The 144179-nt window shown below is 39.7% G+C and overlaps 1 protein-coding gene across 3 annotated transcripts; it reads right to left on the bottom strand.

Annotated features, from left to right (window-relative positions):
- Window positions 1–34428: 34428 nt before the first annotated feature.
- On the bottom strand, window positions 34429–114217 carry MAGED1 (MAGE family member D1). 3 transcript variants are annotated; one of them, XM_061410135.1, is made up of 14 exons: window positions 114120–114202; window positions 80837–80924; window positions 40487–40560; window positions 39034–39762; window positions 37716–38384; window positions 37518–37581; window positions 37222–37301; window positions 36933–37024; window positions 36620–36699; window positions 36486–36528; window positions 36150–36212; window positions 35477–35591; window positions 34848–35233; window positions 34429–34639 (listed from the first exon to the last, which is right to left on the bottom strand). In XM_061410135.1, exons 3-13 carry the CDS (start codon window positions 40529–40531, stop codon window positions 34856–34858), a joined length of 2358 nt encoding a protein of 785 aa, XP_061266119.1. In that variant the 5' UTR covers window positions 40532–40560; window positions 80837–80924; window positions 114120–114202; the 3' UTR covers window positions 34429–34639; window positions 34848–34855. The 3 variants fall into 3 exon arrangements, with proteins under 3 accessions (XP_061266119.1, XP_061266118.1, XP_061266120.1); XM_061410134.1 differs by lacking the exon at window positions 80837–80924 and having other exon boundaries at window positions 114120–114217; XM_061410136.1 differs by lacking the exons at window positions 80837–80924; window positions 114120–114202 and adding an exon at window positions 41125–41285.
- Between the last annotated feature and the right edge of the window lie 29962 nt (window positions 114218–144179).

Raw genomic sequence — 144179 nt, 5'->3', positions numbered from 1 at the left:
GCTACATTACAGATTGAGAAAAAATATTTACTAACGCTCTGATAAGAGATTAATATTCAAAATGTATAAAGAATGCACACAACTGAATAGTAAAAAAATAAATTATTAAACGATCCTATTAAAAAAAAAAAAAAACGAGCAAGGGAATTGATCAGACATTTCCCCAAAGACATATAAATGGCCCACAGGCACATGCAAAGATGCTCAACTTCACTAATCATCAAGGAAATTCAAATCAAAGCTACAATGTGCTATCACCTCACACCTGTTAGAATGGCTATTATCAAAAAGACAAGAAACAACTGTTGGAGAGACTGTAAAAAAAGGAAACTTTTATGTACTCTAGGTAGGAAAATAAACAGGTACAGCCTCTATGGAAAACATGATTCAGCAATCCTGCTCCTACATATATATCTGAAGAAAATGTAACCAACTATCTCAAAGAGATCAGCACCCCATGATCATTATAGCATTATTCATAATAGCTAATTATGTGTAATAGAATATTATTCACAAAAAGGTAATCTCACCATTTGTGACAATATTAGTAGACCTTAAGGACATTATGCTAAGTGAAATAAATCAGATAGAGAAAGAAAAATACTATATTGTCTCACTTATATGTGGAACATATAATAATAAAAACAAACAAAAACCTGAACTTGTAGTAACAAAGAGTAGAGTGGTGTTTACGAGCCTGAGTCATGAGGAGTTATTATTTAATGAGTGCAGAGTTAGTTATGCAAGATGAAGAATTCTGGAGATGAATGATGGTGATACTTGCACAATATGAATATATATAATATCACTGAACTATACACTTTAAAATGCTTAAGATACTAAGTTTTATGTTACTTGTATTTTGCCATAATAAAAAATAATTGAACTAAAATATTTAAAACACGAATTAAGTTTTCACCCTGATAAGTGATTTCATATTGCAGTTTGGAAATTTGGTGTATTTTGTGATGGGTGTCAAAATCTTATTTAAATTTTAAAAAAATATCTTATTTAAAGTCTATGTTTTAGCAGGCATCCTCTGACACTGCTCCAACTATTGTAAGGTGGAATTGCCTTATTCCTGTTAGGTAGGAATGGAAGTGCAGGTTTTCCACTTCACTTCTGTTGATACCCAGAGTGCAAGAGGGACTTCTTAATATCACTGTGCAGGGTCAGGAGTTCAGGATCCTCCTTAGGCTTCTGCTGATATCACCCTGGCCAGTAGAGGCAGAAGTGCCTTTTTAGTGTACTCCATGTGGTCTCTACTGACACAGCCTTGTTAAGGATAAGGGGTGGTGATAGTCCTGGCTCTCTACAGACCTTCTCTGACACCACCCTACTGGGGATGGAGGAGTGCTTCATTATTTCTGAGTAGGTGTAGAAGTCCAGACTCCACATTGTCTTCATTGACACTGCCAGGTACAAAGTGAAAATGAAGTTTCTCAGTCATGTCTGTCTCTTTGCAACCCCATGGACTGTAGCCTACCAGGCTCCTCCATCCATGGGATTTTCCAGGCAAGAGTACTGGAGTACAAGAGTACCAGGTACAAAGGTGGACTCCTTACCCTAGAGGTGGTGAAATTTCTGACTCTCCACTTAGGTATTCTCTAACATCACCAGAGTCAGGAAGAAGAAGAACTCATTACTGCTGCATGTGGTCTTGACATCTGAGGTGAGGGGTGGAATTAGTTGCCACCCAGAGAGGATGGAAGTCCTAGATCCCCATTCACATTTCTCTGACACCATCCTGGCAGGGTCAGAGTCTAGAGTGCCTGTTTACACTCATGCAAGTGTAGAAATCTAGACTCTCCATTTGACCTTTACTGGGGGTGAGGATTGGGGTACACTGCAGTATGAACTCGTATTTTAAAAAATGGATCTAAAATAGATTAAAATGTGGAGACACACACATCTCCTATATCTGTCTTCTGAGATGGAATAGTAACAATGATACCTCAATAGCAGTGAGCACACTTAGAACCCAAGTCTTGGTTTATAAACACCCACTGGGGAAAAAAAAAAAAAAGCAAGACCTCCATGATGGAATGTATGATGGCTGTAGCCAGAGACATACAAAATGAGTCTGTGTTATGTTGCTGTGCCAAACATAAGAAATACTCAAAAAATTATGGAATGCATCAAATAAACTCAAATGTCAACTAAAAGGGGTTCCTACTATCAAATGTGTAAATATTTGCATATATAAATAATCTTAGTAAAGTATTATACTACATTGGCTAGAATAACAATGAGTCAACATTAATATACATATACACACATACATACATTCTTTTAAAAAAATTATTTTAATTGAAGGCTAATTACTTTGCAATATTGTGGTGGTTTTTGCCACACATTGACATGAATCAGCCATGGGTGTACATGTGTCCCCCATCCTGAACCCCCTCCCACCTCCCTCCCCATCCCATCCCTCTGGATTGTCCCAGTGCACTGGCTTTGAGTGCCCTGTTGCATGCATTGAACCTTATGCAAGACACCAAAAGAGACACAGATATAAAGAACAGACTTTTGGCCTCTGTGGGAGAAGGAGAGGGTGGGATGATTTGAAAGAATAGCTTTGAAACATGTATATTACCATATGTGAAATAAATCACCAGGCCAAGTTCGATGCATATATACATTCTTATAACACATGAGAAGGGAAAGAAATTTCTTTATAGACGAAAATTCAATAGTAGAAATTCAACTTTTTAAAAGTAGAAAAAGTGATGAAAGTACAAAGTGATTTTTGGACAATAAGCATGATAATAATCAAATGAAGCAAGACTCATCAATGGATACTAAAATTAGTGGGTGAAAAAATTGGCATCGTGTATAAGGCTTATTAATACCCCAGAAGAGAATCTAAGCTGACCAGGCTGGTCTTGAGGCTTTTCTTCAATATGACCCCAACCTACACTAATTCCATTGTTTCCCTTTGGATTGGGACCCCTACTCCAGTCTACCTATGTCATTAACTTGCCCTTCTCTATAACAAAGCAAATAACTAAAATCAACTACTTCTGTGTGTGAAATTTTTGGTAGCTCAGTGCTCTGGCAGAGACAGAGAAAGTTGCGGCCAGACCCCGGGTTTAGAGGCCACCCCAGTCCTTCCATGTTTTCATCCTACTACTACCGGTCCTACTTCCACCACAACATCCAAGTATCCATTTAGGGAACCTCCCCCAGGAGTCTTCAGGGCACACTTTATTTCAAAGATACATGGACTCTTAGGTATTGTCCTGGAAGTGCACATGTAACTTCTATCAACTGGCTAGAAATAGTCATATGATCCCAGCAAAACTGCAAAGGTGGCTGAGAAACAAGACTAAGTGGTTTTCGTGTTTTTTATTTTTTTATTTTTGTTTGCCAAATAGTGAATTTTCCTCATATAGTTCCTCTTTTTAAACAATTTTTATTGAAATACAGTTGACATACAATGTTGTGTTAGTTTATGCTGTACAGCAAAGTGACTCTAGAACTCCATTTCCATATAGGTCATTGCTGCTGCTGCTAAGTCACTTCAGTTGTGTCCAACTCCGTGTGACCCCATAGACAGCAGCCCACCAGGCTCCCCTGTCCCTGGGATTCTCCAGGCAAGAACACTGGAGTGGGTTGCCATTTCCTTCTCCAATGCATGAAAGTGAAAAGTGAAAGTGAAGTCACTCAGTCGTGTCCAACCCTCAGCGACCCCATGGACTGCAGCCTACCAGGCTCCTCTGTCCATGGGCTTTTCCAGGCAAGAGTACTGGAGTGGGATGCCATTACAGAACAAATAGAATTCCCTGTGCTATGCAGTATGTTCTTATTAATCACCTTATATATATAGTAGTGTGTATATGTCAATCCCAATCTCCCAATTTATTCCCCTCTTTCCCTCTTGATAACCATAAGTTTATTTTCTATATCTATGACTCAATTTCTGTTTTGTAAATAAGCTCATTTGTACCATTTTTTAAGATTTCATAAATAAGTGATATCATATATTTGTATTTCTCTGTCTGACTTACTTCACTTAGTATGGCAAACTCTAGGTTCATCTACATTGCTGTAAATGGTATTATTTCATTCTTTTTTATGGCTGAGTAATATTCCATTGTATATGTGTACCATATATTCTTTATCCATTCCTGTTTTAATGGGCATTTAGGTTGCTTCCATTTCTGGGCTATTGTTTATAGTGCTGCAATGAACATTGAGGCACGTGTATCGTTTCAATTTACTATTTTCTCTGGGCATATGCCTGGGAGTGGGATTGCTGGATCATATGGTAGCTCTATTTTTAGTTTTTTAAGGAATACACTTTGCTGACAAAGGTCCATATAGTCAAAGCTGTGATTTTTGCAAAAATCATGTACGGATGTGAGAGTTGGACCATAAAGAAGGCTGAGTGCCAAAGAATTGATGCTTTCAAACTATGGTGCTGGAGAAGACTCTTGAGAGTCCCTTGGACAGCAAGGGGATCAAGCCAGTCAATCCTAAAGGAAATCAACCTTGAATATTCGTTGGAAGGTCTGATGCTGAAGCTGAAGCTCCATACTGTGGCCACCTGATGCGAAGAGCTGACTCATTGGAAAAGACCCTGATGCTGGGAAAGATTGAAGGCAGAAGCAGAAATGGGCGACAGAGGATGAGATGATTGGATGGCATGACTGACTCAATGGACATGAGTTTGAACAAACTCCAGGAAATAGTGAAGGACAAGGAAGCCTGGCATGGTGCAGTCCCTGGGATCCCAAAGAGTCAGACATAACAATGACTGAACAACAACAGAGGAAACTCCACACTGTTCTACATTGTGGCGATACCAATATACATTCCCACCAACAGTGTAGGAAGGTTCCTTTTTCTCCAAACTCTCTCTAGCATTTATTGTTTGTAAATTTTTTAATAATGGGCATTCTGACCAGTGTAAGGTGATATTTCATTTTAGTTTTGATTTGCAATTCTCTAATAATGAGGATGTTGAGCATCTTTTCATGTTCTTCTTGGCCATCTGTATGTCTTCTTTGGAGAAATGTCTATATAGAGCTTCTGACCACTTTCTTGACTTGTATGGGTTTTTTTTTTATATATTGAGCTACATGAGCTGTTTGTATATTTTGGAGATCAACCCCTTGTTGATGGCTTCATTTTCTCTGATTCTGTGAGTTTTATTTTCATTTTTTCATGGTTTTTTTTTTGATATTCAAAAGCTTTTAAGTTTAATTAGATCCCACTTATTTACTTTCATTTGTTATTTTCATTATTCTCAGAGGTGGATCAAAAAAGATCTTGCTGTGATTAATGTTAAGAATGTTTTGCCTACGGTTTCCTCTAAAAGTTTTGTAGTATCTGATCTTACATTTAGGTCTTTAATCTATTTTGCATTTACTTTTGTGTATGCTGTAAAAGAATGTTCTATTTTTATTCCTTTACATGTAGCTGCCCAGTTTTCCCAGCACCACTTATTGAAGAGGCTGTTTTTGTTCCATTGTATGTTCTTGCCTCTTTGTCAGAGATTAGGTGACCAAAGGTGTGTGGGTTTATCTCTGGGCTTTCTATCCTATTCCATTGATCTATATTTCTCTTTTTGTGCCAGTACCATACTGTCTAGATGACTAGCTTTGTAGTATAGTGTGAAGTTGGGAGCCTGATTCCTCCAGCTCTGTTTTTCTTTCTCAAGATTGCTTTGGCTAATTGGAATCTTTTGTATTTCCATAAAAATTATTTTTCTTTTGTTATAATTCTGTGAAAAAAATGCCATTGGTAATTTGATAGGGATTGCATTGAATCTGTAGATTACTTTGGGTAGTATAGTTATTTTCACAATATTAATTCTTCCAATCCAAGAACATGGTATATCTCTCCATCCATTTGTGCCATCGTTGATTTCTCTCATTGTTATCTTATAGTTTTCCGAGTACAGGTCTTTTGCCTCATTTAGGTAGGTTTATTCCTTGGTATTTTATTCTTTTTATATGATGATAAATGTGATTATTTCCTTAATTTCTCTGATTTTTCATTGTTAGTGCATATAAATGAAAGAGACTTGTGTGCATTAATTTTGTATCCTGCAACTTTGCCAAATTCATTGATGAGCTCTGGTGTTTTCTGGTAGGATCTTTAGAATTTTCTACATTTGGTATCCTGTCAGTGACAGTTTTATTTCTTCTTTTCTAGCCTGGATTCCTTTCATTTCTTTTTCTTCTCTGATTGCTGTGGCTAAGAGCCCCAAAACTATGTTGAAAAAAACTGGTGAAAGTGATTCTCAATCTCATTCTACAAGGCCAACATCACCCTGATAACAAATCAGACAAAGATGCCAAAACACCCCAGAAAATTACAGGCCAACATCACTGATGAACATAGATGCAAAAATCCTCAACAAAATTTCAGCTAACAGAGTCCAACAACACAATAAAAGGATCATCCACCATGATCAAGTGGGGTTTATCCCAGGGATTCAAGGATTCTTCAATATATGAAGATCAATCACTATGATACACCATATTAACAAATTTAAAGATAAAAACCATATGATCACTTCAAAGATACAGAGAAAGCTTTTGACAAAATTCAATACCCATTTATTATGAAATCTCTCTATTAAGTAGGCATAGAAGGAATCTACCTCAACACAATAAAGGCCATACATGACAAATGCACAACAAACATTATTCTCAATGGAGAAAAACTGAAAGCATTTCCTCTAAGATCAGGAACAAGACAACGGTGCCCACTCTCACTACTATTCAACATAGTTTTGGAAGTCCTAGTGACAGCAATCAGAGAAGAAAAAGAAATAAAAAGAATTCAATTGGAAAAAAAGAAGTAAAACTCTCACTGTTTGCAGATGACATGATACTATAGATAGAAAATCATAAGATGCCACAGAAAATTACTAGAGCTAATCAATGAATATAATAATGTCACAGAATATAAAATTAATACAGAGAAATCCCTTGCATTCCTATACACTAACAATGAAAATATCAGAGAAATTAAGGAAACAATCCCATTCACCATTGCAACAAAGAGAATAAAATACCTAGGAATAAACCTACCTAAAGTGACAAAAGACTTGTATGCAGAAAACCATAAGAAACTGATGAAAGAAATCAAAGATGACACAAAGAGATGGAGAGATAATATTCTTGGACTGGAAGAATCAATACTGTGAAAATGACTACACTACACAGGGCAAAGGCTAACAGAGCTTTGCCAAGAGAACCCACTGATAATAGCAAACACCCTCTTCCAACAACATAAGAGACGACTCTACACATGGCTATCACCAAATGGTCAATATTGAAATCACACTGATTACAGTCTTGGCAGCCGAAGATGGAGAAGCTCTTTACAGAGAGCAAAAACAAGACCGGGAGCTGACTGTGGCTCAGATAATGACATCTTTGTTGCAAAATTAAGACTTAAATTGAAGAAAGTAGGGAAAAACACTAGGCCATTCAGATACAAACAAAATCAAATCCATTACGATTATACAGTGGAAGTGACAAATAGATTCAAGGGATTAGATCTGATAGAGTCATTTAAGAACTATGGATGGAGGCTTGTAACATTGTACAGGAGGTGGTGATCAAAACCATTTCCAAGGGAAAAAAAAAAAAGTACAAGAAGGCAAATGGTTGTCTGAGGAGACCTTGCAAAATAGCTGAGAAAAGAAGAGAAGTGAAAGGCAAAGAAAAAAGGAAAGATATACACATCTGAATGCAGAGTTCCAAATAGCAAGGAGAGATAAGAAAGCCTACCTAAGTGAACAATGCAGAAATAGAGGAAGACAATAGAATGGGAAAGACTAGAGATCTCTTCAAGAAAATTAAGAGATGCCAAGGGAAAATTTCATGCAAAGATGGGCAAAATAAAGGACAGAAATAGTATGGACCTAACAGAAGCAGAAGATATTAAGAAGAGGTGGCAAGAATAATGGAAGAACTGTACCAAAAATGATCTTAATAACCCAGATAACCATGATGATCTGATCACTCACCTAGAGCCAGACATCCTGGAATGCGAAGTCAAGTGGGCTTTAGGAAGCATCACTACAAACAAAGCTAGTGGAGGTGATGGGATTCCAGTTGAGCTATTTCAAACACTAAAAGGTGATGCTGTCAAAGTGCTCTACTCAATACATCAGCAAATTTGGAAAACTCAGCTGTGGCTGCAGGACTGAAAAAGATGTTTTCATTCAAGCCTCCAAGAAAGGCAATGCCAAGGAATATTCAAACTACCATACAATTGCACTGATTTCACATGCTAGCAAAGTAATGCTCAAAATTCTCCAAGCTAGGCTTCAACAATACATGAACTGTGAACTTCCAGACATTCAAGCTGGATTTAGAAAAGGCAGAGGAACCAGAGATCAAATTGCCAACAGCCACTGGATCATTGAAAAAGCAAGAGAATTTCAGAAAAAAACATCTACTTCTGCTTCATTGACTAAGCCAAAGCCTTTGTATGGATCACAACAAACTGTGGAAAATTCTTAAAGAGATGGGAATACCAGACCTCCTTACCTGCCTCCTGAAAAACCTGTATGCAGGTCAAGAAGCAACAGTTAGAATCAGACATGGAACTATGGACTGCTTCCAAATCAGGAAAGGAGTACATCAATGCTGTATATTTTCACCTTGCTTATTTAACTTACATGCAGAGTATATCATACAAAATGCTGGGCTGGATGAAGCACAAGCTGGAATCAAGATTGCTGGGAGAAATGTCAAAAATCTCAGATACGCAAATGACATCAACCTTATGGCAGACAGTGAAGAGGAACTAAAGAGCCTCTTGAGGAAAGTGAAAAGGAGAGTGAAAAAGCTGGCTTAAAACTCAACGTTCAAAAAACTAAGATCATTGCATCCGATCCCATCACTTCATGGGAAATAGATGAGGAAACAATGGAAACCATGACAGACTTTATTTTCTTGGGCTCCAAAATCACTGCAGATTGTGGCTGCAGCCCTGAAGTTAAAAGATGCTTGTTCCTTGGAAGAAAAGCTATGATCAACCTAGACAGCCTATTAAAAAGCAGACATTACTTTGCAAACAAAGGTCCGCCTAGTCAAAGCTACGGTTTTTCCAGTAGTCATATATGGATGTGAGAGTTGGACCATAAAGAAAGCTGAATGCTAAAGAATTGATGCTTTTGAACTGTGGTTTTGGAGAAGACTCTTGAGAATCCCTTGGACTGCAAGGAGATCAAACCAGTCAATCCTAAAGGAAATCAATCCTAAGTATTCATTGGACAGATTGATTCTGAAACTGAAGCTCCAAAACTTTGGCCACCTGATGCCAAGAGCCAACTCATTAGAAAAGACCCTGATGCTGGAAAAGATTGAAGGCAGGAGGTAAAGGGATGACAGAGAATGAGATTTTTGGATGGCATAACTGACTTAATGGACATGAGTTTGAGCAAGCTCCGGGAGATGGTGAAGGACAAGGCAGCCTGGTGTGCTGCAGTCCATGAGGTCACAAAGAATCAGACACAACTGAGCAAGTGAACAACAACCCAAGGGAATCTGTGCTTCTCTGGTGACTCAGAGGGTAAAGAATCTGCTTGTAATGCGGAAGACCCAAGTTCAATCCCTGGGTCGGGAAGATCCCCTGGTTAGGGAATTCTTACCCACTCCAGTATTCTTGTTTTGAGAATTCCATGGACAGAGGAGCCTGGCAGGCTACAGTCCATGGATTCCAAAGAGTCAGACATGACTGAATGACTAACATACACACACCCCCAAAGCAATCTACAGATTCAATGCAATCCCTATCAAAATAACAATAGGATTTTTCACAGAACTAGAGCAAAAAATTTAACAATTTGTATGGAAACACAAAAGACCTTGAATAGCCAAAGTAATCTTGACAAAGAGAAACAGAACTGGAAGAATTAACCTTTGTGACTTCAGACTATACTACAAAGCTACAGTCATTAAAAACAGTGTGGGATTGGCACAAAAACAGAAATATAGACCAACTGAACAAGATAGAAAGCCCAGACATAAACCCATGCACCGATGGGAATCTTATCTTTGACAAAGTAGGCAAGAATATACAGTGAGAAAATATAGCCTCGTCAATAAGTGGTACTGGGAAAATTGGACAGCTACATGTAAAAGAATGAAACTAGAACACTTTCTAACACCATACATGAAAATAACTCAAATGCATTAAAGATTTAAGGCCAGAAACTATAAAGTTCTTAGAGGAAATCATAGACAGTACATTCTTTGACATAAATGACCACAAGATCCTCTTTGAGTGATCTCCTAGGATAGTGGAAATAAAAATAAAGAAATGGGACCTAATGAAACTTAAATGTTTTTGCACAGCAAAGTAAACAAGATTAAAAGACAACCTTCAGAATGGGAGAAAATAATTGCATGTGAAACAACTGACAAAGAATTCATCTCCAAAATATGTAAGCAGCTGATATAGGTCAATATCAGAAAAACAAACAGCCCAATCAAAAAATGGGCAGAAGGCCTAAACAGATCTTTCTCCAAAGCAGATATACAGATGGCTAATAAACACATAAAAAGGTGCTCAATATCACTAATTATTAGAGAAATGCTAATCAAAACTGGTCAGAATAGCCATCATCAAAAAATCTACAAACAATAAATGGTAGAGAGGATGTGGAGAAAAGAGAGCCTTCTTGCACTGTTGGTGGGAATGTAAATTTATACCATCACTATGGAGAACAGTATGGAGACTCCTTATGAAACTAGGAATAAAACTCCCATATGACACAGCAATCCCACTACTGGGGATATACCCTGAGAAAACCATAATTGAAAAAGACACATGTACCCCAATGTTTATAGCACCACTATTATCAATAGCTAGGGCATGGAAGCCGCTTACTCCTTGGAAAGAAAGTTATGACCAACCTAGGTAGCATATTCAAAAGCAGAGACATTACTTTGCCAACAAAGGTTCGTCTAGTCAAGGCTATGGTTTTTCCTGTGGTCATGTGTGGATGTGAGAGTTGGACTGTGAAGAAGGCTGAGTGCCGAAGAATTGATGCTTTTGAACTGTGGTGTTGGAGAAGACTCTTGAAGAGTCCCTTGGACTGCAAGGAGATCCAACCAGACCATTCTGAAGGACATCAGCCCTGGGATTTCTTTGGAAAGAATGATGCTAAAGCTGAAACTCCAGTACTTTGGCCACCTCATGCGAACACTTGACTCATTGGAAAAGACTCTGATGCTGGGAGGGATTGGGGGCAGGAGGAGAAGGGGACGACAGAGGATGAGATGGCTGGATGGCATCACTGACACGATGGACATGAGTCTGAGTGAACTCCGGGAGTTGGTGATGGACAAGGAGTTCTGGCGTGCTGCAATTCATGGGGTCGCAAAGAGTCGGACATGACAGAGCAACTGAACTGAACTGAGGACGTGGAAGCCATCGTCCATTGACAAATGAATACAGAAGGAGTGGTACATATTACAATGGAAGGTTACTCAGCCATTAAAAAAAGAATACATTTGTGTCAGTTCTAGTGAGGTGGATGAACCTAGAGCCTTTTATACAGAATGAAGTGAGTAAAAGAGAAAAATATAGTATATTAACACACATATATGGAATCTAAAAATATGGTACTGATGAACCTATTTGCCAGGAAGGAATGGACAGGCAGATATAGAGAAGGGACTTCTGGACACAGTGGGGGAAGGACAGAGTGGGATGAGTGGAGAAAGTAGCATCAACATATATACACTACCATGTGTGAAACAGAGAGCTGGTGAGAAGTGGCTGTTTAACACAGGGAGCCCATGCATAAGCTCTGTCATAATCTAAAGGGATAGGAATGGGGGAGCAGAAGGAGGCTCAAGAGAGGGGTGACATATGTATCAGTTCAGTTCAGTTCAGTCGCTCAAGTTGTGTCTGACTCTTTGCAATCCCATGAATTGCAGCACGCCAGGCCTCCCTGTCCATCACCAACTCCTGGAGTTCACTCAAACTCATGTCCATCAAGTCGGTGATGCCATCCAGCCATCTCATCCTCTGTTGTCCCCTTCTCCTCCTGCCCCCAATCCCTCCCAGCATCAGAATCTTTTCCAATGAATCAACTCTTCACATGAGGTGGCCAAAGTACTGGAGTTTCAGCTTTAGCATCATTCCTTCCAAAGAAATCCCAGGGCTGATCTCCTTCAGAATGGACTGGTTGGATCTCCTTGCAGTCCAAGGGACTCTCAAGAGTCTTCTCCAACACCACAGTTCAAAAGCATCAATTCTTCGGCGCTCAGCTTTCTTCACAGTCCAACTCTCACATCCATACATGACCACAGGAAAAACCATAGCCTTGACTAGACGGACCTTTGTTAGCAAAGTAGTGTCTCTGCTTTTGAATATGCTATCTAGGTTGGTCATAACTTTCCTCCCAAGGAGTAAGCGTCTTTTAATTTCATGGCTGCAGTCACCATCTGCAGTGATTTTGGAGCCCCAAAAAAATAAAGTCTGACACTGTTTCCACTGTTTCCCCATCTATTTCCCATGAAGTGATAGGACCAGATGCCATGATCTTTGTTTTCTGGATGTTGAACTTTAAGCCAACTTTTTCACTCCCCTCTCTCACTGTCATCAAGAGGCTTTTTAGTTCCTCTTCACTTTCTGCCATAAGGGTGGTGTCATCTGCATATCTGAGGTTATTGATATTTCTCCCGGCAATCTTGATTCCAGCTTGCGTTTCTTTCAGCCCAGCATTTCTCATGATGTACTCTGCATATAAGTTAAATAAGCAGGGTGACAATATATAGCCTTGACATACTCCTTTTCCTATTTGGAACCAGTCTGTTGTTCTATGTCCAGTTCTAACTGTTGCTTCTTGACCTACATACAGGTTTCTCAAGAGGCAGGTCAGGTGGTCTGGTATTCCCATCTCTTTCAGAATTTTCCACAGTTTATTGTGATCCACACAGTCAAAGGCTTTGGCATAGTCAATAAAGCAGAAATAGATGTTTTTCTGGAACTCTCTTGCTTTTTTGATGATCCAGAAGATGTTGGCAATTTGATATATGTATAATTATGGCTAATTTGCAGTGTCTTATGGGCTTCCCTGATAGCTCAGTTGCTAAAGAATCCACCTGCAATGTGCGAGACCTGGCTTCAGTCCCTGGGTTGGGAAGATCCCGTGGAGAAGGGAAACACTACCCACTCCAGTATTCTGGCCTAGAGAATTCCAAGGACTGTGTAGTCCATGGGGTTGCAAAAAGTTGGACATGACTGAGTGACTTTCACTTCACTTTCACAGCAGAAACTATCACATTATTATAAAGCAATTTTCTTCCAATCAAAAAATAAATTTTAAAAAAAGAAAAGAAAGCAAAGAAGCAAATAATAAGTGGCAAGAGTGTACATCCTTGTTTTATTCCTGACCTTAGAGGAAGTACTTTCATTTTTTTCACCATTGAGAATGGTGTTTGCTGTGGGTTTGCCATAGATGGCCTTTGTCATATACTTTCATAGATGAGTAAACTAAAACACAGAAAGGAGAAAATACTTGCTTCAAATCACACCATAGGTGGAAGCAGAATTAGAGGCTAGGGCTCTCTGATGGCAAAATCTAAGTTCTTTCTACAACATCCTACTATCTCTGCCCTCCAAAGCTCACAGTATTGCAGCCCTTTTCCATGCTCTCACACATTTCACCATCTAAGATTTTTATTATAAGCATGATATGCTGGTAATGGTTAACAACTGGTTCTCCAAATGTAACAAAAAATATCCCTGAATGGTAATCCTTGCCACTTTTCATAGAGTACATAATTCCACCATGACCAATTTCAAGTTACCAGTTTCACTGAATGTAAAGACAGGATGAAGTACACATAGGGGAAAGCTGGCCCCAGCACGTTATTGGTCATAAGCAATAGGAAGTTGACTTTATTAGAAAGATGTCAGAGACTCACAGAACTGGAGGAAGACTGGAAAAAGGAATCTGAGAACTGGATAGGGAGCACAAAGCAGAAAAACAGGAATAGTCTGTTCAGGATGCTGCTCTGGGGATAAAAATCACATAAACCATCTTGGGTCAATAAGTTAAGCTTCAAAGTCCAAAGGAAAGGCATGTGATTGAGCAGAGTAGGTTGCATGCCTGCCCCTTTACAATAGCAGGACAGGGAGAGGAAGAATTTGGCTTATGACATTTCAATAGGATGAGGCACATATCTGAACATGTCATCCTACAAAGACTATGTATGTTTTCTATTAATGAAAAACAACTGACTACAATTTGAGTTGAAAATAACATCCATTTATTATCTCATAGTAATTGTAGGTCAGAAGTCTAGGCACAACTTGACTGGGTTCTCTGTTCAGGCAAGCCTGAAATCAAAGTATTAGTAGGTCCACATTCCTTTATGGTGCCTCTGGGGGAAGAATTCAATTCCATGTACATTCAGACTATTGGCAGAACTCCTGTCTTTGTAGTTGTTGGTCTGCGGTCCTTGTTTCTTTCCTGACTATCAACTGAAGGCTTCATTTAGTTCATAGAAGCCACCCATATTCTTTGCCATATAGCCCCTCAAATTTTCAAATCCAGGAATGGGTAAGTTCCATGCACTAAATCCTTCTCACTCTTCAAATATCTCTTAACAGGAAGAGTACAGGTCCCCCTAAGACCTCATCTAATTAGTGTAGGCCCATCCAGGATGATCTTCCCAATTTAAGGTCAACTGATTTGGGACCTTTATTACATGTGGAAAATCTCTTCACGTCAGTGTCTAGATTGGTGCTTTATTGAATAACTGTGAGAAGCTGTATGTACACCAGAGGTGGGGATCTTGTGATTCATCCTAGAATCCTAACTACCATAGTTTTGTCTACTACAAAAATGGAAGAACTATAATATTCTAAAAGGAAATTGAGTGCCACTAAGAAAATGAATGGATACCAACAAGACAGATATTCCTTACAGTCCATTTGTCCAATATATACACACACTTTTGCCATCTCATATGCTGGGAAAATGACAACATTAAACTGTTCTTCATACAAGCAGAAATGTATTTGCTCATCCCCAAAGGGAGCCAAACCTGAAGTGTTACCAATCATAGTATCCAGGTCCAAGTTCAGGATCTTCAGATGGCATCAATTCTTCTTCTGGTTCAATACAAATATTGAATCAATATTCTGTAATAAAATGGATAAATACAAAATAAATCTACCACTAACTCATCATGTATAAGTGTTAGTCACTCAGCTATGTCTGACTCTTTGTGACCCCATGGACTGCAGCCCACGAGGCTCCTCTGTCCATGGAATTCCCCAGGCAAGAATACTGGAATGGGTTACCATTTCCTTCTCCAGGGGATATTGTTGAACTGGGATTGAACCTGGATCTCCTGCATCGCAGAAAGATTCTTTATCATCTGAGTCACCAGGGAAACCCTCATCATACATAAAATAGTAGCTAAAAGTGAATGATAAAGGGGCACGCTAAAAATATATACTTATATGCATATTGTTGTGAAGAATCAAATATGGTTAACTATTGCAGTCTTCATTTCTAAAACTTGTTGCAAGGTCAAAGTTGATATAAACTTTCTTTCTTTACTCTTCATGTCCTGTTTCCTTTTGTCCCGTGAGCATTTCAGTTGGATGGCTTCTAGATCTAGAAGAACAATTCAAACATTTGTTTATGTGGAGTCTGAGAGATTGGTAGCCTTGTCTCTATGGGGCTGCTGTAGTTGTGTAATAACTTTAACCATGTTGGGACATGATAAGTTACCCTAGAAGATCTCCTGGTCTCCAGACACACTTCTTTCTGCCCCCATTATGTAGGATCAACCTTACTTCCCCTTGAAGATTGAAATCAGTCATCTTAGCACTTGACAACACCATTTGTCACTAATTTTATCCAGTAATTGGGGTGATAATATAGGTTAGCTAATTGATTTTATATAGAGGTAAAACAAACTTCTAATCTCTTTATGACTGAAGGTAGCTGTACAGCTTGGATCCGGTACCCACAGATGTTAGACTCCTACCCCTACTTCCCAGAAAATGGGAGTTAGGGGTATCTGCCTTGACATTTGCATTTTAAAGAGGTGGGTTCCAGTCTTTGAGAAAGGCATTTCTGGGTTGTAAAGCTGACAAAAGACCTATCGAGTTCGTGAAAGGATTTATCTACATTTCAAAGAAATGTAAAGAAATTACTAACAACTTTAGGGTTTCTAAAGTTCATGAAAAAAGAAGGAAGGGGAATCTTTTTCTTTACTTTCTACAGAGAACTCTAAACCTCTTATTTTAAATAAAATACTAACACTCTGAAAAGAAAAAAGAAATCTGTCATCTAGCCAGTTCAAAAGACCGAATTTTTGCCTATTTGTCTACTGGCACGGAGATTCCAAAATCACCAGGTGGCCATCTAAACTTCCAAATCAATGGAGACATTGTTGAGTAATCTGATAGGACTATGCCTTCCTTAGATACTAAAAACTTCTAACCCAGTAGAGTCCAAAGTTTCAGGGAACAAAAACATTTTGTGAATAGGTCTTTAGGAGCAACTCTAACTTCCATTCTTCCATTCTTAGACATAGGAATTCTGGTTGTTGATCGCATGCATGCGTGCTCAGTCCTGTCTGACTCTTTGCTACCCCATGGAGTGTAGCCCACCAGGCTCCTCTGTCCAAGGAATTCTCCAGGCAAGAATACTGGAATGGGTTGCTATTTCCTCCTCCAGGGGATCTTCCTGACTCAGAGATCAAATCCACATCTTCGTCTCCTGCGTTGCAGGTGGATACTTTGCCACTGAGCCACTGCTGCTGCTGCTAAGTCGCTTCAGTCGTGTCCGACTCAGTGCGACCCCATAGGCAGCAGCCCACCAGGCTCCTCTGTCCCTGGGATTCTCCAGGCAAGAACACTGGAGTGGGTTGCCATTTCCTTCTCCAATGCAGGAAAGTGAAAAGTGAAAGTGTAGTTGCTCAGTCGTGTCAGACTCTTAGCGATCCCATGGACTGCAGCTCACAAGGCTCCTCCATCCATGGGATTTTCCAGGCAGGAGTACTGGAGTGGGGTGCCATTGCCTTCTCCAATGCAGGAAAGTGAAAAGTGAAAGTGAAGTCCCTCAGTCGTGTCCGATTCTTCTCAACCCCATGGACTGCAGCCCACAAGGCTCCTCCATCCATGGGATTTTCCAGGCAAGAGTACTGGAGTGGGTTGCCATTGCCTTCTCCGACTGAGCCACTAGATGACCTCATATATATTTGTGGCTACTTCAAGACATATGTAGCATTCCCTGGTGGCTCAAAGGGTAAAGCGTCTGACTGCAATGCAGGAGACCTGGGTTTGATCCCTGGGTCAGAAGGATCTCCTGGAGAAGGAAGTGGCAACCCACTCCAGTACTCTTGCCTGGAAAATCCCATGGACAGAGAAGCCTGGTAGACTACAGTCCATGGGATCGCAAAGAGTCGGACACAACTGAGCGACTTCACTTTCACTTTCACTTTCAAGACATATAGCATTATATTGTAGGGCAGCACCTCTAACACAAAACGTGTTGTCTCTCAACTTGTGGCATAACTTTCTTCAATACAGTCATTATTCTATTGGATAAGGACTTTTTTTTTTTATTTCTGAGTGATGGAGTACATGATAAAAGCAGTGAATTCCGCAGGTATAAACCAATCACCACACTGTTTGGGTTTAAAATAATCCCTTGATCAGAAGCAATTCTTCATGAAATTTCACATGGATGAAATTTCTGTAATATGGATGAAATGTTCTGTGAAATCACAGATGGTGGTATTGACAGAAGTACTGCAGGCAGTGAAGGTAAGTCCATGTCTAGAATACTCACTTATTGCAGAGAAATTATAAAGCTAACTAACTCTTCCATGATATAATGGGTTCAAATTAATTAACATATGCCCTCAGTACTTGACTGACTGGTCCTTGAGATTAGTATATACTAGGAATTCAGTATAGTGTTGACAAGTTGGGTATCAGCCTTTGAACAGGGAAATCATGTTCCTAAGGCCATATATAACCTCAAAGAGTGCAATGGAAAGAAGTGTGTATAGATGTTGGATAAATGAACTTGAGTAATATTTGTTAAAATAAAAATAATTTTTAAATTTTTATTTTATATAATTTAAGACTTACAAAAGAGTTGCAAGAATAATGAAAAGAATTACCATATACAGTTAGCCTAGGTCCTCCAATGTTAATATTTTACTATATTTGTATTATCCTCCCTCTATCTCTCACTCTCTACACACACACACACACACACACACACACGAGGACATAAATTTTAAAATATTTTGAGAGTAAGTTGCAGACATTCTCTTATAGAAAACAGTACAATAATCAAACCCAGACCAGTAACATTGATATTAATAGACCTTATTTGGATTTTGTCAGCTATCCAAATTGCACCAGAATTTTGTGAGTAGAGAAGGGAAAGTATTGAATCTCTTCTGAGGTGTGAACAGGGCAGATGGTATACGGAAGCCAGGATTAGGGTGAAATCCAGAGTTGGAGCCAAAGGGGCTTCCACAGGCATTGGGCCTCCTCTGCCAGCTCCAGGTCTCAATGGCACCACCTTCCTCTTACTTCAGTATCCCAAGAACTACCTTGTGGCCTTCCACACATATGATCTTGCAGTAATCACAATGTTTTGTTTAGTCATTAAGCCATGTCCTACTCATTCGACCCCATGAACTGCAGCAAACCAAGTTTCCCTGTCCTTTGCTATCTCCAGGAGTTTGCTCAAACTCATGTCATTGAGTCGGTGATGCCAGACAACCATCTCATCCTCTGTCACCCCCTTCTCTTCTTGCTCTCCATCTTTCCCAGCATCAGGGTCTTTTTCTATGAGTCAGTTCTTCACATCAGGTGGCCAAAGTATTAGACCTTCAGTTTCAGTATCAGTCCTTCCAATGAATATTCAGGGTGGATTTCCTTTAGAATTGACAGGTTTGACCTCCTTGCTATCCAAGGGACTGTCAAGAGTCTTCACCAGCATCACAGTTTGAAAGCATCAATTTTTGGGTCCTCAGCCCTCTTTATTGTCCAACTCTCACATCTATACATGACTACCAGAAAAACCATAGCTTTGACTATACAGGCCTTTGTTGGCAAAGTGATGTCTCTGCTTTTCAATACACTAAGTTTGTCATAGCTCTTTCTCCAAGGAGCAAATATCTTCTAATTTCGTGGTTGCAGTCATCATCCACAGTGATTTCAGAGCCCAAGACTATAAAACTTGTCAATGTTTCCAATTTTTCCCCCTTTTATTTGCATGAAGTGTTGGAACCGGGTACCAAGACTTCGTTTTTTGAGGGAACTGGGTGCTATGATGCTCCTTTTTCACCCTCATTTTGACGCTCTTTACTTCCTCTTTGCTGTCTGCCAATAAAGTGGTATCATCTGCATATCTGAGGTTCTTGAGATTTCTCTTGGAAGTCTTGATTCCAGGTTGTGATTCACCCAGCCTGGCATTTTGCACCATATATTCTGCATATAACTCAAATAAGCAGAGTGAAAATATACAGCTTTGATATACTCCTGTCCCAATTTTGAACCAGTCTGTTGCTCCATGTCCTATTCTAACAGTTGCTTCATTGATCTGCATACAGGTTTCTCAGGAGGCAGGTAAGGGGATCTGGTATTGCCATCTCTTTAAGAATTTTCCATAGTTTGTTGTGATGAGAAATCTGTATGCATGTAAAGAAGCAACAGTTAGAACCAGACATGGAACAACGGACAGGTTTCCAATTGGGAAAGGAATACGTCAATACTGTATACTGTCATCCTGCTTATTTAACTTATATGCAGTGTACATCATGTAAAATGCCAGGCTGGATGAAGCACAGCTGGAATCAAGATTGCAGGGAGAAATATCAATACCCTCAGATATGCAGATGACAGACGACACCACCCTTATGGCAGAAACTGAAGAGGAACTAAAGAGCCTCTTGATGAAAGTGAAAAAGGAGAGTGAAAAAGTTGGCTTAAAACTCAACATTCAAAAAACTCAAGATTATGGCATCCAGTCTCATTCATTTCAGTTCAGTTCAGTCACTCAGTCGTGTCTGACTCTTTGGGACCCCATGAACCGCAGCATGCCAGGCTTCCCTATCCATCACAAACTGCCAGAGTTTGCCCAAACCCATGTCCATTGAGTCGGTGATGCTATCCAACCATCTCATCCTCTGTCGTCCCTTCTCCTCCTGCCCTCAATTTTTCCCAGCATCAGGGTCTTTTCAAATGAGTCAGCTCTTCACATCAGGTGGCCAAAGTACTGGAGTTTCAGCTTCAACATCAGTCCTTCCAGTGAACACCCAGGACTGATTTCCTTTAGGATGAACTGGTCCAAGAGACACTCAAGAGTTTTCTCCAACACCATAGTTCAAAAGCACCAATTCTTCTGTGCTCAGCCCTCTTTATAGTCCAACTCTCACATCCATACATGACTACTGGAAAAACCATAGCCTTGACTAGATGGACCTTTGTTGACAAAGTAATGTCTCTGTTTTTGAATATGCTGTCTAGGTTGGTCATAACTTTCCTTCCAAGGAGTAAGCGTCTTTTAATTTCATGGCTGCAATCACCATCTGTAGTGATTTTGGAGCCCCCAAAATAAAGTCTGACACTGTTTCCACTGTTTCCCCATCTAGTTGCCATGAAGTGATGGGACCAGATACCATGATCTTAGTTTTCTGAATGTTGAGCTTTAGGCCAACTTTTTCACTCTCCTCTTTCACTTTCATCAAGAGGCTCTTTAGTAAAAAGAACTTACTAAAGAAGAAGAACTTTCTGCCTTAAAAGTGGTGTCATCTGCATATCTGAGGTTATTGATATTTCTCTTGGCAATCTTGATTCCAGCTTGTACTTCCTGCAGCCCAGCGTTTCTCATGATGTACTCTGCATATAAGTTAAATAAGCAGGGTGACAATATACAACCTTGATGTACTCCTTTTCCTATTTGGAACCAGTCTGTTGTTCCATGTACAATTTTAACCTTTGCTTCCTGATCTGCATACAGGTTTCTCAAGAGGCAGGTCAGGTGGTCTGGTATTCCCATCTCCTTCAGAATTTTCCACAGTTTATTGTGATCCACACAGTCAAAGGCTTTGGCATAGTTAATAAAGCAGAAATAGATGATTTTCTGAAACTCTCTTGCTTTTTCCATGATCCAGCAGATGTTGGCAATTTGATCTCTGGTTCCTCTGCCTTTTCTAAAACCAGCTTGAACATCTAGAATTTCAGGGTTCATGTATTGCTGAAGCCTGGTTTGGAGAATTTTGAGCATTACTTTACTAACGTGTGAGATGAGTGCAATTGTGTGTTAGTTTGAGCATGGCATTGCCTTTCTTTGGGATTGCAATGAAAACTGACCCATTAATTCATGGAAAATAGATGGGGAAAAAATGAAAACAGTGAGAGACTTTATTTTGGGGAGCTCCAAAATCACTGCAGGTGGTGACTGCAGCCATGAAATTAAAAGATGCTTGCTCTTTGGAAGAAAAGCTATGACCAACCTAGACAGCATATTAAAAAGCAGAGGCATTACTTTGCCAACAAAGGCCCATCTAGTCAAAGATATGGTTTTTCTGGTAGTCATATATGGATGTGAGGTTTGGACCATAAAGAAAGCTGAGTTCTGAAGAACTGATGCTTTTGAAGTGTGGTGTTGGAGAAGACTCTTGAGAGTCTCTTGTTCTGCAAGGAGATCCTACCAGTCAATCCAAAAGGAAATTAGTCCTGGATATTCACTGGAAGGACTGGTGCTGAAGCTGAAGCTCCTGTGCTTTGACCAACTGATGGGAAGAGCTGACTCATTGGGAAAGACCCTGATGCTGGGAAAGATTGAGGGCAGGAGGAGAAGGGGACAACAGAGGATGAGATGGTTAGATGGCATCACTGACTCAATGGACATGAGTTTGAGCAAGCTCCAGGAGTTAGTGATGGGCAGGGAAGCCTGCTGTGCTGCAGTCCATGGGGTCACAAAGAGTTGGACATCTCTGAGTGACTGAACTGAACTAACACAGTCAAAGGCTTTAGCATAGTCAATGAAGCAGAAGTTTTTGGAATTCCCTTGCTTTGTATATGATCCAGGGGATGTTGGCAATTTGATCTCTGGTCTCTACATTTTCTAAATCCAGCTTGTACATCTGAAAGTTCACATACTGCTGAAGCCTAGCTTGAAGAATTTTGAACATAATCTTGCAAGCATGTGAAATGAGTGCAATTGTATGGTAGTTTGCACAATCTTTGCATTGTCTTTCTTTGGGATTGGAATGAAAACTGACCTTTCCAGTCCTGTGCCCACTGCTGAGTTTTCCAAATTTGCTGGCATATTGAGTGCAACACTTTAACAGTACCATCCTTTAGGATTTGAAATAGTTCAGCTGGGATTCCATCACCTCCACTAGCTTTGTTCATAGTAATGCTTCCTAGGGCCACTTGACTTCACACTCCAGGATGTCTGGTTCTAGGTGTGTGATCATAGCATAGCTGTTATCTGGGTCATTAAGATCTTTTTTCCATAGTTCTTCTGTGTATTCTTACCACCTCTTCTCAATCTCTTCTGCTTCTGTTAGATCCTTGTCGTTTCTGTGCTTTATTGTGCCCATCTTTGCATGAATTCTTCCCTTAGTATCTCCAATGTTCTTGAAGAGATCTCTGGTCTTTCCCATTCTATTGTTTTCCTCTATGTCTTTGCATTATTCACTTAAGAAGGCTTTCTCATCTTCTCTTGCTAGTCTTTGGAACTCTGCATTCAGTTGGGTATATCTCTCCCTTTCTCTTTTGCCTTTCACTTCTCTTCTTTTCTCAGCTATTTGTAATACCTCCACAGACAACCACTTTTCCTTCTTGTGTTTCTGTTTTGGAGATGGTTTTGGTCACTGCCTTCTTTACAATGTTAGGACCTCCATCCCTAGTTCTTCAGGAACTTTGTTTACCAGATCAATCCCTTGAATCTATTCATCACTTCCACTGTATAATCGTAAAGGAAGTGATTTAGGTCATACCTGCATGACCTAGTGGTTTTCCCTACTTCCTTCAGTTTGAGCCTGAGTTTTGTAATAAGGAGCTGGTGATCTTTGCCCCAGTCTGCTCCAGCTCTTGTTTTTGCTGACTGTATAGAGCTTCTCTGTCTTTGGCTGCAAAGAACATAATCAGTGTGATTTCAGTATTCACCATTTGGTAATGTCCTTGTGTAGAGTCATTTCTTGGGTTCTTGGGTTGTTGGAACAGGGTGTTTGCTATGACCAGTGTGTTCTCTTGGCAAAACTCTGTTAGCCTTTGCCCTGCTTCATTTTGTACTCCAAGGCTAAACTTGCCTGTTTCTCCAGGTATCTCTTGACTTCTTACTTTGCATTCCAGTCCCCTCTGATGAAAAGGACATCTTTTTTGGCTGTTAGTTCTAGAAGATCTTGTAGGTCTTGATAGAATCATTCAACGTTGGCTTCTTCACCATTAGTGGTTGTGGCATAGTCTTAGATTACTCTGATGTTGAATGGTTTGCCTTGGAAACAAACCGAGATCATTCTGTCATTTTTGAGATTGCACCCAAGTACTACATTTCAAACTCTTTTGTTGACTTTGATGGCTACTCCATTTTTTCTAAGGCATTATTGCCCCCACCCCCAGTAGTAGATAAAATGGTCATCTGAATTAAATTCACCAATTCCTGTCCATTTTAGTTCATTGATTCCTAAAATGTTGATGTTCACTCTTGCAATCTCCTGCTTGACCACTTCCAATTTACATTGATACATGGACCTAACATTCCAGGTTCCTATGCAATGAGAACCTGTTTACAGCACTGGACTGTACTTTTACCACCAGACACATTTATAACTGAGCCAAGTTTCCTCTTTGGCCCAGCCTCTTCATTTTTTATGAAGTTGTTTCTTTGCTCTTCCCCAGTAGCATATTGGAGGCCTACTGACCTGGGGGGCTCATCTTCTGGTGTCGTACTTTCTGTCTTTTCATTGAGTTGATGGGGTTCTGAAGGCAAGAATACTGAAGTGTTTTGCCATTCCCTTCTCCAGTGGACCACATTTTGTCAGGCACTGTCTAGCAGGGACATGCCCCTCAGCTGCTCCACATAGCTCGGTGACATGTATGGTGTCTTGGTTGTCTCACTGCTGGTCTTCATGAACCATGTAAACCTACACCAGCCACCAGGTGTCAGTCAGCATGCTACCTGGGGGCCTGGGCAAAGGCCCTGCTGGAGTCACTGGGAGGTCTGGGGAAGGCTGGAGTCAAGGTTGGAGGATATTCAGAAGTGGAGAGCTCCCTGACTTCACTGCTGCTTCTGGTTGACCAGGGGCCAACCTGCTGCCTGCATGGCCCACCACCAGCCAAGCTCTCTGCCTCTATATTACAGGTAGGAAAACTGACTCTAGACTGAATATCTTGACCAGTATTACACTAAGAATAAGTGAAAGCTGGATTCAAATTCAGATCTCACACCAAAGTCAGTGATCTTTCTGCTGCACATTTAAACATATTTATTTTCCAAAGGAGAGTGTGGGCGAGGTAAGAGAAGAACGAAAAGTTCTCCAAGTGCCCTCAGAGGTGGAGAAAGTTCAGAGCCATCTGCACACTGCTGCTCTCCTTGCTACAGTAACCACATAGTTCTTGAAATATAATTTACCTGGGATTAGTTGTCCAAAGGCAGTGATCCCAAGATTCTTCCAGCACTTCAGCACCTAACACAGCTGGGAGGATGCACAGAGTTCCATCCTTATTACACAGATTAGGTTTATGTCTCACAGACAAGAGCTAAGGAGGGGGGAAGAGATCATCTCTTCTCATCTGTCATTTTCCATTGACAACTGGGCAAGGGAGCCTCAAAGAACTCTGAGACTATTAAGGGAAGAGCCTGCTTCTTAGGCCTGGTGTCATCCCCAGACATCACACAGCTGGTCTAAAGAGAAGTTTTATAACATTGCCAAAAGCCCCTATAGCTCCCCTCCCTAAAGGTCAGCTATAATCTGCACACAAATTGGAGCTGGGGGTGTGGGTGTTGATGGGGAGAGGGAATGATAGCTCAGGGGAGACCTGCGCTTACCCGGGTGGCTTACGGATGGACACATTGTTCTTTCCTGAGGCTGCAAAATAGAGTCCATCTACCTGAACGTGGGTGCTGTAAACAAGTATTGGGAGAAGCCTGGGGTAGGTGAGGGCCTCTGTGGCTGAAGCTGGGACGTGGTGAAAGCACCATCCCCTGCAGAAAGGCAGCCCCAGTCCAACAGAGCTTGGGTGTTTCCACCAACAGTAGAATAACCAGCACCCAAAAAATGTAAGGACATCAGTCCAGACCCAAGGTACCATAAGATGCAGGTCTAGAGCAACCCTGCCTGAAAGGCCTGGGTGAGGTTCTGTTGTGGCAGTCTTAAAAGAGGTTGGAAAAGAATTTCCAGATATAGAATACTGCAGATAGGAGTGAATTTATCAAGAACAAATAGCAGAGATAAAGTGAGCGCTGTGAGCGCAACAGGCTGACAACTCCTGACAGACCAGGGACAGTTTTTGTGAGTTAATAGCCAATTTTTACAGCCTCAAGACAAAGAAAATTTCTGCTGAAAGGCTGGCATTAGGTGATTGGTTGGGGCACTATAGGGTGTTTATTGGAGTGGGTATCTTTGCCTAATTTGGAGTCAGGAAACTTCTAGGTGAGGATCACGGGCTTTGGGCAATGTTACAAAGGGGCTCAGTTAGCTTTGGAGGTGTCCTTGGTTCTGGGCTCTGCTTCTGTGGCTTTGGCACAAGGCTTCACACCTGTGGCCTTGGGCGAGACTCTACATTCTTCTCTCTTCTTATCAATGTGCCAAATCTTTGGCCCCTTAACACCCTGCTCATGTCTACCTGCTTATCCTCATTTTAGGTCACGAGGACCCAGGTCATTAGAAAAGGGGCAGAGACCACTCTGGCTTCTTCCTTCTGGAGAGAGGCATTGTGGGGTCCTGGGTTCCAATGCCTGCTCTCTGCCAGGGTGCATTTGCAGAGGGAAATGAGAGTCTGTGGAATGATAAAGTGACTTGTTCCAATGCAGTCTGTGTACTAACAGGCTGCTATCCTTGTTGTAGCAACAACTGGAGGTTTATTTATCACATTCTAGATGAAACAAACTCAACAAGAAGGTTAGAGATACATGGCCCAAAGATTAACAGAAGCAGAAAAGCTGCCAAGGGGCCTAGAAAAGGGGGGCCAGTCAAGAGAGTCAGGACCAGACATTGGCCTGTGATGTAAGTTTTCCTCTGGGTATGTGGAAGATGCAAGAATTGGGGCTCATGAAAACCTTTACTTGAAAATATCTAACTATCTGAAGGCCTGTCCTGCCAGTTTTTCCCAGAGCACAGAGTACCTCATTCCTGATTTCTACCATGAACTCTTTTCAGGGGATGTTCAAAGTCAGCAGTTGCAGCAGCTCCTAATTTAATCTATGCAGAGGCACATAGCAAGTGGCAGTTTCCAGTTGGCAGGGCCTCTTCCTGGGCATTAATTTGACCATGATCTGGGGGTATTTTATGACCATTTTGTCCTATAGTGCTGTGAAAGTCCATTCCCAGGTCTGGTGAAGATTTTTGTGAAAGGTCACGCAATATGTTGTTACTGGACTATGAAAGTAGCAAAACTCCTGGGCCATATCTGTCTAACTAGTAGTCTCATAGTCTAGAAAAATATTCCCTCTTGTTGCTTTATCCCATATATAGAGTAACATTATTACAATCATTGATCTCATATGGAACTATACATCATCATTTCATTAGAAACTCAGTTACACATTTAGTAATGTGAGAGAGACAATTCTGTAAAACAGGCAATATAGAAAACAATATAGCTAGCAGTTATAGAAAGGTCATAGGTAAGAATTTAAGAACTTTCCTTAGGTGCAGCCTTGGAAACTAACAGAGATCATTCTATCGTTTTTGAGATAGCACCCAAGTACTTCATTTTCTTTTGTTGAGTATGAGGGCTACTCCATTTCTTCCAAGGGATTCTTGCCCACGGGAGTAGATATAATGGTCATCTGAATTAAATTCACCCATTCCAATCCATTTTAGTTCACTGATTACTAAAATGTTGATATTCACATTTGCCATCTCCTGTTTGACCACTTCTAATTTACCTTGAATCATGGACCTAGCATTCCATGTTCCTATGCAATACTGTTCTTTACAGTATTGGACTTTACTCCCATCACCAGTCACAACCAAAACTGGGAGTTGTTTTTGCTTTGGCTGCATCTCTTCACTCTTTCTGGAGTTATTCCTCCACTCTTCTCCTGTAGTATATTTGGCTCCTACCAACCTAGGGAGTTTATCTTGCAGTGTCATATCTTTTTGCCTTTTCATACTATTCATGGGGTTCTCAAGGCAAGAATACTGAAATGGTTTGCCATTGCTTTCTCCAGTGGACAACGTTTTGTTATAACTCTCCACCATTACCTGTCTGTCTTGGGTGGCTCTACATGGCATGGCTCATAGTTTCATTGAGTTAAACAAGGCTGTGATCCTCTTGATGAAAGTGAAAGAGGAGAGTGAAAAAGTTGGCTTAAAGCTCAACTTTCAGAAAATGAAGATCATGGCACCTGGTCCCATCACTTCATGGGAAATAGATGGGGAAACAGTGGAAACAGTGTCAGACTTTATTTTGGGGGCTCCAAAATCACTGCAGATGGTGACTGCAGCCATGAAATTAAAAGACGCATACTCCTTGGAAGGAAAGTTATGACCAACCTAGATAGCATATTCAAAAGCAGAGACATTACTTTGCCAACAAAGGTCCGTCTAGTCAAGGCTATGGTTTTTCCAGTGGTCATGTATGAATGTGAGAGTTGGACTGTGAAGAAAGCTGAGTGCTGAAGAATTGATGCTTTTGAACTGTGGTGTTGGAGAAGACTCTTGAGAGTCCCTTGGACTGCAAGGAGATCCAACCAGTCCATTCTGAAGGAGATCGGCCCTGGCTGTTCTTTGGAAGGAATGATGCTAAAGCTGCAACTTCAGTACTTTGGCCACCGCGTGTGAAGAGTTGACTCATTGGGAAAGACTCTGATGCTGGGAGGAATTGGGGGCAGGAGGAGAAGGGGACGACAGAGGATGAGATGGCTGGATGGCATCACTGACTCGATGGACGTGAGTCTGAGTGAACTCCGGGAGTTGGTGATGGACAGGGAGGCCTGGCATGCTGCGATTCATGGGGTTGCAAAGAGTCGGACATGACTGAGTAATTAAACTGAACTGTGGTCCATGTGATCAGTTTGATTAGTTTTCTGTGATTGTGGATTTCATTCTGTCTGCCCTCTGACAGGTAAGGATAAGGGGCTTATGGAAGCTTCCTGATGTGGGGGGAACTGGGTCTTGTTTTGATGGGCAGCGCCATGCTCAGCAAATCTTTAATCCAATTTTCCGTTGATGGGCAGGGCTGTTGCTTGACCTGAGACCAAACTATGGTGGAGGTAATGAAGATAATGGCAACCTCCTTCAAAAAGTCCCATGCACGCACTGACACACTCAGTGCCCCTGACCCTGAAGCAGGCCACAGCCAACCCACACCTCCACCGGAGACTTCTGGACACTCATTGGCAAGTCTGGGTCAGTCTTTTGTGGGGTCACTGCTCCTTTCTGCTGGGTCCCGGTGTCCACAAGGTTTTGTTTGTGTCCTCCAAGAGTCTGTTTCCACAGTCCTGTGTAAGTTCTGTAATCAAATCCCACTGGCCTCCAAAGTCAAATTACCTGGGGGTTTTCAGTCCCTTTGCCAGATCCCCAGGTTGGGAAATCTGCTGTGGGTCCTAGAACTTTCTTAACTGTGTGAGAATTTATTTGGTATAATTGTCCTACAGTTTGTGAGCCATCTGCTCAGGGGCTCTATGGTGGATTTAATGGTGACCTCCTCCAAGAGGGCATATGGCACAAGCTGTGTGATACAGGTCTGCTGCACAGAGAGTCCCTGCCCCTGCAGCAGGCCACTGATGACCCATACCTCCACAAGAGACACTCAAACACTCAAACGCAGGTCTGGCTCAGTCTCTGTGGGGTCTCTGGGTCCTGGTACACACAAGGTTTTGTTTGAGCCCTCAAACGTCTCTGGCGGGTATGGGTCTTGATTCTAAATGTGATTTTGCCCCTCCAACCATCTTTCTGGGGGTTCTCCTTTGCCCTTAGACGTGGGGTATTGTTTTTTGGTGGAACACAACATTCTCCTATTGATGGTTGTACAGCTGCTGCTGCTGCTGCTGCAAAGTCGCTTCAGTCGTGTCCGACCTCATAGACGGCAGCCCACCAGTTTCCCCCGTCCCTGGGATTCTCCAGTCAAGAACACTGGAGTGGGTTTCCATTTCCTTCTCCAATGCATGAAAGTGAAAAGTGAAAGTGAAGTCACTCAGTCATGTTCGACCCTTGGCGACCCCAAGGACTGCAGCCTACCAGGCTCCTGCATCCATGGGAGTTTCCAGGCAAGAGTACTGGAGTGCGTTGCCATTTCCTTCTCTGGGTTGTACAGCAGTGAGTTTTAATTTTGGAGTTCAAACAGGAGAAGATGAGCACACATCCTACTACTCTGCCATCTTGATTACATTTACTACTGTGGGCAAGAATCCTTTAGAGTATCCTTCATAGTGAACAAAAGAGTCCTAAAAGCAGTGCTTGGGTGCATTCTCAAATATGAAGAATGATCTCTGATCTTTGAGTGAACTCCGGGAGATGGTGATGGACAGGGAGGCCTGGCGTGCTGCGATTCTTGGGGTCGCGAAGAGTCAGACATGACTGAGCAACTGAACTGAAGTGAACTGATTCATCACTTATTTGCCCATACAGAGAACAACCACCTGTAAAATCACATTTACTGCCATTTCACTTAATAAAGTGTAATTCCATTCCCTGTTCAGTTCAGTTCACTCATTCAGTCATCGATGACTCTTTGCGACCCCATGAACTGCAGCACACCAGGCCTCCCTGTCCATCACCAACTCCCGGAGTTCACTCAGACTCATGTCCATCTAGTCAGTGATGCCATCCAGCCCTCTCATCCTCTGTCATCCCCTTCTCCTCTTGCCCCCAATCCCTCCCAGCATCAGAGTCTTTTCCAATGAGTCAACTCTTCGCATGAGGTGGCCAAAGTATTGGAGTTTCAGCTTTAGCATCATTCCTTCCAAAGAAATCCCAGGGCTGATCTCCTTCAGAATGGACTGGTTGGATCTCCTTGCAGTCCAAGGTACTCTTCAAGAGTCTTCTCCAACACCACAGTTCAAAAGCATCAATTCTTCGGCGCTCAGCCTTCTTCACAGTCCAACTCTCGCATCCATACATGACCACAGGAAAAACCATAACCTTGACTAGACGGACCTTTGTTGGCAAAGTAATGTCTCTGCTTTTGAATATGCTATCTAGGTTGGTCATAACTTTCCTTCTAAGGAGTAAGCGTCTTTTAATTTCATGGCTGCAGTCACCATCTGTGGTGATTTTGGAGCCCAGAAAAATAAAGTCTGACACTGTTTCCCCATCTATTTCCCATGAAGTGATGGGACAGGATGCCATGATCTTCGTTTTCTGAATGTTGAGCTTTAAGCCAACTTTTTCACTCTCCACTTTCACTTTCATCAAGAGGCTTTTTAAAGGACATGGTAAGAGTTAACTTCAGGCTTTTACCCAGGGGTGTTTCTGTTATATTAGGATCAGAGCTCCAAAAGAGTATTTTAACAAGCCAGCTTTTTCTAATTGCACATGTGAAAAGAACCAGTTTTGCGGTTTCAAAAAAAATTCATTTTAACCAGTTTTCTCCAGAGTCTAACAATATTCTGGCTATATTGTCCTTTTCTTTTCTGTGGTCATGGTCTCAAAGCTAAAAATTTTAAACCAAAGCATGTTCAGATTGACTCTGATGACAGAGGCAGACTGTTTTCCCAGCCAGAATTGTTTATCTGGGGAGGTAGGGGTCTTAGTTTGATAAGAATCTGAAGGAGTAAGGGAACTTGCAATAGGGGAAGGTTCTTTTCCTGTTTTCTTCTCCTCCCCCCACCCTCTACTGCCCCAGGAGATAGGAGTTAGAAGGGGATTCTGTAGAATGTTAGAAGAGTTTTCCCCAGGCTTTTGATTATAGGAAAAAGTTCTGGGTTAGGAGATCTGATGGAAAGGGAGAGACAGAGGGAGTTGAGGAGATGGGGTGGCAACAGAAAGACATATGTGGCATGAGTCCCTCAAGTACAGATTCTGACTAAGTGCCATTAAGGTTTTAGCACAAGGAATGGCAAAAGAAATCAAGTTGAGGATTGTGTTATAATTTAATGTGCCATTAAGAGGCCATTCCTCTTGGTTCCCCAATTTATACCAGATCCAAGTTTTGTTGCAAAAGAACGTGAGCTTTTTCAAGATTTCCAGGGTCAAATTTTTCCAGTTACTGAGAATACAGCCTAGAGGTGAGTCTAAGGGAGGTTCTCAAGATGTACCATTCATGTACCATGAATCCATTCTTAGAATGCGAGTATTGAGAGCTCACTAGCCACAAAAACCATCCCAACTTTCCCAGTGAATCCTCCACGTGTGACAAGGCACCACATGTGGCTAATGGCACAAATGCACAACTGTCCCAACAACCGCATCTGACAGTGAGAGGTGACCCGAGTGTTTGACAGAGTGGCACAAAACCATGCAGTTAGGCCCAAGCCTAGGCACACACTGCGAAAATACACCTGGTGGCTAAGGTCAGTGACAACAGAAAAGAGTTTCCTGGAACCAACTGTGAATGCTTTTTGACGATTCCCTGAAATGTGGACGGCACTCTTTGGGATGACTCAGAGGCTGCTTTTAGGCTCCTGTAAATTAATCTGGACAGAGGGAGGAAAAGTGAAAGTAGCAGAGAGGACAGGCTGAGGAATCTGCCTTGTAGCCCTGCTAGGAAGGCAGCGACCTGGGGAGTGGGCTGTTTTGCTTGAAGCAATATGTGCCTGAGACAGTGCACAAAGTGGTCTTGCTGGGGGCAGATGCTCTGATAGCCTGGTCTGTTCTGTGATTCCCCTTATCCTGTCATGTGAGTCTTCAAGCAGCAGGTGCCCTAATGGTTTTAAGTACCTGACCCATACCCACACAATTTTAATTGGCCTGGTCCTCAGCTTAATGGAGGAGGAGAAAGAGAAAACGAGAGCCCTCATCCACTTGCAGAGAAGGCAATGGCACCCCACTCCAGTACTCTCGCCTGGAAAATACCATGGACGCAGGAGCCTGGTAGGCTGCAGTCCATGGGGTCGCTAAGAGTCAGACAGGACTGAGCGACTTCACTTTCACTTTTCACTTTCATGCACTGGAGAAGGCAATGGCAACCCATTCCAGTGTTCTTGCCTGGAGAATCCCAGGGACGGCAGAGCCTGGTGGGCTGCAGTCTATGGGGTCGCAGAGAGTCGGACATGACTGAAACGACTTAGCAGCAGCAGCAGCATCCACTTGGGTGGCAGATACTGGGGCGTGGGCAGTGGAGCCTTTGGAACATGCCAGAGAGTAACCCTGACCAGAGTTCCTCAATTGCTTCCACGGCCACTTGCCTGTTCACAGAGGGTTTGAGAAAAAAATAAGAGAGAAAAGGAGAGTGGGGTAGAGCTCCCTGAGAGTAGTCCCTGTACAGTCCACCAAATGTTGGGCCAGTCCAACCATGAGTTGGAAAAGAATTTCCAAATACAGAGTACCACAGATAGGAGTAAGTTTATCAAGAACAAAGATCAGAGATAAAGTGAGCACTGCAAGTGCAGCAGGCTGACAACTCCTGACAAGCCAAAGAGAGTCAACAGTTTTCATGAGTTAATAGCCGATTTTTATAGCCTCAAGTCAAAGAAAAAATCCTGCTTTAAGGTTGGCATTAGGTAACTGGTTGGGGTGCTATAGGTGTTTACTGGAGTGGGCATCTTTGGCTAAGTTGGAGTCAGGAAGCTTGTTAATGATGATCAGGGGCTTTTGGCAACGTTACAAAGGGGTTCAATTAGCGTTGGAGGTGTCCTTGGTTCTGGGCTCTGCTTCTGTGGCCTTGGTAAAAGGGGACTGGGGCAGGATTCAACAGTTCCCCCAAGCTTGCCTAAGAAAGTGGTCAGGACCCAGGCCTGGCTGAGGGAAGCCTGGCAGTGAGGACAAAAGGCAGGGAGGGGTGGGGGCTCCAGACTACTGGCTCCTTCCAACTAACACTGGGTTCTTCCTCTCAGAGGATGGATATTACCCAGGAACCTGAAAGAAGCCTTGGACACTGTCCTTGCCCACTGCGGAGCCCTTCCCAGGAAGCTAAACTCTTGGCTCTTGCTTTCTTCAGTCCCAAGAGCTCCTACATCTGACCTTGCCCACATGCGTGGGTTCCACTAAGCCTTTGAGGAAGTTATGACCTCAACCTAACTTGATCCTCAGCAAGAGAACTCTGCTTCCAGCAAGACTCCAGCAGTTCAAGCCATTCCCATACAACAGCCAAAAGGCTGACTGGCTCTGCATGGAACTTTGTCTTACTTTCTGAATTTTTGTTCCCTAAGCAATAAAGGGGGCTTTCCAGGTTGTTCTAGTGGTAAAGAACCCACCAGCCAATGCAGGAGATAAGAGACCAGGGTTGAATCCCTGGTTGGGAAGACCCCCTGGAGGACAGCATGACAACCCACTCCAGTATTCTTCCCTGAAGAATTCCTTGGACAAAGGAGCCTGGCAGACAACAGTCTGTAGGGTCAGAGTCAGACACAACTGAAGTGACTTAGCATGCACACATAAGCAATAATTTCCGTTTTCTCCCTGGAGGAGGGGAGAAGCCATTGTGAGGCCTCCTTCACTATGCTTAAGATGTTGTCTCTGTGATGAGATCCTGTTCCTGTGGGGGTAGGGAATTGCAAACGCTTTCTAGAGGCAGATTCCTGGGCAGCATTTCCAGAGATTGCAGCGGGGATGGAGGTGGGGGGATCAGTGGGCCCACTCCTTTACAGGCAATGTGATTAGGTATGAGACTTTTCTTCTCACACAGGAATCTTTGGCACCTGGTTCATCATGTTCTCTGCTCCTATTCTTGCCCCCATCAAAGAGTTATTTCACTTTCCACATGGATAATATAACCAACACCCTTGAGTCCCCAGAACATTATCTCCAGGAACAGCTATATTCCCTTCCCTTCAACTACCCACTCTCTGAACTTTATTATTATTACCTGGAGTTCTACCTCCTCTGTCTTCTTAAATGCAACTGTCTGACCACCTACACCCTCTCTCATTTCATCTTTCAATGTCACTCCAAAACATCTAGCAGCATATCTATCACATGATTCACTTAAGTGATATTTAATACCATACCTATTTTTAGACCTCTTTAACATTCATGTTCATCAATCACTCTTTTGTTTCCCTATCCATTAGCTAGAAAACGGATCTGCCCTTCAGGCTAGTACTGAGGCCCCATTTCTCCCATACAAACATGGTGATTTTTCATTAAACCCAGAAAAAACAGGGAACACATCTAATTTACTTTGCAGTTTCAACGTTTATTTCTGATACCAAAACTTGACAGCACACAAGGGAGGGGGTAAGCAATAGACAAGGAACAGCAAATAAATTTTTCCTGCATGCCACTTTCAGTCAACAGGATGTGGCTCTCTAGATAGCTGCGTTTAGAAGGATTCTGAGGCTTCATCCTCACTCAGGGGAAAGACAGTTGCAACATATTAGCAATATCTGTGAACATAAAAAAGAAAAAAAAATTAAAAATCAATGCATATACCAAGTAGTAAGGAATACAAATAACAAATACTGCTTCCCCATACTTCCTTCATCTCATCACCATGGGTTTCCTAGAACTCCCAGCTAGAGCACATAAATACATTCCCATGGACTCTATAACTCCCAGTGACCCTAAGTGCCCAATCCAAAGTGATATACCTACCCAAAATCTCACTCAACCCAGAAGAAACCGATGGCACCAAAGTTGGCAGCAAAGTTGGCACTGGCTGTACCACCAGGGCCAATAATGGGGCCGGCAAAGGTCTGAGGAAATCTGGAGCGAGCATTCTGGTGGTATCTGGCCCAGAAGGTAAATGGGATTCTGGACCAGGGATCTCCAAAATCTCCTTCCTCATCCCACGTCAGCAGCTCAAACTCAATGTCATCCCAGCTCCAGGGCCCAGATACGGCCTCATCTCCAATCCCCATGCGGGTTCTCGCCTCAGCCCGTGCCTCAGCCTCGGCTGCAGCAGCATCCAAAGCATCCAAGGCCTCATCTGCGGCCTCCATGAACTGTGCAGTCCAGTCACGAGGGTCTCTCTTCTGAACCTGAGATGAGGAGTAGAAAATAAAGCCCATGATAGTATTAGTTAATATTTATGAAGCACCCACTATATACTTAGCACCCTACTTTGTGCTACTGTTTACATAGTAACAACAACAAATACCACCAATAATGTGGCACCTACCATATGCAATACCTAAGAAAGATCTCATTCCTGCTCTGGACTTTTCCCAGCCAGTCATACTTCATCCCTTAACCTATCAAGTCTAGAGCCGTTCCTCTATTACCTCTGCAATGAATCGTAGCACTTTCATCTTGCTAGTCTCATGGTAGGATCGGAGGCCCCAGAGGAACTCATACTCAGGAGGGTTGCTGTTGGGTACTCGTCTGTAGTCTAGGTACCTTAGAAAGAGGAGAAAGGCCTTTGTTTCTACCCAGCCAAAATCAGAGTTCATCAATGCATAATAATCCGAGATTCTGACACCTCAGATTTCAGGTAGCAACTCCCTCCAGTCTCATTCCAAAACACAGATTATTTACCCTCTAATAATCAAGCCTTCAAATTCCTGTGTTTCTACACCAGTCACCTAGGACTAGAGGATGACTTATATAGAGTCACAGAAAGGACAACACTTTTTCACCCCCTCTGCCACAGTTCTGACTCCAGGTTCTTACAATCTTGTTACTGAACCACAGATAGGCCCATTGAAAAGCCTCTGCTAACCCAGCCTTGGGAATATCTACTGTAGGCGTGGTGGACAAGCTCCACTTGCAAGACAGCTATACTGCAGGAAAATTTAGCCACAAGGAATATACTCAGTAAATACTCCTGAGTATATATGTGTGCATATGCATAGGTATAGTTAATATAAGAAATGAGCAGCATGGGAAGGGCTTTCTGAGGCTGACCAGCACACAGAATTCATGAGGACAAGACAAAGCCGCTTAGGCATCACTTACTTTTGTTTTACAAATTCGTAAGTGAGAAGCTTCCTCAGATCTCCAAGGAGGGGATGTCTTACCCTGAAAACAAAAAAAAAAAAAAAAAAGGAGAGATCCATAATTAGAGACTGTGACATTGCCCAAAGGAAAGAAAAGAGTTTTCCAGCACAGAAGTCAGAGATAAGAGAAGAGGAAGAGACCAGGACTATTTCCCCATCCACCCAGGTCACATCTTTGGGCTCTGTACCTCCCCAAACCAATTCCCTTAGACTACCAGGTTGATGCAATCCTGGAACCATCCTCTGTTGCCAAAGAATCATATAACAGGCAAGAGATGAGAGAGCCCAATCATACCCAGGACGCAGTCCCATCTTGCGTAGTGCCTCCCAGAGGACAGCTGCAATGGGAGGCAAGGGGAGACAAGGGATGGAAAATGAACATGGAAATCAGGCGGTAGCCAACCCCCAGCTGCTGGCCCGGCCACTCACCTTCACTGGCACGGTTGCCATTCATGAAGATGACACCCAGAATCACTAAAAGGAGACCCAGTTTTGGTGTGTCTTTGGTCCTAAAGAAGTAAAAAAAAAAATATATATATATTTCCAGCAGCCATTTACACAGGCACCCCAGGCCGTTTACCCATCCAGCTTTCCTAGTATTCCTCAGCTAGGAGACAACTCTATCCCAACTCTGCCCATGACCTGCTATGTGACCCTGAATCCTGAACCCTGATCTACTTGAAACTCCCAGGAAAAAACCACCACTGAGAATGGCAATGTTTCTCCTCCTTTCCCATCTTACGTTCCCAGTATGCCAGCCAGGGACTCAGGGGTGCTGATGAGAATATACAGGTGTTCTTCCTTGTCAATTTCTTTCAGTTGAATTCCAAATTTCTACAGGGGCAAGAAAACGGACTATGAAATCACAGAATCTAGCATAAGCATACCCACATTCACTCCCTGTTATTTGCATCAAACTCCCAATAGGAATCCCATGAATCTTTTAAACCAAGACTTTCTCATAATATCTATCAAAGCCCCTCCTCGCAAACCTTTCCCCATCATTCTGTCCTTCAGGGTTGCCTTCTCACCTTCTCCAGGACAAAGCATGCACGTTCAATGATTTCCGGATACACATCAGTGTATTCACGGATGATATCCCTTAGCATTTCTGTAGGTGAGAGGAGGAAGCATCTGAGCTGAGCAGGGGCCACAGAGCTGTGACATCTTTGCCAGCCCTGCCCAGGGGAGCACAGTAAGTGAAAAAGGAAGACTCAACCATGGAAGGAGGGGATTGAAGGGGAGGGGACATATAAGCACAGAGATATCCACAGAGAATGGGGTGAGGGGAAGGGCAGATCTCTGGGAGAGGGTACTGAATGCCTACCTGAGCGCTTGATGGGCACCTTTGTGTAATCTTTAAGCATCAGGTACTTGACTAGCTTATTAGCCTGAGAGGGAAAAAGGAAATCATTCAAGTTATAAGATATTGACAGAACACTTCATTGAATTATAGATAGAAATACAACAAAGAAAAGAAGTGAGGGTGGGTGGGGAGAAGCAACTGGGGAGTTACAGTTCTTACTCTTTCCTGAAGAAGGGCCACATCTCGGGGCTGTGAGGCACCCAGGTTCTGTGAGGCACGCGAATTAGGAGAGGGGCGCAGGTTCGGTGAGGGGCGCAGGTTTTGCCAGTCTGGTGGAACTGGCCAATCAGTGGGGATCCAGTCAGGTGGGAGCGGCCAGTCAGCGGGGAGCGGCCAGTCGGGTGGCAGTGGCCAGTCAGGGGGTAGTGGCCAATCGGGAGGGCCTTGCCAATCTGGAGGACCTTGCCAGCCTGGTGGAGTCTGCCATCCAGGTGGGGTCTGCCACCCAGGTGGATTCTGCCAGGCCAGTGGGTTTGGCCAGACAACCGGACCAGGCCAGACAATGGGGTTTGGCCAGATCACGGGGTTCTGCCAGATCACTGGGTTTGGCCAGATCACTGGGTTCTGCCAAGCAACTGGGTTTTGCCAGGCTGGTGGGGTCTGCCTAGTTGGGGGGCTCTGACGTGCTGGTGGGGTCTGCCTGGTTGGCTGATTTTGCCAGCCTGATGGATTCTGCCAGGCCAATGGGGTCTGCCAGAGCACATTGGGGGGTGCGCCAGGTGGGCTCTGAGTGGTAACTGGAACTGGTGCAGACCTCCAGGTCCCTGGAGCCAGTGGGGCCCGCCTCTGATCCCCACTGCTACTCTCTTCCACGTTCAAGTTATTAATCTGCATTATCAAAGAAAAGGAAGGTCAGGGTTACCAAGTGTTTCTATGTCCTCACCATATCTATTTCAGGAAGGCCCCCTAAAACCCTCACCTGTAGTGACAGCCTGACCTACTAGCCAATGGTCACCCTGAGTCCTGGGCTTGTCTTTCACTGTCTTCCAGGCAGGAGTTTCATCTCTGAACCAGGCCAGGAGCAACCCAAGGGTGGGGCCTGAGGCTTCTCCTCTTCCTATGTCCATCACTGGCTCTGCTTGTACCACCCTGGACAAATCACTCAAGTCACTTCACCTCTCTGGGACTTATTTTCCTTCTCTGTAAAACTGAAACTATGATCCCTAGCTGCTATGAGGTACCTCGAAGATTTAGTGAGTGAGATAACCTGCGTGAATGTGCCTAGGCCAAGATCTAACACATGGCTACTTTTAAAATGTAAAATGAATTACACAAAGACTGTATATATCACGGGTCCATGTCTCATCTCCCCATTAGTGTGTGGACTAACAAGAATCATCATATTTACCTTATCATCCCCTACAATGTAGCTGAATACAGTTATATATATTTAGTTTTGTCTTGTTTAGAACAAATGAACCGCCTCAAAGAAGAAAGGAGAGCGCCCAAAGCAAAGTAGAACTAGCAGGGATCTCACCTTACGGGTCCTCTTGCCCCGAATTATAGTCCTGGACTCCAGATTCTGAGCCTGGGAACCATCTGCTGATGTCTGTGCAGCTGCACCATCAGATTCACAGATACCTGGGCTTGGGTCAGCCTCTATGTCAGTGTGGGAAGTGGCCATCTTGGCTGGGTTAACATTCTGGGTCTGGGGATCAGCAGTTGGGGCCGTAGTGGTGTCATTCCAAGCCTTGAAGGCTGTCTTGGGCTGAGGGTTGACCATCTCACTGGCATTGAGAGACTGAGAGAAATTGTAGGCCGCATTTGGGACCACTTTAGTAGTGGTATTCTGGGCCTTAAAGGCCATGTCTGACTTGTTGGCAGTTAACTCACCGGTAGGAGCTGCCTGGGAAAAATCATAGGCAGCATTTGGGCCCTTTGCGGGGGCATTTTGGGACTTAAAGTGTGCTGTAGGCAGAATGTTGGGAGTCTCCTTGGCATTAAATGCCTGGGAGAAATCATAGGCAGCATTTGGACCTTTTGTGGTGGCATTCTGGACCTTAAAGGCTGTCTTAGGCTTAGTGGCAGTTGCTAAAGCCTGCGTATCAGCCATCTCACTGACTGCTGGGGGCTGTGAACTCTGAGGACTAGCATTCGGTGCACTGGCAGCTGCTGTGGCCTGGCTGGTAGGCGGGGCCTCCGAGATCTGGATGGCCTCCATCAGGGTCTGCATAAGCAAGGTGCTGTCTTCTACAGAGGCCTCAGCCTGCAAATAAGGGGTAAAAATTAAATCTCTGGGCTCCCGAAGTGGGGTTGGAAGGGTGAGGTGGGGAGCACAATGTGTAGGGAAGGTGAGGCTGGTTGATGCAAAAAGAGAAGGGTGAGTAAGACATCTAGAGGCCTGAGTGGCATGAAGGGGTTACAAAACATCTGATAGGGGCTGAGTGAGGCAGTGGGTAAACAAGGAGTGGGGCCAAATGAAGAGAGGGGACAAGTGTGGAGGGGGGCTGCTGATCTAGGAGTGAGGTTAGAGCAGAGCAATGCAGCCTGGGGTAGGAGCTCAGGAGGAGGAGGTGGAACAAGAGTGCCGCCTTGAGGAGTTGAGGAAAATAAGGGGGTCTCAGGGGGTGGGGAATGCGGGAGAAAGGGAAGGTGGAGGCAGGAGGTTGGGGGAGGGGGCAGCAGAGAGCTCCATAAGCGCCAGGACTATGGGGGGCGGGGGGGAAGGTTCCTTACTCAATCGGGATTCTCTGGGCAGATTGCCCTTACTATTAACAGGGTCTCCCCTTTATCTGAAGGGGAACTGACGGCTGAAAAGGGATGACACCCGCCCCCCTCGCCACACACACACCTTAAACCATAGGAATTTGAAAAATGACGGAATCTAGGCATCAAGAAGGCAACATCAGATCCAAGCGTCTGGACAACCAAAGGAGCCCCGGGGGAACTGTCGGCTAGGGAAACGGTGGGGTGGGGAGTGGAGATCTCACCTGGAAGCCGAGGAGGCCCGCACCACAGTCCATTTTCTCAGACATGATTCTTGTCCCTCTGGCAAGAGCAGAGCCTGGGGGGTGTGGAGGAGGAGTTGGGTGTTATACTAGAGGGCAAACGGGAAGGAACGAATTTGGGGAGCGTTATACTAGAGGGCAAACGGGAAGGAACGAATTTGGGGAGATGGTGGTGTTTGAGGTTTGATTGTGGGGGCGGATGAGGTGCTGAATATGAGAGGAACGGGCCAGACTGGAGTGGGAAAAGTGAATGGATGTCCAGATGGAGGTTCTGAATCCTGAGAAGCTACGAAGAGAAGCTTCAAATCGGGATTCAGATAAGAATTCTGAATCCAGGCAAATTGAATTAGGATTCGCATTTGGGAAATTGAATGGAGTTTTCAAATAATGAGAATCGTATAACAGTACAGACCGAAGTCGAGAAATCTGTAGAGGTTTTGAACGATGGGAGGGGTTTAGAGAGCGAACAGGGATTCTGAATAAGGGAGAATCGGGTGAGGGGTGTGAATCGGGGCTTGGGGAGTGGAAAAGGGATAAGAATCCGGGATAAAGGGATCGGGATGAAAAATAGGGGGCCCGCACCAGGGGGCAAGATGCCCTATCTGGGGGCTAATTCTCACCTTGCCTCAGGCCCCAACCCCAACCCCCTCGTAGCCTCCCTTCTTCACGACTCAGAGGATCGGGATTGCAGTTTTCGGCTCTCAGCAGCCGCACCCTCTCCTTGTCCAGGAGAAAATGCCAGCGCGGCAGCTAAGACGACCCCGCCTCTTCGCCTAATATACCACCCACCACCTCAGATGGTTGTACGCATGCGCAAGACCTGATCGACCAAATAAGAGTCCCGCCCGCTTCCCCAACAAAAGCTTCGCCCTGAAGGCTATGCTGAGCATGTGCAGTGGGAGGCAGTCCCGCCCCTTTGCCAACACACCACCCCATCACCAACCAGGTTGACAGTATGCATCGGCCCCTCCCCCAAACAGATGCGCTGTGCCTCTAGATCCCACCCCTTGCCCCACGCGTCGGCCCCCCTACCTTTTCCGCAATGCGTCTCTGTTCTTTCCCTCCCCTCTAGTGGCCCCTCCTGTCAGTCAGCGTACATCAACCACCCGCTTGTCTAGCAGCATTTAGGTCACTATTAAAGAGGTCTCTGTGTAGGGTCTCTAATTGCAACAAGTGCTAAGCTCCTGCTAAAAATAATCTCATCCATTTAGGCACCTAGGAAAATGGCCAGAGAGGGATACATTAATGGCGGTAGAAAAAATCTGTGCCTGCCATGTGACCCTACAAGATCTCCTCCCCACTCAACAGTTTCCGGACTCAAACATTAGCTACTTTCTTGCCCTTTGTGCAGCTCCAGCTATTTATTTTGTGTGGGGAGGTGGGGAGGGATGGGTACAGCTTGTACTTAACAGCAGGATCTATGCTGGGGCTTGTTTTCCTCTCACAGAAGCCCTGAAAAGTGGATATCAGCATCTCCACTTTACAGATCAAGATAATGAGGTACAGACATATTGCATGAACTAGACAAGGACAGTCAGTAAACGGAAAATGCAAAATGTGGACCTGGTTTTCCAGACCCTAAAACCCATGTTGCACCATTGCTGGCTCAGGGACTGAGGCACCCTCACTTCTTCAGTTTGAGCAGCAGATTCACTCAACCTCCCCCACTCTGTCAACGTCCATCCCAAACTTGAGCTCATGCTCTGCATCGTGGAGAACACAGGAAGGGGCCCCAGCACCCCCTCCCCACCCCTGCCTGCTCTATGTGGGTCCACCCAGGTGTGCAAATTGCTCTCTGGGGTCCACTCCCTGATCCGTCAGGCCTCTTTTGCTCTAAGTGGCACAAATGTCCCTGAGGCCTTCTTGGTGCCCTCCAGAGCAGCCAGGACGCTCAGGTACTTGTGTGTCTGAATCATGGCAAGCCTTGACTGAGAGTGAATGTTTGCCCTGGTTCCTTCCAGGGCTGGGCCTCAGTTCCTGGGATGGAATGCTGGGCCAGTTTGTCACTAGCTGTGTGAGCCCACTCAGGCCACTGGAATTCTCTGAGTCTGGCTTCTCAACATGCAAAATGGGAAAGACAAGTAGCACTTACTGGGGTCCTATGCAATGACACAAACTGTGCTTCCAGAATGGAGAGGCTTAAAAAGGCAGAAAATGTTACATAGATGTGAAATGACTCAAACTAAACTGATACTTTCCAAACATCCAAGGTACATCTTTGTACCTTTCACATTTATTCTGGCATCAGCTCCTGCCAGAAGCCAACATACAAAAGGAAGCTAATGCTGGGAAGTACTGCAGCATTTGGTCCCCAAGGGCCAACATCAATTCTGCCTGGCTGGATAACTTTCCCCATCTGTTGCATAGCAACCTCCTCTGTCAGCTGCCTGTTTTTTCTCAGCACTTCCTCTGGAAAGTGTCTGCAGTGGGACGTGATCAGACTCAAGAAAGGAGGCCTAAAACACCATTTTATATGCTTTCTGATCCCGTATCTATTATCTCCAGTCTTGACTTATGAATTCTAAATCTGTAATCTGACAACCTACGCCACTCTTGCAATTGTCTCTGTATTTTCACAATTAACAGGTCCCATATATCCTCCTCCTAACCAACACTGTGTTTGTCCTATCATGCCCTTCTCTCTCCATTAGAATCCTTTTAGGGAGATGGATTTTTGTTTTATTCATTGCTGTATCCTTAGAACATAAAATGGTGCCTAGTGTATTTTATATGCTCAAAAAATACTTGTTTAATGAATGAATGAATACCACCATCCATTCTGTTGCTTATACAAGAAACCTCAGAGGCATTCTTGTTTCTTTCCTGTGATGAATTCACCTACTTTTCCTCATTACACAAATGCATATCTGTCATTAAAAATTCAAACATTACCTAAGTATTTCAGAAATTAAGTAGCCATCACTCCAAATTTCACCACTTTGAGTTAACTGTTAAGGGTTTGTTGCTAACTTCTCATACAACACTTTATGTACATATATTCTCACATAAATGGGATTACTTTGAATTGCATTCTTTTATTAATACTTACTGCCTCCCACTTGCTTTTACCTCTACCCTCATCTGAGACATGCACTTTAAAAACCATTTTTTATATTCTATCATGTTCAAAAAGTCCTTTATTGTTTTACAAAAATGAAGATCATATTATATGTATTTTAATCTATCTGATTTATCTCAGTTAATGTTAATCTACCTCTGATTCATTCTTTTGCACTGCTGCATACTATTCCATGATAGAGAGGGACCACAATATATTAAATCATTTTCTCATTGATGGTAATTCATTTTGGTTTCAGGTGTTTTGGTGTGGGGAGGAAGCACATACTGACAACACTGCAATAAAATAACTGTACATATATCATTACTTTTAATGCTTAATATTTATTCCTGTGACATCGGATGCCCAGGAGTAAGATCAATACACTAGACAGTGTTTGGCATCATAAGCCTTTTCCAGTTTTTTTCCCAACCTGGTGTGTGTTTTATTAGTATCTCCTTGTGGTTTTAATTTACATTTCTGGTAAGTAAGTAGTGGAATACATATTCATATGTCAATGGACCTACTGGATTTCTTTTGTAAAGTGCTTGTGCAAGTCTTTTGCCTATTTTTCTTGTGTTGTCTTTGTCTTAATTATTTTGGAGATTTCTTTGAACAGTCTTACAGATGCTAATTGAAATCCCGTAGGGCTAGATGTATTGCAAATATTTTTTTCACATTTTAGTAAGGTAATACAGTGTGTATACTCTGTTACGTAACAGTTCCAACTGCAAGAGCCACCTTATCAGCTAAAAGAATGTGACCTAGGATTTACCAGTGGTAGGGTCCTGAAGGAGCCTACTGGGTCGACGTCTATGGGGTCGCACAGAGTCGGACAGACTGAAGTGACTTAGCAGCAGCAGCAGCAGGGTCCTGAAGACCACCCTTGCATTCAATGATTCACTAGAAGCACTCACAGAACTCAGGATAGGTGCTACATTCAAGGCTATAGTTTATTACAATGCAAGGATACCAATTTAAATCCACAAAGCTAAAAGGTGGATAATTCACATGTCCAGGAGAGAACAGGGGTGAGCTTCCATTTGTTCCCTTTCAGTGGAACTGTATGGCCAGTGCTTAATTCTCCCAGCAAGATGTGTGACAAACCTGATCCCTGGAATTTACTGGAGGTTAGTCACGTAGGCATGGAACACCTGGGTGGCTAACCTTAGCTACTCAGTCTCCAGCCTGTGCTGAGGTCAAACTAATGCCACAAGGCTCAAGGCCCCACTATAAATCATACTCTTAACATAAACCATCTGTTGGCCCAAAGCCCCGGCTGAACAAAAAGATTCTAATCAGGCATAATATGCCAAAGGTTTAAAGGTTATCTCCCAGGAGCTTGTCAAGAGCTGGACCTTTCTTTGGAATGTGCAGACATTTTTCTGGAATGCTCAGGGTCTGAACACCTCAGACCTGCCGAGTCAAGTCTTCTATTGCACAAACAGTCATCAGTTCAGTTCAGTTCAGTCGCTCAGGTTAATGAGGAAAATGTAAATTATAACCACAATGAGTTAGTATTTCACATCTATCAGAATGCTTACAAAAAATACAACAGGTGCTGGCAAGGATTTGGAGAAAATAGATCCACTCACACATTGTTGCTGGGAATGTAAAATGATACAATCACTGGGAAAGTTTGGCAAGTTTCTTATAAAACCTAACATGCTCCTATTACACAATCCAACAATTGCCCTCTTGGGCATTTATCCCAGAGAAATAAGAACTTATGGGCTTCCCTTGTAGCTCAGTCGGTAAAGAATTTACCTGCAGTGCAGGAGACCCGGGTTTGATCCCTGGGTTGGGAAGATTCCCTGGAGAAGGAAATGGCAACCCACTCCAGTATCCTTGCCTGGAAAATCTCATGGACACAGGAGCCTGGTGGGCTGCAGTCCATGGGATCGCAAGGACTTGGCCATGACTGAGCAGCTAACACTAATGGTTAATGATGTTGAATATTTTTAACATGCCTATTTGCCATCAATATATCCTCTTTGGTGCAATGTTTCTTCATGTCTTTTGTCCAGTTTTCTAATTTAATTGCTTGTTTTTTTTTAAGTGTTGAGTCTTAAGAATTTATGTATTTTATGTGTAAGTCCCCTGTCAGATATATGGTTTACAAACTGGTTTCTCCCAGTTTGTAACTTTTGTCTTCATCCTCTTTAAGAGAGTCACATGGCACATTTTTTTAGAAAGTCCAATTTATTGATTTTTTCTCCTTCTAAAGATCTATGTCATTTCTAAGAACTCTTCAACAAGCCCTAATGATCTGAAGATTTTATCATGTATTATATTCCAGAAGTCTTGTGGTTTTAACTTTTGTATGGAAGTCTATCTTCCATTTGGATTTAAATTTTCAATTAGATGTGAGGTCTAGGTTGAGTTTTATTTGGGGGGATGGGAGAGGCAGAGCTACAAAAATCCATCTTATCATTCCAGCACAATTTGTTAAAAGATAATCCTCCCATTGAGTTATTTTTGCACCTTGGTAAAAGCTCAGTTGGCCATACCTGTGTAAGGCTATTTCTCAAGTTCTCTACTCTGTTCCACTGGTCTATGTGTCTACTCCTCCATCAGTACTGCAGTGGTCTTGATCACTGTGGCTATACAATAGTCCTGAAGTTGAATAGAATTTTGTTCTTTTTCAGAATTATTTTATCTGTTAATCTAGTTCTTCTGCTTTCCCATACATTTGGGAATAATTTATATCTACAAAGTATCTTGGGTTCAATCCCTGGGTTGGAAAGATCCCCTAGAGAAGGAAATGGTCCAGTATTCTTGCTTGGGAAATCCCATGCACAGAGGAGCCTGGTGGGCTACAGTCCACGGGGTCACAAAGAGTAGGACATGACTGGGCACACACACACAAAGCATCTTACTGTAATTATGATAGCAACTGCATTCAATCTATGGGCATTCTCTCCTTTTATTTTGATTTTCTTTGACTTCTTAATCACAGTTTTTTTGTATTCTGTCATTGTTGGGGGGAGTGTTCTATAAATATCGATTAGATCCTGTTGGTTGATGATGTTGGGTCTATCCAATTATGCTTTTTTCCAAACATGGGAAGTTTTCAGACATTTTTCAGTCCCTCCTCCCATGATGACACCTATCTTAGATCTTTTGCAGTAGTCCAACAAATACTTGAAAGCTCTGTTTATTTTTGGTTTTCAGTCTATTTTTACCTGTCAGATATGATACTTTCTGTCATTCCACCTTAAGTTCATTAATTCATTTTTCTATTTATTCTACTTCTGAGTTCATCTATTATTAGTTAAGTTCATTTATTGGATTTTGGATTTTTCAGTTCCTAATTTTCTTTTTGATTGCTCCTTATACTTTCTATTTCTTTTGGAGATTTTCTATTTCTTTGCTGAGACTTTCTGTATTCTATGAACAGTTGCTCATTGAAACATCTTTATCATGGCTGTTTAAAAACCCTTGTAGATGATTCTAATATCTGTATCATCTTGATGTTGGTATGTGTTGACTGTCTTCTCTCATTCAAGGTGTGATTATCGTATTTCTTGATATGACAAGTGATTTTCAATTGTATCCAAGATATTTTGCATCTTATAAGGATCTGAATCTTATTTAATCTTCTGGCTTATCACATGTGAGTGGAAGTCCATATTCCCACTCAGCCTCCACTGACACCTGGGAGAGAGGGGCTCCTTGTTACTGAGGGCTAAATGAGAGTTCCAACTCCATATTAAGCTTGTAGGAATACTGCCCTGACTGGAAGAGACCTGGGTGCCTAATTACATAGCCAGAGACTATAGCCATAACCATCGTATCTTCTCCTTTCAGCATGATTTCACATTTAGATTATACAGAATGCACACAAGGACAAGCATGGAAGAGTACATCTACACCATTTATTCCTTCTTGCTGGAGGTCTAAGTCCCCAAGTCAAGTATTTTTTTTTAAAAATTGAGATCTCTAATGTAAAATCATACTATAAAAATAATTTGATCACTTAATTTACATTAAAAAGTACACTACATTTTCCTTAAAGGAAATCAGCTCTGAATATTCATTGGAAGGACTGATGCTGAAGCTCAAACTCCAATACTTTGGCCACCTGACGCGAAGAACTGACTCATTTGAAAAGACCCTGATGCTAGGAAAGACAGAAGGCAGAAGAAGGAGATGACAGAAGATGAGATGGTTGGATGGCATCACAAATCAATGGACATGAGTTTGAGTAAACTCCGGGTGTTGGTGATGGACAGGGAGGCCTGGCGTGCTGCACTCCATGGGGTCACAAAGAGTCGGACAAGACTGAGCAACTGAACTGAACTGAATTTACGTTATATATTACAGTTATTCTGATGACTTGGTGAAACATCAAAAAAGATATTAAGTAATAATCTCAATAAGTAATATCCCTTTCTTTTTCTTGAAATGACTTTACCATTTCACCATTTAGAATGTTGTTGCTTTTTTATAAGCAGTTTTTAAACATCATATTTAGTAGTTTATTTCTCTTTTTTACTTACAGTTTTTCATGTTTTTTTTTCTGCCTTTTTTCCCAAATCCTATCCCTGTTGATTGTACCATTTTAAGTACACCTTGGTTCCATTCTATTCTCTTACTTTTTATCACCTTGTTGTTAGAAGCATGAAGAGAGGAAGAAATGAAGAGAGAAAAATTGAAAAGAGAGGGTATAAGAGGAAGAAAAGGCAGGAAGGAAAAAAGAAACAGGAAAACAGTAATAAAAGAAAAAATTAATGACAATTGCAAGTAAATAGAATTATTAAGATAATGAGAAACAAGAGAATGGAGAAACAATGGATACTAAGTTGAAATGGAAAAAGCAGGAAGAGAATAAGGAAGTAGAATGCAGAAGGGAGAAGGGACGTAGAATGGAAGAGTGTGTAAAGGAAATGGAAGGAGATAAAACAGGTTAGGGGTAAATGAAAAAGAAAGGAAAATAAACAAGGGGAAAGAAGAAAAAGAAGAGGAATGTAGAGAAAATAACTAGGGAGAAAAGAGAAGTGTCTGAAGTAAGAGGGAAAATGTGGAGGAGGAGGAGTGATGTGGAATGGCAGCTTTCACTGCAGAAAGAATGCTTAATGTTAGAAGTTCTTTCTTTTTGCTCCTCAAATATCTAGTTCCCTTTATATTTGGTACTCATCAAAGTGCCAGGGGTCATTTCTCACATGATGTCACTCTTGCCTGGAGGTAAGACCACTGTGGTTTTCAATCAATAAGAGCCACGTGGCCCATGTTTTGAATAGATAAATTTGTCTGTGATACTCAGTATTTATAGAGCTTCCCAGCTGGCGCTAGTAGTAAAGTATCTGCCTGCCAATGCAGGAGACAGAGAGAAATATGGGTTTGATCCCTGGGTCAGGAAGATCCCCTGGAGGAGGGCATGGCAACCCAATCCAGTATTCTTGCCTGGAGAATGCTTTGGATAGAGGAGCCTGGCAGGCTATGTAGTCCATAGGGTCACAAAGAATTGGACACAACTGAAGTAACTTAGCACACACACTCAGCATTTATCACATACTTTCTGCTGCTGGTTCTTCATCAGGTATGGATATCATCTGACAAATTTAGGTATACAAGAAATGCAAGTTTTCTTTTTCTCTGCAACTTAGCTTGAATTCTGTCAATTTCCCAATCTACTGAGCGGCTGAAACTCAACTCCAGCAGTGTGAAGTTCTCCTCACCCCATTTATTGGGGTTGTGCCTAAATTATGGTATCTCAGTGTCAAAAACATGAGGATGCGTGATATATGTTGGGTATCATATATACATGCCAGCATGATATGATGTCGTATTTGGTTTACCATTGTTTGTCCAAGCAGGTAGCTGTTGACTTGAGCCTCAATTTCTACCACAAAGCCCTGATGGGGTCTCACTCTCTCTGAGGGTGTCATATTCCACTCATATACATGGGAAATACCCTGCTACTCCTATAATATGCTGAGGCTTTTTCATCTCTGTGAGGCTGTCTTTGATGAACATACTCTTTTTATACTTCCATGATATCCTGAGCTGAGAGAAACTATGTGAGGAGACTCAAAGCTCAGAATGCCTAAAGACACCACACAACCATTTCTATTTTGTAGTCTTGTTCTCATCCTCTTCCTGGCCTTTCCCAGGAAGTGAGATGCAAGGCCACACTGTTAGAGAATCTTACAAACCTATCTGGGGTTTCTTCCCATCACTAGAATACAGGGTCTAGGTTTCTCCTTTTTTTTCAGGAACCCACAATATCAACTGACTCTTTTTTTGCATTTCTTCACAAAACAGTGAATGTGAGGCTAGAGAGTCTTGAAAAGAAGTGCTAACAACAAAAAAGCTAAACAAACTAACAATGACTTTCCTTGTACTCAACAGAAAAATGAGGTTTCAGAGCAAATCACCATCCTGTAATATTGAAGGACAGGCAAATCAAGGGTCACAAATAAGATCTGCTTACCTAAGGCAGAAGACACTAGAGCCATAAACTTGTAGGAACTCTTAAATGAAAATGTGACAAACTCCTAGAGGCTGAATGTGGACTAAAATGAGAGTGAGAAACTCTTGGGAGTGGTAGTCCTGTTGGGGAAGCACATTTTCATGGGCTTTATTTCAGGAATTTCATCAGGTTCTCACAGTCAAGATCTGAGAAAGACCCCCTGCTATGGCCCCAGCATAAGCAGGGGAAGAGTCTTTGCGATTATACCTGTGAAATATGCCCAGAGCCTACTCTGTAACAAAGTCCTACTTTTCAAGAGGAAAGACTACCAGAGCTTTGTTCCAGCCCCTCTCTACCTTTCTTGTCTCACCTAAGGTGTGTGTGTGGCAGAGAAGGGGTGGGAGGGGTGGGGGCAGGGGAGGACTAAACAAATAGAAATACTTGTAAAGGCCACAGGCCAGAGTCACAGGCCCACTAAAACACTGAAATATAACTGGAATATTACAAAACACTCCCTTTCCCCCATACCATACCATACCTTGGGCTTCACAGGTGGCTCAGTAGTAAAGAATCCACCTGCCAATGCAGGATATTTAAGAGATGTGGGTTTGATCCCTGGGTTGGGAAGATCCCCTGGAGTAGGAAATGACACCCCACTCCAGTATTCTTGCCTGGAAAATTCCATGGGCAGAGGACCCTGGCAGGCTATAGTTCATGGGGCTGTAAAGAATTGGACATGACAGAGCAAGAGAGCACCTACCACCATACCAACAGGGCTCAAGTATATTATAATGGATTATATTTGAATGAAGAAGCCCAAAGTCAAGACAGGAGACAAAATCAAGGACACTTAAAGGAATATGAAGCCTCTGCTACCTATTGCTAAAGCAAAATTTAATTGCTAAAGCAAAATTTAATTGCTAAAGCAAAATTTAAACGAAGCCCAACTCCTAGTAAGACAAACATAAATCTTCACAATAGAGGCCCCCCTCTGTCAGTTCCTATTACTTGTCCAGCTTTCAAAAAAAATTACAAGGCACACCAAAAGGCAAGAAGAAAAAGTCTGAAGAGACAAAGCAAAAGTAACAGACTCAAATATGACAGAACTATTGGAATTATTAGGGAATTTAATACATTATAATTAATATGTCAAAGACTCTAATAAAAAAGCAGACAATATGCAAGAACAAATGGGTAATGTAAGCAAAGAGATGGAAATCCTCAGAAAGAATCAAATGGAAATGCCAGAAGGACTTCCCTAGCAGCCCACTGGTAAGAATCCACGCTTTCACTGCAGGGGGCATGTGTTCCATTGCTGATCCAGGAACTAAGATCCCACATGCCAAGGGGTGCTGTCCCCCCAAAAGGAAATGCTAGAAATACAGAAATCTCATAAAAGAAATAAAGATTGCATTTGATGGGGTCATTAGTAGACTAGACATGGCTGAGAGAATCTGTGAACTTGGAAGATATGGCCAGAGATGCTTCCCGAACAAATATAAACAGAAGAAAGGAAAAAACAAACAAACAACAACAAAAAACAGAACATTCAATTATTGTGAGACAATTTCAAAGGATTCAACATATGCCACAACTGGAACAAAAGAAGAAGAAAAAAGAGAGAATGGAACAGAAGAATGGAATGGAACATTATATTGCAAATAATAATGACTAAGACTTTTCCAAAATTAATGCAGACAACAAATCACAGATTCAAGAAACTTAGATAGAGAACACCAGCAGAAAAACACTAAGAAATTTACATTGAGGAACATCATATTCAAACTGCAGAAAATCAGAAGCAAAGAAAAAATACTGGAAGAAGCCAAGGGAGAAATAAATCTAAGTATACTTATAGCAGAATAAGGATGAGAATTACAGAAGACTTCATCAGAAACTATGTAGGCAAGAAGAAGGTGAAGTGAAATCTTTAAAATGTTAAAAGAATAAAACCCAATGGCCTAGATTTCTGTGTCTAGCTAAAGTATTCTTTAAAAGCGAAGGAGATAAAAAGACTTTCTCAGACAAACAAAAACTGAAGGAATTCATCACCAGAAGATCCACCCTACAAGAAGTGTTAAAAGATTTATCAGGCACAAGAAAAATGACACAGGGCAGAAACGTAGAATTATATAAAGACAGGAAAAGCATTAGAGAGGGAATAAGTGAAGCTTTCCTTCAAAGAGGAAATCCAAACTACAATTACAGATATCTTGGGGATGCTTTAATAAAAGGAAATTTATGCAATACCTTTTTCATTATTAAATAATTACATGAAATTCACAAAAGAACTATCTCAACCACAAACATACAGCAAGGATAAAAGGATGAAATAAGTTATGGCACGTAATCAATAAACAAAAGAAGATATATTCATATTAGATTCATTATTTTAGATTAAGTTTCTTGCATAATGTAAACAGAATAATATACAAAAAACAATTTGATAGATGTACAAGGAATAAAAAACCCAAATCATAGCATGTGATTATAACATCCCTTTCTAAGTAAATGATAAACTAATCATTCAAAATACGATTTCTGAGGGATTTCTCTGGTGGTCCAGTGGTTAAGACTCTGTGCTTCCACTGCAGGGGGCATGGGTTTGATTCCTGATCAGGCAACTAAGATCCTGCATGCCACAATGAGTGGCCAAACTATGATTAAAAATAAACAAATATGATTCTTGAAACTCTTACAAAGATACTATACATCAAAGCCCAAACATAAAACACCATGGTGCCTCAAAATGAGCATTATGGAATTCTTAAATCCCTCTTCCATGTTTTCTGAAATGGAGGTAACTTGATTTCATCTCTTTCATTTACATATGTAAAAGAACATAGAAATTTAAAGTCCTGTATACTTATGAGATGCTATGTATTGTGATAAGTGTAAGGGATAGAATGATGAGCAAAAACACACCTAGTAACTGCTTTCAAGGACTAATGGATCTCAGTCTTACATAAACAACTGAGCCCAATCACACACAATTTTAAGAAACCTTACTGTGTTTTTCATGCCAATTTTCATCATGGGAGCCGTCAAACTGACATCTTGCGATTACATCAAATGATTTTGTTATAAACTTAAATAGGTTGCTGCTAAGTCACTTCAGTCGTATCCAACTCTGTGCGACCCCATAGACGGCAGCCCATCAGGCTCCCCCATCCCTGGGATTCTCCAGGCAAGAACACTGGAGTGGGTTGCCATTTCCTTCTCCAATGCATGAAAGTGAAAAGTCAAAGTGAAGTTGCTCAGTTGTATCCAACTATTCGTGACCCTATGGACTGCAGCCCACCAGGCTCCTCCATCCATGGGATTTTCCAGGCAAGAGTACTGGAGTGGGATGCCATTGCCTTCTTTCATTACCCCCACCCACTTCCCTTCCAGTTAATTCCTCCTTCCCATCACCTAACAACTAACATTCCATTAATAGGCAGAAGATTACCAGAAGAGACAAGAGAAGAAGCCTACTAGTAGAACTTTCCACACAGTTTGAGAAGGTTTGTTTGATATTTTATCAGATGATCATGCCACACAGGCTCTCAGTATCTTGTGACATACAGGCTCTCTATCATTTGCACTGGCAAATCCATACATATATCTATGTTCTCAGATACCTGCAATATGATTTAGCTCCATGTGTGTCTTAATGTTCAGTATCAATATAAGATGTAATTTGAGAATCAAGAAGCATTAACAACAACTGTAACAGATAAGGATCTGGGCTTAGACAAGTCATCACATACTTCAGCTTTATGGCATTTCCTGATTACATTTTATGAAACAAGGATCATCTGAAAAGCACTGGAATACCATACCAACGCCAACACTGTACACCACACTTGCATGCACAATAGTAATAGATGTACCCCATCTAAGACAGTTTTCAGTACGTGATGTTACATCACAATTATTTTCACAAAATATTTTCCATGACATTAAAAAGCCTTGCAAACTCCCTTTATAATAACTATGCACTATCCAAGGATATAAATTTACCTATGCCTAATTAACAAAAGTATTATTTCTATTTATTTTTGTTCATTAGATTATCATTGTGGTGACTTTTCCCCCACAAACTTAAATGCATATCTCAAATTATTTCCTTATGGTATATTATTAGAAATGGAATTACTAGGCAAAGGTATATGAACTCTTTTACCAAAATGTTTTCCAGTAAGAATTTTTAATCAATACTAGTAATGTACAAGAGGTCTCATGTACTCTGAGAGTGTTAGTATTGAATGTTTACCTTAAAAATATTTCCAGTTTGATAGACAAATTGATACTTAATTGATTTAAGTTGTATTTCTTTCATGATTAATGAAGCGCAACACACTTTCAGTGTTTATTAGTCATGTGTATTTCTGCCTGAGAGTTCTTTAAATATTAATGATATTGACCTTATACCTAGCACATTTGTTGCATTTTTTTTTAGTTTGTAGCTTGCCTTTTAATTTTGTTTATGAATTCCTGATCTAAGAAAAAAGGTAAACCATTACTTTCTTTTCCACTGTTAGTCTATTTTTTTATGGCAATCCAACAGTCAAATAGACATTTATTTTTCTGGAAATTAATTTGGAAATGTGGATTTCGGGCCTAAAAATGCTTTCTTAGTAATTTACCTTTCAAGACTAAGTGAAAATGATAAAATTCTGAATTATTTTGATGATTTTTCATGACAGAAGCATGCTTCTACAGAAGTATAAAGTAAGAAAACACAATACAAATTCAGCAGGACATTTAATGGGACTTCTACAGTTGCCTCAGAATTTTGGTTAAAGCTGCATTGCTAAAACAAGCAAACAAAAAAGGATGCCAAGTATCCCCATATTCTAAAAAGAGACACCACAGAGTTCTGAACACAATCCTATAGGGCTTAGGCAGGGGTGGCTGACTAGTCATGCTATTGATACTTACTCCATTCCTTTTCAGCCCAAATCAAACGTACTTAGAGACTAGAAAGAATCAGAGAACAATTTACAGTGTTGTGAGTCCTTGGCTTGGTAGTATCTTTCCCTCTCTTGAAGAAGGGAAGGGCATGTGATTCCCTTACCAAAGCCATGTGAGTGTTAATTGCTCAGTCGTGTACGACTCTTTATGACCCCATGGACCAATAGCCCACCAGGCTCTTTGGTCCATGGAATTCTCCAAGCAAGAATACTGGAGTGGATTGCCATTTCCTTCTCTAGGGGATCTTCCCAACCCAGGGACAGAACCAGTCTCCCACATTGCAGGCAGGCTCCTTACCATGTGAGCCACCAGGGAAGCCCAAAGCCATGTGACGAGGGATCCAAAGAACCACTTACAGAGATTAGGGGGAATCTGCATGAGGTAAGAGAAGGGATGCATGTTATCTTTCGGAATTATGGTTTTCTCTGGGTGTATATATATATATGCCCTGGAGTGGAATTACTGGGTCATATGATAGCTCTATTTTTAGTTTTTTAAGGAACATCCCCATTGTTCTCCATAGCGGCTGCACCTAACCACATTCCCACCAACAGTTCATTGTAGCACTATTTACTATAGCCAGGACATGGAAGCAACCTAAATGTCCATCAACAGAGGAATGGATACAGAAGATGTAGCACATACATACACTGGAAAACTATTTAACCATAAAAAGGAACAAAACTGTGCCACTTGCAGAGATGTGGATAGACTCAGAGACTACCATACAGAGTGAAGTAAGTCAAAAAGAGAAAAACAAATATCATATATCAACATATATATGTGCAATCTAGAAAAAACTGTATGGATGAACCTATTTCCCAAGCAGAAATACAGACCCAGATGTAGAGAACAAATGTATGGGCACCAAAAGGGAAAGTGGGAGTGATGAATTGGGAGATCCTGGGAATGACATACATATACTACTATGTATGAAATAGATAAGAAATGAGAACCTACTGTATAGCACAGAGAACTCTACCCAATGCCCTCTGGTGACCTAAATGGGAAGGAAATCCAAAGAAGAGGGGATGTATGTATACATATAGTTGATTCACTTTGCTGTACAGCAGCACATAACACAACATTGTAAAGTAACTATACTCCAAAAAATTATTTAAATGAAGAGAGGGGAGTTTTGCATTATTTTGGATAGTCAACAGTATCCCTCCAAGTTGGAATTTCTGATGATTACTAAGGTTTGACTTGTTCCTAAAGACTTTTAGAGTGCGTGCCTATGGCTTCTCATCACCATGCATTGAACTACAGTTAGGAACTTTTTTATATTGAAATTTAGTTAACTTACAATATTATATTCATTTAAAGTATACAACATTTACAGTAGTCAATACTTTTATAGATTATTCAATACTATTCAATACATTTATAGAATATATTCTATTTAAAGGAATTATAAATTCCCTGTGCTGCAGAATATAAATTTGTGGTTTATTTATTTTACACATGGTAGTTCATACGTCTTAATCCCCTACTCCTACATTGCCCTTCTCTCCTTCCCTCTGCCCACTGGTATCCACTAGCTTGTTCTCTGTACCTCAGAGTCTGTTTCTGTTTTGCTATATTCATTCATCTGTCTTATTTTTCAGATTCCACATATAAGTGATAACATACAGTATTTGTCTAGGACCATTTATGTTGTTACAAATCACAGATTTTCATTTGTTTCTATGGTTAGTATTTCTTTGTATTTGTATACTACATCTTTATGCATTCATCCTTGTCTAACTCATTTATCCATTCAGCCTTGTCTAACTCAATGAAACTATGAACCATGCCTTGTAGGGACACCCAAGACAGACGGGTCATGGTGGAGATTTCTGACAAAATGTGGTCCACTGTAGAAGAGAATGGCAAACCACTTCAGTATTCTTGCCTTGAGAACCCCATGAACAGTATGAAAAGGCAAAAAGATGCGACACTGAAAGATTAACTCCCCAGGTCTGTAGGTGCCCAATATGCTACTGGAAAGAGTGGAGAAATAACTCCAGAAAGAATGAAGAGATGGAGCCAAAGCAAAAACAATGCCCAGTTGTTGATGTCACTGGTGAGGAAGTAAAGTCTGATGCTGTAAAGAGCAATATTGCATAGGAACCTGGAATGTTAGGTCCATGAATAAAGATATATCAGAAGGGGTCAAACAGGAGATATCAAGAGTGAACACCAACATTTTAGGTATCAATGAACTAAACTGGACTGGAATGGGCGAATTTAATTCAGACCATTACATCTACTACTGTGGGCAAAGAATCCCTTAGAAGAAATGGAGTAGCCCTCATAGTCAACAAAAGAGTCCAAAATACAGTACTTGGTTGTAATCTTGAAAACGACAGAGTGATCTCTGTTCATTTCCAATGCAAGCCATTCAATATCACAGTAATCCAAGTATATGCCCCAGCCAGTAATGCTGAAGAAGCTGAAGTTCAATGCTTCAATCAAGATCTACAAGACCTTCTAGAACTAACACGAAAAATGATGTCCTTTTCATCATAGGGGAAAGAATGCAAAAGTAGGAAATCAAGAGATACCCGGAGTAACAACTAAGTTTGGCTTTGGAGTACAAAATGAAGCAGGGCAAAATTTTGCCAAGAGAACCTACTGGTCATAGCAAACATCCTCTTCCAATGACACAAGAGAAGACTCTACACATGGACATCACCACAAAATTAGATTGATTATATTCTTTGCAGCCAAAGATGGAGAAGTTCTATACAGTCAGCAAAAACAAGACTGGGACTGACTGTGGCTCAGATCATTAACTCCTTATTGCCAAATTCAGGCTTAAATTGAAGAAAGTAGGGAAAACCACTAGACCATTCAGGTATGACCTAAATCAAATTCATTATGATTATACAGTGGAAGTGACAAATAGATTCAAGGTATTAGATCTGATAGACAGAGTGCCTGAAGAACTATGCATGGGGGTTCATGACACTCTACAGCAGGCAGTGATCAAAACCCTCCCCAAGAAAAAGAAATGCAAAAAGGCAAAATGGTTGTCTGAGGAGGCCTTACAAACAGCTGAGAAAAGAAGAGAAGCAAAAGACAAAGGAGAAAAGGAAAGATATACCTATTTCAATGCAGAGTTCCAAAGAATAGCAAGGAAAGGTTAAAAAAAGCCTTCCTCAGTGATCAATCCAAATAGAGGAAAACAATAGAATGGCAAAGACTAGAGATCTCTTCAAGAAAATTAGGGATACCAAGGGAATATTTCATGCAAAGATGGGCACAATAAAGGACAGAAATGGTATGGACCTAACAGAAGCAGAAGATATTAAGAAGAGGTGGCAACAATACACAGAAGAACTATACAAAAAACATCTTCATGACCCAGATAACCATGATGGCGTGATCACTCACCTAGAGCCAGACATCCTGGAGTGCAAAATTTAAGTGGGCCTTAGGAAGCATCACTACGAACAAAGCTAGTGGAGGTGATGGAATTCCAGTTGAGCTATTTCAAATCCTAAAAGATGATGCTGTGAAAGTGCTGCACTCAATATGCTGGCAAATTTGGAAAACTCAGCAGTGGCCACAGGACTGGAAAAGGTCAGTTTTCATTCCAATCCCAAAGAAAGGCAATGTCAAAGAATGTTCAAACTACTGAATACTTGCACTCATCTCACATGCTAGCAAAGTAATGCTCAAAATTCTCCAAGCCAGGCTTCAACAGTACATGAACCATGAACTTCCAGATGTTCAAGTTGTATTTAGAAAAGGCAGAGGAACCAGAGATCAAATTGCCAACATCCATGGGATCATCAAAAAAGCAAGAGAATACCAGAAAAACATCTACTACTTCTCTACTGACTACACCAAAGCCTTTGACTGTGTGGATCACAACAAACTCTTAAAAATTCTGTAAGAGATGGTAATACCAGACCACCTGACCTGACTCCTGAGAAATCTGTATGCAGGTCAAGAAGCAACAGTTAGAACTGGACATGGAACAACAGACTGGTTCCAAATCGGGAAAGGAATATGTTAAGGCTGCATATTGTCACCCTGCTTATTCAACTTATATGACAGGACATTATACGAAATTCCAGGTTGGATGAAGCACAAGCTGGAATCAAGATTGCCAGGAGAAATATCAGTAACCTCAGATATGCAGATGACACCACCCTTATCTCAGAAAGGGAAGAAGAACTAAAGAGCCTCTTAATGAAAGTGAAAGAGGAGAGTGAAAATGTTGGCTTAAAACTCAACATTCAGAAAATGAAGATCACGGCATCTGGTCCAATCACTTCATGGCAAATGGATGGGGAAAAAATGTACACAGTGAAAAACTATTTTTGGGGGCTCCAAAAATCACTGCAGATAGTGACTGCAGCCATGAATTAAAAGACGCTTGCTCCTTGGATGGAAAGCTATGATCAACCTAGACAGCATATTAAAAAGCAGAGACATTACTTGGCCAACAAAGGTCCATCTAGTCAAAGCTATTGTTTTTCCAGTAGTCATGCATGGGTTTGAGAACTGGACCATAAAGAAAGCTGAGCTCAAGAGAATTGATGCTTTTGAACTGTGGTGTTGGAGAAGACTCTTGAGAGTCCCTTGGACTGCAAGGAGATCCAACCAGTCCATCCTAAAAGAAATCAGTCCTGAATCTTCATTGGAAGGAGTGATGCTGAAGCTGATATTACTTCAGCCACCTGATATGAAGAACTGACTCACTAGAAAAGACCCTAATGCTAGGAAAGACTGAAGGCAGAAGAAAGGGACAACAGAGGATGAGGTGGTTGGATGGCATCACTCGATGGACATGAGTTTGAGTAATCTCTGGGAGTTGGTGATGGACAGGGAAGCCTGGCATGCTGCAGTCTGTGGGGTCGCAAAGAGTCAGACACGCCTGAGCAACTGAACTGAACTAATGGCTAGCGATGTTGAGTAAATCTGAACTATGGCTGAAAGATCAGCCATGATCACTACATTTGTAAGGTTTACTTCTGCTGATGAATTTTCTGGTGTTAGCAATATCTGAAGTCTGGTTAAAGGCTCTTCAATGCTCTTTGCACATGTTTTCTCACCATCATGACCTTCTTGGTGACTTATGATCTCTACAGTTGGACTGAAGCTATAATCATGTGACCTACATCATGGGCTGTCTGTCCTATGTATGGATTTATCCTAATATAAGACAGAGTCTGAGATTAAAGCACAGTTACTCTAACACTTACTATAGTCCTGGAAGCTCTCTGGTTGGGAACCAATTCTGTGAGTATCTATTCCAAGGCTTAAACATCTATCCTTTGACGGGAAGTTAATCCACCTCTTTAACCTGTCTTTACACTCAGAAGCTCCTTAAATTCATAATCATGAAGAGTGACCCTTGAAATATGTGGTCACATTCCCTATGACCCAAAATCTTCCTCCAATCCTTGATTTTGAATAAAGTTCTTTTTCTTGATCAGGCTCTTTCTCTTTATCTGACAACACAAATTTTAAAGTACAGCCATCACTTATACCTGATACATGGCAGCAGTGAGGAAATCAACCAGCTTACAGGAGGGGAGAGGAAGAATAAAGAAGAAGAGCAAAAGGAAATGGAAACGAAAATGGAAAGAAAGGAAAGAATTCTTTAACAAGTCTCCTCCACACAGCTTCCTGAGAGGCAAGCTAGAGACTATTTATACTCCAACCTGACAAAAAACACTTAAAAAGACAGGACCAAAAATGTGAAATAATTTTTTTAAAGACACTAGACATCAGGAAGTGAAAAACAGTGATCCCTAAGAGATAAAGGAAAATGAGGTGAACCTTTACAATTTGGGGGAGTTTCCAGTTCGTGGTACAATGAGGGAGAATGCAGTCAAGCCTCAGAGGATTCTATTAGGTGACAGGGATAAGACCAGAAAGACCAAGGTGGCTGGAGTTCAGAGAATACTAAAAAGGAGAAAGCTGCACTTAGGGAGTACTCCAAAGACCTTTGAAGGATTGCAGTATTCAGGAGAGTACTGATTAGTGAATGCACTTAAGGAAATCATACAAGGCTAGGAAAAGAACCACCTGAAAGTATTAGAGGGAACAAGTGTCAAAAGCTCAAACAGGTCTGTGGACTGTTCCCAACATTCAGAGCAGAAAAACTCATAATTCCTGAGGCATGGGTTATTCAGAGGAGTCTTACTTCAGTACACTGGGATGATTTAGCAAACACTGCTGTGGTCCTGCCTAATCAGTCTTAAAAAGCATGGCTTGAAAAATATTTAATTACTTCAAAGTAACTGCTTCTTGTAATAAAGCTAAAGAATATGTATAATAATACAAAAATAGCACCCAAAGGTAAACATATATACCAAAATTTTACAAAAAAGTGAAGTTCATTATGTCTGGCATCCAATTAAAAAAACCCAGGCATATGAAGAAACAAAATAACATGACCCATCATGAGGAGAAAAAAAAAATCAATCCAAACTGACACAGAACTTATATAGATGCTATATTTAGCAGATAACATATATGTGTTCCATATGACCAAAAAGCTAGAGAAAACAATGGTCATGTTAAGTAAAGAAATGATATATAATTAATAAGATGCAAATCATAGGTATAGTGATTAAAACCATAATAACTGAAATTTTAAAATACACTGGATGGAATTAACTAGAAAAACATTAGTGAACTTGAAGACATAACAATAGCAAATATTCTAAATTAAAGCTAAAATTTTTTTAAAAAAACAGTGCACAAATGCCATTTATCCTGTTTCCTCTTTTGGGAACACTTTTCCCCCATCCCAACCATCCATCATCCTTCATCCAGTTAACTCTGACTCTGCCTTCAGATCTCGGCTCAATCATCACTTCCTCTGTCTTTGACCTCCCTGAGTAGATCAACCTCTCTTTAAACCTATTCACAGAACCCCGTACTTCCCGTCCACAGCAGTATCAACTTCACAAAAATTTGGTTTGTTATTAATGTCTGCCTTCTTCACAAGATAGTAAAAGTCAATGACGACAGAGAAAACATGTTTATTTTTGCCTACCACAACATCATCCCCAGCATCTCAAATTATGCCAATTATATAGTGTCCCTGTACCCTGAATCCTGTATCTCTCACATCTGATATTTTAATCTATTCATTATACCCTCTTTTCCATATCTTCAACCTCTCTTTGTCTACTGGCTGTATCCTACCCAACATCTTTTCTTATTTAGATAAACCTTTTTTTTTTTTTTTATTATGGGTGATAATGTTCCCAATGCTAAACTTATATTTCCCAGACAACCTTGCAGATACTGGTGGTCATGTGTCACAGATCTGTCCACTGGACACTGGATGTAGGTGGAAACTGTTGGGTAGGATTTGGGGGAAAGCTTTGTATAAAGGAGAATAACTCTACTGACAAGATATTTTGCCTTCTCCTCTTCCTCATCTTCCAACCTGGAACAGACTTGCAGCAGCCATTGAGCAACTATGATGGAAACAACGTGCTAAGTAGGAGTCATGGAACAACAAACAATAAAATATGTGGTAGCTAAGATATTGATGAAAATCATGGAAGTCTTGGGCTTTATACCATTGGATTTGTTTTGGGTAAGATAAAACTATCCCCTATAAGCAACTTATTTTTCAGATCACTGTTACTCATATCATATCAATTTCAAATACCTATCACAAAACATGAAATCTCTCTAACAAACATAAACAGTCTTTAACATACTATCTCACTCATACATGATTCCTTCTACAACTTATATGATAACAACTAATTTATGATCTCCATATACTATCCCAATTCTCTAAATTCTCACACTAACACACAACTGTCATTATTACTCCCATTTCTGCACATACATTGTTCTATCCTGTATTATCATACACACAAGAGTCCATACAGTATCACAATACCCATTGTCAAATATGACTATCTCTAATCAACTTACATTATCACACACACCATCTCCATCACTCAGTCACATCTACCATTACTCAATCCCTACACTATCACACAGCGCCTATCCACACCCACTATCACACAGAGTCCACATCCCCACTATAAAATCTCCATCATCCTCCAAAACTCCTTTCCCACATGCTCATGTCATCTCCGTATCATACACTCTCACAATGAATATCCACATTACCTCCATCCTCACACACATACTTGTGCCATTCCTGACAGTCAGAAACTGCATTTTCCCAACATACACTTTATTCAACAACCCCACTCAGACACTCATGATTTCCATGCTCCAAATGATCATGTTATCATTCTCCACTGTCAGGCATGCTCACTGTACCTATCTGCCCCCGCAAATTGGTAACACTTCTCATTGCCCACCGAATCACATACAAGCATACAAATGCCCTAACCCTATCACTTCCACCATGTACCTATCTTCTACCATCACACTACATTTTCCCCATTCCATCCACTGTCTACATCCTCTTATTATTGCTTGAAATGCCCCATCCACAATTTTCAAACACACAAAGATCCCAGTGTCTCATTAACTTCATATCCTTTCTCACCATTGTCTCTCCCACCCTACTCCTTCACACATCCATTCACATGCACAATTTTCATCTTCCACAGTATGACATACACTGTGTCCCTAACTATCATTACCACATACATTCTGCTCTTGCCCTGTCACTATCATTCACACTGCTCAACTTCATTTCCAGTGATCTCATACCATCCTCCACTGTTATTCGTACTGTCCCCACTGCCACCACGATCACACAAACCCTGGCACTTCACCACCACACTATCCCACTGTCACTCAATACTCTTCCCATTTCTGCATCAAATATATAGCTCAGATCATCCACAATTTTATACATGGTGCCAAGCCACTGCAATCTTTCTCATTTCTTTTTTCCTCTTCCTTTCTCTTTTCTCCTGTCCCCATACCATAACTCTCCCAATATGAGGATATTACATGAATGCAAATATAATACGGAAATTTCTTACTTGAAGCCTCATTTCAGAGCTTTAGTAACTAGAAGAACATATCTTGCTCAAAAGTTACAATATTTAGAGTTCCCACTTGATAGTTGTGAATGGATTTCTTTCAGTACATTTGCCTTTAAGAAGCATTTCTTCATGTTTTGTTATTGCATTTAGATGAAGTTTTGAAATGTTCCACTGATACGACTTTAATATGATACTATGCAATTATTTGCACTATACTTTAGTCTTCCCAAAATATCCCAATAGATTTTTTGTGTGAACCTAGAAGCAAAAGTGTGATATTTTTGGTACTGAAGAGGATAGACAGTTTCAAGTAAATGGCAGTACTGAATATATCACTGAGCTATGTTAAATGGGACACTTAATCTTTACTTCTCATGTTTCCATGTGGAAGAACTTCAACTAGACTAACACTCCTGCTCTTCTGCCCATGGGAGAAGAAATGAGTTATATGCCTAGTATGTTTAGGAGAAATATCTGAGTAGATTTGGCTCCGGCACTTGTGCTCTGCTTCCCTTTCAGTAACTTGCGTGTCTACAGTGAACATGCATTCTGACTGGCTCCTTGCTATGCAAGAAGGGGGTTACTTTTGGCCTGGAGTCCTGTGGTTTTGTAGTTGTCTAAGTCTGCCTAACTCTGGGGTCCACACTAATTGGAAGTTCACACTAAAACCATCTTCTCCAAGCAGCTTTATGAGTAATGAAGATAATGTTTTGATCTCCATCTATCTGATTCTTACATTTATATTTCAATTGATTCTGAACCTGGGCATGGAATACAAGTGTTATTTACTTCAGTTCAGTCACTCAATCATGTCCAACTCTTCGTGACTCCATAGCTGCAGCACGCCAGGCCTCCCTTTCCATCACCAACTCACGGAGTTTACTCAAACTCATGTCCATCAAGTCAGTGATGCCATCCAACCATCTCATCCTCTGTCATCCCCTTCTCCTCCCGCCTTCTATCTTTCCCAGCATCAGGGTCTTTTCAAATGAATCAGCTCTTTCGCATCAGGTGGCCAAAGTATTGGAGTTTCAGCTTCAACATCAGTCCTTCTAGTGAATATCCAGGACTGATTTCCTTTAGGATGGACTGGCTGGATCTCCTTGCAGTCCAAGGGACTCTCAAGAGTCTTCTCCAACACCACAGTTCAAAAGCATCAATTCTTCAGCACTCAGCTTTCTTTATAGTCCAAGTGTCATATCCATATATGACTACTGGAGAGATCATAGCTTTGACTAGATGGACCTTTGTTGGCCAAGTGATGTCTCTGCTTTTGAATATGCTGTCTAGGTTGGTCAAAACTTTCCTTCCAAGGAGTAAGCATCTTTTAATTTCATGGCTGCAGTAACCATCTGCAGATTTTGGAGCCCAGAAAAATAAAGTCTGCCACTGTTGTTATTGTTTCTCCATCTATTTGCCATCAAGTGATGGGAATGGATGCCGTGTACTGATCCCTTACAACTCCTACATGATGCAGACCACTGAAATCACGTAAATTCACTTTACTGGCTTTATCCATCTTTTAACATAAACAAGTTTCTAGGTGCAATTTGTTTTTGATTAGCACTTAAGACAAATATTTGGCAGCAATTAAAGGTCCGTCTAGTCAAGGCTATGGTTTATCCAGTGGTCATGTATGGATGTGAGAGTTGGACTATAAAGAAAGCTGAGCACTGAAGAATTGATGCTTTTGAACTGTGGTGTTGGAGAAGACTCTTTGAGAGTGCTTTGGACTGCAAGGAGATCCAACCAGTCCATCCTAAAGGAAATCAGTCCTGGGTGTTCATTAGAAGGACTGATGTTGAAGCTGAAACTCCAATACTTTGGCCACCTGATGCAAAAAGCTGACTTATTTGAAAAGACCCTGATGCTGGGAAGGATTGAGGGCAGGAGGAGAAGGGGACGACAGAGGATGAGAAAGTTGGATGGCATCACCGACTCAATGGACATGGGTTTAGGTGGACTCCGGGAGTTAGTGATGGGCAGTGAGGCCTGTTGTGCTGCAGTCCATGGGGTCGCAAAGAGTTGTACACGACTGAGTGACAGAACTGAAGTGAACTGAATTGAAGATTAAATCTAAACATGAAACTTTATGTCCACCACCACTAGACTCCCAACTGCCCTGGATTAGGGAGTTCAAATTCTTAAGGGATAGAAATACTATAGTACAGTAGGTGCTACTTAATTAATCAGGATGGTGGGGACTAAGCACCAACTGGATCTATCCTCCTTGGCCACACTGATAAGTCTTACTAGAGCATAACCAAAATAACTCTTTCCTGGGATAGGATGACAAACCTTTATGTGAAATATTAGAAAGGAAGTTAGATATTCACCTAAATGTATGGAAGCCTTTTTAAAGTAAGACAGATTTTACATCAGTGAATCATTTCTTAAGGCATAAAAATACCTTTTAATAAACAACTAGAATTTACTCTGATAGGATGTTCTTTTTAACAAGTTCTCTGGAAATTGAGATCTGACAGTCATTTTGGCTATTTTTTTTTCCTTTTGCTAGCTAGCTTTGTGTTAGCTTTCAAGCCCTTGCATACAAACTTAAATACTGTGCTTGTCTGCTATTACTGAAATAACACCATTTCAGAGTACAATTTGTGTCCAAGGTAAGTAGGGCCAAATAATGGAATTTTCACAGTTTTTGCCCTAGGACAATTTGTGTTGTAAAGAACTGTTCTCCGGAAATAAAGCAGACTGCACTTTACATGTGATCTCTTTTGCATAGCAACACTTTTCATACTTGTACATAGTTGGGTGCCCTAGTGGTACTCACCTAAATATATCCTCTACAGCCTACATTGGAGGCAATAGTGATCATAAAAACAAATACACATATAAAATATGTCTCAGCAAACAAAGAAAAATAAAACTGCTGAACAATATATGTGAAAACCTAACTGAAGAGTAAAAAGAATACCTAAGGAAAGTCAAGCACAGCACATATACCAAAACCTTTCTGAATCTCAAAGCTTAAAAAAATTCCAATTACATAATAAAATGAAAGTCATTGATGAGCCCTGAAATGAGTAAAATACCTAGGAATAAACATAACTATGAAAGTGAAACACCTATACTCTAAACTATAACACACTATGGGTTTGAGATGGTGCAGTAGAAGGATGTGTGCTTATCTTCTGTGAAAGCACCAAAATCTCAACTAGCTGTTGAACAACCATTGATGAGAAGACAATGCAACCCACCAAAAAGATACCCCACGTCCAAAGACAAAGGAGAAGCCTCAACAAGATGGTAGGAAGGGCACAATCATGACATAATCAAATTCTTTACCCACCAGGTGGGCAACCCACAAACTAGAGAATAATAATACCAAAGTAGTTCTCCCATTGTTGTGTAAGTTCTGAGCCTCAATTCAGGCTTTCCAGACTGGAGATCCAGAAAAGGGGCTGGGAATTCCCAGGGAATCTGACTTTGAAGGCCAGTGGGATTTTATTACAGGACTTCCACAGGATTGGGAGAACAAGAGACTCCACTCTTGGAGGGCACAAACAAAATCTTGTGTGCACCAAGACCCAAGGGAAAGGAGCAATGACCCCATAGGGGACTGAACCAGACTTACCTGCTAGTGTTGAAGGGTCTTCTGTGGAAGCATAGGTTGGTAGTGGCTCACTGTGGGGATGGGAAAACTGGCAGCAGCAGTCCTAGAAGGTATCCCTTGGTGTAATCCCTCTTGGAGGTCACCATTAACCCAACTATAGAGCCCTAGACCCAGGGCTGGGTCACCTCAAGCCAAACAACTGACAAAATCCATCATCAAATAATTGGACTTAAGTTTTACTGAGCATGCCATCAGAGCAAGACCCAGTATTTCCCACTGCCAGTCCCTCCCATTAAGAAGCTTACACAAGAATCTTAGCCTCATCCACCAAAAGGCAGACAGAAAAAGCAAGAACTATATTCCTGCAGCTGTTAGAATTAAAACCACATCAAAGAAAGCTAATCAGCATGAAAAAGAAGAGGGTTATGTCCCAGCTCAAGGGACAAAATAAAGCCCCAGAAAAACAACTAAATGAAGTGGAGAGAGGCAACCTTCCAGAAAAATGATTCAGAATGATAGTGAAGATGATCCAGGATCTTGGAAAAAGCATGGAGAAAATGTAAGAAACGTTTACCAAAGATCTAGAAATACTAAAGCACAAGCAAACAGAGATGAGCAACACACCAGAAGGAATCAATAGCAGAATAACGGAGGCAGAAGAACGGATAAGTGACCTGGAAGACGGAATGGTGGAAATCACAGCCTTGAAGACATAATGGTAGAAATCACTGCTGAAGAACAGAATATAGAAAAAAGAATCAAAGAAAATGAAGACAGCCTAAGAAACCTCTGGTACATTATTACACCAACAACACATTTTAAGCGTCCCAGAAGAAAAAGAAAGAGAGAAAGGACGCGAGAAAATATATGAAGAGATAATAGCTGAAAACTTCCCTAACATGGGAAAGGAAATGGTCAACCAAGTCCAGGAGGCACAGAGTCTCAGACAGGATAAATCCAAGCAGGAACACATCAAGACACGTAGTAATCAAACTAATGAAAAGCAAAGACAAAAATTAAACACTAAAAGCAACAAGGAAAAAACAACAAATAACCTACAAAGGAACTTCCATATGGTTATCAGCTGATTTCTCAACAGAAACTATACAGAAGGGAATGGCATGGTATATTTAAGGTGATGAAAGGGAAGAACCTACAACCAAGAATACTCTACCCAGCAAGACTCTCCTTCAGATTTGACAGAGAAATCAAAAGCTTTCCAGACAAGCAAAAATTAAGAGAATTGAGCATCATCAAACCAGCTTTACAACAAATGCTAAAGGAACTTCTCTAGGCAGGAAACACACGAGAAGGAAAAGACCAACACAAAATAAACCCAAAATAAAGTGGTAATAGGATCATGCATATAGAAAATTACCTTAAGTGTACATGGATTGAATACATCAACCAAAAGACAAAGACAGGCTAGTACATAAAAACAGGTGCATGTATGTACTTCCACTTATCACATCATTTTACTTAACCCACCAAATTGTATATAATTATTTTATATTCATGCATGCTAAGTTGCTTCAGTCATGACTGACTCTGTGTGATTCTATGGACTGTAGCCTGCCAGGCCTCTGTCCATGGGATGTTAGTTTAATCATATTTCCATTATGGCTTGCAATTCTAATTATCTTTTTATTTTTTGTCTGGTTATTGAATGTGAAAATTGATAAACATCTTTTACTATTGCAACTATGTAACTATTTGCTAAATACCATTGTATCATGATTGGTCAACAGAAAACAATGTAATTCTATATCACTTAAACCACCATTTAATAGAAAAGCCCATAACCACTTTTTAAATTCCAGATGTATATCAAAATTATCTTGGAATTTTCTGAAAAATACAAATGCCCAGGCATTGCTTTTTTCTCCAAAGCTCCAAATGTGTTTTTAATGAGCAGCCATGTTTAAAAACAATTAGTCTATATGATGATCTTTTACTTCTAATTTTTTAACTTTTTCTATTTCGTATTCAGTGTTCCCATTTCACTTAGTTTGTTTTCCAGTTTCTCCATCTCTTTGTTGTTGTTCTTTCTCAAGCCCTTTTTTAAAAAAAATTATTTATTTAAATTGGAGGCTAATTACTTTACAATATTGTGGTGGTTTTTGCCATACAATGACATGAATCAGCCATGAGTGTACACGTGTTCCCCATCCTGAACCCCCCTCCCACCTCTCTCCCCATCCCATCCCTCAGGGTCATCCCAGTGCACCCTGTCTCATGCATCAAACCTGGACTGGCGATCTCTTTCACATATGATAATATACATGTTTCAATGCTATTCTCCCAAATCATCCCACCCTCGCCTTCTCCCACCGAGTCCAAAAGCCTGTTTTTCACATCTGTGTCTCTTTTGCTGCCTTGCATACAGGGTCATCATTATCATCTTTCTAAATTCAATATATATGTGTTAATATACTGTATTGGTACTTTTCTTTCTGACTTACTTCACTCTGTATGATAGGCTCCAGTTTCATCCACCTCATTAGAACTGATTCAAATGCATTCTTTTTAATAGCTGAGTAATGTTCCATTGTGTATATGTACCACAGCTTTCTTATCATCTGCCAATGGACATCTAGGTTGCTTCCATGTCCTAGCTTCCATGTAAACAGTGCTGCGATGAACACTGGGGTATATGTGTCTCTTTCAATTCTGGTTTCCTCGGTGTGTATGCCCAGCAGTGGGATTGCTAGGTCAAATGGCAGTTTTATTTCCAGTTTTTTAAGGAATCTCCACACTATTCTCCAGATTGGCTGTACTAGTTTGCATTCCCACTAACAGGGTAAGAGGGTTCCCTTTTCTCCACACCCTCTTCAGCATTTATTGTTTGTAGACTTTTTGATAACAGCTATTCTGACTGGCATGAGATGGTACCTCATTGTGGTTTTGATTTGCATTTCTCTGATAATGAGTGATGTTGAGCATCTTTTCATGTGTTTGTTAGCCATCTGTATGTCTTCTTTGGAGAAATGTCTGTTTAGTTCTTTGGCCCATTTTTTGATTGGGTCATTTATTTTTCTGGTATTGAGCTACAGAAGTTGCTTCTCAAGCCCTTTTTAAGCATAGTAGAAAAGCTTTTGTATACATATATATATAAATAGCATGCATAATATATATTCTAGAAAACTCATTAATTTTTGCCTAGCTGAAAATTTTATGACATCTTGATTCCACTTGTTTGAATTAATATGAACAGAATGCTAAATCTGTAATTTATATTCACTCAAAACTTTGATATAGTTCCATGTACTTTGGCATCTAGTATTATGGCTAAAAGTCTAGAAAGTTTATTACCTTAATGATTAAAAAAAATTTGTTATTGAGGCTTGAAATTTCTAATTCAATTCTGAGAATATAAAGAAATACTATATTGTTTAAAAATATGTAAAATTAACATGTGATGCCACACTATTAACTACAGTGCAGATTTTGTTCAAACTTCACAGTTTTATGCTAGTGTCCACTATTTTCATTCACACCTCATTCCAGATACCACACAGTATTTAGTTGCATTGAGTACCTTCAGCTGCCTGCAACAAATTCTGGTAAATTCTCTCTTCAGTTTTATTCTGTTACAAGTATTTTCTAGTTTTCCTTGTTATGGCTTCTTCACAGCCACCATTTAAAAGTGGGCATTTAATTTCAAAATACATGAGGTTTTAAAAAAATCTCTGATATTAATTTCTCATTTAAATGCTTTCCTCTCTCCAATCACCCTCTGTGTGTTTTCAGTCTTCTAATTTTATTGAGGCTTTCAGTGGCTAGGTCAAAGATCTCTGTTGGTAAATGTCACATTGCACTTGAAAATATGTGGGCTATTTTCAAATATCTTTTGATACTGGTTTCTAAAATAATTCCACAGTTATAAGGGCACAGACTCTGTAGGACTTCAACACATTTAGACCATGAAACTTTTGCACCTTGTTTTATGTCCCTAAACATAAACTGGATATGTTCCAGTATCTCCCAACTTATAGTCAACGGGAACTTGAAAAGAATTTATACCCTACTGTTGTGTGAAAATTGTAAAAATATTAATTATGTAAAAAAAATAAAAACTATGAAACACTGATGAAAGAAATTGGAGATGATACCAAAAAAGGGCAAGATATTCCATGCTTTTGGATTAGAAAAATTAATCTGTTGAAATGGCCATTCTATCCAAAGCAATTTATACACTTAATGCAATTCCTATCAAAATACCCATGACATATTTCATACTACTGGAACAAACAATCCTAAATTTCACATGGAAACACAAAAGACCCCAAACTGTCGAATATTTAGGAAAAAAGAGTACTGGAGATATCATCCTCCAAGACTTCAGACTATACTACAAATCTATAGTAATCAAAACAATATGGCACTGGCACGGATCAATGGAACAGACAGAAAGCCCAGAAACAAAGCCAAACATCTATGATCAATTAACCTATGACAAAAGAGACCAGAATATACATTGGAGAATAGATAGTCTCATCATCATCAAGTAGTATTGGGAACACTGGACACCTACATGTAAAATAATGAGAACATTTTCTCACATCATAGACAAAAGTAAACTCAAAATGGATTAAAAACCTAAAGGTTAAGACCTGAAACCAAAAAGCTTCTGGAAGAGAACACAGAACATTCTTTGATATAAATCATAACGATGTTTTCTTGGATCTTTTTCCTAAAGAAAAAAGAAAAAGCAAAAATAAACAAATGGGACCTAATTAACTTAAAAGCTTTTGTACAGCAAAGGAAACCATAAATGAAACCAAAAGAAAACCTACAGAACCAGAGAAAATATGTGCAAATGACTCGACCAACAAGGGGTTAATATCCAAAATATAAAAGGCTCATACAATTCAGTATCAAAAACAAACAACTTAATAAAAAATCGGCTGAAGACACTAACAGACATTCTTCCGACAAAGACATACAGGTGGCCAACAGGCACATGAAAATATGTTCAGCACTGCTAATCACCAGACAAATGCAAATCAAAACTACAATGAGGTCTATCACCTCACACCTGTCAGAAAGGCTGTCATCAAAAAGAACACCAGTAACAAATGTTGGTGAGGATGTAGAGAAAAGGGAAGCTTCTCACACTGTTGGTGGCAATGTATATTGGTGCAGTCACTATGGAAAACACTATGGAAGCTCCTCAAAAAAACTAAACCTAAGAACTACCATGTGATTCAGCAACTCTACTCCTGTGTACATATCCAAAGAAAATGGAAACATTCATTCAAAAAGATACATAGACCTCAATCTTCATCAAGTCCAGTCTCTCAGTCCTGTCCGACTCTTTGCAACAGCATGAATCGCAGCACGCCAGGCCTCCCTGTCCATCACCACCCTGTCCATCACCAACTCCCGGAGTTCACTCAAACTTACGTCCATGGAGTCAGTGATGCCATCCAGCCATCTCATCCTCTGTCATCCCCTTCTCCTCCTGCCCCCAATCCCTCCCAGCATCAGAGTCTTTTCCAATGAGTCAACTCTTCGCATGAGGTGGCCAAAGTACTGGAGTTTCAGCTTCAGCATCATTTCTTCCAAAGAACATCCAGGGCTAATCTTCTTTAAAATGGACTGGTTGGATCTCCTTGCAGTCCAAGGGACTCTCAAGAGTCTTCTCCAACACCACAGTTCAAAAGCATCAATTCTTCGGTGCTCATGGAAAAACAGACTGGTTCCAAATTGGGAAAGGAGTACATCAAGGCTGTATACTGTCACCCTACTTATTTAACTTCTATGCAGAGTACATCACGTGAAATGCCAGGCTAGATGAATCACAAGGTGAACCACCATATGACTTGGTAGCTCCAGTCACAGATAGAGTGGAGCTGGAAATTACTGGTCCAAAACAGTCACGGACAGAGGAGACTGAAGACAGGAGAGGGGAAATTTATTCTGAGAGAGAAACTCAGATCGCCACAAGAGGGCACAACAAGAATGCAGTATTTCCCCTGGTTCCCCTCCATTTTTCCTGCTGCTCATTCTCATCTTTTTTGCCCACACCCTTCACCCTCACATGCGTGTATTTCTGAGATTCTGTCCTGCTCCCCCTTCTCACTCCACATATTCTCTTGGGGCAGTCTCATTCATACCTTAATTAAAATCACCACCTCTGCATTTGACCTCCAAAACTATCTAACCCTACTTTCTTCACAGCAGCAGAATAAAATTGCTGGTTGCTTATTGAGTAATTCCTCTTGGACATTCCAAAGGTGCTTCAGATTTCAACTGTTCAAAATTGAACTCACCATTTTCGCCCTCAAACCTGTTCCTCATTTTGAGTTCCCCAGCTCAGGGAATGGCTTTTAAATCTCAACCACCCAAGGCAGTAAGAAAACTGAGAATCATTCTAGATTCCTTCTTCTCATCAGCCTTCACATATCCTCCAGTCAGGCACCAAGTTCTTAATTCCTTATATACATGTATTCTAATTTCATTCCCACTGCCTTAACTCAGGCATCAACATCTCTCCTCTTTTGTAATAGCCTCTGAAATGGTCTCCCTGTACCCAGTTCTGTCTTCTTCAGTGTATCCATCACAATCTCACCCACTGGATATTTCTAAAGTGCAAATCTTACCCTGTTAATTCTTTGACTGAAATCCCCAAATGTCTTCCCACTGTTCTTAGTATAGCATTCAAGGCTCTCCATGATCCAGCCGCTATCTCCTGCTTATTAAATACCCTCTCACTCTCTATGTTCCAAGTTTACTAATGATCTTGAACATATCATAAACATACTGTAAACATTGAATTATTTCATATAATGTGTCTTTGCTCATACCACCACTGCTTGAAATGACTCTTTATTTCTCAGATGCAACAGTTAAAACTGACAACACACCTTTCAAGATGTATGCATTAATTTTTTTCTGGAACCCTCTCTCACCCAGCAGAATTAACTATTTCTTTCTTTGTGTCTCTAATGTATTCTATATAGACTTTTTATCAAGCATCTGTGATATGTTGCTGTGTAGATTTGTTTACATGTCTCTTTTTACTAACATCAGTTTCTCTATGACCAGGAACATATCTTTTGCTTATCTCTATCAAACTATATATCAGAGTACCTGGTATAGAGAAGAAACTTAAAATATTTCTTTAAAAAATCATCATCAGGATGTAGTATATGAGGCCAGCCTGATGCCAGTCTCTGATCTCTGGCAAATATCAGTAATCTGCCAAACAGTTGCCCCCTTGCACCTCAGAATCACTGTCAAGACAGCATAGTATGAAAACCTATTTCAATCGGTTGGAATAGGCACAAAACACTTATTTACCTTGGAATGTAGGCTGTCACAATGGAGCACCTAAGTAATAAGAAGAGTTGATCTAAGAGAACTAGCATGGGAGAAGTAACGTAACTAATGGCAGAGTATCTCCTAAACACTCTTTCAACAGTATGTTGTACCAAAAATCGGCACTGGGAGGTAAATTCTGTCCATGTGCATACAGACTGCCCACTGAAGAAACATCTTATCATCAGAAGAAACAAAACCCCATATATTGGTATTCTGATTTATACTTCAATTTTGTCTCAACTGATTCAGAAAATATTCCTAAGGATCAGAAATCTGGTAACAAGCAAAGTGCTGTACCTGAGCTAACAGGCGTATCACACCTGGAGAAACCATGAATCGACATATCTTCATTCCTTCTGCATCCAGGACCCCTGGGAAAAGTACTGCTGCTGCTAAGTCGCTTCAGTCATGTCCGACTCTGTGCGACCCCACAGATAGCAGCCCACCAGGCTCCCCCGTCCCTGGGATTCCCCAGGAAAGAACACTGGAGTGGGTTGCCATTTCCTTCTCCAATGCATGAAAGTGAAAAGTGAAAGTGAAGTCGCTCAGTCGTGCCCGACTCTTAGCAACCCCACGGACTGCAGCCCACCAGGCTCCTCCGTCCATGGGATTTTCCAGGCAAGAGTACTGGAGTGGGGTGCCATTACCTTCTCTGGGGAAAAGTACAGAAAAGGATAAAAGCTCTTTCCTTAAATGGAACAATTTATTGGAGCACTGTTTCCAAATCTTAAGACCATAACACATATATAAAACGTGACATGTACAGACACGAGGCTATACTCGACAAGACTTTTCATGGCCAGAAGTAACTGGCCTGGAACCTCCAGGCAAACTGGGCTACCTGTGCAGTGTATTAGTTTCCTATCATCAGTACTAATTACCACAAACTTAGTGACTTAAAGCAGCATTACGTCTATTCTTTTATAATTCTAGAAGTCAAAAGTCTAAAATGGGTTCACAAGGTTGCATTCCTTCTGGAAGTTCTAGGGGAGAATCCATTTTCTTGCTTTTTCCAGCTTCCAGAGAGTCTACATTTCTTAGTTCATGACTCTTTTACTCATTATCAAAGCCAGCAACTTAGCATCTTCTTTCCTCCCTGCAGCCCATGGGGTCGCAGAGTCAGACATGACTTAGTGACTGAAAAACAACAACAAAACTGTCTTTGCCAATTTCAGAGTCTACACCATAAGAAGTGGTTATGAAGAACATTTGAGAAGAGAATCAGGCTATTAATGAAATCTTTCAAAATTGGAGGTGATCCCTATTCAAAGGGAGTTATAGGATAAACTCTTTATAACCTTTACTCCATTTTTTGGAGACCGATGTGCAATTTCTGGGAGTATTTACCAGATCCCACAACTGACTGAATGCTACAAAAACTCACTGCACTGAAGAATGAATTGTGATTTCTGGAATGATTCCCTAAATGATAAATAAAGGCTAACACATCTCTGAAGATTTACACATTGCCATTATAAACTCAGAAGAATTAAACTCTCTGGGATTCAAATCCTAGCTCTTCCAGTGATAGCTCTGTGACATTGGGGAAATTCTTTCATCTCTTTTTCTCAGTTTCTTCATGTGCAAAAAAAGAATGAGAGTTCCTATATTATGACTGTTTTAAGAATTAAATGATTAAACTAACTATGTAAAGTTCTTATAGTGCTTAGCACATGGCTGTTATTGTTCAGTTGCTAAGTCATATCCAACTCTTTATGACCTCATGGACGGCAGCAAGCCAGGATTTCCTGTACTTCACCATCTCCCAGAGTTTCTCAAACTCATGTCCATTGAGTTGGTGATACCATCCAACCATCTAATCCTCTGTCGCCCCCTTCTCCTCTGCCCTCAATCTTTCCCAGCATCAGGGTCTTTTCCAAAGAGTTGGCTCTTCGCATAAAGTGGCCAAAGTACTGGAGCTTCAGCTTCAGCATCAGTCCTTCCAATGACTATTCAGGGTTGATTTCCTTTAGGATTGACTGGTTTGATCTCCCTGAGGTCCAAGGGATTCTCAAGAGTCTTTTCCAGCACCACAATTCAAAATTATCAATTCTTTGGCACTCAGTCTTCTTTACATGGTCCAACTCTCACACATGGTAGGTGCATAATTATATGCAATAACTGGAAAGCATTTTAATTAACTTTTATTATAAACCTTCTTTTCATTTCTACCAAAATTTGATTTTTCTCACAAAGACCTTTCCATAGCATTACACTAATACGATTCCTGTATTGTCTAATGCTGAGTAAAATTACACTTCAAACTGAAGGCCTTTCTACATTTACTGCACTATGAACTCACTGATATCAAATAAGGCTAAATCCTGCTGAAAGCATACTTATAATTTTTATTTACACAGAGGGTCTTGCCTTTATGAATCATTTAATGATAGATAAGACAGCCTCTAATTTAAGGCTTCTTCATTCTAGTAGTTTCTTTTCACCATGAATTTGCCGATGATAAAGAAGGATCTCTTTCCATCTCCACTATGAATTTTCTGATGTTTTATAGGGCTGATATCAGCAAAATCTCTTTTCCACATTCATTACACGCATAAGGTTTCTTTGCACCATGAATTCTTCCATACTTAGTAAGGTCTGAACTGGATCTGAAAAGCTTTCCACACAGGCATTACAAGCATGGAGGATTTTTTTTCCCATCAAATATTCTCTTCTCTCTCTCATGTTTCAAAAGAAAATCTCTGAGCTTTTCTTAAAGTCTTTTCCAGTTAATACATTCACAGGGTTTCTCTTCACTATGCTTCTTCATATACTGGAAAAAGCTTGATTATTCACTGCAATTTCTTTCACATTGGGAATGTTTCCCTACCCTATGAAATTTCTGGTGTTGAAGGAGAATTGAGCTCTGCCTGAAGGCCTTCCCACATTTTTACAGTCACATGAATGAATAAGTTCTCAGGAGTGAATCCTCAGATGTCAAATAAAACCAACCTCAATGACTAAAAATTACTTTATATTCATTACCTTCATAAGATTTCTCTCTACTAGAGTATTCTGAGGCATCAAGCATGAACACTAACAACAACATCAAAAAGCTTTCAGACACTAAATACACATAGAATTTCTGTGCATCAAAAATCTCCCAGTGTCATACATTCTAAAAATTTTTCAGAGTGATAGTCCTAGGAACTGTAACTCTATGCTATTTCTTCTAGAGGTTTTCCTCATATAGCAGACATCTAGCTCAGCCTATTCTCAGCCATCGCACTCTCAGCCTTTCTCTTCAGTAGGATTATTTTTATAAGTGGCAGGCAGTGTTGTGCCTGCAACAGACCTCCCTGGAAAAGGGAACATGTTAGATTCATTCCTGCCAAGCTTTCTTGAAGCCTATGTCATCACATGTTAGTCTTCTCCACAAAAGAGACTCTGACCAATTGGTCTTAGATTCTGGATTCATAATATTCTCTGAAATTTGGCTTTTTCTGAAATTTCCCTCTATCGAGTAGATCGTACTTAATTATAAATGATAGATCCTCAAACATAAATGGGTATAAAATATGTGTAAACCATTCACAAAAAGGAAATACAAACAGATAATAAACACATGAAATACGTCACCTTATTAGTCATCAATAACTGAAACAAATTGAAACAACCATGTGAGGTTAACTGTTCCTTTTTCATTCTCACCAAGCAATTTATATGAGTGCATGTTTGATTGTGGTCTTTGCTGTTATGAATGTAAACTGGTACCAGTTTCTAGAAAACAACTTCCCAATGTGTAATTATCAGTCAGAAAAATAGTTGTACCTTTTGAGCCACTCTTTAGAAAATCTATCCAACAGAATGGTCAGATTGCAAATAAAAATTCACGTACAAAATGACTCAAGGAAGCATTAATATTAGTGAAAAAATGCAAACACAAAATATCCAAAAACATGGAAACTGCAGTATACTCAAAAAATTGCAGTATACTCTTCTGATGGGATATTATGCAGACATCAAAAATGTTGCCAAAAGTTGTTATTGACAAGGGAGATTCTCATGAGATAATTTTTAAAGAAAGCAGGTTTTAGAGGAGAAAGTATGAGCTGATTGCATCCCTTCAAAATTCTTATGTTGAAGTCCTAACCTCCAATACCTCAGAATGTGACTATCTGGATACAGGACCTTTAAAGAGGTAATTTAGTTAAAATGAGGTCATTAGGGTAGGCCTTTATCCAATATGGCTGGTGTCCTTACAGGAAAAAGTTAGAACACTGAGACACACAGCAGAAAGAACATGTAAAGACATGACACAGAAGAAAAGATAGCTATCTACAAGCCAAGGAGAGAGGACCGAGAAGAAACCAACCCTATCAACACCCTGTATTTCGTTATGGCAGTACTGGCAATGGCAAACTAATATAGCAGAATACAAAACTGTATATACTGAAAGAAAATATATCAATTAGTTAATAGGATTTATAGCTGGGTAATGAAATGAACAAGTTTATTTCCTTCCCTATAAAGTTTTAATACAAAATATGTTTTAAAAAAGGTAAAGATATCCATAAGCAAACAATTTTAAAAGAACTGACAGAAAAAAATCATATAACTTTTACTTGATGAAGCTGCCAAAATGAGGTAGAAAGAAAATTGGTCAGAAAAGTAAGACCCAGGAACTTCTTGGCTTTGTCTCATTTTTAGGTGGCTGCTCAACTCAGGAAGGCTTGGAGAAGCAAAGTAATGTCAGGATGACTGGTTTGTTTGGAAGGTAGTGGCAGAGACAGTGAAGGAAATTCAACTGAGTAGAGAAATCAGAAGATGACCTGAACAAAGGAGGTGCTAAGAGTGAAAAGCAAGGATTTGGAAGAAGGAAGACAGCAAGAGATTCATTTTCAGGGTACTGAAAAAGGGGAAGCAATAGAGAAGTAAGAAGTAACTGGGCATGCTAACAAAAAGGCAGCCACAAAGAAAACAGGAAAAAATCCTCCTTTGCCTGGTCTTGTGGCCCCCACCAGATGGAGAGTTTGAGAGGAGCATAGGGGTTCAGAATGTCACCCCAAAATATGCCATGTTCGCATATTGATTATTTTGAATTAAAGGTACTTGAGAAACAGCTAGTACAAGGATACTCTGGACCTCCTTTGTCTCCCTGAAAGCAGGAGAAAAGTTTCTCAAGGGAAAGATATCTTCCGTGTGGTAGAAGGCATCCTTATAACCAGAGACAGGTAATTTAGAGCCCAAGACGGCCGGACAAAAACCTTATTAATTCTTTACTATTTACTACTTCTAGCCCCAAACCCTCTATGCCTTGTTGATACTTCATAAATTTATTGGGTTTTGTTTTGTCTAAAAGGTATATAACAGCTCTGCTCTGGTCACTTGAGTTTCACATTTTTGTAGGACTACCGTACATACAAAATTAAATTAGCTTTTCTGATTTGAGAGAATACCATTGAAACACGTACATCACCATATGTAAACTACATAACCAGTGCAAACTCGGTGCCTGAAGCAGGTCACTCAAAGCTGGTGCTCTGGGACAACCCAAAGGGATAGGGTTGTGGAAAAGGTAGGAGGGGGATTCAGGATGGGGGAACACATGTGCGCCCATGGCTGATTCATGTTGTTATATGGCAAAAACATCACAATATGTGAAGTAATCATCTTCCAATTAAAATTAATTAATTTAAAAATTAAATTAGTTTTTCTCCTGTTAATCTGTCATATGTCAATTATTAGACCAGCCAAAGAACCTAGAAACGAAGAAGGAAAAAATTTCCCGCCCCTACAATTGCAACAATAAGGATAACAAAAGCACAAGCACTTCACTGAAAGGCTGTACTTCACATGGAAAACCTTGAGAGATAGATATTATTTCAAATACATAGATGAAGAAACTGATGGTCAGAGAGGGGAACTGACCAGTATTTTAGAATTAGTAAGTAGGGGAACTGACAGCCAATTCGAGTATGCCTGGCTCTTAACCTGTGTTTTCCCACCATGCCAAGGGGCCTGTGGGCACCAACCAAAATTCCAAAACTACCTTAACACTATCTAATAAAGGTATAAGTTCACAAGCCTCTGCCTGCCTCAGTTTCCTTTCTGTGCTCACCTAAGAAGATTTCTTTCTGGGTTTCTTTGTCCTCAGCTCTTTCCAAGTTCAGCTGGGAATTTATTTTGGTCTTTTGATGTGGAAAATCCTGCAGTTGAAAAGGAAACAAAACTTTGTGGTTAGAATTGGGGTACTTCATGTCCCTAAATTCAGTTCTGAAAGGTATAGGGAGGGCGGTGGAAGGGCGTTTTTTACTCAGGAGGTTTCAGAACCAGGCAAAGGTCTTATGAAAGAGGCATAGAAATGTTTGTGTTTCCAAGGGCCAGGGAGAGGGTACTGACCTTGATCAATGAAAACTCGATAAAAAAAAAAAAAAAGTCATTTACTCTTCATGGATTTGTTCCATAATCCACAAACAAAAACCTCTGGAATCCAAAGGTTAGAGTGCACTGAACTGGTTAAGCACATAGCCTTCAGGGTTAAACAGAGCAAGGCTAAAATCCCAATGTTGTTTCTTCCTCGCTATTGGACCTTGGGCAAGTATCTTTGCTTTTTTGAGCACTGGATGTGTGGAAACAATGTTGCCTGCCATTCCAGTAAACAACAGATGTTATCCACCGTCAAGTCAACAGCCACCGGAGACGCCACCCCCCGCCCCCGCGCCCGACCCCCCCACCCCCTGCCTCCCTCCACGTGGTTCATTCTGAAGGGAATAGAGAAAAACAGGAAGCAATCTATGCTGGGGACACTTGCTCTAGATAGTCATAAAATGCATATGTAAGAAATAAATTGATCCCAGACTCCTGCATCTTCCCAAACATAAACACTAAAATCATTAACTAGAGATGTATATCTTTGTGATTAACAATAATATTTTGAGGTTTGAGTACATTTTTTTCCCAGGAAAAAAAAAAAAAACCTCCTATATATCCTGTCTCCTCCCTCAGTAAGGTTCCCGAATCAAACTTAACTCCCAACTTTTAGGTTGTACATTTTAATTCAGCCAACAGATCTTTCCTTTCTAAAATGAAGAAAATAAAACCCTAAAGGTAATGAAACATCCTGAGCCTAAATCTTATCTCAAAAAAAAAAAAAAAAAAAAAAGGCAGGAAAGAGTTCGAGGAAAATTTTCTAGTTCTGGTAATTGCCCCCCAGCTTGTTTGGACAAACTCTCATAATAAAACAACTGAAAAAAATCTTGGTAAAAAAGAAGTAACAACTACCTGAAAACAACAAAAACGGCAATAAAAATATGGCAACAAAGCAACACCATGAGAAAAGGGGAACCTAGAAAAGTAAATATAAGCAGAGGCAATTTCTGCCCTGAGGGCAATCCCCACAAATTTAACTTCCATTTCAGTTGTCTTGAAAGGCAAAGGAAACAGATTAAAGCCCAGAACTACTTACAGTAGGAAAACTATCAGGAGACCCTCCCTACAACCAGCTGGATAGATGGGAAGGAGGTCATTTTGCAGCTCAACTACAGGACTTGCCCTGGGATCCTTGAACCTTGAATTAGACAAAGAAGCAAATCAGCAGGATAACAGAAAAGATTTCAAACACTGGGATTAGCAAACCCAAGCCATAAATAAGTATTTTTCACAGATAAATAACAAACTTAGATATTTCCAAGCAACAGGAAATTATAACTAGTATATAATAATTAAACCTAATCAAACTAAAAAAAAATACAATATCCTAAATGAAAAGTTCAAGGAATAGCTTCAGTAGGGAGACTAGGAAAATAATTTGTGAAAATTTAAGACAAGTCAGAGGAAATTAAAAAGAGTCAAAAGGTGGAAAGTACAGAAGAATGTAAGTATAGGTGTGTGCACACTAAATCGCTTCACTCATGTCCGATTCTGTGCAACCCTATGGACTGTGGCCTGCCAGGCTCCTTTGTCCATGTAATTTTCCAGCAAGAATACTGGAGTAGGTTGCTATTTCCCCCTCCAGGCAATCTTCCTGACCCAGGGATTGAACCTGGGTTTCTTACGACTCCTGCATTGGTAGGTGGGTTCTTTACCACTAGCGCCACCTGGAAAGCCCCAGAAGACTGTAAGAGATTCAAATTGCTCTTACTCACCAAGCAGGTATAAGAACTTTGTAAAAGTGATCACACTAAATCTTAACTACTTTATGAGACACAAAATACAGAATTTCACTGATAATAAATAAAATCCTTTTCATATCTTTTTCCATTTCTAAAAGAAAAATTGGGCTCCAGACCTGCTTTTTCTTTAAAAATATTCTAGTAAAAGTCCATAACCTAATTTTACAAATGCAAATGTTCACAATCAACAAAAGGAAAATCAAAAAGAGATGTGGGCTCTGGACTCACTCCCCTACAGCCTTGGAGGGGTGGAAATCATTTTGCTTCACAATCATTTCAAATATTCTAAATTTGAAAGATGTTAAATTGAGAATTTTAATAAGATGTCAATCTTGTGCTCTTTTACAATACGGAGACTTATGAATATTCATTACTTCTACCAACTAATTCTATTCTCTGTTAATACAAATCTTTCCTTAAAAGTATTATTTAAAGAAAGGGATAAGACTTCTACAACTTTAGAAATTGATGTTTTGTTCTATGAAAATAACCCACAAAAGAAACGTGTAATTCTTACTTGATAATTCATTAACCTGGTATGGTAGACAAAATAATGGCCTTCCCAAGATGTCCACATCCTGATCCTGTGAATTTGTCACCTTACATAGCAAATGGAACTCTGCATTTGAGATTAAGGATTTTGAGATGAAGAGATTATCCTGAATTATCCTGGTGGACTCGATGTAATTACAAGAGTCTTTATAAGAAGGAAGCAGGAGGATCAGTCAGAGAAGGAGCTATGAACATGAAAGTAGAAGGTCAGAATCAGAGAGATGAAGATGATATACGGGTAGATCTAAAGATGGAGAAAAAGACCATGAACCAAGGGAATGCTGGAAGCCTCTAAGAAGCTGCAAAAAGCAAGGAAACAGATTTCCCCTTAGAACCTCAGGCGGGAGCTCAACTCTGATAATACACTGATTTTAGGACTGCTGACCTCCAGAACTGCAAGACAGTAAATTTGTGTTTATTATCTATGCCACAATTTTTACAGCAGCAATAGGAAACTAATACATCTGGTGATAAAGTTGAAATTGCCATCTCTCTATTTAAAAACAGATTAATACTTTTAAGATCATTCTGACAAATTGGGTAGGGATCATTGGCACTTTCTTCTCTACCCATAGGCATGGGTAAACATAAACCCATGATTCCACTGGACTCACTATGTAAAAAATACTTGGAGAGGATGTATTTATAATGATTTCTATTTCACCAGTGAGAAAAATGAAACATCTAAGGTCAGTGCACAAAGAGCCAGGATTCAAATCCCTATCTACTGGCTACAAAGTCCAATATTTTTTCACTACATCTTGCTGCCTCTCAAACTACTTGGGATGTGATGAAGAGAGGGTAGAACATCTAAATCTATTCCTCAGACAAACCACAGCTGCACAAAAAACTCCATGTTTGTGAGATACTCTTTCTGTAATTCCATGCTTATAATGAGCAACATGATGTTTTCTTAGTTTGACTTTCCAAGTACCCCAAATGACATGCCCTAGAAAGAGGACCTGAGTGTTCTGGGCTATCAGAAAGAAAATATTAGTGTAAGACATATGTGCTTTTCTCTCTGTATATATCTTAGTCTCAGTAAATTAATTTGTGTTTGTTTATCACCAAGTTTCATTTTAGCATTTCACAAATGCTAGAAACCAAATCCTGGACGTGCAAGCATGCTAAGTCGCTTCAGTCGTGTCTGACTCCACAACTCCATGAACTGTAGCCTGCCAGGCTCCTCTGTTCATGGGATTCTCCAGGCAAGAATACTAGAGTGGGTTGCCATGCCCTTCCCTCCAGGGGATCTTCCTGACCCAAGGATCTTAGAGCTCCTGCATTGCAGGGTTCTTTATCACTAGCACCACCCAGATAGTAGTCACTTAACTGAAATACTACCATCTGGTGGCTCAGTGGTAAAGAATTTACCTGCAATGGGGGAGATGTGGTTTGATCCCTGGGTTGAGAAGATACCCTGGAGAAGGAAATGGCAACTCACTCCAGTATTCTTGCCTGGGAAATCCCACGGTCAGAAGAGCCTGACAGGCTACAGTCCATGGGGTCAGAGAGTCAGACACGACTTATCGACTAAACAACAACAGGGTTTTTTATTAAGTACTGGTAAAATTTCCAAATAGAGGTAATTTCCTTTCTTTGATGAATTTTGCAGTATTTACACATCAAACACAGCTCGTTAGAGCAGGAGGCCTCAAGAGATGCTCAATTGAAACTGTTTCACAAAAGAATTCTACTTTACTTTATCTACAGTGACATCAACTTACAGAGGTATAAGGACTGAATGGGAAAAACAATTGCAGTTATTCACAAATTACATGAACAAACCAAAAGCATTTTCCAATGATTCACTGAACTGTATAATTCATGTATAAAACACACTTCTAAGTATGTTTTACATAAATATTATGTAAAAACTCATAAAATTTGCAAACGAACAATTGGGCCTGGACAAAGGTTAGTAAGGTTAATGGATCTAAAAACCATACACCAGAAACAAGCATTCCTATACTCTAGTCACAACAAATTACAAAATATAATTTAAAAATATTAACTAGAGCAACAAAAACTATCAGTACAAAGAAACAAAACAGGTATGAGACCCTTGCAGAGAAAATTATAAAACTTTTTTCAAAGACATTAAAAATACCTAGATAAAAGGAGAGATAAACTATATTCTTCTGTATCTATAATCTATAACTAAAATGTAGTTCTAATCAAAATTTCAGTTTCTTAGAGACCGTATTAACCTTATCTCAAAATTCATATGAAAAAGTAAACAGCAAAGACCATACTTTTGAGGGAGAGGAATAAGGAAGGGGTCTTTCCCTATCAAATATGAGATACATTATAAAACTACAGTAATTAACAGTGTAATACTAGTGTAGAAGAGACAAATAGACCAGTGGAACAGAACAGAAAATCTAAAAACAGATACATAAATATATACATACATAACAACTTGGTATATTATAGAGACAGCATTATAAATCTGTGGAGAAAGAACAGACAACACAGTAAACAGTCCTGAACTACTTATTAATCATTCAGAAAAAAATGAAGACCTCTACATAGTACAATACATAAAAATGAATTCAAAGTGAGTCATAAATCTAATTCTGAAGATTACAAGAATTTTATAGGAAGATATACTAGAACAGGGAGAAGGCAATGGCAACCCACTCCAGTGTTCTTGCCTGGAGAATCCCAGGGACGGGGGAGCCTGGTGGGCTGCCGTCTATGGGGTCGCACAGAGTCGGACACGACTGAAGTGACTTAGCAGCAGCAGCATACTAGAACACCTTTATGAAATCACGATGAGAAAGAATTCCTTCAAAAAGATGCAAAAACCATGGCATATAGAGAAACTGATAATTTCATAGGGAAATGGAAGTGGCTGCTCTTCCATGAAGGCTGAGGTGATCAATCAGTTCAATTCAGTCGCTCAGTCATGTCCTCTTTGCAACCCTATGAACCATAGCACGCCAGGCCTCCCTGTCCATCACCAACTGCCAGAGTCTACCCAAACCCATGTCCATTGAGTCGGTGATGCCACCCAACCATCTCATCCTCTGTCATCCCCTTCTCCTCCTGCCCTCAATCTTTCCCAGCATCAGGGTCTTTTCAAATAAGTCAGCTCTTCATACCAAGTGGCCAAAGTACTGGAGTTTCAGCTTCAACATCAGTCCTTCCAAGGAACACCCAGGACTGATATCCTTTAGGATCTCCTTTCACTCCAAGGGACTCTCAAGAGTCTTCTCCAATACCACAGTTCAAAAGCATCAATTCTTCAGTGCTCAGCTTTCTTTATAGTCCAACTCTCACATCCATACATGACCACTGAAAAAACCATAGCCTTGACTAGATGGACCTTTGTTGACAAAGTAATGTCTCTGCTTTTTAAGGTGATCAATATCATAGCATAAATTGAACCATTTATGCAACTATTTCTATCTGCCCCCCTTTTCTAGCTTGTCTAGACCAGAGTGGCCTCCAACTGTCCATTTCCTCAGGTAGTTCCCAAGCTCAAGACTAGATGACCTACATGGTCTAGATGACCACCTGCTCTCTGGTCCCAACATCCAGAGGATTCTCATCCACTGCCAGGTTAACTGCTACTTCTATGGAAAATAAGTTCTTCCCATGGGCCCTTCCAGGAGGTCTTCTCTGAACCTTGCCCCAGGATGGGTTAGAGATACCCTCCTCCATATTGCTACTGAAAGTACCACACCCTGGTCTCATCATCAGAATATTCCCTGTTGCAATGCCTGTGTCTATCTCACCCACCAGACTCAGTAGAAAATACATCTAATTCAACTACACCTGCTTATTTTGCAGCAAAGAGTCTATCTATATCACTACATTTTAACTTATTTTCTTTATTAACAGTTTCTAGCTAATTTTTCTAAGGTTTGCAATCAACTGATCTTCTCCATTGGTATCCTAGCACTTCTAACATTCTCAGACTACGTACGTTTTCCTCTCTCATCTACTATGGCTTCCCCCTTTGTTCACTCACATTTTTTGTCTACCAGGGCCTTGGGAAAATATTTTTCTAATAACCAAGAAAACAAATAGAGGAAATGAAAAGTAGGAAGGTATGCTCATTGCCTCCTGAAGTTATCTGTTCACTATTCTCCTTCCCACCTAGAATCTCTCCTTTGTGATCTCCAGGATCCCCTTCTCCTTGAAAAATAAGCTCAAAACACCCTTCAGTGATGTATAGAACACACCCTTCACCTCCAAGCCATAAACGGAGCCTGAGCCTGCTGGATCTCCCGCATCCCTGGTCGCAAAATTCCCAACTGGTAAACTACACACACTGGTATGTGAAACCTCTGCATAACATAGTACTCAAGCAACATCTGTCAGACGGACATTCTCAGGTGGCTTGCCCTGTGAAAGAGAGCAAAGCCCAATGTGTCATAAAAGATAACAGGCCCCTACACTAACTGTACTATAGGACTACACTGTAGTGTCCAACTGGTAATAAAGAGGATGTTTTCTAGAACATAGAATAACAAAAGTTATTCTACAATAATTTTTCCATGCGAGTATGTATGAAAATGCAGCCAGAGCATTAAACAGACTGACACAAACAGAAGCCAAAGGATGAAAGGACATCAAGTGGAGAAGCACAATAAATATGCCACTGCTTTCAATATCTTGAAAATTCTAATTCTCAATATACATAGAGAAAACAGAAATAATAACAGTAAAAAGTAAAGAAACAGTGAACTAAAATATGAAATAAGCACCTCCTAATTTTAAATATGCTCTCAGGATCTTCCCAACCCAGGGACTGAACCTGTGTCTCTTACATCTCTTACACTGGCAAATGGGTTCTTTACCACTAGTGGAACCTGGGAAGCCCAATTTTAAATATGCTGTAATATTAATGAAATAACTTATATATAGTCAGATCCAAGAAGTACATTAAATACTAACTTTAATTAAGGTTTAGAGCTATTATTCTATTATTAGTTTTAAAATAAAAAATCAATAATACATATGCATATTTCACATCTTAATATAAAACATTTTGTCAATTTTCTGAAAGTTGATAAACTCAATTTTTGACCACTGTAAGTGTATTTCCACTAAATTCAGGTAATTCAAGGTGTGCCATAAACAAACAAGCATAAAAAATGAGACTCTGGACAGGAGGACTGTACTGGAGTGGGTTGCCATTGCCTTCTCCAAAAGAATGTATAGAACCATGCAAAACTCAGTAGAACAAAGGAACTAGGGGGAAAAAACAGGAGTATTAGTAGGACTGGACCTACCCTTGGTGGGTGGGGGACTTGAAGCAGGGATCCAATCCCTACCGCAGGGCAACTGTCTGAGTCAGAGGAGAAACATTTAAGGCTGAGAGTGAAACAGCTGATCTGTGGCAGCCTAAATGGAATGAGAATCAGACAGTCCTTGCCGCAGCCATACATATGGTAAGCAGGAACGCGGGTGTCCTGGAAGTGGCAGCAGCTAGGAGCTGGAGTTTAGGGATTGTGGAGCAATCCCAGGGCAAGGGCTGCTGTTGACTGCAGCAAGATGGATCAAGGGGATGTGAGGGAGGAGATCATGGTGGGAAATGCCTGTGGAGGAAAGCCAGGCAGCCATCGAAGCAAGGCGATACTGCTGAGTCACATGTAGGGGCTAGAGTCATCACCATAGCCTCTCCCTCTCCATAGGCCAGCATCAGCAGCTGAATAATAGAGAGGCTGGCCGATCAAGTAGGACCCCACCCAGGGTGATCCTTTAAGTGACTTAAGTACTGAACTATAAAGTAGGATCCCAGTGGGGGGGGGGCCTCTATGTGCCTGATGTGCTGAACAACAAAGAAGGACCCCAGGCAAGGGATGCCTTTAAGTGCCTGAATGGGCAGAGCTACAGAGAAAGACTAGCCAAAGAGGCCTTCTGATTGCCACCTACAAGAGGCTCGAAAAAAGACTCTGATAGGGACATAATTCCTGCCATGGAGGCAGTTTGTGTCCCTGAACACTTGGCTCCGCCAGGGTTCCTGCAAGCCAAGCAGCTGTACCACCTTCATGCTCAACTCTCACTGGAGCAGAGCTGCCACTGGCAAAAAAAAAAAAAAAAAGTCTTGTGTTTATGCGCTCAGGGTCGCTTTGGTCCTGTCTGACTCTTTACGACTCTGTAGAGTGTGGCCTGCCAGGCTTCTCTGTCAGAGAAGGAGTCCTCCAGGCAAGAATACTGGAGCATATTGGCAAACACTGGGTGCCATACCCTTCTAAAGCATGGTATTTCCTGCTGCCCTAGCCGCCAATGCCCCTGAGTACCTGGTGCTGCCAGAACCTCTGTGACCCAAGCAGCTGCACCACTTCCACACCTGGCCCTCAAAGGGGCAAACCCAAGCCCTCCAGGGCAGCCTCAGGAGCTAAACCCCAGTGGACAACCCACATATAGAGGTGGAAATAAAACCACAATTGAAACCCAGGGGCAGTATGGCTAAGGAAGAAGACCCAAAACCTTCCCACCAGCTATACAAGCTACAGATTAAATCCACACGATCAACTAAGCAGACTCTGTGTCTATGGAATATATAAAAGGCCATTGAGAGCTCCCACAAAAGAAAACGCACTGGCTGTGATAGCTGTGGACATTGGAGGCAGAACACACAGGAGTAGGACCAGATTAGAATCTGAAGAGCCCTGACGGCAGGTCCAAAGATCAGTACCCTATTGGAGGGCATCCTAGGGAGGTAAGGTGGATGGTGATTCCCAGCACAGGAAAGGACTCTGACAGTAGAGAATCAAAAAAAAAACAAACATTTATTATTCTTATTTTTTGACTTGTTCTGTAGATTCTTTTGGATTTTTTTTTTTCATTTTTTTTCCCCTTCCCCCTGCCACCCCCACCCTGGTCTGTTGTGGTTGTCGATTTTATTGGCACTAAGAAATCCAATGAAACTTTTGAGCTTTTTCTGTTTTCTCACTCACATTTTTTATTGTTGTCATAAACTTCTGCCTCTACATTAGGCTTCTGCAGTTGTATGGAGTTTTCCTTTTTTTCATTTTAATTTTTAAAACCTATTTTTATTTTTTCCAAATTTATTCCTTTCTTTGCTTTTCCTACTGTTCTTTTCCCCTTGTAGTTAATCTTTAATGTATATAAATCCTCTTCATCTCACTCTATTTAACTTATCTGTTCTTTCTTTCTTTCCTTTCCTCTCAACATATTTGTTAGTTTTGTTTTCATTGCTTTATTCCCCACTTGGCACCTTGCTTTATTTTTGTTTTCCAGTTTGTGCTTAAGTTAGTTTTGTTCTTAACTGGTAAATATAATTTTTTCTTTCCTTTGTTCGCCAGATCAATCTACTGTACTGTATTTTTGTTGGACTGTTTTCACTTTGCTCATGGGTGTATATGTGTGTATTCCATTATTTTAATTATCACTTGCCTGATTTTGTAACTGCCATTTGTCTGGGGTTCATCTTTGGTTTCTCATTTTTGGATATTTGTTTTACTCTCCCTTAATGCCATAACAAACCACTTGTGGAATCTTTGTTCCTGACCAGAGATCAAACCCTGAGCCATTGGGAGTGGGAGCACTGACTCCAAGACCCTAGACAACCAGAGAACTAACCCTAGGGAGTATCAAATCATGAGAACTCACACAAAGGAAACCACTTGAATACAAGACCCGGCATTACCCAACCACCAGTAGCACCCTGTGCAGGACGCCTCATCCAAACAACAAACAAAAAAACACAAACCCAATCATCAGTAGACAGGAGTACCACCTCAGACAGTTTTGCCCATCAGAGGAAAAACAAACAAACAAACAAAAACTCAGCACAAATATCACCCTATACAACGCTCACACAAACCACTGGACCAACCTGAGGAAGGCAGAAACCAAAAGGAAGAAAGAACTCAATCTTCTTCAAGGAAAGCCTAGGAAAAAGAGACCTCAAACACAATAACTTTAAAAAAAAATGAAAAGGCAGTGAAATACTGCACAAATAAAGGAACAAACTAAAAAAACAGAAGTCCAAATAAATGAAGAGGAAATAGGAAAATTACCTGAAAAATAATCAGAATAATGACAGCAAAGATGATCAAAAACCTTGAAAACAAAATGGAGAAAATGCAAGAATCAATTAACAGAGACCTAGAAGAATTAAAGACTAAGCATACAGAGACAAACAACACAATTACTGAAACTAAAAATACTTTAGAAGGAATCAATAGCAGAAAATCTGAAGCAGAAGAACAAATCAGTGAGGTGGAAGATAAAATGGTGAAAATAACTTTGGAAGAGCAGAATAGAGTAAAAAGAATGAAAAGAGCTAAGGACAGTCTCACAGACCTCTGGAACCATATCAAATGCACCAACATACGAATTATACAAGTCTCAGAAGAAGAAGAGAAAAAGAAAGGGTATGAGAAAATTTTTGAAGAGATTATACTTGAAAAATGCCCCAACATGGAAAAGGAAATAGTCAATCAAGTCCAAGAGGCACAAAGAGTCCCATACAGGATAAACCCAAGGAGAAACAGGCCAAGACACATACTAATCAAACTAACAAAGACTAAACACAAAGAAAGAGTATTAAAAACAGCAAAGGAGAAGCAACAAGTAACATACAAGGGAAACGCCATATGCTTAACAGCTGATCTTTCAGCAGAAACTCTGCAGGCCAGAAGAGAATGGTAGGATATATTTAAAGTATTGAAAGGGAAAAATCTACAACCAAGATTACTGTACCTGGCAAGGATCTCATTCAAAATTGATGGAGAAATAAAAAGCTTTTCAGACAAGCAAAAGTTAAGACAATTCAGTACCACCAAACTGGCTTCACAACAAATGTTAAATGGACTTACATAGTCAAGAAATACAACAGAAGAAAAAAGGTCTACAAAATCAACCCCAAACAATTAGAAAATGGCAACAGGAACATATATGTCAATAATTACTTTAAATGTAAATGGATTAAATGCTCTGACCAAAAGACACAGACTGGCTGAATGAATACAAAAACAAGATGCAATATATGCTGTCTACAAGAAACCCACTTCAGACCTCAAGACACATACAGACTGAAAGTGACAGGATGGAAAATTAGATTCCATGCAAATGGGAAGCAAAAGAAAGCTGGAGCAGTAATCCTCATATCAGACAAAATAGGCCTTAAAATAAAGATTACAAGAAATAAGGAAGGACACTGCATAATGATCAAGGGATCAATCCAAGAGGAAGACATAACAATTGTAAATATCTATGCACCCAACATAGGAGCACCTCAATACATAAAACAAACACTAACAGACATAAAAGGAGAAATTGACAGTAACACAGTAATAATAGGACATTTTAACACCCCACTCACACCAATGGACAGATCATCAAAACAGAAAATTACTAAGGAAACACAAGTCTTAAATGATACATTAGATCAGATGGATCTCATTGATATCTTCAGGACATTCCATCCAAATGCAGAATACACCTTCTTCTCAAGGGCACATGGAACATTCTCCAGGATAGACTACATCCTGGCTCACAAATCAAAGCTCAGTAAATCTAAGAAAACTGAAATTGTATCAAGCGTTTTCTCTGACCACAATGCTATGAAACTATATATCAATTACAAGACAAAAACTGTAAGAAACCCAAACATGTGGAGATTAAATAACATGTTTCTAAATAACTAACAGGTTACTGAAGAAATCAAAATGGAAATAAAAAGATTTCTAGAAACAAATGACAATGAATACAGGACAACTCAAAATCTATGGGATGCAGCAAAAGCAGTTCTAAGAGGGAAGTTTATAGCAATACAATCCTACCTCAAGAAACAAGAAAAACATCGAAGAGGCAACCTAACTTTACAGCTAAAGCAACTGGAAAAAGAAGAAAAAATCCCAAAATTAGAAGGAAGAAATCATAAAGAACAAGCAGAAATAAATGAAAAAGAAATGAAAGAAAAAATAGTAAAGAGTAATAAAACTAAAAGCTGGCTGTTTGAGAGGATAAACACAATTGGCAAACCCTTAGCCAGACTCATCAAGAAAGAGAGAAGAATCAAATCAACAAAATTAGAAATGAAAAAGGAGAGGTTACAATAGACAATGAAGAAATACAAAGGACTAAAAGAGACTATTACGAACAACTATATGGCAATAAAATGTATAACCTAGAAGAAATGGACACATTCTTAGAAAAGTTCAATCTTCCAAGACTGAACCAGGGAGAAATAGAAATTATGAGCAACCCAATTACAAGCACTGAAATTGAAGCTGTGATCCAAAATCTCCCAAAAATCAAAAGCCCAGGACCAGATGGCTTCACAGGAGAATTCTATCAAACATTTAGAGAAGAGCTAATGCCGATCCTTCTAAAACTCTGTCAAAAAATGGCAGACCTATACAATATTGTAAAGTAACTAGCCTCCAATTAAAATAAATAAATGTATAATAAAAAAATGGCAGAGGAAGGATCACTTCCCAATGCATTCTATGAGGCCACCATCACCCTGATACCAAAACCGGACAAAGACAACATACAAACAGAAAACTAAAGGCCAATATCACTGATGAACATAGATGCAAAAATTCTCAATAAAATTTTAGCAAACAATTCAGCAACACATCAAAAAGCTCATACACCATGATTAAGTTGGGTTTATTCCAGGGATCCAAGGATTCAATATATGGAAATCAATCAATGTGATGCACCATATTAACAAATTGAAAGATAAAAACCATATAATCACCTCAATAGATGCAGAAAAAGCCTTTGACAAAATTCACCAACAACTTATGATTAAAACTCTTCAAAAAATGGGCATAGAAGGAACCTAACTGAACATAGTAAAGACCATATATAATAAGCCTACAGCAAACATTATTCTCAATGGTGAAAAACTGAAAGCATTCCCCCTAAGATCAGGAACATGACAAGAGTGTCCACATTCACCACTATTATTTAACATAGTTTTGGAAGTTCCAGTTTCAGCAATCAGAGAAGAAAAAGAAATAAAAGGATTTGAGATCAAAAAAGAAGTAAAGCTCTCACTGTTTGCAGATGACATCACTTGCATTTCTATATACTAACAAGGAAAAATCAGAAAGAGAAATAAAGGAATCAATCCCATTCACCATTGCAACAAAAAAGAATTAAATATCTAGGAATAGACTTACCTAAGGAGACAAAAGAACTGTACACAGAAAATTATAAGACACTAATGAAAGAAATTAAAGATGACGTAAACAGATGGAGAAATATTCCATGATCCTGGTTAGGAAGAATCAATATTGCGAAAATAACCAAATATACTATCAAAATATACTACCAAATGCAATCTACAAATGTAATGCAATCCCTATCAAATTACCAGTGGCATTTTTCACAGAACTGGAACAAAAAAATTTCACAATTCATATGGAAATACAAAAGACCCGGAATAGCCAAAGCAGTCCTGAGAAAGAATGAAGCTGGAATAATCAAGCTTCCTGATTTCAGATTACACTACAAAGCTACAGTCATCAGGACAGTATGGTACTGGCACAAACACAGAAATATAGACCAATGGAACAAGATAGAAAGCCCAGAAATAAACCCATACACCTATGGGCAACTTACTCTTGAAAATGGAGGCAAGACTATACAATGGGGCAAAGACAGCCTCTTCAATAAATGGTGCTGGGAAAAATGGAAAGCTACATGTAAAAGAATGAATTAGAATACTTCCTAACACCATACACAAAAATAAACTCAAAATGGATTAAAGACCTAAATGTAAGGTCAGAAATTATAAAACTCTTAGAGGAAAACATAGGCAGAACATTCGATGACATAAATCAAAGCAACATCCTCTATAACCCACCTCCTAGAGTAACGAAAATAAAAACAAAAGTAAAGTAGAACCTGATTAAACTTAAAAGTGTTTACACAGCAAAGGAAACTATAAGCAAGGTGAAAAGACAACCCTCAGAGTGGGAGAAAATAATAGCAAATGAAACAACTGACCAAGGATTAATTCCCAAAATATACAAGCAGCTCATACAACTCAATACCAGGAAAACAAACAACCCAATCAAAAAGTGGGAAAAAGACCTAAACACACAAAGAAGACATACAGATGGCTCACAAACACATGAAAAGATGCTCAACATCACTCATTATTAGAGAATGCAAATCAAAACTACAATGAGATATCACCTCACACCAGTCAGAATGGCTGTTATCAAAAAGTCTACAAACAATAAATGCTGGAAAGGGTGTGCAGAAAAGGGAACACTCTTGCACTGTTGGTGGGAATGTAAATTGATACAGCCACTATGGAAGACAGTATGGAGATTCCTTAAAAAACTAGGAAGAAAATCACCATATAACCCAGGATCCCACTCCTAGGCATATACCCTGAGGAAACCAGAACTGAAAGAGACATATGTAGCCTATTGTTCATTGCAGCACTATTTACAATAGCTAGAATATGGAAGCAACCTAGATGTCCGACGACAGATGAATAGATAAAGAAGTTGTGGTATATACACACAATGGAATATTACTCAGCCATAAAAAGGAATGCATTTGAGTCAGTACTAATGAGGTGGATGAACCTAGAACCTATTACACAGAGTGAAGTGAGTCAGAAAGAGAAATATACATACCATATTCTAACACATATATATGGAATCTAAAAAAATGGAACCAAAGAATTTATTTACAGGGCAACAATGGAGAAACAGACATAGAGAATTGACTTATGGACTTATTGACTTATGGGAGGAGAGGGTGAGATGTATGGAAAGAGTAACATGGAAACTTACATACCATACGTAAAACAGATAGCCAACAGGAATTTGCTATATGGCTCAGGAAACTCAAACAGGGGCTCTAGAGAGGTGGAATGGGGAGGGTGATGAGAAGGAGCTTCAAAAGGGAGGGGATATATGTATCCCTATGGCTGATTCATGTTGAGGTTTGACAGGAGACAGCAAAATTCTGTAAAGCAATTATCCTTCAACAAAAAAATAAATTATTTTAAAAAATAAATAAAAATTTAAAAGCAACTTTCTAGACCCCGAGACAATTTAGAAGACAATGCCTTTCCCCAGTATTAGAAATGTAAGGCATTTTAAAGTTGAATATGCATCTTCCAGAGAGTTTGGTTTCTGTTGAGCATGACTGTATGAAAAGATCAAATCCCAAATAAATAAGAGAAGAAACTGAAAAAAAAAAAATGAGACTCTGGTAAGCAGACTTTGGTAAGCAATCCAAATGCTTACCCAGCCAGCTTCACTTCACACTGGCCACAGAAATAAACCAACCAAGGTTCTCAATAGTTGAGACTTTGGGAAAGAAACAAACAAGCCATGGCCCTCCCTAAGGAAAAGATTCCCTAAGGGACAGACTCTGCGAAAGAAAGGAACAAGCCAGCTCCCTCCTTGGAGTTGGCTAAAGACGGTTATTCAAGGATCCTCCAAAGACACAGGGTCATCTAAGTCTTTATATCTTATTATCCACATATGCTAATTATCTCTGATCAATTCCTGGTTTCAGTTCTTGAGCCCTGAGTATGAGGAAGAGTTAACTGAGTTAAGAGTCCACACACAGAACCCCTGGCTAATTGCTAAGATCATTGTTTGGACCATCCAAGAAAGAGGAGTATTGTAGGACGGTAACCCAGGTTATCTGCATTCTCAAATGGCCTCAAAGGCTGAGCAACCACACTGAATTCTATGGCCCAATTCTTGGGCCTAGCAATTCTGGGAAAGATAGGACCAAACCAAGGTTCTCTACTGAAGCAGTTAAGGGCAACTGTTCCAGGAGAAAGGTAAGATTGTAATCAAGTCCCCCATATTCACAGCAAATCACGAGTCCTTGGCTATCTCTGATCACCTCCAAGCCATAGTATTCTGGCCTCAAAACTAGGGGAGAAAAGAACCAAAGTATGAATCCTCATATACTTTTACTGGGAGTCAAAACTGGTGCAATCCTTTTGAAAATCAACTTTCCATTATCTTTTAATTATCTCTTAAAGTTATCTTTTAAGGTTAAAAAGCAATGACATCACTTTGCCAACAAAGATCCATATAGTCAAAATTATGGTTTTTCTAGTAGTCATGTACAGATGTGAGAGTTGGACCCTAAAGAAGGCTGAGCACAGAAGAATTTATGCTTTTGAACTGTGGTATTGGAGAAGACTCTTGAGAGTCCCTTGGACAGCAAGGAGATCAAACCAGTCAATCCCAAAGGAAATCAACCCTGAATATTCATTGGAAGGACTGACGCTGAAGCTGAATTTCCAATACTTTGGCCACCTGATGCAAAGAGCGAACTCATTAGAAAAGACCCTGATGCTGGAAAAGATTGAGGGCAGGAGGAGAAGGGGGAAAAAGATGAGATCGTTAGATACCATCACCAACTCAATGGACAGGAGTTTGAGCAAACTGTGGGAGATAATGAAGGACAGGGAAGCCTGGCTTGCTATAGTCCATGGGGTTACAAAGAGTCGGACATGACTGAGTGACTGAAGAACAACAACAAAGTAAAGTTGAAGATATGCATAAACTATTACTAGCAAATCCCTCTCCCAGATATGTATCTCAAGCACATGTGGAACAGGAGCAGTACTGTTCACAACAGCCAAAAACTGAAAGCAATCCAAATGTTCATAAGTAGTACAATGCACAAGTAGGTGTGCACGTGGAAACGTGTCTGTATACACATGTGAAGAAATGATTACCATAAAAGGCAAGTCAGGATAAATGGTTACCTCTGAGAGAGAACCATTACCTCTGGTAGAGAATTGAGGCTTCTAGATAACTTGCAATGTTCTATATTTGGTGTTGAAAGGTTCTTTTATGGGTGTTTACTTTATAATTACTCATTTCAGTGTACTTTTACACTTTATGCAACTTTTAGTATTTTTATTATATTACACAATATGAAAAACATTAAAAAAAAAAGAATCTAGGGCCTTCATATAGAACTCCTTTAAAGCATCCCCTAAGAGCATGTGTTCTCAATCTCATAAGGGATGATATAAAAAGCATCCACCCCTTTGTGAAAGCTATAGGCACTGGTTATCCACATTCATTTATAATAGAATTCTTAGAACGGGAAGCCCGGGCAGGCTACGGTCCTACCAGCAGTGCCATTTCCCTGAGAGTTGCTAAGGGCAGTTGTTCAAGTCCCTCCAAGCACAGGAATCGGTGAACAGAATGCTATCTTAGCTTCCCTTACATTCAAGATTTTACCACCAGTTTTTTCCTAGTCCTGGTTTTTGGCCAAAAAAAAAAAAAAGTTTGTGAAGCAAAGACAAAGTTCAAACAAGGCCAGGACCACCCAAGGGATCTGGTGCAAAGCTGCTTCCATCCTCCTCCCTTCTGTAAAAATCTCCATTCCTATCAAAGGATAGGAATGTCCTATCCTTTGTCCAATCAATGTCATATCCAATGTCCAATCAATGTCATACCATGTGCTTCTCAGCCACACTCACCCCTTCTTCTACAAAATAGAGCATCTTTCTCACCTTCCTCTCCACTCTTAAACCCTGTATCTTTCCCCATCTTTGATGATCCCATGGCTAGCTTGTTCATCTCCCAGTTTCACAGTTCCTTGACCTCCTCCACTCCAATTCACCCACCCACAGAACCTTCTCATCATTCAGAACTACTTTTCCTCTGAAATCTTAAACTCCAATATCCTACTCTGACCATAATTTCTTATTCGCAATTCCACCTTTTAAACATCCACTCTTTGAGCTTTGAAGTTGCCATACAGCTTCATATCTTCCCAGCTTCTCTACAGAATCCTACTGAGAATACACTCTTTCCTGATGAGACTAGATCCCATGGTCTATAACCTGAACAAACCTCATCAGTAACCTCAACAACCCACTTAGCCCTTCAAACCTCCCACCACTCAAAATCATCATCACACATTCATAAATCTAAAATCAAATTCAACGTTTGCCTTCCTTGCTCCCACTTCTTGGCAGCTGAATACACCTGGAAAAAAGGACAAGACTAAAATCACTTTATTTCCAGCTCAGATATGCATTTATTACTTACTGCCCATCAATCTTCTCCCATTCCCCAGAGAAGGGTGCAACCTTACTCCTCCTTCCTCTGGCCCCTGTTCATCCCCTCGCACACTCCAGAAAGCCCTTACTACCTTATCACAGAGAATGTACCAGGGCAAGAAAGAAACTCTCAATTTCTTGCCTCTCCACAACCTCACAAACAAGCCTTTCTGACCCTCTTTAACTCTGATATTAGAAGTGATGCCCCTTCTCTTGCTCATGGCCAGTTCTTCCACATATTCACTATACCATACCTTTTCCACACCTGTTTCTCCAGTTACCCCATTTCTCTCCTCTATTTTCAACAACCTCTTTGACTTTATTAGCTCCTCCACTACAGAGCATATGAACATGCTCAAATTTCTCATCCTGAAAATATACATATACCACTTGTTATCTATTCTACTTTTCATAGACAACAGTCTACATTCACTTCATCAACACCTTTGCCAACTACATTACTGGTTCTCTCTGCCTTCACCAACACAGATCGATACACACTCACTGCCCTGGCTTCCCCTAAATCCTTAACCTAACAGAACCGTCTCAAGTCTGTATCTTATATATCCATGTAGATGAATTTCACATTATATACTTTTAAAAGTTTAAGACAGTAGTTTTAAAAGAGAAGTGCAATACACGTTTTTTAGTATACAGCAATGCCCGGCACAGAGAAACATATAAAAGGAGATAAGCATCTTCAATCATCATTTCACTCTCCCAGAGATAACTATTAAAGCGACATACTAATCTCCAGGAGAAGCCAAAAAAAAATCACCTCACTCCCTCCCTCTCCATACCCTTAAATCCCAAGGAGAGGAGGAAGAGGAATTCTCAATATTACTTAAGGATACACAATTGGGCCTCAGTGCCAACTGGTGGAGCTTTGAAGAGGAAAAGCACAATAAGCCAAAGTTTTGGTGTGGCCTGTTAAATAAAAAATCATTCTGATACTTGTTAAAATGGTAAGAAAGACTTTATTAAAGACTACTGTGATAGGTGTCAAGACTACTGCAGTACAGGGGAGAGATTGGACTCAACTATGAATACAGTTAAAGACAGTTGGGGATCTACAGGCATGGAGCTATAGAAAATTACTAAAAGGAGACATCAAAACTAAGTTGATCTTTGCTAAACTGACTTGGGATTCTCGCTGAAGGCAGATCAGAGTGCTAAAATATCAAGCAAGGGTGGGGGGACTTGCTAAATTGACTTGGCAGGATTCTTTCTAAAACTGAGCTAAGTAGGCCAAGACAATGCCCAAGGATAAAGTTTAGTTGAAAAAAGGGCTCAAAGGAGCATGACTAATGTTAGGTCAAGGAGAATCTTTATTGTGGTTTCCCATCCCTCCGCCTTCCATGGGAAATGCTTCTCCACTGAAATATTCTAAAGTCTACATCCATGGCAATGAGACAGCCCCTGGATATACACCCACATACAGAATTATAAACACATAACACTACATCTATGTGTGTATGCACAGATCTATTTTAATATATTATTCTATATGTATGTGTGGTGTGTGGGACAGTCATGTGTGTGTGTATGTATATACATTATATATTAAACACTTTATACCTGTTGCATATAGTTCTATGTGTAATATATATAATCTATCGTGTGTATATATATACTCTATAGTATATATGTTATAACCTATTGTAATGCACACACACACACACTTCTCCCACATGCTACACACATACCTGAGGTTCACTGTAACATGACATTCTTTCTCCTCTGTTTCTCCTCCTTATTATTCTCCTACTGCCCCATTCCTCCCCACCCAGCCAGTGTATCATCAGTACATCACAGGGGTGATTATATATCTTATCTGCTTTAGACAATTTCATTACTTCTCCTTCATAGCCTTCAGAGTGAAATCTCAGTTCTCTGACCTGACTTTTGGGGCTCTCAACATCCTGGACCCCATCCAGGTCTCCAATTTTGTCTCTCTTCCCCTACATAAAACTTATGTTTCAGTTATGACCAACTATATACATACCTTTCCTTAAATACATCAAGATCCCTCTGCCTCTTTCAGTTTCCTCTGACTGAAACCCTTCATAGCTCCTCTACCTTCATACTTCTTCTATTCATCCAATATCAAACATTAAAATTCTGAAAGAGATGGGAATACCAGACCACCTGATCTGCCTCTTGAGAAATTTGTATGCAGGTCAGGAAGCAACAGTTAAAACTGGACATGGTACAACAGACTGGTTCCAAACAGGAAAAGGAGTTCATCAAGGCTGTATATTGTCACCCTGCTTATTTAACTTATATGCAGAGTACATCATGAGAAACGCTGGACTGGAAGAAACCCAAGCTGGAATCAAGACTGCCAGGAGAAATATCAATAACCTCAGATATGCAGATGACACCACCCTTACGGCAGAAAGTGCAGAGGAACTAAAAAGCCTCTTGATGAAAGTGAAAGAGGAGAGTGAAAAAGTTGGCTTAAAGCTCAACATTCAGAAAACAAAGATCATGGCATCCAGTCCCATCACTTCATGGGAAATAGATGGGGAAACAGTGGAAACAGTGTCAGACTTTATTTTTCTGGGCTCCAAAATCACTACAGATGGTGACTGCAGCCATGAAATTAAAAGACACTTACTCCTTGGAAGGAAAGTTATGACCAACCTAGATAGCATATTCAAAAGCAGAGACATTACTTTGCCAACAAAGGTTCGTCTAGTCAAGGCTATGGTTTTTCCTGTGGTCATGTATGGATGTGAGAGTTGGACCGTGAAGAAGGCTGAGCGCCGAAGAATTGATGCTTTTGAACTGTGGTGTTGCAGAAGACTCTTGAGAGTCCCTTGGACTGCAAGGAGATCCAACCAGTCCATTCTGAAGGAGATCAGCCCTGGGATTTCTTTGGACGGAATGATGCTAAAGCTGAAACTCCAGTACTTTGGCCACCTCATGCGAAGAGTTGACTCATTGGAAAAGACTCTGATGCTGGGAGGGATTGGGGGCAAGAGGAGAAGGGGACGACAGAGGATGAGATGGCTGGATGGCATCACTGACTCGATGGACGCGAGTCTCAGTGAACTCCGGGAGTTGGTGATGGACAGGGAGGCCTGGCGTGCTGCGATTCATGGGGTCGCAAAGAGTCGGACACGACTGAGCGACTGATCTGATCTGATCTCTTTCCAAGGCATTTTCAAATGCCCATTCTCTGCTGCCACAGACTGTCAATCCCACTTGCCTATGCCCACCAGAGTACCGATCATACTTTAGTCACTGACTGTTTATTCATATTACCACTATAATGAACCTTCATCAAGGACAAGAAACTAGTCAGATTTACCTTCACATCTCCTATACCAAACATAACACCATATATATCATTGTAAGTGAATTTTTGCTGAATGAATGAAAAACTACATAAATAAAGCCATTCAAATGTATTCAAAATAGAGAGGAAAAGAGCACATGACAAAAAAAAATCTCCTGAGCATTCACATCTTGTTTTCTAAGTACCAATCCTTACTGAAAGAATACACGATTCCTTGCAAAATGACTGATTCCAGCACTGGGGCAGACAGTGTACATGATGAGCCTAAAATGTATCAGAGAGCAATGAAGTCAAGATCTAATGAATTCTTGTCAAATGATACAGGAAACAAATGAAAACTACTTCTAATTTCTAAAATGGCACAATTTGTTTGATCCCTCTGAGCATCTCTGGCGGGTGTGAGGTATGATTCTAAACATGATTTTGCCTCCCTACTGCCTTGTTGGGGTTTTTCCTTTGCCCTTGGACGTGGGGTATCTTTTTTGGTGGGATCCAACATTCTCCTGTCAATGGTTGTTCAGAGTGAGTTGCAGTTTTAGAGTTCTCACAGGAGAAGATGAATGCACATCCTTCAACTCCACCATCTTGAATAATCCCCATTAAACCCATACTCCCGCTTTGGGCGAATTTAATTCAGGAGACCACTGTATCTACTACTGTGGGCAAGAATCCCTTAGAAGAAATGGACTAGCCCTCACATTCAACAAAGGAGTCCAAAATGCAGTATTTGGGTACAATGTTAAAAACGACAGAGTGATCTCTGCTGGTTTCCAAGGCAAAACATTCAATACCACAGTAATACAAGTCTATGCCCCAACCACCAGTGCCGAATAAGCTGAAGTTGAAAGGTTCTATGATGAGCTACAAGACCTTCTAGAACTAACAACAAAAGAAAGATGCCCTTTTCATCATAGGGGACTGGAATGCAAAACTAGGAAGTCAAGAGATACCTAGAGTAACAGGCAAGTTTGGCCTTGGAGTACAAAATGAAGCAGGGCAAAACGGATGTGCAGATAGCACCACCCTTATGGCAGAAAGCAAAGAACTGAATAGCCTCTTGATGAAAGTGAAAGAGGAGAGTGAAAAAGATGGCTTAAAACTCAACATTCAGAAAACTAAGTTCATGGCATCTGGTCTCATCATTTCATGGCAAATAGATGGGGAAACAATGAAAACAGTGAGAGACTTTATTTTGGGGGCTCAAAAATCACTGCAGATGCGAACTGCACTGCAGACTGCAACAATGAAATTAAAAGACACTTGCTGCTTGGAAAAAAAGCTATGACCAACCTAGATAGCATATGAAAAAGCAGACACATTACTCTGCCAAGAAAGGTCTGTGTAGTCAAAGCCATGGTTTTTCCAGTAGTCATGTATGGCTGTGAGAGGTGGACTATAAAGAAAGCTGAGCACCAAAGAATTGATGCTTTTGAGCTGGGGTGTTGGAGAATACTCTTCAGAGTCCCTTGGACTGCAAGGAGATCCAACCAGTCAATCCTAAAGGAAATCAGTCCTAAGTGTTCATTGGCAGGACTGATACTGAAGCTGAAACTACAATACTTTGGCCACCTGATGTGAAGAACTGATTCACTGGAAAAGACCCTGATGCTGGGAAAGACTGAAGGCAGGAGAAGAAGGGGACGACAGAGGATGAGATGGTTGGATGGCATCACCAGTTCGACATACATGAGTTTGAGCAGGCTCTGGGAGTTGGTGATGTACCAGGAAGCCTGGTGTGCTGCAGTTCATGGCGTCACAAAGAGTCAGACATGAATGAGTGACTGAATGGAACTGAACTGATGGGTTTAATAAATACACACTAATATACATATAAAACAGATAAGTAACAAGGATTTACTGTATAGCATAGGCACTATATTCAATATCTTATAATAACCTCTAATGGAAAATAATCAGAATAAATATATGTCTGTAACTGAATCACTTTGCTGTAGACCTGAAACACAGCATTGTAAACCAACTATACCTCAGTGAAAAATTTTAATCACAATGGATACACATTAAATACATAAAAATCCATGAATTCTTAATGATATTAAGCAATGAAGGTCTCTAGGAAATCAATTCTGAAAACTGATATATGAAAAAAAGCATTTATCCTTTGTTTTAAATGTTAACAGTTTTTAACTTAACTACAGTTAATTTATACTGTTGTGTTAGTTTCAAGTGTATGGTAAAGTGACTCAGTTATATACACATATGTGTATGTATATATAGCTTTTCACATTCTTTTCCATTATAAGTTATTATGAGATACTGAGCACAGTTCCCTGTACTACACAATAGGATCTTGCTGTTTATCCGTTTTATAAATAGTAGTGTATATTTTAATCCCAAACTTCTAATTTATCTCTTGCTCCCCTAATCCTACTATCCCATTTGGTAAACGTCAGTTTGTTTTCTATGTCTGTGAGTCTATTTCTGTTCATAAATCTTGAGTTTCTTTTAATGAAACATAAATTAGAACAAAAAAACATATCTGGCAAGGAAAAGTTCTCCTTTATAAAATAATCCCAGCTAATAAATGCAGAATAACTGGTAGAATTCTACCACTACTTTACAACCACTACTGAAATACTGAATTTAGACAGTTATCTCCAATGGCTCTGAAAATCAACAGGAGAAAGGTTGGGAGGAAATGCTACAATGGAGGGATCAGGCTGAGATCACCTGAAAACACAAATCAACCCCAGCATCAGTTAAAAAGATAAAATCACCCATGAGGTATTGCAATAAAAAGTGCATTACACTGCCTGAGATGATTCTTACCTTTAAAAAAATAATTAAACTGAAGCTAATCAAGCCTCTAGCTCTAAATTCCAGTGAAGAGGAAATATGGGAAGGAGAAAACAATAAAAACCACATCAAAGAAGCAATCATCTAAGTCCATTTGTCAATCAGACAAATGACTTAGTTTCTCCAATAAATCAACAGTCTTTAAAATTGGCAGGGCATGGGGGTGGGGGCTTTAGAGGATTTACAGGAAAAGAGACTCAAGAGAAAAACAGCCAGTAGCAATAAATGGTCTTTTTTGGATATAGATTTAACAAAGCTACTGTAAATAGACATTTTTCAGACAATCATGGAAATCTGAATATGAACTGAGTATTAGACAATATAAAGCACTACTGTTAATCTTATTAAGTATAACAGCCTCAGTTCAGTTCAGTCACTCAGTCGTGTCCGACTCTTTGCGACCCCATGAATCGCAGCACGCCAGGCCTTCCTGTCTATCACCAACTCCCAGAGTTCACTCAGACTCACGTCCATCGAGTCAGTGATGCCATCCACGCATCTCATCCTCTGTCGTCCCCTTGTGGTTCCTTATTTAACACACCTATGACTTAAGGATCCATAATGAGTTATTTACCTGTCCAATGACGTAGTGGCTGAGTGCCGTTTTCTCAAATACCCCAGTGAGAAAAGTGGGTGAGGAGAAAAAATAAAACGAAATTGGTTAAACAGTATTAATTGTTGAAGCTTGGGAAAGGATTATGCATGGTTATGTGTGGTGCATGTGCTTACTACTTTCTTCTTTAAAACTATTTGAAAATTTCAGGAATAAAAGAAAAAAAAAAAACAGAAGCCAACGTGAAGGAGTTTCATATGACTACTTCCAAACCAGACAGTTTGAGCAACAGAAGAAGTAATGACTTGAAAAGTACTAAATATATAACAAGTTCAATAAAATATAGAAAACAATAAAATCTTAAGAAATATAAAAACACATTAGGTTGGATAATAGTTTTAAATAAAAGACAGTTTGAAAAAAATCTGAAAATGCAGTAGGTAGGTATATGATATTAGGGAATTATTGTTAAGTTTTCTTAGTAAGATGATGGCAATTAAATTATTTACAAAGTGTTCCTAATATTAGGAGATGAACAATGAGATATTTGTGGGAAAAGTATCAAATTGACCTATTAAACTGGTATCTGAATCAAAATGCCAAGGATTTTTGTGAAAACTGACAAGCTGATTCTAAAATGTGTGCATGCTAAGTCAATTCTGGCGTGTCCAACTCTTGGCAACCCTAGAGACCGCAGCCCTTCAGTCTCCTCTGTCCATGGGATTCTCCAGGCATGAATACTGAAGTGGGTTGCCATGCCCTCCTCCACTGGATGTTCCTGACGGATCAAACCCACATCTCTTAAGTCTTCTGCATTGGCAAGCAGGTTCTTTACAACTAGTGCCACATGGGAAGCCCTCTAAAAAATATATACGGGTGAAAATGAGTATAATAACCAAATCAATCTATAGATTCAATGCAATCTGTATCAAGCTACCAATGGTATTTTTCACAGAAGTAGAACAAATTATTTCACAATTTGTATGGAAATACAAAAAACCTTGAAAAGCCAAAGCAATCTTGAGAAAAAGAATGGAACTGGAGGAATCAACCTGCCTGAATTCAGACTATACTACAAAGCTACAGTCATCAAGACAGTATGGTACTGGCACAAAGACAGAAATATAGATCAATGGAAAAAATAGAAAGCCCAGAGATAAATCCATGCACATATGGACACCTTATCTTTGACAAAGGAGGCAAAAATACACAATGGATTAAAGACAATCTCTTTAACAAGTGGTGCTGGGAAAACTGGTTAACCACCTGTAAAAGAATGAAACTAAAACACTTTCTAACACCATACACAAAAATAAACTCAAAATGGATTAAAGATCTAAATGTAAGACCAGAAACTATAAAACTCCTAGAGGAAAACACAGGCTAAACACTCTACGACATAAATCACAGAAGGATCCTCTATGACCCACTTCCTAGAGGAATGGAAATAAAAGCAAAAATAAACAAATGGGACCTAACTAAACTTAAAAGCTTTTGCACAACGAAGGAAACTATAAGCAAGGTGAAAAGACAGCCTTCAGAATGGGAGAAAATAATAGCAAATGAAGCAGTTGACAAACAATTAATCTCAAAAATATATAAGCAGCTCATGCAGCTCAATACCAGAAAAATAAATGACCCAATCAAAAAATGGGCCAAAGAACTAAACAGACATTTCTCCAAAGAAGACATACAGATGGCTAACAAACACATGAAAAGATGCTCAACATCACTCATTATCAGAGAAATGCAAATCAAAATCACAATGAGGTACCATCTCATGCTGGTCAAAATGGCTGCTATGAAAAAGTCTACCAACAATAAATGCTGAAGAGGGTGTGGAGAAAAGGGAACCCTCCTACACTGTTGGTGGGCATGCACACTAGTAGAACCACTATGGAGAACAGCGTGGAGATTCCTTAAAAAACTGGAAATAGAACTGCCATTTGACCTAGCAATCCCACTGCTGGGCATACACATCGAGGAAACCAGAATTGAAAGAGACACATGTACCCCAATGTTCATGACAGCACTGTTTACATGGAAGCTAGGACACGGAAGCAACCTAGATGTCCATCGGCAGATGAATGGATAAAGAAAGCTGTGGTACATATACACAATACAATATTACTCAGCTATTAAAAACAATGCATTTGAACCAGATGTAATGAGGTGGATGAAACTGGAGCCTACTATACAGAGTGAGGTAAGTCAGAAAGAAAAACTCCAATATAGTACATTAATGCATATATATGGAATTTAGAAAGATGGCAACAATGACCCTATACGTGAGACAGCAAAAGAGACACAAATATAAAGAACAGACTTTTGGACTCGGTGGGAGAAGGTGAGGGTGGGATGATTTTAGAGAATAGCATTGAAACATGTATATTACCATATGTGAAATAGATCACCAGTCCAAGTTCGATGCATGAAACAGGGCACACAAAGCCAGTGCACTGGGACAACCCAGAGAGCTGGGATGGGGAGGGGTTCGGGATGAGGGACACATGTACACCTCTGGCTGATTCATGTCAGTGTATAGCAAAAACCACTACAATATTGCAGAGTAATTAGCCTCCAATTAAAATAAATATATTAACTAGTTTTTTTAAATGTATATGGAATTCAAAAGGCCAAGAATAACCAAAGCATTATTAAAGATAAAGAGCAAAATTGTAGGACTTACTGACCACATATAAGATACATTATAAAGTTACATTAATTATGACAGTGGTACTAATAGAAAAACCAAAATGAAATGAATTCAGAAATAAACCCACATATATAACCTAATCATCTGATTTATGAAGAAGATGATGATGCTAGAGGGAAAGGATGATCTTTTCAATAAATGGTATTGAATTGCTGGATGTCTGTTTCAAAACAACAACACAACAACAATGGGCCTTTATCCATATATCATACTGGCAACATACAATAAAATCAGTATCAAATGAACTAGAAATATAAATGAGATTAAACAATAACATCACATAGAAAAACATCTCTATGACTTTGAGAAAGGCAAAGATTTCTTAACCAGGACAAACAAGCACTACCCGTATAGAGGAAAAATTATGAACTCAACAATATTAAAATTGAGATACAAGCATATCTTGTTTTACTGTGCTTCACAAATACTGCATTTTTTACAAATTAAAGGTCTGTGGCAACCCTGTGTGATGCTGGTTAACACTTTTTAGTAATAAAGTATTTTTTAATTAAGGTATATTCTTTTTTAGACAGTGCTATTGCACACTTGGAGTTTCCCAGGTGGCCAATGCGGGAGACACAGATTTTGGGCTGGGAAGATCCCCTGGAGGAGGAAATGGCAACCCACTCCAGTAGTCTTGCCTGAAATCTGGTGGGTTACAGTCCATGGGGTCACAAAGAGTTGGACAAGACTTAACGACTGAGCATGCATGCATTGCACACTTACTTGACTACAGCATAGTGCAAAATTGACTTTTAAACGCACTTGAAACCAAAAAATGTGTATGATTTGTTTTATTGTGATATTCACTTTACTGCAATGGTAGTAGCAAACCTGCAATATCTCCAAAATGTGGTTGTATTCAGTTCATCAAAAGACACCATTAAGAGTCTGAAAGTGCAAGCAATTGAAAATTTGCAATAAACAGATCTAACAAAGTATTCACATTCTTACTAAAGAAAGATCTTCTACAGAACAATAAGAAAAGGATGGTCCAGGAGAAAAAGTGGTCAAAAGACTTGAATAGGTACCTTGAAAAAAAGATATCTAAGCCAACAAACAGGAAAAGATGCACATTTATCAGCAGAGATATGCAAAATAAAACCACAAGATACTATTAATAACCACTAGAATGGTTACATATTTTTTCCTTAAAAAGACAACACAGTATGTGTTGGCAATATTCTAGAGCATTGGAACTCTTAAAATTTTCTATTAGGAGTTTTTTTAGTACAACTGCTTTGGAAAATTGGTTGGCAATACGTACTAAAGCTAATCTTATCCATAACCTATGAATTAATCAATTCTACTCTTAGGTATATGTTCAACAGAAATCTGTGTATATATCACCAAAAGACATGTTGTAGAATGTTTATAGTACTATTTGCAAATTGCCTATCAGTTGTGGCATATTCACACAATGGAATACAGAGCTATAAGAATGAAGGAATTACTACTACACTCGATAACTTGGCTCAGTATCAAAAACAAAATCTTAAGCCAAAGTCAACCACACACAAAAACATACCAAATCTTTATAAAGTCCCAAAACGGGAAAATTATTATACAGTGATAGAAGCCAAGATGTGGTTAATTTGAGGTTTAGATTGTAACTGGTAGGGAAATATATTCAAGGGATTTCAGATACTGATAATTGCTTTTTTTAAAATGAAGTATGCTGTTGTTTAGTCGTTAAGTTGTGTCCCACTTTTTTGCAATCTCCTCTATCCATGGATTTTTCAGGCAAGAATACTGAAGCAAGGTGCCATTCCTTCTCCAGGGGATCTTCCAGGACCAAGCATCGAACCTGCATTGCCTGCACTGGCAGGCAGATTCTTTAACAATGAGCCACCAGGGAAGCCCAACATGAATTTACAGTTGATTTACAGTATTATATTAGTTTCAGGTGTATAGCATGGTGACTCAGATTATACTCCATTTAAAATTATTACAATAGCTATAAATCCATGTGCTATACAATATATCCTTATTGCTTATCTATTTTATACATAGTAGTTTGTATCTCTTAACCCCATACCTGCTATTTGCCCCTCTCCCTACTGGTAACCACTAGTTTGTTTTCTATATCACCAAGTCTGTTTCTGTTTTGCTATATATATATTCATTTGTATTATTTTTTAGATTCCAAATATAAGTGATACCATAAAGTATCTGTATTTCTCTGTTTCACTAAGCATAATATTCTCTAGGTACATACAACACTGCTACAAATGGCAGAATTTCATTCTTTTTTATGGCTGAGTAATTGCAAAGCTTCACTGCTAGCTCAGTGGTAAAGAATCTGCCTGCCAATGTAGGAGATAAGAGTTGGATCCCTGGGTCAGGAAGATCCCCTTAAGAAAATGGCAACCTACTCCAGTATTCTTGCTGGGAAATCCCCCAGACTGAGGAGCCTGGCGAGCTACAGTACAGGGGGTAGCAAAAGAGTCGGACACGACTTAGTGACTAAAGAACAATATTCCATTGTACATATACACCATATCTTTATCCATTCATCTGCTGATGGACACTTGGGTCGTTTCCATATCCTGGCCATTGTAAATAGTACTGCTAAGAACACTGGAGTGCACACATCTTTCCAAATTAGTGTTTTCACTTTTTCCAGATATATACCATGAGTGGAATTGCTGGATCATGTGGTAGGTTACACAGTGGTGACAATGCTTTCAGCTGTACCCTTATGTATTCATACCCCAATAAAAGTTAAAAAGGAAAAAAAGAATAAAAAGTTTGAAAATGGGAAAAAAAATAAAGTAAGTCATCACACTTTTCAGCTCTTAACATTTATAACTAGGAAGTAAATCAAGTACCTGATATAATCAGACTTGTGAAAGAGAGCTTACAAAATGAAATTTTTATATCCAGACTATGTCTAATAAAATTTTGTGTATTTTCTACTTCTCATTAATAAACAGAGACAGAGAGAGAGAAAGAGACAATCAGGCCAGGACTGAGTATCTGACAGACTTTAACTCCATTAACTCCACCACCATTTAGCAAGTTACTACCCACCTGAGTCTGGGTTTTGTCATCAGGAAAATGACAATGATGATACTGACTTTTAAACAGTGGTTCTGAACATTAATTAGGGAGCCAACTACATTAAAAAGGTTGTATATAAAAGACAGGCACTAAATTCATTTCAATTTACCACACCAAACATTTATGGGCAACATTACGAACATGCAGAGAAAAGAGCAGTGAGAGAGGAAAGCAAATATGCTGCAGGTTAGCATACAGTGCACCACAAATTAACACGTTGAGGAAGAGGTGAGGATAGAGGCAGACATGTCTTCCCAGAGGGGCTGGTAACTGACAATTCACCTAAATGTAGCAAGAAGCTAGCCAGGAGAAAGACAATATGGGGAACCTACATGGACAGATTAGATCATTCGAGTAGGCAGTAAGTAAGTGTTAGTCGCCCAGTCGTGCGGGACTCTTTGCAACCCCATGGACTGCAGCCCACCAGGCTCTTCTGTCCATAAGATTTTCCAGGTAAGGATACTGCAGTGGGTTGCCATTGGCTAGTGACCACAGGTAGAGGGGAGAAGAGGGAATGCTGGAAGCAAAATGACCAACAAATGCAAAGCCACTGTCATAAATATATCCCAGCTTCCCACTCATATATGTATAGTCTGTGCCCTCTTTTCCTTTAGATTTCTGCTCAAATGTCACAATACCAGGGAGGCCTTTCTGCCTTTCCTATCTAACATAGTACAACCCTCTCTATCACAACCTATTATATATTTATGATATATTCACTCATTGTCTCTCAACTATACTTAATCATCCCTTATTTTGGCAAGTCTAACACATTACAGAAGAGGGAATAAGTTGCTTGTTCAAGGAGACTGCTAGTTAAATTCCTCTTTATAACCTGAAATACCCCTCACCCTCATTATAAATTTAATTTTCTCTCTTGGAATTGAAATAATAAATTGTGATAATTAATGAATAGTCTTGCAAGACAGTTTACACACGATAAATGGTGCAAAAACATAAATTCACATTGCAACAAATGAAAAAGACAAAATTCATATTGCACCAAATAGATAATACATGCATAGCTCCAAAAAAAAAAAATCGCCTTAAAAATCTGTCAACTTGTTCTTCAATGTTGCTACTGAACACCAGGAAAATATTTACATAATAAACCCAACTCACATGAATTAATAAATTTGTGATTGGATGTCATATCTGTCAACCATTTCTGCCCTGTGAGAAATTCTAAAGATGGGAAAGCTTCCACCCTCTAAAGCTGACACCAAGTTATAAGCAAAACTCACTATGTTTGCCAGTCAAAATTTGGAGATTCAGTTGTATACCAAAATTTTTTTATGTCATAGGCTGAAACCAGTGCAATATCTGATATGTGATTTCGTTTAGGGTAATAAATAAATACAAGTACATAATCTGAACAAGTTCCTACGTCTCTGAGAGCTCTAAAAATTTTCTGCTCCTTTGCTTATTTTTAAAGACAACAAAAACAGCCTTGCCCTTGAAATAGAAGCCACACCTGGTTTTATAAAGTATTAATAAATAATTCACTGTCCTCTGCAGAAGTAGGACCAAAGAGAATCAAAAGCCTTCAGGGGGAATAAAATACTGGGGTCTAAAGGGAAAAAAAAGGGAAGAATGTAGGCTCAGACTAGGGGAAAGAAAACAGAAGTCTCTCAGTCGTTTCCGACTCTTTGCGACCCCATGGACTGTAGCCTATCAGGCTCCTCCGTCCATGGGATATTCCAGGCAAGAGTACTGGAGTGGGGTGCCATTTCCTTCTTCAGCGGATTTTCCCGACCCAGGAATCGAACCTAGGTCTCCCGCATTGCAGCAGACGCTTTACTGTCTGAGCCATCATGGAAGCCAGAGTCGGGGAAGAGGGTAGCAAAAGTTCTGAAGCTAAGAGGAGGGCGGGGTGGAAGGTGGGAGTAAGAGGTAGGAAAGAAAATCGATGGTACAGGGAATGACCCAAATTCATAAAGACCAGGAAGAGGATTCGAGATAAAGAGGTGAAGTGAAGAATAATCAGGCATAAAAGGACCATAAGAGTCAGAAGGAGGGGACGACGGCCAGCCATCTCCTGAGGAGTGAGAGAGTGGAGATAGAGATCAGAACCACAAGCGTCACAAACATCCTTCAGTGTACCCTGGAGATGAATTCTTTCCACCTCGTGGTGAAACAAAGAGGAAAGCGTTCCTGAAGTGTTTGGGGACTCACTTGTGAAAATTATCAATCCCTTTCTTTACACTCACCTTGGTGAAGAACGCCGCGACAAGATGAAGGCGTGACCGGAAGTGCTAATTTCTTTTGTTGGCGGAAGCTTTTGCCCGGGACGCCACACCCTCACCCCCGCCCTCATCACTCCCCGCCCCCACCTCCGCCTTCACTCCAGACAACTTCCTGTGTCTTTCTAGCAAGCTTTTGAAATACTGTATCTCAATGGCTCTCTCACCAGATGCGCACCTGGATAGTGACGTAGAATGTCTGGAAGAAGGAATCAGTAATTTTTTACAAATCCTACTAGCCCTAGTCATCCCAGGAACTGAGGCATCTCTGCCAAACTCTATGTATCCTATTTGTCACCTCGCCTTGCTGATTCAGACTTTCAAGTACTGTTACTTCCTTAACTCTTGGATGTCTACAGTTACATATTTACCATACTGATTAACTGCTTTCTGGAATTTAAAAATAAGTTCATTTTAATTACTGGTATAAAAATTTCAAGATCTTTAAAAAGTCTTAAATCTGAATCATTTCTGTCTTGAAATGGTATCCAGAGAGTGACATTCCATACTCAAATTTGCAAATGAAAGTGAGCTCATTTAGAAAGCATTCTTGTGTACTTTTATATCCCCCACCCAAATGAAGACAATGATAATTGACAAAAAGTTTCAATAATAAGAATAAGCCTTACTTTGGTTAAAAGTTCAATATTGAGTTACCTATTGCTGTTACCTCCAGAAAACTCCTCTAGGGCCAAAATCTATACCCCAGTTCTTCTCTTTTGTGGTTATTTTCAGCCAGTTCGCAAGTGTACCAAATACTATGCTAGACCCAGAGACATGGCACTAGAAGCCCACAGCCTAGGAGCTAAGGCAACATTTAAACACTTAAGAGTCTAGCATAAAATAGGTGATTATAGATGCTTGTGGAATGAATAAATAAATTACCAAAATGTGGTCAGGGTAATGACAAGGGCTAGCACAAGGTCTTTACTTTTGCTAGTATTTGTATAGTTCATTTCAGCATTTGACTCATGTTTTGTCATTCAACCAACAGATTTTGAACAACCACTTGGTGTAAGGTTCTGTTTCTGATATTGTCCATATGAAGAAGATTAAGATATAATCCTGGATTTCAAGACCCTCCAACCAGTGAGCAAAATGAACACATAAACAACTAGTAGCACTATAATGTGACAATAATAATAGATGAAGAGAAGACAGTGTTGAAACTATGGCTACTCCATCAATTGGTGAATAATTAAAATCTAAAATACTCCTTATATACTAGAGGGTACTCAATGAAGACTTGTTTAATGTTGACTACATGATGGAATGGATGAATGGAAAGGAAGAAAGATAGTGGATTTTGAAGTATAGTGTGAAAGAAGCAGTGATGAGAGATGAAAGCTGAATGTAAGAGATCAGACAAGGAAGAACCTTGCATGCCATGTTATGGAGTTTGAGCTTAATTATGAGGAAAACAGAAAATCAAAGACAATTTTAAGTAAGAAAAAATGTAGTAATGATTCAAATCAAAATATAGAAATGGGTTGTACTAGTGCAACCTTGTTGAAAATTGGGAAAGGAGTACATCAAGGCTGTATATTGTCACCCTGTTTATTTAATTTATATGCAGAGTACATCATGGGAAATGCAAGCCGGGATGAGCTCAAGCTCGAATCAACATTGCCTGGAGAAATATCAATAATCTCAGATAGGCAGATGACACCACCCTAATGGCAGAAAGTGAAGAGGAACTAAAAAGCCTCTTGATGAAAGTGAAAGAGGAGCGTGAAAAAGCTGGCTTAAAACTTTACATTCAAAAAGCTAAGATCATGGCATCTGGTCCCGTAACTTCATGGCAAATAGATGGGGGAAAAAATGGAAACACTGACATACTTTATTTTCTTGGGCTCCAGAATCACTGCAGATGGTGACTGCAGCCATGAAATGAAGACAGTTGCTCCTTGGAAGAAAAGCTATAACTTACCTAGACAGCATGTTAAAAGCAAAGACATCACTTTGCTGACAAAAACATCTGTCTGGTTTTTCCAGTAGTCATATATGGATGGGAGAGTTGAACCATAAAGAAAGTTGAGCACTGAAGAATTGATGCTTTCAAGCTTTGGTGCTGGAGAAGACTTTTGAGAGTGCCAACATTCAGAAAACGAAGATCATGGCATCTGGTCCCATCACTTCATGGGAAATAGATGGGGAAACAGTGGAAACAGTGTCAGACTTTATTTTTTGGGGCTCCAAAATCACTGCAGATGGTGACTGCAGCCATGAAATTAAAAGACACTTACTCCTTGGAAGAAAAGTTATGACCAACCTAGATAGCATATTCAAAAGCAGAGACATTACTTTGCCAACAAGGGTTCGTCTAGTCAAGGCTCTGGTTTTTCCTGTGGTCATGTATGGATGTGGGAGTTGGACTGTGAAGAAGGCTGAGTGCCGAAGAATTGATGCTTTTGAACTGTGGTGCTGGAGAAGACTCTTGAGAGTCCCTTGGACTGCAAGGAGATCCAACCAGTCCATTCTGAAGGAGATCAGCCCTGGGATTTCTTTGGAAGGAATGATGCTGAAGCTGAAACTCCAGTACTTTGGCCACCTCATGCAAAGAGTTGACTCATTGGAAAGGACCCTGATGCTGGGAGGGATTGGGGGCAGGAGGAGAAGGGGACGACAGAGGATGAGATGGCTGGATGGCATCACTGATTCGATGGACATGAGTCTGGGTGAACTCCAGGAGTTGGTGATGGACAGGGAGGCCTGGCGTGCTGTGATTCATGGGGTCGCAAAGAGTTGGACACGACTAAGCGACTGAACTGGACAGCAAAGAGATCAAACCAGTCAATCCTAAGGGACAACCCTAAATATTCATTGGAAGGACTGATGCTGAGGCTGAAGCTCCAATAATTCAGCCACATGATGCGAAGAGCCGATTCACTGGAAAAGACCCTGATGCTGGGAAAAATTGAAGGCATGAGGAGATGGGGACAACAGAGGAAGAGATGGTTGGATGGCATCACTGACTCAATGGACCTGAGTTTGAGTAAACTCTGGGAGATAGTGAAGCATAAGGAAGCCTGGTATGCTGCAGTACATGGGTTGCAAAGAGTAAGACATGACTGAGTGACTGAACAGCAACAAGTGCAACCTTGAGACAGAGAGATTGGTTTAGAGGCTATTGTGGTGATCAGTGACCACATACAGAAAATGAGGGGGTTTATGATATTAAGAATTAATTGTGTTTGGAATTGAGCTGGAAAGAAAAAAACAATGGATTATTATAAATCCAGAGGCAGTGAAACCTGAGCATTTTCCTTGGTGCCCTCTGCAATCAAAATTTTGATTATTTCATGCAAAAAAAAATTTAATTAATATGCACCAGGCCCTGAAGATAGAACTGTGACTAAATTGGGCAAAATTTCTGCTCTGACAGAACTTTCATTCTTGTGTCATGAATAATAAAATATTTTAGAAAATACATGCTAAAAGGTGACAAGTAGAGAAATAACCCAAGTAAGTGGAATAGCGGGGCTTCCCTGGTGGCTCAGTGGTAAAGAACCCTGTCTGCCAATGCAGGAGATGAGGGTCTGATTCCTGGGTTGGAAAGATTCCCTGAAGAAGGAAATAACAACCTTCTCCAGTATTTTTTCCTGGGAAATCCCATGGACAGAGGAGCCTAGAAGGCTACAGTTCATGGGGGTCACAAAAGAGACATACACTGAACAACAATAAAGTGAGATAGGAATGTACTATCGGGGTTACATTACGTAGTGAAGGGGAAGAAGGTTGCCATTATAGAAAAACTCACTGGACATCTACAGACTTCATCCACTTCTAATTTATCAGGATCACTTAGCTCAGACCTTCCATGTTTCTCCCCCAAATGCCAACCATGATATACAAAACACTTGACAGTCTAACTCTGTCTCTCTCTCACTCCATCTCTCAACACACAGCTTCTCCCTAAATCCAAGTCTCATGCAGCTGCTTATAATTTGGAAACTGCACTAAGATCTCAGATCTCTGTGCTTTCACACTCTGCTAACTCATATTCATCTTTCAAAGGTCAGCTCAAAATCCTGCTGATGCTTTGTTTCACTCCTTAAACAAAACCAGACAACTGCTCCCCTTCTCTGCTTCTGCCATGTATACTATTCTTAGTACTTTCATTCACTCAACAAACATTTGATGGTCAACTATCCTGTGATTGCCACTGTTCCAAGCAGTAGAAATAAAACCATAAATAAGAGTGGAAAAAAGTCCTTTCACTGTTGTAATTTACATTTTAGTGAGGAAGACAAACAATAAACAACATAAATATGGACTTTATAAAGCAGTAGTTCTCAACTCAGGATGCCCATTAATATAACTAGGAGAGCTTCCATCTTTCTTCTTTTTTAAATGCCAATCCCTGATCCCCATCCCAGCTAATGTTAATCTAAAGCTTAGGAGTGAGGTCAGGCATTTATGTATATTTTTAAAGCTCCTTAAAAGTGTTTCTGATGGACAGAGACGATAGAAAACTATTGCACTCCAGGATATGGAAAATGATACCAGAAGGACAGTCTAAAAAGCTAAAAGGAATTAAGAGTAAATAAAATGATAAACATGGATGTCAATTTAAAAAACATGGTGTGTATTAAAAACATAATCATACTGAGTGGTGGGTTGAAAAAATGGTGATTCAAAGATTCTAAACAAAAATATCATACAACTCAGGAAGAGATAGAGATCAGAATAAAATTGGTAGAGAAGTTAATATATTTTTGAAGTTCAGACATTGTTAAGTTAAATAATTAAGAAATATTCAGAAGTTACCACTAAAATAACAGAAGTACAGTGAGAGTAAAAAGTACAATAAGGAAAAACGCATACACTTAAATTTGTAGAGGAATAGAATGGAATTAGTTAGTTCAGTTGCTCAGTCTTTGCGACTCCATGGACTGCAGCATACCAGGCTTCCCTGTCCTTCACCGTTCCCAGAGCTTGCTCAAACTCACATCCGTTGAGTGGGTGATACCATCCAGCCATCTTGTCCTCTGTCATCCCCTTCTCCTCCTGCCTTCAATCTTTCCCAGCGTCGGGGGCTTTTCTAATGAGTCAGCTCTTTGCATCAGGTGGCCGAAGTTTTGGAGTTTCAGCATCAGTCCTTCCAATTAATATTTAGGATTGACAGACTGGTTTGATCTCCTTGCAGTCCAAGGGACTCTCAAAAGAGTCTTCACCAACACCACAGCTCAGAAACATCAATTCTTTGGTGCTCAGGCTTCTTTTGGTCCAACTCACACATCCATAAATGACTAATGGAAAAAACCATAGCTTTGACTACCCAGACCTTTATGGGCAAAGTAATGTTTCTGCTTTTTAATACTCTGTCTAGATTTATCATAGCTTTTCTTCCACAGAGCAAGTGTCTTTTAATTTCATGGCTGCAGTCACCATCTGAAGTGATTTTGGAGTCCAAAAAAATAAAGTCTCACTGTTTCCATTGTTTCCCCATCTATTTACCATGAAGTGATGGGACCAGATGCCATGATCTTAGCTTTTTGAATGTTGAGTTTTAAGCCAACTTTTTCACTCTCCTCTTTCACCTTCACCAAGAGCCTCTTTAGTTCCTCTTCACTCTCTGCCATAAGAGTGGTGTCATCTGTGTATCTGAGGTTATTGATATGTCTCCTGGTAATCTTGATTCCAGCTTGTGCTTCATCCAGCCTGGCATTTCCTGTGATGTACTCTGCATAAACGTTAAATAAGCAGAGTGACAATATACAGCCTTGACATACTCCTTTCCCAATTTGGAACCAGTCTGTTGTTCCATGTCTGGTTCTAACTGTTGCTTCTTGACCTGCATACAGGTTTCTCAGGAGGCAGCTAAGGTGGTCTGGTATTTCTATCTCCTAAAGAATTTTCCACAGTTTGTTGTGATCTACACAGTCAAAGGCTTTAGCCTAGTCAATGAAGCAGAAGTAGATGTTTTTATCGAATTCTCTTATTTTTTCGATGATCCCACAGATGTTGGCAATTTGATCTCTGGTTACTCTGCCTTTTCTAAATCCAGCTTGAACAACTGCAAGTTCTCAGTTCACATATTGCTGAAGCCTAGCTTGGAGAATTTTGAGCATTACTTTGTTAGTGTGTGAAATGAGTGTAATTGTGTGGTAATTTGAAACATTTTTGGCATTACCTTTCTTTGGGATTGGACTGAAAACTGACCTTCTCCAATCCCATGGCCACTGCTGAGGTTTCCAAATTTGCTGTCATATTGAGTGCAACACTTTAACAGCATCATCTTTGAGGATTTGAAATAGTTCATCTGGAATTCCATCATCTCCACTAGCTTTGTTTGTGGTGATGTTTCCTAAGGCCCACTTCACTTCACACTCCAGGATGTCTGGCTGTAAGTGAGTGATCACACCATCGTGGTTATCTGGGTCATTAAGATCTTTTTTGCATAGTTCTTCTGTGTATTCTTGCACGTTTTCTTAATATCTTCTGCTTCTGTTAGGTCCATACTGTTTCTGTCCTTTATTGTGCCCATCTTTGCATGAAATGTTCCCTTGCTATCTCTAAGTTTCTTGAGATCTCTAGTCTTCCCCATTCTATTGTTTAGAATGGGAAATATATTAGATGTATTATTTTCTATATATCATATATTTTAATAAAGATATAAAGAATAATTTTAAATTGCCATAAAAGAAACAAAATGATATATGATAAAAACTTTCCATCTATTTATTTATTTAAATTTGACTGCACTAGGTCTTCATTGCTGTGCATGGGCTTTCTCTAGTTGTACACAGTGGGCTTCTCATTGTGGTGGCTCCTCTTGTTGTGGAGCATGGGCTTCAGTAGATGGAGCACATGGGCTCAGTAGGTGTGGCTTGTGGGTTCTAGTCGTGCAGACTCATCATTGTGGCAATTGGGCTTTGTTGCCCTGTGGCATGTGGCGTCTTCCCGGACCAGGAATCTAACTCATGTCCCCTGTATCAGTAGGCTGTTTCTTTACCACTGAACCACCAGGGAAGTCCAACTCTCCATCTTATACCTGGCCCTTAGCTACCTAGTGCATTTCTTAATTATTCTTCCAAAGATATGTTGCTGCTGCTGCTGTTAAGTCACTTCAGTCGTGTTCGACTCTGTGCGACCCCATAGACGGCAGCCCACCAGGCTCCCCCGTCCCTGGGATTCTCCAGGCAAGAACACTGGAGTGGGTTGCCGTTTCCTTCTCCAATGCATGAAAATGAAAAGTGAAAGTGAAGTCACTCAGTCATGTCCGAGTCCTAGCAACCCCATGGACTGCAGCTTACCAGGCTCCTCCATCCATGGGATTTTCCAGGCAAGAGTACTGGAGTGGGGTGCCATTACCTTCTCCAAAAGATATGTTATACATATGCAAATAAACACACACACATATATATATATATTTATGTTTTTACCAAACAACACATGTGATACAAATTATTTTGCACCATTACTTTTTCATTTAATTATATTTTATGGGCATTAATTTCATCTTGGTATATAGACAATTGTCACTTAAAAAAATTACATATAGTAGGCTGAGTCTCCTCATTGTTCTGCTGAAACCATCACACCATTGTTTGTTATTCAGCTATACTCCAAAACAAAATAAAAAGGTTTTTTTAATTACATACAGTAAATTACTTTTATGGTATGTACAGCATAGATCATGTAACCAAACCACAGTCAGGATACAGAATAATCCCATAACTCCCAAAATTTCCTATGATACCCTAAGTCACACAGCCTTCCCACTCCTAATGTTCTCTTTCAATCTAGTTTATTATTTTCTAAAATATCATCTAAATGGAAGTATAGAATATGTAACCTCTTGAGACAGGCTTTTTTTTTTTTTTTTACTTCAGATAACACCTTTAAGATTCATTCAAGTTGATGCATATATCAACCATTCATTAGTCTTTATTTATGAAGGGCATTTCATCATATGGATGTATTGCAAATTGTTTACCTATTGACCAATTGAAAAATATTTGGGTAGTTTCCACTTTTGAAGATGATGAATTAAGCAGCTATAACATTCATATCAGTCTTTTGGGTGAACATAAATTTTAATTTCTCAAAAGAAATGCCTAGGAATAGGATTGCTTATAAATGGTTATGATGTATAGATGTTTATAAGAAACTGCCAAAATGTTTTCCAAAGTGACTCTAATATTTTGTGTTCCCACCAGCAATGTGTGAGTTATAATTGCTCTACATCTTTGCCAGCACTTGGTATTGTTTATACTACTTTTATGTTTGCTATTCTAACAGATATGTAGTAGAATCTCTTAGTGATTTTAGTATGCATATCATTTGTTAAAAGGACAATTGTTTCTCCATTGAATCTGTATCTTTGCTTTTAAAATCAATTCATTGTATTTGTATTGGTCTATTTCTGAATGCTCTATTCTTTTTCACTGATCTGTGTGTTACTCCTTCACCAATATCATACTGTCCTGATAACTCTGTATGTGTGCTTAGTCACTCAGTTGTGTCCAACTCTTTTCAACCCTATGGACTGTAGCCTGCCAGTCTCCTTTGTCCATGGAATTTTCCAGGCAAGAATACTGGAGTGGGTTGCCATTTCCTCCTCCAGGGGATCTTCCCAACCAAGGGATCGAACCCAAATTTCCTGCATCTTCTGCATTGGCAGGCAGATTCTTTACCACTGAGCCACCTGGTAAGTCCCTCTAATAACTGTAGTTTTAAAGTAAATCTTAATCTCAAGTAGTGTGATTCCTCCAAATATATTTTTCTTTTTCAAAATTGGTTTGATGATTCTAATTGCTTTGACTTTCCCTATGAATTATGGAATCAGCTTTTCTATAACTACCTATAATCCTGTTGTGATTTGGATTGAAGTTATGTTAAATCTATAGAATAACTTGGGATAATTGTTATCTTATTAATAGGACTCTACAAATCTATGAGCACTAGATCATCTCCATTTCTTTATATCTTCTTAGCTTCCTTTAATCAGTGTCCTATAGTTTTCAACCTGCAGATCCAGATTCTGTTTATTTTGTTGTTGTTAAATTCACACCTAACAGTTTTCCTTTTTGAGTTATCATAAATTGTATTGTTTCTTCAATTTTGCTTAAATGTTGGAGCTAGTACAATTTTTTAAAAATTTCACTATTGTGTGCTGACCTATATCCTGAGTTTTTATTAAACTCACTTGATACTTGTAGGGGTTTTGGTTTTGTAGATTCCTGGCAATTTTTTCTAGACAATTATGTTTTCTGAAAATAAGGAATCTTTTTATTCCCCTTTCCAATTAATGTAAATTTTATTTCTTTTTCATGCATAATTGCACTGTTTAGGACTTAAAATACAATATTGAATAGAAGTGGTGAGAATAGCCTCTTTGCAGAAGTTAGGCAGAAAGCATTCAGCTTTTTAAGTATAAAAGCTGGAGTGGCTACAATAATATTAGAAAAAATATACTTTAAAACAAAAATGTTTACTATGCATAAAGAAAAACATTTAAAATGATAAAAGAGTATTTCTGTAAGATATTAAATTTGTAAATATATATGCACCCCAAAGCAGAGTATTAAATGAAAGAAGGAGAAAGTTGTAGAATTGAAGAGAGTTATGGAGAAAGACATCTTCCCTGGTGGCTCAGATGATAAAGCCTCTGCCTACAATGCGGGAGACCCGGGTTCAACCCCTGGGTTGGGAAGATCCCCTGGAGAAGGAAATGGCAACCCACACCAGTACTCTTGCCTGGAAAATCCCATGGACGGAGGAACATGATAGGCTACAGTCCATGGGGTCACAAAGAGTCATACGCAACTGAGCAACTGAACTGAACTGATGGAGAATTCAACAATAATAGTTGGAAACTTTAACACTTTACTTTCAGGATATTCAGAACAATAAAGCAGAAGATCAACAAGGAATTAGAAGACTTGAACAACACTATAAAGAACATAAACTTAATAGACATCTATAGAACACTCCACTTAAAAAGGCAGAATAGATATTCTTGACAAGTACACACAGAACATTCTCCAAGTTAGACAATTACACTAGGCCATAAAACAACAAATTGAAAATCAAGAGAACAAAAAAATCAATTATCTGAAAAGACCAACAAAATTCGTAACTCTTTAGCTAGATGGACCAAGAGAAAAAAGGCAGAAAACTCAAATTACTAAAGTAAGGAATGAGATAGTGGGTGTTACTCTGACAGTAAAGAAACAAGAAAGTATATAAGAGAATGCTATGAGCAACTGTTGCCAATGAATTTTAATACTTAGATGAAATGGACAAATTCCTAGAAAGAATTAAACTATCTAAACTAATTCAAGAAGAAGTGGAGAATCAAAATAAAACTATAACAACTATAAAGATTGAATTTGTAATTTAAAAAACTTCCTATAAGAGAAAATACATGTTCAGATTCACTGATAAATTCTACCAAACTTTTAAATGGTTAATTAGAATCAATAATAACTCTTTTCAAACTGTTACAGAAAATAGAAAAAGAGAAAGTGAAAGGGAAGTTGTTCAGTCATGTCTGACTCTTTGTGATCCCATGGACTGTAATCTACCAGGCTTCTCTGCCCATGGGATTTTCCAGGCAAGAGTACTGGAGTGGGTTGCCATTTCCTTCTCCAGGGGATCTTCCTGACCCAGGGATCGAACCCAGGTCTCCTGCATTGCAGGCAGATGCTTTACCCTCTGAGCCACCAGGGAAGCCCTAAGAAAAAGAGAAATATTTCCCAAATTCTACAAGGCCAATATTTTCCTACTAACAAAAGCAGACAAAGGAATGACAAGAAAAGAAAACTACAGGTTTTTACACAAAAATCCTCAAAAAAAAAAATACTACCAAAACAAACCTACCAGCATATATAAGGGATCATATTATGACCAAGTAGAATATATCCTATAAAGGTAAAGTTAGTACAAAATCATAAAATCTATTAAAACAAGTCGCCATATCAATAGAATAAAAGACGAAAACCATGACTTATTTGAATAGACACAGAAAGAGCATTTGACAAAATCCAATCCTCCTTCAAGATTTTTTTAAAAAAAGCCAAACTAGAAATTGAGCAGAATTTCCTCAATCTTATAAAGGTCTTCTGTGAGAAATGCACAACTATTATCACACTTAATAATTAAAGATTGCATGCTTTCTCCCTAAGATAAACAATAAGGCAATGATAGACACGTCCACAGTTTTTAAACACTATACTAGAGCATTGTGCTAGAGGTTCTAGAGAGGGCAGTTATGCAACAAGATTAAAAAAACAAATCTTGATTGAAAAGAATAGGTAAAACTATCTCTATTTGCAGAAGACATGATCTCATTTAGGGAAAATCCTAAGAATCTCCAAAAGAAACCTATTAGAACTAATAAATGAGTTTAACAAGTTTGTAAAGTATAAGATCAATATACAAAACTCAATTATATTTTTATACATTAGCATTAAACAATCCAAAAATGAAACCAAGGAAGTGATTCCAGTTACCATAGAATTAGAAAACACAGTTAGGGGTAAATTTAATAAAAGAAGTTTAAAAAGTATACTCTTAGGCTAGAAAACATTATTAAAAGTAATTCAAGAAGACCTATATAAAGGGAAAGAAATCACATGTTCATGAATCAGAAGACTTAGTATCGTTTAGATGGAAATGCTCTCCAAATTAATCTACAAATTCAATGCAATCCCTTGTCAAATCCTACATTTTTTTGTAGAAATTGGCAAGTTAGCCATAAAATTCATAGGACTGATAATGGCTAAAACAATCTTTATTGTCAAAATTGAAGGACATAGACTGCCTGATTTTAAGATTTTCTACAAAGCTAAAGCAATCAAGACATTTTGGTATTGGCATAAAAATAGACATACAGATAAATGGAATAAAGAGGAGAGTCCAGAAATAAACTCTTGGAATTGGTCTATTGATTTTCATCATTAGGTCTATTAATTTTCATCATAAATACACCAAGAGTACAAGACAGTATATAGTGATAGAATAGTCCTTTCAGTGTCCTCAGAAACTGAATATCCACATCAAAAAGAATGAATTTGGACCCCTACCTCATACTAAACACAAAAATTAACAGAAGAAAAATAAGAAGAGGAGGAGAAAGTGGAGGGGGCGGGGAGGAGGAGGAGTGGTAGGAGGAAGAGTGGGGAGGATGAGATTAGGCCTGAGAGGCTTTGAGGTAATTCTTATGCTAAACAAGGTGAGAAAACCTGAGGGGCAAAAGAAACCTCCCTGGCTTCTCTCAAAGTAATTTGCCAAAGACTGGAATTTCTGAAGACTAGGTGGGAGCAGAATAAAAGAAATATTCCTTTATTAGTCATTTAAGTTTTTGGCCATTGTGGCCTGAGAAACATGAAAAATTGGTAATTGGCAGATGAAAAAATAAACTCAGGAAAGAATACCATTGATTTAAAAAATAAAGTTTTTGACTTGCTGTCTAGACAGGAAAGATGAAAAACAGGAAGTAAACCACTATTTTTTCTACAGCATCCTGCCACTTTTCTTGATTGGAGTAATGGTTGTAATTCTATTAGCATCATTCACGTTTACTAGCACCTATTGATATTCTACCATGTGAATGGTAAATAACTGGTAACAGACTGGGTGTACAAGCAGGATTTAGAAAAGGCAGAGGAACTAGAGATCAAATTGACAACATAGAAAAAGCAAGGATCATAGAAAAACCAAGGGAATTCCAGAAAAAAACATCTACTTCTGCTTCATTGACTATGCTAAAGTCTTTGTGTGGATCACAGCAAAATGTGGAAAATTCTTAAAGACATGTGAATACCAGACTACCTAACCTGCCTCCTGAGAAACCTGAATGCAGGCCAAGAAGTAACAGAACAGGATACGGAACAGCAGACTAGTTCCAAACTGGGAAAGGAGTACATCAAGGCTGTATATTGTCACCCTACTTATTTCACCTATATGCAGGGTACATCATGCTAAATGAGAGGTAAGAGATGAGAGTTGGAACATAAAGAAGGCTGAGTGCCGAAAAACTGATGCTTTCAAACTGTGGTGCTGGAGAAGACTCTTGAGAGTCCCTTGGACAGAAGGAAGATTAAACCAGACAATCCTAAAGGAAATCAACCCTGAATATTCACTGGAAGTACTGATGGTGAAGCTCCAATACTTTGGCCACCTGATATGAAGAGCTAACCCACTGGAAAATTCCCTGATGCTGGAAAAGATTGAGGGCAGAAGGAAAAGGGACAACAGAGGATGAGATGTTCGGATGGCATCACTGACTCAATGGACATGAGTTTGAGCAAGCTCCGGGAGATAGTGAAGGACAGGGAAGCCTGCAAGTCCATGGGATTGCATAGAGTTGGACACGATTTAGCAACTGAACCATAACAATGGATTAGGTGGGTTTGGTATCAAGCTGGGAAAACATGAATACTCAGGCTCAGTACTGTTTGACAAAATGTGCTGGCAAGGATGTAAAGGAAAGGGAACTCTTGTGCACTGTTGATGGGAATGTAAATCGGTACAGCCACAAAAAAAAAAAAACGGTATGGAGGATCTTCCAAAAACTAAAAATAGAACTATCATATGATCCAGCAATTCCATTTCTGGGAATTTATCCAAAGAAATTAAACACTAATTAGAAAAGATATAAGCATTCCCATGTTCATTGTAGCATTGTTTACAATAGCCAAGATATTTGAGAAACCTGATGTCTATCAATGGAAGACTAGATAAAGATGATAGATAATGTCTATCAATGGAAGATAATAGATAAATGGACTACTAGTCAGCTACAAAAAAAGAAGGAAATCGTGCCATATGCAGCAGCATGGATGAAATTTGGGGTTCTATGCTAAGTGAAATGTCAGACACAGATAAATATCATATGATCTCATTTATATATGAAATTAAAAATAAAGAAAAAACAAACCAAGCTCATGGATACAGAACACAGACTGGTGGCTGCCAGAGGCAGAGGGTAGAGGTGGGCAAAATGAGTGAAGGGGGGTCAAAAGGTACAAACTTTCAGTTATAATATAAATGAATCTTGGGGATATAATGTGCAGATGGTGACTATAGTTAGTTAAAAATACTGGATTGTATATTTGAAGGTTGCCAAGAGAGTAAACATAAAAGTCTTCATCATAAAAAAACATTTTTTGTAACTATATGTGGTGACTAGGCTTATTGTGGTGATAATTTTGTAATATATACAAATATCACATCATTATTATACACCTGAAACTAATATAGTGTTATATGTCAATTACACTTTAATTTTTTCCCAAATGTTTATTTTCCACTATGTTGGTTGATCAAAAAGTATCCTGTGTTTTTTTTTTTTTATTTTTATTACTTTCATTTCCCACTTAGGATTGTCATGTCTTTGAATGTAAATGATCTGTACTTTTTATTTTATATTGATTCATATGTTCTTTAAAAAATCTGTATATTGTCAGTTAACTCCTTAATACTCATATCTTGTTTGACATTTGAAGGTATTAAATACCTCAGATAATCACTGTGGTGGTTTAGTTGCTAAGTCGTGTGTGACTCTTGAGACCCCATGGACTGTAACCTGCCAGTCTCCACTGACCATGGAATTCTCTAAGCAAGAACACTAGAGTGGGTTGCCATTTCCTTCTCCAGGGGATCTTCCTGACCCAGGAAGACAGATTCTTTACTGACTGAGCTACAAGGGAAGCATAATCACTATCAAATAAATGCTGTGGCAGATACTGTTGCCCTGCCCATATCCTGTCCACACTCATGTCTTTACAATGAAGGTTGCCCTTATTGAACTTCTCAACTTTCTGTCTGAGGGAACTTTTGATTTTGTTTCTTGCTATAGGATAGGAGTACAAGTATTTTTTTCCCCTACTCTGTGTGGCTTGTGGTATCTTAGTTCACCAACCAGGGATTGAACCGGGGCCCTTGGCAATGAAAGCATAGAGACCTAACCACTGGACTGCCAGGGAATTCCTAGAAGTACACTTATTTTCAGTCAGAGCAAGCCAAAAGTGTTAGATATTTCCCTTAGAAAAACTAGTAAGTGATGGGAATGAGTGGCTAAATACAGTAGTTTCCTATACCTTAATTGATATAACTCTAAGATGCATTTACTATTTCCCAGAGTTGTCCAAATGGGTGAATTCCAATTGTGCACCTATGTTGGCTTCTTTCTGTTCTTTGTTATTCTTTCCCAGTACCATATTTACTTCTTTTTAAAATGTTTATTTTTTAAATTGAAGTAGAGATGATTTGCGATGTTTCAGGTGTATAGCAAAAGGATTCAGTTATACATACATATCTATTGTTTTTCAGATTCTTTTGCTTTATGGGTTATTACAAGATATTGAATATAGTTCCCTGTCCTATACCATAGGTCCTTGTCATTTATATACTTTATATATAGTAGTTTGTATTTGTTAACCCCAAATTTAACCCTCCCCACTTTTCTCTTTGAGAAATTAGCTTGTTTTCAAAGTCTGTGAGCCTATTTCTGTTTTGTAAATAAGCTCATTTGTATTTTTAGATTCCACATATACATAATACCTTACGGTATTTATCTTTCTCTGTCTGATTTATTTCACTTAGTGTGATAATCTCTAGGTACATCCACGTTGCTGCAAATGACTTTATTTCATTCTTTTTTAGGGCTGAAAATGTTTCATTGTATATAGCTACCAAATCTTTTATCCATTCATCTGTCAATGGACACTTAGGTCACTTCCATGTCTTGGCTATTGTAAATAGTGCTGCTATGAACACTGGGGTGCATGTATCTTTTCTAATTAGAAATTTCTTTGGATAGATGCCCAGGAGTGAGCTTGTTGGATTATATGGTAACTATTTTTAGTTTTTTAAGGAACCTCCATACTGTTCTCTGTAGTGGCCATACCAATTTATATCCCTACCAACAGTGTAGGAGGGTTCCCTTTCCTCCACACCCACACCAGCATTTATTATTTTTAGACTTTTTGGTAACTCATGTGAGGTATCAGTTACATACCTCATTATGGTTTTGATTTGCATTTCTCTAATAATTAGTAATGTTGAGTATCTTTTCATTTGCACATTGGCCATTTGTATGTCTTCTTTGGAAAAATGTCCATCTGGGACTTCTGCCCAGTTTTTTTATTGTTTGTTTTTGTTTTTTTTTTTATTCAGCTGTAAGTGCTATTTGTATATTTTGGAAATTAGTCCCTTGTTGATCACATAATTTGCAACTATTTTCTCCCATTCTGTGTGTTTTTTGTTTTGTTTATGGTTGCCTTTGCTGTGCAAAAAATTTTAAGTTTAATTAGGTACTGGTTGTTTATTTTTGTTTTTGTTTAATTACTCTAGGAGACTGATCCAAAAAAATACTGCTGCAATTTATGTCAAAAATTGCTCTGCCTATGCTTTCTTCTAGAAGTATCTCATCTTAGATTTGGATCAGTATCCATTTCAAGTTTATTTCTGTATATGATGTTAGGGCTAGGGCTAAGGGCTAAATCACTTCAGTCGTGTCCAACTGTTTGCGACTCCATGGACTGTAGCCTGCCAAGTTCCTCTGTCCATGGTATTCTCCAGGAAAGAACACTGGAGTTAGCTGCCATTCCCTCTTCCAGAGAACCTTCCCAACCCAAGGATCAAACCTGTGTCTTTTATGTCTCCTGCATTATAGGTAGATTCTTTACCACTTGAGTCACAGGGAAGAAACATGGAGTTAGGGAATGTTCAAATTTCATTCTTATACATGTAACTGTCCAATTTGTATAACACAATATTTAAAAAGTAAAACAAAAAGATCTACTCTGTTCTGTGATAGCTATCTGTAAAAAAAAAATCAGAAGTGATAATACTTGAAGAAAAAAGACAGGAATTGATAGCTGAAGTGTGGCAGCAAAAAGATCACATGGACTTTTCATGGTGGTAGCCTAAGAACAAGGAGACTGGCTTGCAATGAAACAGAGGTGGAGGAGGAATGGGAAATCTAGAAATGCTTAAAACTTTTAATAACTTGATCTGGACAATGATTGCACAGATTGGTAGATAATTGAGTTGTATACATCTGAGTAGTGCATATTCAGTCAGTTCAGTCACGTCTGACTCTGCAACCCCATGGGCTGCAGCACGCCAGGCCTCCCTGTCCATCATCAACTCCCTGAGCTTGCTCAAACTATATCCATCGAGTTAGCGATACTATCCAATCATCTCATCCTCTGTCTTCCCCTTCTCCTCCTGCCTTCAATCTTTCCCAGCATCAGGGTCTTTTCCAATGAATTGGCTTTTTGCATCAGGTGGCCAAAGTATTGGAGCTTCAGTTTCAGCATCAGTCCTTCCAGTGAATGTTCAGGACTGATTTCCTTTAGGATTGACTGGTTTGATATCTTTGCAGTTCAAGGGACTCTCAAGAGTCTTCCCCAAAAAGAGACATGTGTACCCAAATGTTCATCACAGCACTGTTTATAATAGCCAGGACATGGAAGCAACCTAGATGCCCATCAGCAGATGAATGGATAAGAAAGCTGTGGTACATATACACAATGGAGTATTACTTCAGCCATTAAAAAGAATACATTTGAATCAGTTCTAATGAGATGGATGAAACTGGAACCTATTATACAGAGTGAAGTAAGCCAGAAAGAAAAACACCAATACAGTATACTAACGCATATATGTGGAATTTAGAAAGATGGTAACAATAACCCTGTGTATGAGACAGCAAAAGAGACACTGATGTATACATCAGTCTTTTGGACTCTGTGGGAGAGGGAGGGGGTGGGGAGATTTGGGAGAATGGCATTGAAACATGTATAATATCATATATGAAACGAGTCGTCAGTCCAGGTTCAATGCACGATACTGGATTCTTGGGGCTGGTACACTGGGACGACCCAGAAGGAGGGTATGGGGAGGGAGGAGGGAGGGTTCAGGATGGGGAACACAGGTACACCTGTGGCGGATTCATTTCGATATTTGGCAAAACTAATACAATATTGTAAAGTTTAAAAATAAAATAAAAAAAAAATTGAGTCTTCCCCAACACCACAGTTCAAAAGCATCAATTATTCGGCACTCAGCAGCAGCAGCAGCAGCAGCCTTCTTTATGGTCCAACTCTCACATCCATACATGACTACTGGAAAAACCATAGCTTTGACTAGATGGACATTTGCCGGCAAAGTAATGCCTCTGCTTTTTAATATGCTGTCTAGGTTGGTCATAGCTTTTCTTCCAAGGAGCAAGCATCTTTTAATTTCATGGCTTCATTCACCATCTGCAGTGATTTTTGAGCCCAAGAAAATAAAGCCTGTCACTGTTTCCATTGTTTCCCCATCTATTTACCATGAAGTTATGGGACCAGATGCCATGATCATTGTTTTTTGAATGTTGAGTTTTAAGCCAGCTTTTTCACTCTCTATCACTTTCATCAAGAGGTTCTTTAGTTTTTCTTCCCTTTCTGTCATAAGGGTGGTGTCATCTGCCTATCTGAGGTTATTGATAGTTCTCCCAGCAATCTTGATTCCAGCTTGTGCTTCATCCAGCCCGGCATGTCTCATGATGTACTCTGCATGTAAGTTAGATAAGCAGGGTGACAATATACAGCCTTGACATACTCCTTTCCCAATCTGAAACCAGTCTGTTCTTCCATGTACAGTTCTAACTGTTGCTTCTTGACCTGCATACAGATTTCTCAGGAGGCAGGTAAGGTGGTCTGGTATTCCCATCTCTTGAAGAATTTTCCACAGTTTGTTGTGATCCACAAAGTCAAAGGCTTTGGTGTAGTCAATAAAGCAGAAGTGGATAAAGCAGAATGTAATGCACTTATTGCCAGTGCCTATTATTGCACATAAAATACTTCAAATGATTTGGGAGAATGGCATTGAAACATGTGTAATATCATATATGAAATGAGTCGCCAGTCCAGGTTCGATGCACGATACTGGATGCTTGGGGCTGGTACACTGGGATGACCCAGAGGGATTGTATGGGGAGGGAGGAGGGTTCAGGATGGGGAACATGTATATACCTGTGGTGGATTCATGTTGACATATGGCAAAACCAATACAATATTGTAAAGTTAAAAATTAAAAAATAAATTTAAAAAATTTAAAAAATGACAATAAGAAAAAATTACATATATCTTTACTATGGACAATATGAAGTAAAAACCTAAATTTACACTCAAAGCTGAGACAACCAAAAGATGTGTCAAACTATATGAAACATCAGTTTTTAAGACACTGGAGATCCAGAGGTCCAGCAATGGGAACAAGTGTGGTGAACTCAAAGGTTGCCTCAGTTTATTACTTTGAGAGGTTTTCTGGGCTATGGTGCAAGGAGAGAGAACTGAGGATAGAGTGATGGACTCCTTGCATTGAGAACATGAAGTTGAGTGTCCAGAGAAGCCTAGGTGGCTAGAATTTTCAGCAGACAGTACTATAGAAGAGAAACTGCACAGAAGTCAAACTACAGATATCTACTGAGATTCCCCTTAGTATTCAGCTGAGGACTGATCAGAACATGCATGTGAGGAAAGTATCCAAGGCCAGATAGTCACCCAAAAGGATTAGAACTAACAGTATCTGGCAGAAGGATGCAGGGCCAGAAATAATATCTATTCCCACCAACCACACTAAAAAAAAAAGCCCTCAAAATTCATGGTACACAAGATAGAGTATACAGAACAGTAGCTTCATTAGTGAGGAATCACTGGGCCTAGAATGAGCACTATGTCAGTCCTGTGGTATAATTACAAATCAAAGCATGATCCAAGAATATCAAACCATTTTCAGGTACCTTAATTATGTCCCAGAAATTTGTCAAGAATATTTATAGGAATACAAACATATTTAGCACTGAAAAAGTTAAAATTGACACTATCAAGGTAGTATTTGGGGCTTCCCTGATGGCTCAGATGGTAAAGAATCTGCCTGCAATGCAAGAGACCTGGGTTCGATCCCTGGGTTGGGAAGATCCCCTAGAGGAGGGCATGGCAACCCACTCCAATATTCTTGCCTGGAGAATTTCACGGACAGAGGAACCTGGTGGGCTATTCATGGGGTCGCAAAGATTCAGACATGACTGAGCAACTAACACTTTCATTTTTCATTTTCAGGTAGTATTTACTTTCAAATGACAGAGAATGCAAAAAGCATAAAAATATAAACAAAAATTATTGAGGGAAAAAATCAAACTAGAAGTTGGAACTGATCAAAAGCTGAGATGTTGGATTTAGCAGACACAGTCATTTAAGTAGACACTATAATCATATTCTATATGTTCATAAAGTTAAATAGAGACACGGAATATATGAAGACTCAAATAGACATTGTTAAGATGAAAGCTAAAATTTTTAGGATGCAAATAATGATGGATAGAATTAATGGATGATTACACACTGCATAAGAAATGATTAATGTACTTGATGGCATAACCTATCCAAAACGAAACAGGGAGAATTATAAATGAATTATAAAAAATGAACAGAGTATCAGTGAGCCATGGGACCAGTAACTAACGAATGGATAATTGGAGTCTCTGAAAGAGAGGAGAGGGGAAGGAGACAGAAAAAAAACTGAAGAAAAAAAGGCTGAAAATTTATAAATTTGTTAGAACTATAAACCCACAGAACCAAGAAGATAAATGAATTCCAAGCACAAGAAAAAAGAAGAAAACTACACCTATGCACATTATGATCAAAGTGCTTAAAACCATTGAAAAACAGAAAATCTTAAAAGCACCCAGAGTAAAAGGCTTGTTATGTACAGAGGGATAAAGAAAATGATGAAATCAGTTTTCTCCTAGGAAATGATGCAAGTAAGAAGACAGTGGAGAAACATCTTTAACATTGTGAAAGAAAGTAAAATGGTAAAGCAAAACTCTGTATCTGATAAGAATGTCTTTCAAAAGTAAAGACATTTTTCAGACACACAAAAGCTGAAATAATTTATTACTGGCAACATGTACTACGATAACTAGTAAAACTGCTTAATGGAGAAGGAAAATGGTACCAGATGGAAAGACTTATCTACAGAAAACAATGAAGAAGGCCAGAAATAGTGTGATATTGTTATTTATAATAAGAAATATATACTTGGTCTTTGGCCACATAGCCCCTAAAATTCTTGTAATTTCCTGTATAAGAGCCATAAGGGCATTTTTTGCTATAACATTTAGTCTTTTTCCTCAGTTCCTGAAATAGTTTAAGGCATAAAGGTGAAATGGATGTCTTGTTATTCATAACAAATCCCTGTCAATCACATTTAAGATTATGTTAATGAGGTGACTTTTGGAAAGCTCCTAAGGATAGGAGCTGGTAGCCAGGAGAAACAAGTTTGATTTGAAATTTTCAGACTTAACCACCCCCTGCCTCCACACACACACACATAGCCCCCAGTGAAAGAAGAGGGGCTGAAGATTGAGTTCAGTCACCAAAGACCAAAGATTTATTTCACCATGCCTATGTAATAAAGCCTCCACAAAAACCCAAATGAACAGATTCAGAGAGTTCCCAGGTTGCTGAATATCCCAAGATGCAGGAAAAGTGGTGTGTCCAGAGAGAGCATGGAAAATCTGTGCCCCTTCCCACATCTTTGCCTTACGCATCTCTTTCATTGGACTGTGCCTGAGTTATATCCTTTTATAATAAACCAGTAATCTAGTAAATGAATTTCCTCCTGTAGTCTTTGAGCTGCTCTAGAAAATTAATTGAATCTTAGAAGGGGGTCATGGAAACCTCCAATTTACAGTCAACAGGTGAGAAGTAAAGGTAACAACTTGGACTTGCGATTGACATCTGAAGTGAGAGAGACAGTCTTGTGGGACTGAGTCCTTAACTTCAGGCATATGATGCTATCTCCAGGTAGACAATATGAGAGTTGTAGAACACCCAGCTGGTATAGAATTGTTTGCTGGGAGATACCCTCCAACACATCTCATGTCAGAAGTGAAGAAGTGTTAAAAAACTGAGAATGGAAGAGACACACAGTAATGTGTTTTTCCTCTGGAAATCGTATGAAAAATAATATATTAAATATGCTAAAATAAATCTATTACATAATTATATAATATAATATGATATATGTAATTACATATAAGGCACAAAAAGAATTATATATGATTTTTATATTGCTGTTGCTGTTGTTCAGTCACTAAGTTATGTCTGAGTCATTGTGACCCCATGGACTTCAGCACACCAACCTACATCATAGTAAATTATATAAAAATAATACATAATATCTATGATAATATGTAACATATTAGAATATACGTAATAGCTACGTTAATATGTTGTTGTTGATGTTCAGTTGTTCAATAATGTCCGACTCTGCGATCCCGTGAGCTGCAGGGCACCAGGCTTCCCTGTCCTTCACCATCTCCCAGAGCTTGCTCAAACTCATACCCATTGAGTCAGTGATGCCATCCAACCATTATGTCCTCTGTCTTCCCCTTCTCCTCCTGCCTTCCCCTTCTCCTCCTGCCTTCAATCTTTCCCAGCATCAGGGTCTTTTTCAATGAGTCGGCTCTTTGCATCAGGTGGCCAAAGCATTGGAGCTTCAGCTTCAACATCAGTCCTTCTTTTTTTTAATATATATTTTATTTTTTAACTTTACAATATTGTATTGGTTTTGCCATATATCAACATGAATCCGCCACAGGTATACACGTGTTCCCCATCCTGAACCCTCATCCCTCCTCCCTCCCCATACCATCCCTCTGGGTCTAATGATGAATGATTTCCTTCAGGATTGACTGGTTTGTTCTCCTTGCAGGCCAAGGGACTCTCAAGAGTCTTCTCCAACACCACAGTTCAAAAGGATCAGTTCTTCGACACTCAGCTTTCTTTATGGTCCAACACTCACATCCATACCTGATTACTGGAAAAACAATAGTTTTGACAAGATGGACCTTTGTTGGCAAAGTAAATGTCTTTGCTTTTTATTATGCTGTCTAGGTTTGTCATAGCTTTTCTTCAAAGTGTCTTTTAATTTTATGGCTTTGGTCACCATTTGCAGTGATTTTTGAACCCAAGAAAATAAACTTTGTCACAGTTTCCATTGTTTCCCCATCTATTTGCCATGAAGTGATGGGATCAGAAGCCATGATCTTCATTGTTTTCTTTAATTTATTTATTTTTTAATTGAAGGATAATTGCTTTACAGAATTTTGCTGTTCTATGTCAAACCTCATCATGAAAAAGAAATATAGACCAATCGAACAAGATAGAAAGCCCAGAAATAAACCCATACACCTATGGGTACCTTATTTTTGACAAAGGAAATAAGAATATATACAATGGGGCAAAGACAGCCTCTTCAATAAGTGGTGCTGGGAAAACTATACAGCTACATGTAAAAGAATGAAAATAGAACACTTCCTAACACAATGCTGCTGCTAAGTCGCTTCAGTCGTGTCCAACTCTGTGCGACCCCATACACAAAGATAAACTCAAAATGGATTAAAGACCTAAATATAAGACCAGAAACTATAAAGCTCTTAGAGGAAAACATAGGCAGAACACTCGATGACATAAACCTTCATTTTTTGAATGTTGAGTTTTAAGCCAGCTTTTTCACTCTCCTCTTTCACCTTTATCAAGAGGCTCTTGAGTTCCTCTTCACTTTCTGCCATAAGGGTTGTGTCATCTGCATATCTGAGGTTATTGATATTTCTGCCGGCAATCTTGATTCCAGCTTGTGCTTCATCCAGCCTGGCATTTCGCATGATGTGGTCTGCATATAAGTTAAATAAGCAGGGTGACAACATACAGTCTTGACATACTCTTTTCCCAATTTTGAACCAGTTCGTTGTTCCATGTCCGGTTCTTCTTGACCTGCATACAGGTTTCTCAGGAGTCAGGTAAGGTGGTCTGGTATTCCCATCTCCAAGAATTTTCCACAGTTTTCTGTGATCCACATAGTCAAAGGCTTTAGCGTAGTCAGTGAAGCAGAAGTAGATGTTTTTCTAGAATTCTCTTGCTTTTCTGTGATCCAGCAGATGTTGGCAATTTGCTAATATGTAATATACCATATAATATAGATTATAATAAAGCATAATGAGATATATGTGAATACATAATATATATGTTTTGTATATTATATATGTACATACATACACATTATATTTCATACCTATACATGTATATGGATATAATAAATATATATTAATATTACTATCAATATAAGGTAAGTTGTTATAAAATATATATAATAATAAGGCACAATAAGAGATATGTATGAATATAAAATAGATTATGTGATATTTGTTATATTTATCATGCATGATGTATATAATGAATATATATTTTATTTATATATTAATATACATAATGAACATATATCTGTATATAATATATATAATACCCATAATATATTCTATATATAATATATAAAGATATAAAGAGCTTGTATATGGTATATATTATGGATATTTTATATTACAAATAATATATATTACAATATGTATAGTATACAATATATATAATGCATATGAGATATGAAATACATTGGTCCTGGTGTCTGAGTGATTCTCTGCACCTAGCAAAGGGACCAAAATTCCACAGCTTTGAAGACAAGTGCTAACACTCCAAAATATGGACTAATTCTCCATTCTACCTTCATTGGCTGAGCAGCTGCCAAGAACAAAGGCTGCATCTCCCAATACCTGGCGAACAAATCCAGTATTGCCTCATGAACTGATTGGTTCTGAGTTACCCACCTGTATATTTGGAGAGAAACTTCAAGGACAAGATGTGGAGCAGCTGTCCTTCTATGAGACTGGGGAGACTCCACACAAAAAATCTGGATGTCATGAAGGAGGCAATAGTTCAGGCAGGGGAAGTGGCTGTTGAGATTACTAGGAAGCTGGAGAAACAGGAGAAGAAACACTTGAAGAAGGAAAAGAAAAGGCTGGCTGCAGTTGTCCTGGACTGAAGGAGTAGAAGGAGACAAGTGAAAGACCCAAAAAGAAGAAAAAGCAAAAGCCCTAGGAGGCTCCTCAGGAGAATGGAAAGGAAGACCCATCTGTCTCCTATACAGAAAGATCTTCATGACCCAGATAACCACAATGGTGTGATCACTCACCTAGAGCCAGACATCTTGGAATGTGAAGTTAAGTGGGCCTTAGGAAGCATCACTATGAACAAAGCTAGTGGAGGTGATGGAATTCCAGTGGAACTGTTTCAAATCCTGAAGGATGATGCTGTGAAAGTGCTGCACTCAATATGCCAGCAAATTTGGAAAACTCAGCAGTGGCCACAGGACTGGAAAAGGTCAGTTTTCATTCCAATCCAAAAGAAAGGCAATGCTAAAGAATGCTCAAAGTACCACACAACTGCACTCATCTCACATGCTAGCAAAGTAATGCTCAAAATTCTCCAAGCTAGGCTTCGATAGTATGTGAACTGAGAACTTCCAGATGTTCAAGCTGGTTTTAGAAAAGGCAGAGGAACCAGAGATCAAATTGCCAACATCTGCTGGATCATGGAAAAAGTAAGAGAGTTCCAGAAAAACATCTATTTCTGCTTTGTTGACTATGCCAAAACCTTTGACTGTGTGGATCACAATAAACTGTGGAAAATTCTGAAAGAGATGGGAGTACCAGACCACCTGACCTGCCTCTTGAGAAACCTGTATGCAGGTCAAGAAGCAACAGTTAGAACTGGACATGGAACAACAGACTGGTTCCAAATAGGAAAAGGAGTACATCAAGGCTGTATATTATCACCCTGCTTATTTAACTTATATGCAGAGCACATCATGAGAAACGCTGAGCTGGAAGAAGCACAAGCTGGAATCAAGATTGCTGGGAGAAATATAAATAACCTCAGCTATGCAGATGATACCACCATTATGGCAGAAAGTGAAGAACTAAAGAGCCCTTGATGAAAGTGAAAGATGAGAGTGAAAAAGTTGGCTTAAAGCTCAACATTCAGAAAACAAAGATCATGGCATCTGGTCCTATCACTTAATGGCAAATAGATGGGGAAACATTGGGAACAGTGGCTGACTTTATTTTTGGGGTTCCAAAATCACTGCAGATGGTGATTGCAGCCATGAAATTAAAAGATGCTTACTCCTTGGAAGGAAAGTTATGACCAACCTAGACAGCATATTAAAAAGCAAAGACATTATTTTGTCAATAAAGGTCCGTCTAGTCAAGGCTACGGTTTTTCCAGTAGTCATGTATGGATGTGAGAGTTGGACTATAAAGAAGGCTGAACGCAGAAGAATTGATGCTTTTGAAGTGTGGTGTTGGAGAAGACTCTTAAGAGTCCCTTGGATTGCAGGGAGATCCAACCAGTCCATCCTAAGGGAGATCAGTCCTGGGTGTTCATTGGAAGAACTGATCTGAAGCTGAATCTCCAATACTTGGGCCACCTGATGCAAAGTGCTGACTCATTTGAAAAGATCCTGATGCTGGGAAAGATTGAGGGCTGGAGAAGGGGACGACAGAAGATGAAATGGTTGGATGGCATCACCGACTCGATGGACTTGGGTTTGGGTGGACTCTGGGTGTTGGTGATGGACAGGGAGGCCTGGTGTGCTGAGGTTCATGGGGTTGCAAAGAGTCAGACACAACTGAGCGACTGAACTGAACTGAACTACCCAGTTTTACAGATGAGGAAACTGAGTCTCAAAGAGTTTAAAGTACTTGCATAGGTCGATTAACATAGTAGTAGTAAATAGTAAAGATTGGATCAACTATTATATCTCTTACTCTGTACTCAAAATTTTCAGAATCATCATAATGATTCAAAGAACACAAAACATTAACATTAGTATAGTTTAGTTTATTAGGCAGGATGGTATGGACATGGGACTAAACTGTACAGTTCTATATACCTTTTTAAATGTCTCTAACATGTTATGATATTTTAAACTTAGTGATCCTAAGAACTTTAGATAATTGAGTTCTATCTTTCTCTAAACTTATGAAGTCATGTTATCATGCCACTAAAATGTATTAACTTCACTTTAAAATTTTATCATGTATTATATTATTCAGATACCAAAATGCTCTTATATAATGTATCATGGGCTACCATGTATGCTTTATTTGCAACCATGTTTACAAATTTGTCTGAAATAATTTAGCAATACCTAAGTAAGTGTTAGTTGCTCAGTTGTGCCCGACTCTTTGCAACCCCATGGTTGCATGGACAGGCTCCTTTGTCCATGAGATTTCCCAGGCAAGGATACTGGAGTGGGTTGCCATTTCCTTATCCAGGGGGATCTTCCCAACCCCAGAATTGAATCCCTGTCTCCTGCACTGCAGGCAGATTCTTTACTGACTGAGTTACAAGGAAAACCCATACCTAAGGTCCATATAAATGACAAGAAGTACAGTATGAAAATCACATGTTAGAATCCAAGAAACTTGAAATCTAATAGACTATATTAGGCATAGACTGTAGAAAAACTAGTAAACAAAGAGGGGGTGCAGTGTCAATAATTAAGAAGATGTGAACATTTAATTCCTTTGGTAGAAGTGATAAGTATGTTAGGCTCATTGACATAACCCATAAGAATCATAATCTGTAAGGTCTGATCTTATTTATTTATGCACCAAGGAATCTTTCTCACTCATTAGGACTTTTTTCCATTGTAGATAGGAAGAGAACATACTTATGCAAAGGTGTAAATTATTGATGCACTTGAAAAATTAAATTCTCATTAAAAATCAACTGTCACATTATGGGACAAGATAGAGTAGACACACTTCTCCCTATTCTTCCCACTAAGAACAACTAAAAACCCTATACATGATAGGTGAAGAGAAGAAATCAGACCAGCTAGGAACCTCAGGTGGAGAAGGCAATGGCAACCCACTCCAGTGTTCTTGCCTGGAGAATCCCAGGGACGGGGAGCCTGGTGGGCCGCTGTCTATGGGGTTGCACAGAGTCGGACACGACTGAAGTGACTTAGCAGCAGCAGGAACCTCAGGACATGAAGTACAACACAGCAGTGAGTTCCTGGATTTTTTTTTCCCTCGTATATCCAAGACTATGTGCAACAAAATCTAGCAACCCAGAAATGCCAATGGGTACATTTTAAAGAAAAGCCTCTTTCTGTAGCAAAAGAACCAGGATAAGATCACACACCTCAGTGTAATACGATAGGAAACTTTAGGCAATTATTGCCTTGCTCCAGCCAATCTTCACGGAAAAGAATGCAGCCTTACTTCACCCCTTGGTCCAAAATAACGGCTGAGTGGAGAGCATAGACTTCCATTTTCACCTGGCTGTAACAAGGCACATCTTTTCCTGAATCAGAGTGGTTTTAGATGAAGCCAAGTGGGGAGCTGGAATTTATCCTCCCTGGTGGTTCAGACGGTAAAGAATCTGCCTGCAATGCAAGAGACACAGGTTTGATCCCTCGGTTGGGAAGATCCCCTGGAGAAGGGAATGGCTACCCACTCCAGTATTCTTTCTTGGAGAATCCCATGGACAGAGGAGCCTGGTGGGCTACAGTCCATGGGGTTGCAAAGAGTCAGACATGACTGAGCAACCAGCACTTTAACTTTTCCCTTTTCAGTGATAAGGAAGCATTCCCCTGTGGTTTCAGTAGAGGCCACATAGGGAACAGTAACAAGGTGCCCTTTACAACATCCAGATAGGGTTGTCTCCGTGTTGGCCTAGTGGAGAGCCTGAACTCCTGCTCACCTTCCAACAGTAATGAGGAGCCACTCCTTTTCTGAGTATCAAGGGAAGCTGAGTGAGGAACCTAGACTTCCACAAACACCTGGAAATGATAAGGCAGTACTTCCCCTTCTCCCAGGGCAGGTCTGGTGGCTCAGATATTAAAGAATCTGCCTGAAATGGCAGCATATCCCCTTATCCCACTAGTATGGTGTCAGAGGAGATCTGCTGAAGGATTCAAATAAGATCCAGAGCCTCATAACATGATATAAAAATGTCCAAGATACAACACAAATCACTCATCACATCAAGAACCAGGAAAATCTCAACTTGAATGAGAAAAGACAATCAACACATGCCAACACCGAGTTGACAAAAATATTAGCATTATCTGACAAATATTTTAAAGCAGCCATCATATAAATGTTTCAATGTGCATTACAAACACACTTGAAACAAAAAAAGTAGAAAATCTCAGCAAATAAAGTATCAGCAAAGAAATAAAAGACATAAATAGAATAGAAATAGAATAGAATAGATCAAATAGAAAATTTAAAACTGAAAATACAAAAACCAGAATAAAATCACTGGATGGTCTCAAAACCAGAATAGAAAAGACAAGAAACTGAATAATTGAAATTGAATATAGAACAATAAAAATTGAATAATATTCACAGACTGGAAAAAAAGAGAACAGACCTTCGGGTACTTGTTGTTCAGTCGCTCAGTCATGTCCAACTCTTCACAACCCCATGGACTGCAGCACACCAGGTTTCCCTGTCCATCACCAACTCCCGGAGCTTGCACAAACTCATGTCCATCGAGTCAGTGATGCCATTCAACCATCTCATCCTCTGTTGTCCCCTTCTCCTCCTGTCTTCAATCTTTCCCAGCACCAGGGTCTGTTATAAAATATAATGTTCCTGTCATCAGAGACTCACAAGAAGAGAGAAAGAGAATGCAACTGTGAGTGTATTTGAAGAAATAATGGAATAAAATTTTCCAAATTTGGAGGAAAAAATTCTTGAAAGCAGCAAGAAAGAAGTGATGTATGATATATAAGGAAGAAAAAATTTAATTTTTAATATTTATTTTTAATTGATGATTGGTTTATAATATTGGTTTGATTTCTGTCACACATCAACATGAATTAACCATAGGTATACATATGTTCCCTCCCTCTTGAATCTCCCTCCCACCTCTTGCCCATTCCCACCCCTCTAGGTTATTATAGAGCCCCAGTTTGAGTTTCCTGAGTTGCACAGCAAATTCCCATTGGCTATCTATTTACATGTTAGTGTATATGTTTCCATGCTACTCCTCTCCATTTATCTCACCCTCTCCCTCTTTTCCCCCACTTTTGTCCATAAGTCTGTTCTCTATGTCTGCATCTCCACTGCTGCTCTGCAAATAGATTTGTCAGTACCATCCTTCTATA

Source organism: Bos javanicus, chromosome X, assembly GCF_032452875.1.
Source record: "Bos javanicus breed banteng chromosome X, ARS-OSU_banteng_1.0, whole genome shotgun sequence".
Taxonomy (NCBI): Eukaryota; Metazoa; Chordata; class Mammalia; order Artiodactyla; family Bovidae; genus Bos; species Bos javanicus.
This window is presented reverse-complemented; position numbering and strand designations above follow the sequence as displayed.

What these genes read in the sequence shown, in the direction of transcription:
- MAGED1 (XM_061410134.1), bottom strand. Translation starts at nt 40,531, where the DNA reads ATGTCTGAGAAAATGGACTGTGGTGCGGGCCTCCTCGGCTTCCAG. An exon ending in TACGAATTTGTAAAACAAAA is followed by an intron (nt 35,592 to 36,149) that starts GTAAGTGATGCC and finishes CCTCTTTCTAAG; the next exon opens with GTACCTAGACTACAGACGAG. An exon ending in TGCTACGATTCATTGCAGAG is followed by an intron (nt 35,234 to 35,476) that starts GTAATAGAGGAA and finishes TCCTCATCTCAG; the next exon opens with GTTCAGAAGAGAGACCCTCG.